We start from the raw sequence: 144,179 nt of genomic DNA on the forward strand, positions 1-144,179 counted from the left end.
ACCTTATTCATTTTTCATTTTTTTGAAGATTTTTACACTTCCATTTTTTCATTTTTCATTTCCATTACTATGCATATCGCTTATTCATTTCAAAGGAAGAAGAGGGATCTTGACTTATTAAGAGTAGAAGAGGTTGTTCCTTCATATAAGTATTTTATATATACCTCTGACATGCTTGTTAAGGTTTCCCTTGTCACCTTACTCTACTTGACTAGCCTAACAAATATTAACCCAAAAACAATTGACTAGAGTAGGTGACACTAGTTAGCACACAAGTGTTGTGTTTTAACTAAGGTTCACTTCAAACAACACATATCCATTGGTGTATCATGGAATGAAGATAACAAGTTCTTCATATAGAGAAGGGAGGACAGATAACCAAGTATTGATAACTGCACAAGTCCTCTTGTACTTTTCTTTTCTTGATTCAGGAATCACACATGGTCCATGTGAAACTAACCTATGAACGCAAATAGGAAAACAAATTAGAAAAAAAAGGAAGAAGCAAAAAGAAGAAGTAAATGCATAGGAAAAGCGAGTAAGCAAACAAGTAGGTAAACAAACAAACATGCAAAGTAAGTAAGAAAACATGCATGCAAGAAAACCAAAAGAAAACACTACTCCTACTCCTAATCTAATGGTGCATGGGCTTGCTCATGTGAAGTGATACTTCCAATGCATCCACCAACACATTGGTCGACCCATGTTGGTGAAGTCATGGTTTGCAAACAAGATAGTTGTGTGGACCAACAAACAAGAAAGATATAATGATGAAGACAAACATGCTCCAAGTTTAAAAGCATCCACAAAACATAAGTGAGTGAAAGTGTATGGTATGTACTCTGTGGACTTGCCATCTTGTTGTGCTATAGTGCATGCAGATGTTAAGGGTATGCATTCTTTTGATTGTTACATGCAAGAAAATGCGAGAAAGGTAGACCACTTACATTGCGCAAGTGTGCTTGTTGTTTAATATTCCTCCAATGCATGAGTGTTGTTATCATGTAGTTCGTGTGGAGGAAGTATAATATGTGTGTCAGATTGATCTTCAGTTCATACAGATGAATGATGAGGAGCCTCAGGTGTTTGAACAATTTCCTAATTGGAAGTGAAACAAACCTCAGGATAGTGAGGACCTGACATAACCATCAGCTCAGGCTGAAGTGCCTCGACGGTATGCAATGTTTCAGCTTCATCAATAGATATGTCATTGTAGACTAGTGCCTTAGACATATTACTAATAGTTGAATCAATATCGTGATCGGATTAAGAAGTAGAGAGATCACAACAATCAAGATCAGAAAATTCAGGATGTTTGTCGACATCCTCATGAATTGATGAATCACACATAGGGGTAGATGAGAAGTAAGCATGTTCACCCTCTGCATTTCCGAAAAACAAATATGAAGAATAAAGTGGATGTTCAATGAATGACTGGTCCTCTCCGTTGTCGAATGATGGGCTGACATATGGTGTGTCCTACAAATGATCAACAATAGGTGCATCCATGGACAAAGATACACATGAAAAATCACGGATGGCAAGATCATCAAGGATGTTAGGAAAAAAACAGAGGAGGTATGGATATACAAGGATTGACCTCTATTGCCGGTGGATGTTCAAGCTCACAGTCATACTCTTCATGAATGACAATGCATGTTGGTTGTGCAACAACAACTTCATTGATGGCTTGATCCTCGTTCAAAACAAGTGTAAAGTCCGGAGTGGAAGAACACAATAAAATGTCATTCAGAGGATCATCTGAGTAAAAACACGGAGGTTGAGATACAAAATCCATGTGATAACCCAATGGATTCACAACCAAGCTTGCACGAAAATAAGAAGGAGCGATGTCGGGAGGATGTGACGGTTGAACAAATGTGGGTGTTGGTGGGCTCCAGTATTGTAGCAATAATGCTACAACTCCTGGAACTTCCTTCTTTAATTTTATCGACCCGGTAGTTCGTATCAAACTTGGAAGCGACGGTGCTGTATGCACAAGTACTAGCTCTTGCCGCAGCTGTCACTTGGTCATCTGGCACAAGTCCACTAGGAGCTTAAGCCAACTTCTATGAGCTCTTAGAAGAAGCTTTTTAATTGATGGATGAAAGCTAACTCGAAGGAAGCTAATCTAATTGCAAAAAGAAATTGAAAGCCAAAAAGAAACGTAAACCCTAGCAAACCCTAATTCTACCAGCTAGTTCTACTGACGCAAAGGAGAGCATGGAAACTACTGAAAGAGATGCCATTACTTCTATGAAGGTAAAATACATGTGTCTAAACTACCTCTATCTGAAGAAAACATCTTTTTGTATTTTTGATTAAGTTGTTGGAATTATCATGCATGTGCTTTTAACTATTTTTGACTGTGCAGAGGTGGATCAAGGAGGAGAAATGCTTGGAAGAGGCCGGGAAGGTTCAGAGAGGGTCTAAGGAGTCCCTAACACCCTTCCAGAGAGTTTCAAAAAGTTTGGCTGCCAAGAAACCGCATTTATGAGCTTCTACAGGAAGTCTGCAGGGGTTCTACAGGATGTTCTAGGATTTCTACAGGATGTTCTGTAATTCTTCTACAGGATGTTTCGAAATGGGATTTTGGAGCATGGATGGAGGGAAAATGATGGAGGAATGAGTATGGAGGTGAAATAGGGGTGTGAAGAGGTCTAGGACTTGGTGGATGAGGCTAAGGAGCGATTGGATTTGTTCAAGGATGGAGGAAGCGATGATGCACAAGAATGTAGGAATTAGGGCAAGGTGGGGAAAGTATGGCAAATGAAGGGTAAAAATCATGGACTAAGGGTTGGAGCAGATTATCTGATGGATTATGGGTAGATAGAGAAGGATAACAAGTGCTCTTCAAGTTATTTTTCGAATTAACAAATGAAGATTTGGAAAATCAAGAACCTAATTACCTTGACCTAATCTGACCTAGATAATAGCAAAAGAGATGGAACAAGTGTTTATTTGCACAAAATCAGATGAAATAACTATGAAGCTAAGCAATCATAACCCTAAGCAAACTGATATCAAGTTTGACAACTAAGAATCCAACACTAATACTTGCATGGTGAAGCAAAACAACGTTTTTGTGGGCAGCAAGGTCACCTTTGTCCCAACTCACGATCCCACTAAGGGAGAGGTAAGATCAGAGGTGCTTGAGCCCCTTTTTCCAAGGATCCTTTATGTTATTAAACTATCCAAATCAATCTGAACATGAAAATCTACTTTAATCATCAAAAGCAACCTAAATAACACAACAAGTTTTAAATCTAAATAGCAGATTTTACTCTAAGAATGCAGCAAAGACACATGAAAGTAAACAAAGAAGGTACTGGGTGTTTGAGATGGGCCCAACCCCAAGAGCTACAGCCTCCTAAGAGAGATTTAGAGCTGGTGCAAAGCTGGATTCATCTTTATTGATCAAGAAATGAAGAGTTACATCAAAACAGTCCACAAGGAGAACTTGAAAATGAGCTGACAGCAAAACTAATCTATTGCCTAAAAATCGAACTACAAAATGACTACAACAAGACTATGAAATGACTAACTACCAGCTACAAATTGACTAACCACTAGCTAACTACTAGCTAACCCCAAAATGAGGCCCTAAGCCTTCTTATTTATACAAATTGAGGACCCCAACAATCCTCCTAAACTTTAGGGACTCAGCTGCCCAAAACTTGTAGTTAACAACAGTCCTACTTGACTTGCTTGGCTGCCCTTGTGCTAATTGATTTGGTGGCCCTTGAACTCCGAGCTGATGGTGGAGAATTCAACGTAAGGGCCCATAAATGAAGGGGACACCTTCCTACAAATCCTCTCCCTTGTTCTTCCACGAATTTGGCTGCCAAGTGCTCATTAAGAACTTCAATTTTGTCTCCAAATTGACCAAAAAGGCTACACAAAGCACCCATTAGACTTGTTGGCATAATGACTAACCCAATTCACTCTATTAGCATAAAATAATCAAAAACATTAAATAAACTAATGAGAATGGTGGATTAAGTCGAATTAGGAGGTTGAATGAGCCCAAATAATTATCCATTTTTGGGGCTCATCATCACCCCCCTACTAAAAGTGTTGCTCATCCTCTGAGCAACCAATCTATCTCCTCATCTTTGATGGCCTTGGTGGCCTCCCTGTCATGCCAAGCTTCTGAAGTGATGTCCTCTTCTCTGTCATGAAACCATGCTTCTTTGTTCTTCCCACTGCCTGTGCTCCTTTTCCTAAAGAAGTTTCAGCTTTGGTATGATTGTGCAAGTATATTCAATCTGATCGTGGCAATGGTGGTGAAAGGAGATGAAACCAGTGGAGGATGGAAGAAAAGAGTGGTTGCATGCCTCCTCAACAGACTTCTAGCTTCAAATCCCTCTCTATAATTGATTCTAGCCTACCCAAAGGCTTCTACAGGATGTTTTTGGTAAAAATACATAACTTCCTGTAGAAAGTCCTATAGCTTCCTGTAGAAGGTTGAACCATGACCAGATTGTGTCCGAACCTTGAAAAAATGAGTGTTCATGGAGGGAGTGGATGTGAGGATGCCTGGTAACTTGGTAGGGACCCTTCTGCTTGTGTTGGGAGGCCCCCTTTCGGCATTGTGTTCCTGCAACATCTTCAGCGTTAACTCCCACAGCAGCACATAGACATTGGTGTCTCCTGTAATGTTACCCAAAAACCTCTAAAACAACATAAAAGGAGCAAGCACCATTCCCCTAAACCAAAATTTAAATGGCCCCTCTGAAAAATGGTAGCTGCATGCAGAGCCTCAGTCAATCTTCACTGATAAGTATATTGTCCGCACAAACCAAAGGCATGCATAGAAACCTATTGTACCGGTCAGAACAAAAAATGAGTATGACATGATGGGCATGTAGCCAAAATATAAAATTCTAGAAGCAAGCTTTGTCATCTCCAGCTTGGTGAAGAAATAGAATGTGGCATAGAGAAACAAGTAAAATGCTGAGGAGCCTGCAGTCAAATAAGATCTCCACCACCAGTTGTAATCTTCACCGCACAATTCAAAGTAGCACAGGACAATGGTGATCTTTGCACATGTAACAATGAGGATCACAAAGAAAATGAACAGGAACCCAAATATACAGTAGAACTGATGCAGCCATATTGAAGTTAATATGAAGAACAGTCCAATGAATACAACTCCAAAAGGCAAAATGCCTCCAATTGGTATTGAGAAAATGGGCTACATATACCAAGCTTGCTCTGGAATTTGCGTGGGGATTTTATTGGTCTTCACTGGATCTTCAATTGTAGGTTTCTTGTAGCTAAAGTAAATGCCTACAAAGACCAATGGTACAGAAATTCCAAACCATAAAAGGATCGAGGCAAACATAGTCCCGAAAGGAACTGCACCAGCTGAAATTTTTTCCCATAGGAGTGCATTGAGAATAAAGAAAATGCAAAAGGCAATGCCTGGAAACAAGAATGTTGGCTTCAGCATGTTCCTCCTTTATTCTATGCCCTTGAACATCTTATATAGATGTGACAATGCATACCCTGCAAACAAACCCATAAACACCCACAATAGCAGCATAGCTGTCATGAAACCTCCACGGTTCGAAGGAGAAAGGAAACCAAGGACGGCAAATATCATTGTCACTAGTGTCATGGCAAAAAACTGAACTCCAGTTCCCACATAGACACAAAGTAAGCTTGCATTGGTTGGAACCCTGGCCACATCTCCATGGACCGACTTCCATCCTGTTTCCTCTTGAGCCTCATCCTGTTTTTTTAATTGGTTGTTTCTTGAGATATCCCGGTACAAATTTTCGCATCATGATCATTGCAACCATTTCGGAGAGAAATAAAACAACCATCAATGAGTTGATGATAGAGAACCAATTAACTGATTGTGCACACTTCAGTTGAGGACGTGGAAAGTGCAGATGAACAACAATTCGTGAGTTTCAACCGAGCCTTCTTTAACTGCTGCGTGATTTGTGGTGAGATGGAAAAAACGTGTGCTGTCTTTATTCGAACTACAGTGATGTCATAAACTGTATGTTCTCCTCTATCTGTTAATTATTTGACGTCCTGTGCACTGGAGTTCAACAGATCTACCACTAACTGTGTTTTTCAACTTCCACGTGAATGACTTACCCATGCATGCTGCGTGATTTTTGCCTGGATGAGTGCAATCGAATATGGCTACCTTCCTGGCTGAATCCCCCCATCTCATTCGTTCATGTAGTGCTTAGATTAGATTCATGCAATAGAGGAACAAGGTTTATTCACGTACCAGAAGTCAGATGGTTGCTGTGAGGTGCTTTTTGCTGCTGCATGCTCATATTCTGCTGCTGCATGCCTGGATCCTTTGGTTGCATGAGGGCTTGGCTGATGATTTTTGGTTTTTTTCCTTGTGCAGGTGTCCTCTGGCCAGATGCATGCTGCAGGAGTTCATTTCCACGTTCAGATCTGCACCTTCAAGCTGCTGCTGTTGAATTTTCACAGGACCAGAACTTGTTTTTGCCATTGCTCCCAAACGGTAAACCGGATCGATCTGAAAATTTTTGATCATGTTCCTATCATCATGATGCACCTCCCATAGCAAAATCGTGATCAATGGATGCACAGATTTCGAGAAAAATGGAAAATGGCTGAAGATTTCAGAGATCAATTTCTCGGAAACCATGCATCGGAATTCGCTGAAACTACTTGGGTAGGTTACTCTCACCCATATGCATCTCCACATGAAACAGGTTTTGAAATGGATGCATGGATATGGAGAAAATGCAAAAATGGCTGATGGTGATGGAGGCTGATTTCTTGGAAACCATGCATCGGAATGGGCTGAAACTGCTTGAGCATGTTGCCATCATCCCTATACAATTCTCTGTAAAACGGTTTTTCAAATGGATGCATGGTTTTCAAGTTATGGCAAAAACAAATTCTGTTCTATGTGTTTTTTCTTCAAGGCATTTTGCAGTTTTGTTGCATGGTAAGAAAACTGAGCTTGGGTTGTGATGCAGGCATGGAGATGATGGAGGAGGAGTTTGAAAAGTGCAGGAGGACTTCTGAACCCTTGAGGAAGCTACCATGTTCGCCAAACCACCTTTTTGAAATCCATTTCTAGCTTCCTACAATTTCTACAGGAACTTCCTGTAGAAGCACAATGAAGAAGCACAATGAGGTGGAAAAGATGATGGAGAAGGGTGAGGAATGGGAACATGGATGCTTGCAGGAATAACCAATGGATTCCAAGCTTTAGATCCCCTTCCAAAATCGAATCTGGCTCACTTGAAGGTTCTATAGGATGTTTCCTGTAGAAATATAGAACTTCCTGTAGAAGGCACAAAAACTCCTTTGTCTTTGTTTTGAGTGATCCTCCTGACCTGCAATGTCATTGCTGCAACATGAAATTATTCAATGGAAATTAGCTATATTTTTCTTTTTCTTTTTCTCTCTTTTTTTTTTGAAAAACATCTAGGGCGCCTCATGGAGGTTTTCACCCTAATTGCCTGCCCTGGGCGCCTCCAAAGGAGGTTTTCACCCAGAGATCTTATTCTCTTTTCTCTTTTTTTTTCCCAACCCATTGACCGCCTCATGGAGGTTTTCAATCAATGAGCCAATCTAAGGCGCCTCGGAGGAGGTTTTCACCTTAGATTTCTATTTTACTCTTTTTTAATTTTTTCTTTTTCTTTTTTCTCTCTTTTTTTTTTCTACCCTACCCTACTTGAAAAACAAAATCGTTCTCAAGTATAAGAATACTTCCAATGGAGCCATGTGCACATCGAGATTAGAGATAAACTGATGTGAAGGCTTGAAATGCATGCTTTGACAACTATCTGGATCTCAGAGACCAAATGATTTTACTTTGAAGGGATCAAACATAGCTGAAGAAGAGAGTACTGCTGCAACTTAGTGACCGTCTGAAACCATGTCTCAATATAGCTTTGATATCCTTGGTCCTTTTGCTGATCTGGATCATGTTTCATGTCACCTTCTAACATGACTTCCTCATCTTCCTCTTTTTGCTGATCTTTCTCTTGAATACATGGAAGATTTGATGGTAACTATGAAGGATCTTTCTTTATCTCTACTTCTAATGTCTTCTCTTCATCAAGCAAAGCCCATGGTTCTTTGATTTCCTCTTCTGAATCTTCTTTTTCCTGATGTGGTCCTTCAATGCTTTCAATATAGTCTCTTTTTTGCAATACTCTTCCTGAGCTATGGTGAAGATCATTGAGCTCAAGAGCAGTTGTTTGGACATGTTGTGCCTCAGCTTTGGAATTGGGTTGAGATGCTCCATGGTATGGTTTTGGAAGTGGTGGTACAGGTAGTTGAGTGGAGGTGTGGATTTGAGATGGATGCGGATGGGGTTGAGGTTGGGTAGGCATTTGGGGTTGCCTTGGTGGAGCAGGAGGCGATGGTTGTGGATGAGCAGGTGTTGGAGGAAAAGAAGCGGGAGGAGTGTTGTATTGGGGCCTCCACCCCTGCTGAGGTGCATTCCACTGAGGCTGTGGCTGAGCATAAGAGTGAAACGAGTGAGCAGCTGGTTGGGCATAATATGGATCTATGAAGGAACAAGGAGGAGGAGTGAACCAGGAAGGATGAGCAGGGGGACCCCAAGAGGGCATGAAAGTGGCTTGATAGGGGTCATAATAGGTCTCGGATGTCCCTTGCAGTTCCTGCTGATAAGATCTAGGTCCATGTGGCCTCCTTTGGTTCATATAACGGAGTGATTCAGTGGCTCCTTTGGTTCTCTGATATGCAGCTTTAATTTCGGGCAAGGAAGGGCACTGATTCGTAGGATGGTATTCTTCACAGATGAAACACACTTCTAGGGAGTGCATTGGACATTCGTTCCTAGGATGCTTTCTAGTGCACCTGGGACAAAAGATGACCAACGCCCTCCTGGCTTCCTCTTGCTTCTTTTGGATCCACAGGGTATCCAATTGCATGGAAAGAAACTACCTCATATCACTCTTGAAATCTTCCATCTGATCTTCAAATTCGTCTTTGGACAAGGGACTGGTCCCAACATTTCTGCTTGTAGCCATTTGCTCGAGAGGAATGGTTTCTTCTTCTTCTTCCCTTGAGGTTCTTCAAATATGTCTTGTTTTCCACCTAAGGGTTCTTTAATCACAGCCATTGAAGAAGAGAGAATGTTGGCTGTGTGAAGCAGTGGGGGTGTTGTGCAATCATTTTTCTAACTTATCTCTACTCCTACAAGGCATGAAATGAAATCTTTTTGGTTGATTTTTGCTTTTTTCTACTTCTACCTGCAAAACTGAAATAGATTGAACTGCAACTAACTATCTTGCTAAAATGAAAATGCGGAATTGAAATGAAAGCAGGAAAGGACTAATCTATTTTGCTCAAATGAAATTACAAAAATGAAATGCTAATCTATGAAAGCGGGAAATGCTAATCTACTTTTGCATAAATGAAATTGCATAATGGAAATGAAATAAACTACTTAGCAGAAGATTGTAGTGGAAAATAGAAGAAAAGCAGCAATCACCAATACTCTGACGCTTCCCCAGCAACGGCGCCAAAAAGATGGTGGGCTCCAGTATTGTAGCAATAATGCTACAACTCCTGGAACTTCCTTCTTTAATTTTATCAACCTGGTAGTTCGTAACAAACTTGGAAGCGCCGGTGCTGTATGCACAAGTACTAGCTCTTGCTGCAGCTGTCACTTGGTCAGCTGGAACAAGTCCACTAGGAGCTTAAGCCAACTTCTATGAGCTCTTAGAAGAAGCTTTTTAATTGATGGATGAAAGCTAACTCAAAGGAAGCTAATCTAATTGCAAAAAGAAATTGAAAGCCAAAAAGAAACGCAAACCCTAGCAAACCCTAATTCTACCAGCTAGTCCTACTGACGCAAAGGAGAGCATGGAAACTACTGAAAGAGATGCCATTACTTCTATGAAGGTAAAATACATGTGTCTAGACTACCTCTATCTGAAGAAAACATCTTTTTGTATTTTTGATTAAGTTGTTGGAATTATCATGCATGTGCTTTTAACTATTTTTGACTGTGCAGAGGTGGATCAAGGAGGAGAAATACTTGGAAGAGGTCGGGAAGGTTCAGAGAGGGTCTAAGGAGTCCCTAACACCCTTCCAAAGAGTTTCACAAAGTTTGGCTGCCAAGAAACCGCGTTTATGAGCTTCTACAGGAAGTCTGCAGGGGTTCTACAGGATGTTCTAGGATTTCTACAGGATGTTCTGTAATTCTTCTACAAGATGTTTCGAAATGGGATTTTGGAACATGGATGGAGGGAAAATGATGGAGGAATGAGAATGGAGGTGAAATAGGGGTGTGAAGAGGTCTAGGACTTGGTGGATGAGGCTAAGGAGCGATTGGATTTGTTCAAGGATGGAGGAAGCGATGATGCACAAGAATGTAGGAATTAGGGCAAGGTGGGGAAAGTATGGCAAATGAAGGGTACGAATCATGGACTAAGGGTTGGAGCAGATTATCTGATGGATTATGGGTAGATAGAGAAGGATAACAGGTGCTCTGCAAGTTATTTTTCGAATTTAACTAATGAAGATTTGGAAAATCAAGAACCTAATTACCTTGACCTAATCTGACCTAGATAATAGCAAAAGAGATGGAACAGGTGTTTATTTGCACAAAATCAGATGAACTAACTATGAAACTAAGAAATCATAACCCTAAGCATGCAGTCAAAACTGCTATCAAGTTTGACAACTAAGAATCCAACACTAATACTTGCATGGTGAAGCAAAACAACGTTTTTGTGGGCAGCAAGGTCACCTTTGTCCCAACTCACGATCCCACTAAGGGAGAGGTAAGATCAGAGGTGCTTGAGCCCCTTTTTCCAAGGATCCTTTATGTTATTAATCTATCCAAATCAATCTGAACATGAAAATCTACTTTAATCATCAAAAGCAACCTAAATAACACAACAAGTTTTAAATCTAAATAGCAGATTTTACTCTAAGAATACAGCAAAGACACATGAAAGTAAACAAAGAAGGTACTGGGCATTTGAGATGGGCCCAACCCCAAGAGCTACAGCCTCCTAAGAGAGATTTAGAGCTGGTGCAAATCTGGATTCATCTTTATTGATCAAGAAATGAAGAGTTACATCAAAATTGTCCACAAGGAGAACTTGAAAATGAGCTGACAACAAAACTAATCTATTGCCTAAAAATTGAACTACAAAATGACTACAACAAGACTATGAAATGACTAACTACCAGCTACAAATTGACTAACCACTAGATAACTACTAGCTAACCCCAAAATGAGGCCCTAAGCCTTCTTATTTATACAAATTGAGGACCCCAACAGTCCTCCTAAACTTTAGGGACTCGGCTGCCCAAAACTTGTAGTTAACAGCAGTCGTACTTGACTTGCTTGGCTGCCCTTGTGCTAATTGATTTGGTGGCCCTTGAACTCCGAGATGATGGTGGAGAATTCGAGGTAAGGGTCCATAAATGAAGGGGACACCTTCCTACAAATCCTCTCCCTTGTTCTTCCACGAATTTGGCTGCCAAGTGCTCATTAAGAACTTCAATTTTGTCTCCAAATTGACCAAAAAGGCTACACAAAGCACCCATTAGACTTGTTGGCATAATGACTAACCCAATTCACTCTATTAGCATAAATATAATCAAAGACATGCAATAAAATAATGAGAATGGTGGATTAAGTCGAATTAGGAGGTTGAATGAGCCCAAATAATTAGCCATTTTTCTGGCTCATCAGGTGTATGCTCTCCTACATCACTCTGCGATGGTGGAGTTATTTGATGAGGGGATGACAAATAGTCACTTGTGATAGTGACCGTGTATATCTGTTATTGTGTAGCTCTATCAGCGAAGTATGCTAAATGGGGCATGATCTTGAAATTCTTCTTAGGATTGACTAATTTGTTAAGACAGTATTTGAATCTATCCTAAAGATATGGAAATTTCATTTGGATTTTCAGAGATTCAAATTGCAAATCATGGAAGAGATACAAAAAATCCATAGGTGATTCATGTGAGGCCTTTTGTTTTTGTAACAATTTTTTTCAAGAGGTTCTAGAGCAAAATGATGGAAAGTAGATTCAATGAGATCACAAAAGTGCTCAAGTGAGTGAACACTGCGAGGAGGCAAACTATAACAGCACTGTTGTGGGGATTCATGAAGTGTATATGATGGAAGCAGGCTGACCTCTTCTACATTATAATTGTCTGCATTATCAAGGAATGCATAGAAGTCTTCTAAGTACTCAAGCCAAGTTACTTTTCCTTCACCATCACACGTAAATTGAGACAAGAGATCAAAAACTTCCTCGTGATCTTGAGATTTTTGGCATGCAAAAGACATTGTGGAGGGATGACTGTAATATAATCCATGATAGATGTGCAAAGGTTCAAAATTGGATGAGAGGACACAACTTTTCATCTGGTCCTCCTTCTAGCACCAAAATGTTCATGGTGCTAGACCCGCCAATATGTCAGGGGATATTCCCTACAATAAGTCCCAACTAGACCTGAAACCATTTGGTGTAGGAGTCCCAGTAGTGGATTGTATGTTGTCCCCTTGACCACGGTTGCATGCAGACGTAAGTAAGATGCCTCTGTTGGTAGCAAGGGTATGACATGTGCAACAAGCCAAGAAAGGTGTATGAATGGTCCTAACACATGGAGGGTGAGGTGAGTGTCCCCGTTGGAAACCTGGGAAAGCACGAAGTTAATAAGGGAACACATGAGAAAAGATGCATCACAAACTGGAAGGCAAATAAGATAACAATCCGAAGTGATGGTTAAACCAATAGAACATTTCAGTAAGATTCATATATACATATACAGAAAGAGTCTATACACACATGTGTAAGAAAAAATGTACATATATAATTTAGAGTAAACAAGATAGTTGAAATACAATATGACATATGCATGAAAGGTGTTGGCTTTGTTATATTAAGAAGTGAAAGTTCTAGTCATACAATACAATTATGACTAACCACTAGTTTCGATAGCAAAACATTACAATCACTGTCACTTGCTCCTCCAAAATGATATACTGGCTCTGCACATTGGAGAAGCCAAGGCTCGCGACAATACTCTCTAAGATTTATCTAAGATACTCCTACTGGAAACTTGGGTGACCAAAAGACTATATAATGAGTTATGAGGTGCTATATATAGCAAAGGGTGGGTGGCCCTTGACATTCTCCTTTGTCACTGTTCATCTACCCTCATGACTCTTCAACTACTCTATGACTATTACATTCATCTATTGACACTTGAACTTCCATTTGACAAGATGTTACATACAATGTGCACATGTACTCATGTGAGACAAAATAGTCTTGAGCTAGCCACACAAGACATCACTAACACTTGGATAGTTGTGGTAAGACCAAATCTTTGACATCCTTGCTATGATTGACAGTGGCGAACTGATACCAAGCTTGGTCATCTGTGATGATGTTTGTGCACTTAATGGTGACATCCCTGTGAAAGCGAACTCTTGCCTCCATTGCATCTGGGTACATTGATATGGCTCCTCTATCCAACTTGTCTGATAACATGTGCATCATTGTCTTGAGTGCAATTGGACTAGAAACATACTGATACATAGTGTCTGTTCTAATCTCCAAGTGTGTGTTGATGACTATGTGCATCAACTTATCGAAATACATGTTTAGCTCCAGTGGGAATTGCTTCTTGTCTTCAGCTCAGTGAGTGTGCCAAATGGGTGGGATCACATGTATACGCATAATGACATCCATGCTCCTGAACACCCTTGCATGTGATCGATAGCATCGTTGAACCTTGTCTAGTCTATGCCAACTGCTGGATGGGTCCATAACATGTATGGGTGAAATTTCTCTAGTTTGTGCATCTTTCGCCTCCTACTATGCCTGTTTCTACTACAACTCCTCCTCTCGTATATGCAGCTCCTGTTCTTCCTTGAGTTGCTGCCTGAACACCTATAAATCCATCTCTGTTTCTCTCTCTACCTTCACGTGATCCTCTTTTCATGCCGTCATCTTATAACCTCAATCATCACAAGTGGATATGCTTGTGCTTGCAACTTTGTTTTGCCTTTGTGCTATCAACAACCCTCCTCTTTCATTTGTCGAATTCAGGTGTGCTACCTTCCACTGATATTGATGGTGCTACTCGTTGTGATGCTACTTCCATTTCTTGATATCCTTGTCCATGAGCAACTTGATGTCTTCATAAATAAGCAAGTTCATAGACACTTGATCGACTACATGCCCAGTTATGCTCTGAATGATTTCTTTGACTCTGCTCTCCTAGAAGCCATTGTACCTGTGTTGTTGAGAGGCAGACGAACACCTGTGATACCTAGAGATGTAGCAACACTCATGACAATAAGTCTATCAGTCGAAAACCAAAACAAACTGAAGGACTGACATGTAACTTACCTTTGTGACTGTCTGTGAAGATTGTGTAATTTTCACTGAGAGGTTGACTTCCAAAACTGCACAAGGCACAGAGAGGATGACTAACTACTGGAACTACCAAATGTATAGTCTAGTTTGGCCTACTAAGGACTAAAACTACGTGATGTGAAATTTGAGTTAGCAGTGACATGAAAACCAGCAAACTGCATTGCGCAGTTTCTGGGGCCAGCAAGGCACTGTCTCCCAGAATTACAAAATGCAATCCTCAAGATCAATGCTCAGCCATAATTACACAATTTCTGGAGGGAAGGCATATCCTTCACTTCCAAAAATGCACAGTGATATCTGGGCAAGGTAAGGTCCGGGATAAGGTAGCCCAAACCCATAGACGGGTGACTGAAAACATGATAAGTATGAATGCATGGTGATATTGAGTGTAAATAAGAGTGGATCATCATGCATGCAAACAAAGAGTACATGATTTAGAAAAGGGGAAAACATGCATGTATGTGAAGAGAGTCGCCAGAATGATGACCATGGGTGCAAAAATAGTTTCATGCATGTGACAGAAATGAGATGAGAATGAAAGCTGAAATGATGCTTCTACAAGCTAACATCAGGGAAAATTTTAAGGATGAAAATTTGTCTTAAAGTTTAGAAACCTTGGTGAATGTTACTAGTCCCAAAATTTCAAATTATAAAATGTTTGTTGATATCTCTGTAAAAACATGCAAATTTATAATATTTTTATCTATACTCTTTATAGAGTTTTGAAATTTTTAAGGTAAAAAAAAATTTATACTATAAAATTTGGGCGAATCATTTTTAGAAAAATATGGAAATTGGTGATTATTTTTTAGAAAAACCATGGAAAATTAGCCCACTTGTGAATATTAGCCCCTAAATTTTCCATGGCTAACATACATCAAAATGACAACAAGCGCTCACTAAAATCAAGAACAAAGCACTCACACAAGATGAAACACATAAAGTGACAGAAACGTAGTGCAAGACATGCAAAGCAGGCTTACCCTGAAACATTTGAGTTGAATGTTCTAACGACTCCTAGACGTGATGTGGGATGTCATAGCTGCAAGATTGATGCGAGGAATTAGCTTTGCAGCATCCGGTTCATAAGTTTTGGTAAAATCATGGTTATGACAAACATGTCACAAATCTAGGAAAAACGACACTTGGTGGGAGGTTTCTGAAATGAGCATTGCATGTGACCTCCAACTTCTAAAAATAGATCCCTAAATATAGGGATGCCTTTGCATGATGCCTTGGGAAAATAGTTCCATGCGTAAAAATCAATTTTTATCGGTCGTGGAGGGAACTGGTCAATCTGAAGGCAAATGCATCGGTTTATGAGTCTAAGATGAAAATTTACACAGTTCTTGGGCTGAGTTGGGTTAGCTTGCCAAGAGGGATTGTGCAATTTCTAGGTTCAGCAAGTGACTGCATCCCAAAATTTTGTAATTTCTATGCCAAGAAGCAGTGTTGGATCATATTGTGTAGTTTTATGGAGGAAGACTACCTAACTTCTCTACACAATTCTAGACCCTAGCAGGATCTAGGCTAATTTCTACGATTTCTAGAGGGAAGGCTGGTTTCCCTCGAGAATTGTGTAATTTTATGAGGGGAGCCTAACAGAATGATTTGCACAATTCTAGGGCTGAGCAGATGTCCTGGGATAAATTGCACAATTTTTTGGGGGAATTTTGATAAGAACCATTGCGCAATTATTGAGTTCAACAGGTTGGCTGGCTGATTTTCGCAATTTCTGCATGGAAGGCTTGTTCCCTTCCAGAATTGCACAATTTTATGGGGGAGATGCTTTTCCAGCACATGGTCTAAGTCTGGATAGACAACATGTGAGGGAGTGAAGAAAACTGACATGCACGGGCTCACAAGACATTGAGAAACAATTGAAGCCTATATGCTTGATGGTGCAAGAGAAACTGCTAATGATGGTTGGAAGGAAGGCTCCAAAACAAAGCTAAGGAAAAATTTTGGAGTGTGTTTGTAGCCACTACAACACTTGTTTAGAATATATTGTATCTCATGAGCACCATTTATGTGGCTTGTAATTTGGTTTTGTGTGAAAAATATACAAACTGTTTTGAGTGAATTTGTGCACCCTGTCTGCCCCTGAAATTTCTTACGTGGTATCAGAGCGTCCTATATGGGCTTGACTCCCTCAAGGGATGACCCAATAAAATGGAAAAGAAACTGAAATTTTATTCACTGTATATATATATATATATATATATATATATATATATATATATATATATATATATATATATATATATATATATATATATATATATATATATATATATATATATATATATATATATTGTAAGCTTGGTAAGACTACATCTTCATCATGTCCAACGGCTCACCCCGATCTGGGGGAATAACACAAGATTTGAGCCCAAGACTTTCAGTTTGGTGAGACTTCATTTCCACGGCCATTTTCAATTGAGATACCCCAAGCTGAAATTATCTATACATATATAGGATAGTTTGTGAGAATGTTTAATGTCTATCTCTGTGTGTCATGTGGTGGATGATTTCTTAGTTTGAATGTGGAAATTATTTGTTGGAAGTTATGCAAGCCCCTGCCCATGGTGCTTTTCTCTGCAACACGACGCATTTCCAAGGCTGCAGATCTCACAAGAAGCGAGAAAAACCATAAGGGGATTATGTTGCAGAGACTTGAATCATCGAGAAGGTACAGTGGAAGCATGGAACCCATGATGCAAATAAGGTTCGAGTATAGGGTTGAAACTTCATTGACTTGCTATTATTGCCGATGGAAATTAAGCTATACAGAGCAATACCTTATAAATTGTAGTTGCGACTATTGTGATGATTTATGGATATGCTGCCAGATATCCGAGATCAATCCTTTTAACAGAAGATATATTTCTTTCTATTGTTATCGTCTATACATTGACTAAGTTGAATTTTCTTTGGAAGAGGTACAATTCCTAGAACCTCTATGACTTATTGCAAGCCATCACCATGTACAAAGGGCTCTAGAATTTGGACTCAAATGAGGTTATATATGGATTTATTGGATAGAGAAACCAGTCACCCACGTGGCCTTGGCTTTGTTACTCCTGCAAATTTGCAATAGATGGAATCATCCATTAGTGAATGTGCAGATGAATATTCGTTAATGAAGAGGCACAATTCATAGGCAGTATCTTGCAACATTTTTGTGTTGATGACAAATATATTTAGTTACTTATTGAGAAGTGTGATATTGATTTAAATAGTGATAAAAGTTGTAAAACCTGTGGAACCAAGTCATTAACAGAAGAATATAATTAAACTAGTGATTCTCAATGTTCTTCAGTGTTGAGAGAACGCATCACTAGAGTCTGAACAGGTTATGTGTTGATGCATCTTGTTATGCTTCAGTCTTTTAGTGAATCAGTTACATATTATGTTATTTGATACTTGTATGTAGAAAGGTCAGTTTCATAATTGACTGTTGAATTTTCCCAGTGATCTGGAAACTCACCTATAGAAATATCAAAACTGTAGTTCGTTGCATTTTGATAGATTGGAGTTTGCTCATATGGTGGTCCACTATCAGGATTTTCCTTCGGAAGATCAAGAAACGTCGATTATACAAAGTTCATCAAAGATGGTGAGAGGCGGTTATGTCTTAAATGAGTTGAATGGTAGGATTCAATATTGTGGTGGTGAAGGGAGTCTTTTCTGGGAGACTCCAGAGTGGGGACATGTCAAGCAAGACTACTAAGACAAATATGACATGTGAATTATAATTTTCATTTTTCTATTAATCTTAGTAATAATGTAATGTAATAATTAAAGAGGGGACTTGGAATAATTCTTACATTAGTATATGGGTAGGATTAGTTTTTTGGTTTTTGAGTTTTGTCGAGAGGTTTTCCCAACAAGTAATTCCTTGTTTGGAATCTATTGGATCTCATGAGCATTATTTATGTGGATTGTATTCTGGTTTTGTGTGAAAAATATATGAATTGTTTTGAGTGAGTCTATGCACCATGTCTTCTCCTCAATTTTCCTACTATTTTTTTACTAATTACAAATTTTAATGTGGCATAATATTCAGCCACTCTCCTTTACATCAATAATAGATGAAATTTTAATGAATAACTTTCTTTCATATTTAAATCCATGTTTAAGCCATGTTTAAACTATAAAATTTAAACAAATATTATCATAAATTTACTGTATCATTGGTTAATTTACGCCTATAAGAATTGACTAGGAATGAAAGTATATAAATAAACATTTGATGTTCTATGAAAAGTAAAAGGGTTTAAATAAACGATTAATTTTCATGGAAAGTAGATCAAACTAAATGAGTGATGGTTTGCTCTAAATTCAAATGATCAGATAATGCATTCTTTCCCCTTCATGGAAGACAAGTAATGTAGTACTTCATTTTTTTTCATTATTCCATTTTCGGCCGATAACTAGTCAGTTGCGATGGTAACATTGAATCTTCTTACTCTTACTGGCAGTTTTATAAGAATATAAAGTTTTAATGTGGCTAACAATGATAGGTTTTACGGGAGGTTTTAAAATATAATTAGGTTTTACCATGACATGAATTCATTAAGTTATTTATAATATAATTTCCATTTTTTAACAAAGTATATTGTCAAACAATGTTTGTGATTGAAGAAAATTGTAAATGTCGTTGGCAAGCAGCGTAGTTTTAATTCTCACCCTTCAAAAGACAAACTAATATTTGCAGAAAATAGCTAAGCCCAATGACTTAGTGACGGACCCACACCCCGAGATACGATATGCTGATGATATGAAGTCTATGTTGTAGGTTCAAGGAGAGGAAATAAATTCTTTTAGATTTACTGTGCTTGCATTTATATGATTATCTACAAACACGACATAGCCTCCTGCGTGTTGTATCTTCACCTAATTCAACTTCTGTGTCTTTGTATGTGCATTTATTTTACCCACCGCTGCTTAAATTTTTGTTAGGAGTTGCAATGTATTATATTATATTTCAGCATAAAGTTTTGTTTAACAAACATTTGTTCTTTAAGTTAGGAAAGCACCATTTGAGACTCCATTCTTTTTTTTTCATCAAGAGAAAAAAATACACTTTCTTTTCATTAATAGAAAAGAGAGTACATTCACTAAGATTTTTTTCTCAAAGTCATTAGTTTTCATGGATTTTTCTATCTGTTCCATTTACTATGTTTCTACTATTCTCTACCTTTCCATGTGAGACAAAAATATATGTGTTATCCTCACCTCCAGTTCTACATTACATAAAAATTCTTCAAAATAAACTAGTGTACATATTCCCTGTGAGGAGTTGATGGATCCAACATTCATAAGTACATAATATACATATGTAGCAAACTAAAACTTACCTGGCTCTGAGTTGATAACCCTCTTTGAAAGAAGCTCTACTACTTGGTTTTGTTCTCTGTAAATTTCCATGAAAGAAATGTTCTAAAACTATTTTCCTGGAATTCTAATACGCCTCATCTAGTTAGATAGTAATGGGGGGCTGAAGAGAGTGTAATAAGTGACCTGGTCTATGATGCTCTTATCATCTTTAGGTACAAATATTTAATCCATACTAATAAGTTTAGAAAATAGGACACCCTAGAGCACTATGATTTCATCTACAATGTTTGTTCCCAATCCTCCCTTCCACCAAAAGTGGTAGTAGTGCCTTGGCTCGAGTATAATGACAACACCGCATACACACCTTCTCTATTGGATTGCCCTATCAAAAAATCCTTTGGGGTATATCCCCTTTATGTCCTTAAATTTGACCTTCCTCTTAATACTCAGAACCTTCTTAGGCCCAATCTCTGCAAAGTATGTAATAGTTTTCAAAACCACCTCCCGAATCACTGGAATTTTTAGGTCAAATAACCACGCATTCCTGCCATGCCAGATAAACTATATGAAATAAATGGGTAATGTGTGATTCTCTTAATTGTTCTTGAACAATTTATTGAAGCATGATGGCAAAGTTAGTTCTGACCCCATATGTTTTGTTTGCAAAAAATCCATTGCCCCTACCCTTACCTCCATAGCAAATTAACAACATAAAAAAAGGTGGTCAATCTCCTCATTTTGATTCCTATACATGGGGGAAATTCCATGGCCTTGTAATCCCCCGCGTTGTATTTTATCCCACGTGAGCACTCTATTGTGAATGGCCAACCATCCAAACAAAATTAGCTTTAGTGGAGTCTCCCACCCCCATGTAACTTGGAGCCATATTTTATAATAAAACTCTATCACGGCCAAAGAGAGGTTGTATTAAATATCATTTACCCTTAGTTATCCTTTCTTTAATGTAACCTCCCACTGCAATCTTTCTTTTCCCTCACCGATGTAAATACACGCATCAAATAGATTTTTAAGATAATATTCCCATTTAATGGCCAAGTTTCCATGGAGTCCAAGGTTAATAGCCTTAAGCCATTGTTTTTGTAAAATTAATTGGTTCTTTCTACAGTTTATTTGTAAAAAATATATAATTCCCTTGTCATGCAGGGTGTTAAGAATATTAACTGATAAATAATGGTTACCATTAAATCTCTTCAGTGCATCCAATCCAACCTTTGCCAATCTACCATCTCCAAGTTCCCATCACAAGGAGCCCATCATCCAATGACAATTTTTTTTCACACCTCTCTAAACATAGGAGGATACTGAGGTCCTCCTTTCCCCCTTCCTAGTCTAGATCGCGAATGACTTTCCATTCATATACTTGTTTGTGATGATGTGTCCCAAAATACCTCTATCTTTTGTAGCCCTCCACATGTTCTTGGTGATCAAGGCCTTGTTAAAAGTGTGCGTGTCCGAGACACCCCACCCCCCACTTCAATCGGCCTTTTTATGGATTTCCATCTTATCAGATGTATATTCCCCTTCATTTCGGTCCCTAACCAATTGAATCTGGCCATAATATCATCTATCTTGTGACATATCTCCATAGGCAACATAAGTAAATTCATACAGAAAAAAAGACATTTTGAAGAATGAATCTAACGAGATTCAATCTTCCACCAATTGGTAACCACCTATGTGGTCACCCATAAAATTTCTTGTTAAATTTGTAGATTAGTCATTCCTAGTCTTTGTTACTATATTTATTGGCCTTAAGACGAAATCCCAAATCTTTGACCTTGTCTTCTAATTTTACCACAGTAACCCCAAATCGATTACATTTCTCCCTACATTGAGGATCCTCTTTATCATCAATGATCAATATTGATTTTGTTTTTCTCATATAGAGACTCGATGCCTCGCTAAAATTCTTGATGATCTGGTGGATTTCCTCCCATTCCCCATGATTGTTTACATCACCAAATAATAGATCGTCTACAAACATTAGATGAGTAATTTTCATATTCCTAGAGACTTTCACACCCTTGATTCTTCCACTATCCCTTTCCACACCAAACTTGTGACTAAGGCAGTCCATGAACAGAAGAAAAAGTAGTGGTGATAAAGCACATCCTTACCAAAGTCCCCTGTAAGCCCTGAATAAACTACCTGGTATTCCATTGATAATTACTGTGAATTTTGTAGACTGTATACAAGCCATAATCCAGCCAATGTTTCTTGGAGAAATTCCCACCTTATATAAAACCAATCTCAAGAACTCCCAATCAATGAAATCATATGCTTTAATCAAGTCCACCTTGAGTAAACTTGCCTTATTTTTCTGAGTCTTCTTGTAATGCAAGCATTCCTGAGTTATGCTTATGGAATCCTATATCTTTATACCATCCAAGAAACGAAATTTTTTACTGAATATGTAGGTGGATAAGGTCTTCTTGATTCTTGTGGCAATCAGCTTGGATATTACTTTGTAAATAGTGTTGCAAAGAGATATGGGCCTATAGTTTGAAAATTTTTTTAGGTGCTTTTTCTTAGAGATTAATGCTATGAAAGTAGTATTTATAGCCCTAGAGATGTGTCAAGTGCCCCATGATTCTTCTGTAACCACTAAAATATCAGGTAACATCAATTCCTAGAAGTGGAGGAAAAGTTATGCTTGCCATCCATTGGGATCGAGGCTTTTCTCTTTTGCACAAGACTTAAGAACTGCAATAATCTCTTCATTCTGAATCGACCTACCCAAGAACTAATTATCCTCATGTTTAAACATCTGAGGCATCTCCTCTATAATCTCTAACTGTCAGCAAAAATATGTTCTTATGCTTCATATTGACTTCTGAAATGGTGAAGAGCTTCCTATTTGATACCCTATTTATCTTATAATTGGTGGCCGTTTGCATCCCTGACACCTCTAATTTAATTTCTCTATTTCTAGTAGTTGGCACATATATGAAAATATTTGGTATTTTATCTTCGAACGTTACCCACAAATCCTGACTCGTCAATCACCATTCAGATTTATGTGCTAGTAGTATCATGTTTTTCTCCCCTTCTAGTTCCATGATTTTCCCCTTATAGTGGCGAGGCAAAAATAATGGGTTCTCATGATTTTTATAGTACCTCAGTGCAATTTCAATATCTGATAGAGAGTTAATTGCTTCTTCTTTTTCCCCATAATCCATATTCTAGCTTCTTTCTCTAGGGTCCGCATTTTCCCACATATAGTCCCCATCTAGTCACATGGGGAAAGAGTGACAGGTCGTCTCCATACATTTTCAACCGTATCAACGAAATCTTCATTAAGGATCCAAGTAGAATTAAATTTAAAAGGGGAATCTATTTTATGCTCCCATCCCTCCCATGATAGAAGAATCAATTGGTGATCTGAGACAAAAGAGGGAATGACCTTAAATGTGACCCTAGTAAAAACCCCAACCAAATAATGGCTAATGATAAAGCAATCCAGTTGCTTCAATACGCCCTCCAATATGGTATGCTTGTTTCCCCATGTTGGGACAATGGTATTTGGAAGAATATCACACAAAGAAAATGAGTCCATCATATCCAAAAAAAACTTGTACAATGGGTCCTCTATGTAATTTGTACCCAAAATTTCATATCTCCCCACTGTCAAGTTGAGATCCCCAGATAGTATAATCAATTTTGATCCCAAAATACATGAATCTCTAATCTTTTCCCAAAAATATCACCTTCTGACATATGGATCATATAAGTTAGTTATATGAAACCTTTTAAGTGGTCCCACTAGATGTCTAGATAGGAGAGTATCTGCATCAATAAAGAAGGATTGTAAAGAAATGTGTTTTGGGTTCCACATCGCTCCTAGATGACCAGAATGACCCATAACATCTAATGCAAAAACAACCAATATGGATAGACATAAAGCAGTACATCATAAGTATTGTCACAAGGGAAAATGATTTCTTGAAGAAAAAAGATAGTAGGAATATGTATCTAGACCAATCCTCTGAAGAGCTTGCATCATTATTTCTAATGTATACACTGGATTTTGGAGATGCCTTAACTTATGATAAATTTTCACAAAACATGTTGTCTTTAATTTTTTTTAAGATTTAAATTCACAAACCCTGCCAGAGAGAAACCTCAACTTAAACATCTGCACACCAAAGGATTTGATGGCCACAATAATAAAGCAGGTATATAACTATCATTGCTTGACTTTTTCTGCTAAAATTTCTCACATCTAAAATTTTCATTAAACATAATTTGAATGCATGAGAACTATCATGATAAATCTTAACCGAACATAAATTCTCTACAAGGAAATCTCATTTATAGAGAAAGGTTACCGATAAGTTTACTTCTTAACTTTATATGGTATCAAATTTTGTTAATGTTAACTTGCATGAACTGTGTGAGAATTAAGCCTTCTCTACATGGTTTTTCATCTTCAACTATATAAGGTTTATTATTCTCTCATAATTTAGGAAAAAGTCTATGTTGATAAATTTAAAATTTTTAGAAGGTACTTTAAAGATTAATATATAAATACAAATAAAAATCTATAGAAGATCTTACATAGGGGTATCAAAGGGAGAGAAGTTAGGTCAGAAATCTGAGAGCTACATTAAAAGTCAAACCAACAAAATAACTATTTGAAAATAATAAATATTAAATGCTAGAAAAATAATTATAAATAAAATAAAAAATTCAAACTAACAAATAATATAAATATGAATAAATATAAGAATAAATAATATAAAATAACTAAAAACACATTATTATAAATAAATTAAATAGATATATATCTATATAAAAATAATATAAATATAATTAAATAATTAAGTTAAATTAAATCTAAAAAAATCAATAAAGATAAACTGATGTAAGTCCAGAACATGACTATGATATATTATGACAAAAAGAGTGGGATCTGATTGGCAGAGAATCCTTTGTTCCACGACAAGTCTAAGTATATTCAAATTAGGGCTCACAACAATGTAGACATGGTGTAGAGAGGTTCAGTAAGACTCCATCATATTTTGACTGAAGATAATAGACATACTCACAAAGCATTTGTTGAAGGGGAAGTTCTTGGTTTTCAAAGAGTAGCTTGAACTGATGGATGTGACCCTTCTGGGTAAGTATCATGGATGATCAAGACCACTAAGCTATGCTCTTCTCCTATTGTCCTAGCTGAAAGGGTGAGCAGTTAAGCCTTTGAGCTCCTGAGGTTCAGTAAACTCTCGACAATGAGATAGTCTATGATCCTTAGCCTCTACGGTAATACATATCATGTCTCTTTTCTAACAATACCATAGTTTGTGATCCTTGCTTTCCATGACAAGTAGTATCCTTCCTATTGTCAACTTTGGATGTGGTAGAGTATAACCCAGTTAGTATCCTACCCACAAGCTAGGATTGTTGGGATTATTCCTCGCCATCTAGCCAATGGGCTAAGGAAAACTGAGATAGTCTATGATCCTCACCACTTTTGGTAAGTGGTATTTTTCTTATGTGATGGGATGCACGTGTTCTACCACTTGTTCCTTGAGGGTCAAGGTAGCAAGATCAACAAACATTGGGGTAAACTGTGACCCTTATCTATCACGGTAAGTAGTATCCTGCCCATTTTCAAACACTGGGATAGTGATCCGAGTTGACTCAACTCTTGGATTTAACCAAGATATTTCTCTTTTGTGGTGTGATTATAATTGCATTTAAAATAGAATAAAGTAACATATATGCACGTTGTAAAGAAGAAGGAACATGACAACAATCAGCAACATAAAACACAATATGTTGATAACAGAGTTCATCCAGGAGGGACTATAATCAGCAACATAAAACACAATATGTTGATAACAGAGTTCGTCCAGGAGGGACTATGTCTTTTGTTTAGAAAAATCTTTGGCGAAATCACATAATTGATCATTTGTCGACGCGTTTCGAACCAACTAGTGTGGTTCATCGTCAGGACAAGTTGAAGATACAGATCCAGTATAGCGAGTTAAATAGTCCAAGCAGAGACTCCAACGGCTAAAAAGACTAACGACTATTTTTCAACTAAAGGACCCAGTCAAACCCCTTTAACTAAATTAATATTAATATTCTTTATAATTATTATTATACTACTAGAGCTAAGTAAACTGGGTAAAAATTAACTAGATCAGAGGTTATTAATCTATTTATATATTTAATATATAATTATATATAATATTTTTTCAATACCTAATATAATACTATATTTAATATTTAGTTTTTAAATTATTAGAAAACTATAATTTTCACTAAAAATTGAATTAGATCAATGGTTAGTTATCAAAACTAAACCATTTATTTATTTAAAATATTATATATATATATATATATATATATATATATATATATATAAGTATATATATATATATATTACCATACCTAACATTCTAATAATACTATATTTAATGTTTAAATATATATATATATATATATATATATATATATATATATATATATATGTTTTTAATTATATATATAAATATATATCAATTTAAAATTCTTTAATAACTAATCATTCTAATAAAATTTTTATTTAAAGTTTAGATATTAAAATATTATATCAATTTCTATCTATATAATTATAAAACTTTTTTAAATTTTTTTATCTTACACTATCTCTTACGGTTAGTTCAATTAATTTAGAACTAACAAAAAATCAAAATTAATCAAATGAATAAATGAAAAGTAATATTGATTAGTTAAGAAAAATGCATATTTTAATTATACATGTATTTATAGCATAAGGATGTTAAAAATATAAGGCTAATAAAAAGTAAATAATTACCTTACAATCTAAGGATAGTTCAATCATATATTATGTTAAATATTCCCAGGTTGCCAAATTTAATAATCATCGAATATAAAGGGAAAAGGAGGGGACTAAATCAAGATCATAAGGGCGATAATTAAAAGGAGAACAAATCAAATCAAGAGAAAAGCAAGCAAATAAACCACAAACACAGAGGAAACAATTCTTAAGGAAAGGAAACAAGAAACACTGAGACCATACCAAGCAAGGAACGCGGAGGCTAGGAAGATAGGGCCGGGACCCAGCAGCTGCTGATCTTCCAGCCATCATCCCTATTAAGATTATTCGGCCTTTTTTCAATTTCCAGGGCCTCCCTAAACTTGCGATGGTGAAACTGAGCAACTCTAGCAATGACTTGAGCCTCTTCGATACATACATGATGCATCGTCTTCTCAGCATGCTCTGCCAAGGCTGAGGATTTGGTCCTACCATGCCTCAGGTCGGCTGAATGCTCGCTAATCCTTTGATTGATAGAGCGTCCTGTCTCACCAATATATGGAATCCCATAAGAACAAGGGATGACATAGACGCCCTTCATGTCTTTAGGGTCAATAGGATCTTTTACAGACCTGAGGGAGCTACGGATAGTATTAAGAGGTCTAAAAGTTGCGGGTACATCAATTTTTTTCAGAATCCTCGCAATCCTATCCGTGGTCCCTTGGATATAAGGAAGGTTAACTCCCATGACACGATCATTAGGATCCCTACGGATTGACGGCTCCTTTTTAGCCTTGAGGAAGGCCTTTTGACCCAGGTGCCTATCATAACCATTTTCCAAAAAGACATCAAGGAGATGAGCCTTCTCCTTTTCCAAGCTCTCTTCATCAGAGATTCTAACAACACGGGTGGCAAGAGTGCTTAGAACACCTAACTTTTGAGCTGGGAAATGATGGGAAGAAGCATGTAAGTATTGCTCCGTATGCGTCTTCTTCCTAAACACTTGATGAGAAAAGGAACCATCCGCTTTCTTAGAGATGAGAACATCCAAGAACGGAAGACAACCATTGTCTTCTTTTTCCATCGTGAATTTTATGGCGGCGGACTGGTTATTAAGATGATTGAAGAAATGATCAAGCTCATCAGGACCATGAGACCAGACAACACCAGTGTCATCAACGAACCTTTTCCAAAGCTTCGGAAGGAGACGAGACGAGGCCAAAGCCTTAGACTCAAAATCCTCCATAAAGAGATTGGCGACTACCGGGGACAAGGGGGAGCCCATGGCAACCCCACAAGTCTGCTCATAGAATTCTCCTTCGAAGCTAAAAAAGGTGGAGGTAAGGCAAAGCTCAACCAATTTCGCCGTATCATGGTCGGTGAGCTTATAAATCACCTTCATGGCCTCATTGATAGGAATACAGGTGTAAAGAGAGACCACGTCGAAACTTACCAGAATGTCCTCGGGCTCAAGCTTAATCCTTTTAAGATCATCAATAAAGGAAGCTGAGTCTTTGACGAAGGACTCAGTCTGACCAACCAAGGGCCTCAATTTAGCGGCAAGGAACTTGGCTAGGAGGTAAGTCGGACCACCTATGGTGTTGAAAATGGGTCTCAAGGGGACCCCCTCCTTATGGACCTTTGGAAGGCCATAAATCCTGGGAGCAATGGGGTTTCCCTCAATAAGCTTCTGGGATAGAGGAATAGTGGAGTTGCACGATTTGATCGCAAGAGCGACTGCTCTGGATACCTTCTTAAGGGGATTCTTCGACAACTTCTTGTAACTTCCACTATTACAAAGATGATCGAGCATCTTATTTCTGTAATCACTTCTATCCATAATGACGGCAGCCCCACCTTTATCAGCTTTCAAGACCACGATTTCACGATTCTTGTTCAAGGCCTTCAAAGCCTCAAACTCAGTCTTGCTGATATTGCTACGGGGAGGCTTAGCTCTCCTTAGGGCCACGGCACAATCCTGCCTGATCGTGTCTTTAATCTTATCCGGAAGGTTCTTAATGCCAAATTCTACATCACAAATGATGTCATCCACCGGGATTTTCCTGGGTGCTAAGGCAAAGTTAAGACCCCTTCCTAAGAGACTAAAGACTGCAGGCGAAAAAGAAAAACTAGACAGATTTAATACCTTATTGCCCTGACTCGAAACACTCTCAGAACTACCCTTGTTTCCAATACTATCAATACGGCTACTATTCCCATTTACAGCTCTATTATTACGACCCTCTTTATTAATCTTAAAATTATTAAATTTACAACTCATGTTATCAGTGACCAAACCATAATCATCTTTATTACCTTTCTCATAATATTTACTAAGGCAATCTTCATTAATATTATTAACAAGCCTATCTCCAATAATATCATCGCCCTTATCTTTACCTTTAGTATTATAACCCTCTTTATTATCACACTCTTTAATAAGGCAATTCTTATTAATATTACTAACACAATTCTTATTAATATTACTAACGCAATTCCTATTAATATTGTTAACGCAATTCTTATTAATATTACTAACACAAATCTTATTAATATTACTAACATAATTCTTATTAATAATAACATAATTCTTATTATTAATACCATTACCTTTAGTATTATAACCCTTTTTATTATTACTATCACAATCGTTAATAAGATAATTCTTATTAATATTACTAACACAATTATTATTCATATTACTAACGCAATTCGCATTCATATTACTAACACACCTATCTACGCTAATAAGGAAATTCCTATTAATATAATTACCATAACAATCTATCATAGAATTTCCGCCCCCACCATTCAAGTTAGAAACATACGCATGACCTGAATTGCAACTTACGGCCTCATCTATTAACTTACCAAAACCGCCACCTACCGCGGTGCTCTCAAGGGATAACCGACCTCCATCCTCCGCAACCTGCTCCTGGGAACCCGCAAACTGAATAGAACGCGCCTGTGGCTCATTGAAACCATCCCAACTGGAGCCTACGGGAGCTGAAATGCCCGGAACCTTCACACCTGCGCATAACTGATCTACCTGTTCTTTCTTTCCGGACGCATCATCAACAACCACTGCGGAAACACTGGCCGGAGAGTTCTGAGACTCGACCAGAGGGAGCTCGACCGAATCTGCAGACCTCTCATCCGATACTACAGCTAAACTTGCCGGATCTTCCTGACCAGCCGCGTTTAGAACTTCGCCGTAATCAGCCACAACCTGCGGAGGCCGCCATCCATTGCTGAATGAGGCAAGAGCAATAGGACCAGCACGCAGACTTTCCACGACATTTTCCACATCAGAATTGCCCTTCAGCCGATCGGAGCCTGAGGTGGGCGGTTCATGACATCCCGCATATGAGCTGTTTAGAACCCAGGACCTCAGAGAGGCGACCTGCTTAACCGAGGGACTATGTCTCTCGGACCGGTTGGAAGATGGTGTAGGTTGCTACATTAAGTGTTGGAAAGAGTGGTGATGTACATGCATGTTTTTTCTCTATCATACAAGGAATATTCCCTTGCGTAGGAGTGTCTCCAAGAGATGTTCTGCTGCAAGAAATCTCATTCAAAAAAGGACTCCTATCAGTATGACATAATCTCACATATGACAATAATGAGCATCCTGCCAATCATGGCATCAAAGTGATCTCAATTCAAACATACAAGACTACAATATGAGTATCTCGTCAACATGACAACAAAGGTATCTCAATAACAACATAACAAGAAGTACATCTCACAGATGATTCCGCGTCACATCAAGTAGGAATCATGAAACATGTAAGAAAACAAGATCCCACATCAAAAATCAAACAGGGATCTGTGTAGCACAATGCATCTCATAGCAAAAGAAGTACATGAACACATTGCATATACCTCACATCCTGGGGCCATCTGAAGAAAAGGACGTCAAACAGTGAAAGCTGGTCATACCATCATTCTCGTGGCATCAGATCTCATGGAAATGACTGCTCGCACAATGAATGCTCACACCTGCACTCCACTTTGATAAGTGGCCAAACAATGAAATGATCAAATGGAAAATTTGAATGCATAATCATATTTGTGGCCTCAAATAGGGTAAAATCGACTATCGAATTTCCGAATTTTGAGAAAGTGAAAATATGGTGCTTAAGGAATCTTTTAGATTCCCCCTAGATTCCTCAAGGATTCCCTCCTCTGATTCATCTGAAGATTTGTCACTCAGATCAAAACTATGACTGTGCCATTAGGTTCGTGTTGGTGAGAGGTGTAGGATCAACATAAAGTTTGTCCAATTTGGACACTGGGAAAATATCGCCCTCTTGAGAATTTGGTTCAATCACAGTTCTGCCTGTGCTTTTCCCATGTTCATGGTTCCACCTATAATAAATTAATTAAAAATGTTGTCTTGGTTTCTGTGTTGTGCCTTGGCTCTGTTCTGCTTTGCATAACGAGGTTCCATTCCTCTGTTTGGCGCTTCCCTTTTTTTGTGCATATGAAAGGTTAGGATATGTAAAGGTTTTGTTGGCGAAGGTATCAATGATTACCCTTGTGGGCTGTTGGTATCGTTGGAGGATGACATTGAGGTGGGTCAGGTTCAAACCCTGCCCACTCCAAAATAGAACACAATATTTATTTTTGGTTAGTTGTTGTAACCCTGTTTGTTTAAATGTGGAGTTTTAATGTTTTGGGGTATATGGTTATGTTGATGTGGGGACCCTTTGAATGGTGAAATCGAATGTGTGGCCGCTACGTGGGTGTGGCTAGTGAAGCTGCCGACTGTGGGTTCAACTCCCACTAGCCCCGTTGTTTTATATAACACATGGGTGGGGAGTGGGCTGGGTCCATCGGATGTGGCCCGCCCACCCAAATATAATATTTGGTTATAATGCGGTATGGGGGTTGGGCCAGCGGGGCTCACGGCCCGTTGGCTTTTGATAATTAAAATTTGTTTTTAATTTATAATGTTTGGTCTGGTGGAGTGTCGGGGATCATGGCCTGCCACCCTTTTTTTAATATTTTTTTTATTTTATAATAACAACCACATTTGTCCAATTTTGTCTACTATAAGGGATATTAGAAAATTTAATGATCCAACAAATTTACACACTTTTGGGACCTAGGTTTCATGCCTCGGGGTTGGTTAAATTGTAGGACACTTAAACCTAGCCCACAACCCAACTTTGACCAAAACTTTGACTAGCTCATTCTCCCTCATATGAGCTCGGATTGATGAACCGTTCACACTGTTGTGATCAAGATGACAAGATCTACGCTCTGGTTCTGGTTAGAAAGCATTCTGATCACTTTGATTTTTGAGGTTCCATAAGCCCTCTTTGTCGTGTGTGTGTCTCTGAAGCCACTTGGATCAATCCTCCATACTGAGGAGCTTTTGGTCTTCCAAAAGCATGAAAAATAATCTGCAATTCTTTGTACCTTGTCTGCATCACAAGCGTCTTGAAAAGGTCTCGCTTCCATCTCCTTCAACTTTTTCTTTCAGAGCCTTAAGTGATGAGCCGACACCTGCAACCTCTGGAAACCTGTAGTACAATTATGAAATTACACGCTTGATTTACATGACCAACTAATGAAACAAGCATCCCTTACCTGCCACGATTTTATAACACATACTAGATGGTCATGTTTACATTGTAATGGGAACAATACCCTAAGTATGAAAACAAGGCCAACATATCATTGTTGCTTCAGCAAGTGATGGAAACATAACATCACTTTCACAGTTTAACATGCAACACAAAATAAGACCAGACATCATCATTGCTTAACAAGTGATGGAAAACACATTATCACCTCTACATCTTAAAATGAAACAAATGATTTACAAAAGCATGAGCATGACAAGCTAACATATCTAGAAACCATTTTTCACTTATCAATGTGAATGGGTCATCTCCCTGTGGTGGTTTTTCTTGTTGAATAACCACTTCACCTGGTTCATGCACCGACAATTTGTCTTTAAGTTGCTTCTCTAGATGGTGCCTCTAACAAGTGGTTCTTTGATGGCCACCTCTGTTGCAATGACTGCAATACATCTTCTTCCACCAGATCTGATTAACATGTTTCTTTACCTGCTGTTGAGAGGGTCTTTCATGCCTCCTCCTTTTGGGTGCTTCTATTCTTTTACAACACTTAGAAAATGTATGGTTATGTAATCCACAAAAGGTACATGTTTTTCAATGCCTTGATTTATTTCCATTATTAACAACATGATTTTAATCGAAATGAAAATTTGCATATTGAGATTTTTTATACATTTCCTTACCATCTCTGGTTTCATTATGATGATGAGAGCTTGCCTCATCTCTTTCCCTGCAATGGGCACTACCACGGGATGATGGTTATGTGTTCCCATCATTCTCTTTCTTTGACGATTTCAACTATGTCTCGGAACTATCTGACACCTTCAAGCATTCTCCTTAGGTGTATCCAAAGCTTGCAAATCGAGGTTTCTGCACAACCTCCAATGGTTGAGTTATTCCTTGGTTATTAAAACCAAGTTCTTCTTCCTCCTCATGCCTCTTCCTGGTAAGGAGCCTCATGTTTGTCCCTATAATTGGGATCTCCAAATCTCCAACAGAAATCATACTATGTGAAGACGAAACTGAAAGGAAATCAACATCTTTTACCTCCACTATCAAGTTGGGAAGAACTGATAAGGGCTTCTCATCATCTGTTGTTGGTGGTTCGCTGTCTGTCTTGGCGGATTCCCTTAATTCTTTCTTAACATACCCAAGTCCTTCCCCACGGGGTAATTCTCCTAATTGAATGGGTTGACAATGCCTTGTCCATTAATGCCCAAGCCTTTTCGTTCATACCCCATTCCATTCAACAGTTTGGAGCCAATTCTTGTGGTATGATTTTCAAAAACAACGAAATCATCATCAGGAAACATACATGAATTTAGATAATTAATTTTTACCTCACATTGGCCACGCTGCATCTTTTCCAAGGCCTCATCCTTAGCTTGCAGCTGTTGTAGCAAACTATATTTTTCCTCTTTCTTTTCATGTATAAGCATCTTCAATTTAGCATTCTTTGTTTGAAGATTCTGGTTGGTGTGCTTTAGTTCTTCCAGAGCCTCTTCTGTGGCTCGCAACTGAAGCTAAACTCGCTCCTTTTCCTCTATCTCCTTTTGTAGAGCTTCATACATTATTTTCACCCTTTGGGAAATTTTGAGCATGGTCTTGTACATCACTTTCTCATCCTTTGTCACTGCACGTTCCATTGTTCATGCTTGCAACTCACATCCATGCAAAAAATGCTCTGATACCAAACTTGATCCGAGTTAACTCAGCTCCTGGATTTAACCAAGATCTTTTGCTTTAAAAAATAATAACAAGTAATAAAACATAAAAAGATCATGACAAAAAAAATCAAATATAAAAAATATATAATAATGACATAATAAAAAACTATAAAACGTAAAAAAAAAATTAACCATACCATGTAAAATTAAAAAAGAAGAAAAATAAAAATAAATAAAAAAAGAGTAAAATAAAATAAAAAACAAATAATAAAATAAGAAATGCAAATTACAAAATTACAAAAAATAAAATAAAAAATTACAAAAATAAAATACAACATTAAAAAAAGTTAAAAACTTATAAAAAATTAAATTCCCCACAACCAAAAACAAAAACAAAAAACAAAAAACAAATAACAAATGTAAAACAAAAAATCAGAATTAACTTGAAAAAATGAAAATTCTTAATAAAAATTAAACAAAAGAAAAAATTAAAATATATATATATATATATATATATATAATTTAAGAAAAAAAAAACCATTTTCTTAAGTTAAGAAAAGAAAGGAAACAAAAAAAATCATCTTTAAAAGAAAGGTTAAATAATTAGCAAAAGATAAAATTAAAAATAAAAATAAAAATAAAAATAATAAAAATTCAAAACAGTTAAAAAAAATTAAAATTAAAATTTAAAAAATTTAAAAATATATTTATTATAAAATTTAAATTTAAATTTAAGATTTAAGATTTAAATAAAAAGTATTTAAATTTAAAAATTTAAACAAAAATTTAATAACAAAATAAAAATAAAAAAACTAAATAAATTCAAAACAATTAAGAAAAAAATTATTTAATAAAATTTAAAGACAAAATTTAACGAAAAAAAATAAAAACATTAACAAAAATTAAAAATTAAAATAAAAAAAAGTTTAAATTTAAACTTATAAATAAAATTATTAAAAAACAACAATTAAAAAAAAATTATTAAAAAAAATTAATTAGAAAACAGAAATTTAAAAAAGACCGCCCTCCCACCTTGCTCGGCCCACCCCAGTCCCGCTCCACTCCACTCAACTCCTCCCCCACCTCGCTCCCCCTTCCCTCCCCCATCCCGCTCCTCCTCCTCTCCAACCCGCTCCCTCTCGCCTCCCCCACCTCGCTCCTCCTCTCGTCCCCCATCCCAGCCCCCCTCCTCCCCTCTCCTCTCACCCTCCTCTCCACCACAACCCACCCGCTCCCTCCCCTCCACTTCCCTCACCACCACCCCCTCCTCTCCTCCCATCCCCCATCCCAGTCCCCCTCCTCCCCTCTCCTCTTGCCCTCCTTCCCTCCCCACCCCAATTGCACCCTCCACCCCTCCTCCCCCACTGCCACCCCCACCCTCCCATTCTACCTCACCCTCACTCCCCCCCTCTCCCTCACCCCTCGGCACTCCTTGCCTACCTTGACCCCCAGCCAACGACAAAGAGGTCATAGGCCGATTTTGGGAATCAACTTGCGACCCCATTGGTGGCTGGTTGGGGGCCCAAGTGGGTGGGGAGGGCCGAGGGGTGGGGAAAGGGGGCGGGGCAAGGGGGGAGAGGGTGCGGGCAGGGGTGGGAGAGGGGTAGGGGAGGGCTGAGGGGAGCGAGCAGGTGGGGTGGGGAGGGGAGGAGGGTGAGAGTAGAAGGGAGGAGGGGCGTTGGCATGGAGGATGGGTGGTTGACGTGGGGGAGGGGAGGGGGAGTGGGGTGGTGGAGGAGTTGGGTGAAAGGGAGGGGGAGTAGGGTGGGCGGAGCGAGGGGTGATGGTTGTTTTTTTTTGTTTTCTATTTTTTTTTTAATTATTATTTTTGAACTCTTTTTTTTTTTTTTTTTTAATTTTTAGTTTTAATTTTTTTTTTATTTCTAAATTTAAATATTTTTTTAATGTTAATTTTAATTTTAATTTTTTTAAGTTTTAAATTTTTTAATTTTTGTTTTGTTTTGTTTTTAATTATTTTGTTTTTAATTGTTTTGATTTTTGATTTTTGATTTTTTTATACTTTTTGTTTTTTTTTTCTTTTAATGTTTGTTTGTTTGTTTTTTTAATTTATTTTTAAATTTTTGTTATTTTCTTTTATGTTATTTCTTAATTTTATTTTTTTTCTAATGTTTTTTAATTTTTTTTAACTTTTTTTATTTAATTTTTTTAGTTTTGTTATTTTTTTTTATTTTTTTTAGTTTTGTTATTTTTAGTTTTGTTATGTTATTTCTTTATTTTTGTAATTTTAATTTCAAAAAATAAATCCTAAAATTTTATTCACTTATTTATACTTTTGCTTATTTAAATTATTTGATTTAAATATTTTTTAAATTTTAATTTAATTTCATTTCATTTTTAAACTTTTGTTATTTTCTTTTATGTTATTTCTTAATTTTGTTTTTTTTGTTTTTTATTTTTTTAATTTATTTTTTTAGTTTGGATATTTTTAAAATTTAGTTTTATGTTATTTCTTTATTCCTATAATTTTAATTTCAAAAAATAAATCTTAAAATTTTATTCACTTATTTATAATTTTTCTTATTTAAATTATTTGATTTAAATATTTTTTTAATTTTTAATTTTAATTGATTTATTTATTTTCTTAATTCTTTTGATTTAATTTTTTTTTGGTAATTATTTTAAGTTTTTTGTTTTTCTAATGATTTTTTTTAAGTTCAATTTGTTTTTCTTTAATTTTTATTTTTATTTTTTTATTTTTCATTTATTTATTTGTTGTTTTCCATTAATTTTTTATTCATTTTTTTCTTCAAGTTAATTTCGGTTTTTTGTTACATTTTTATATGTTCTTTGTTATTTTTTTTCTTTTTTTTATATATTTTTTTGTATTTGATTTTTTTGTCATGCCTTTTTATTTTTATTTTTATGTTTTATTATTAATGTGAAAATCACCATCTTTTAAAAAAAATTATTCACACTTAATTCATTAAAAAATTTAAAGTGTAAAAGCTAAGCCCTCTAAACAAAAAGGGTTGATGCTCATCAACACTTTTCAAAATCAAGATGAAAATCACTAACATTTAAAAAATTGTGTTAATGCTACATTAACACTTTTCAAAATCAGCATGAAAATCACTAACATTTAAAAAAAATGTGTTGATGCTCCATTAACACTTTTCAAAATCAGTATGAAAATCACTAACATCGAAAAAAATGTTAATACTTGATATTTAAGAAAATTTAAAGCGCCAAAAATATGCTAAAAAAAAAAATTGTATTTTCGCATCACCACTTTTCAAAATCGGGTGTTTTTTTGCTACCTCAAAAAAATGGGTACCTTTCTCGTTTGATCAAAAACTATGTTATAAGATCTCATTATTTCATATAAAATAGTAAATGATACAATTCTACACATCAATAGTGACAATGTCTAAATGTTTACAAAGCATTCATATAATTAATGCAACTTATAAGAAATTCCCTATCTATCTCAATGAAACATAATAGTAATATAAAGATCATAATACCTGATACATCAAGACTCTGTTCATGAAAAAGATAGCTTCCAGTTCATCTTCTTCAATTACATAACTTTGGAATAAACAATAGTGGAAGTTCAAAGCTGTTTATCAAAAATTCAGAACCCCTTTCTAAATATATGAGAGGAGTTTAAATAGTTTATTAATATAACAAAAATAGGAAAATAAACATACAAGTCATTAGAAAAGCTCCAACAAGCTAAGGTAAAATAAAGCAAAGATAAAGACAGCATTCAGTTGTAACAATAAATTCATGACTGTGTTGTAGGATGATTCTTCATTCATTCTCTGAGTGCACATATGTCCATCATTGGCTTCTAATTGAATTTGATTGCTTTATCAACATTAGAACTAGAATAAGCTCTTGCAAACTATGAAATTATGTTTAATTTTTCATCAGGGTCCATTTGTGCTCTTTTCCAGACAACTTAAAAAGGAGTCTCATTTGAAACTAATGCCTATGTTTGTTCTAAATTTCTTTTCTTTCTTGACCTACTCATAACTGCTTTGTGTTTTGGACTGTAAACCACATCCAAAGGAGGGATTTCTTCAATTTTTAGAACTATATCTGACCTAGGAAATGTTGGGATAATTTTTGTATCTTCATTAACAATAGCTTTATCAGGAGCCTCAGTAGTGAACAAGGTTGTCCCCTTAGTTTGTGCAATTTGCATTGTTTCTCTATTGACTGCAGTGTTTACATCTTGAGTCTCTTCACTTAATCCAATTAATTTTCTTCTTTAACTTTCTTCATTTGTTCAACAACTACAGTAGCTATCTCGGAGACTTGTGAAATAGTTAGATCCTTTGATGAGGGGACTGGTGTATTTAAAACTTCTAGATTTTGTTAGTCTTAACAAAACTTGTAGAAAATGAGTTAGTCTCCAACTACAATATTGATTTAAATCAATCAATACTTCAAGATTTAGTCGATATGTTGGTAACTTTTCATCCATGGAATTCTCTTGAATCATCTCAAATAAATCATCAAATTTTTTAGGCTCCCTTGGGAATTGTTTGATTCTTGCTCGTGTTGTGACATCTTTTGTGACCCCATTAAGAGTATATTGTTTATTTGGGATCGTTGGAAACCCTAAAGATTTAATTTGGTCAATTTCAACAAAAGCATGTCCAAAATTTTCCAATGCATATATACCACAAGAAATACGAAAAGAAGGCCTAGTAGTTTTCTTGCCATCCTTGAGCACTTTAATCAAACCATTCCCAACTGTTTGGTATGCAATTACTCTTGCCAGGAATTTATCAGGGACAAAAATAGGCAAAAATGAGGATGGGGAAGACTGCCAAAAACTCAAATATAAGTAAATGACTCTTCCTTGAACCACTTTTCTAATGAAATTTAAGTCATTATTAGCTTTTGTAGAGAGTCTAGGCGCTTTGTTGCCAAAAACCTCTTAGTGAATGGGGAGAATAATTTAATGACAAATTTTATGAAAATGAGAATGATACTTGTATGCCCATAAGATATCAAGATAAAAATGGATGGGGGTAGGGTATTGAATTATCCATTTCCATGCTATAGATGGAAAATCATATGAGAAACAAATAATGTCCATGACATAAGCATTCATAGAGAAAGGAGGAGGAGTTCTATCATTAACATTGCGCTTTTTTATGTAACTATGAATTTAAGTACTTAAACTATTAGACGATATTTTCCCAATCCATAATATAACCATTAGAAGTGGATTCTATTAACGATACCCATTTTTCTGAGAACTTACGAGTATTAGGGTAACCGTATAAATGATTCATTATATCAGTGACATGAGACAACGTACCAACAATAGAAGCTAATAAATGCATACCCTTGTCCTCGTGCTTGTTCATGCTCTGGTCCCTTGTCCATTCCTTGATTAGACCCGTTGGGTTGTGATTCTCATGCATCAACTTCTGGACAAATTGAGTATCATACCTTTTTTGTGGTAGTAGTAAATATTACATTTTCCTCAAATCCTTGGTCTTGAATGATCTGATCATTGTCTTTTTTGGAGTTATAAATACTCTGTCCGTAATATCCATATGGTTGATTACCCATCTCACCATATCTGTGTAAGGCAAGATTTTGGGATGAGCAGCAATTATATGCAAAAAAAAATTGGCCACATCATTCCATATAGAGCTATCATTTAGAGCACAAGCATCTGCAATAACACTTTTCTTCTCAGTTCCCTTGGTTTTTCGTCCTCAAACAATTTTTATAGACGATATGTCTCACATGCATGTAGTATCTGTAAATAAAGGTGACTTATCGACAACTTCTTCAAGAGGCGAAACTCTCTATGACTGAATTATAGACTTCTTTTTTTCCTTCATAATCCTTAACATTTCCTTGAACTATTGTTTATCTGAATTTACCTATTAAAAAATAAAAAAGGATAAGCATAAATAAATTATGAAGGAAAATAGTATTTTCAATTAAATGTGAGTTTTAATGAATAAATCCTTCCACATTAAATCAAAATCATGACAAATCATTTAAAACCTCAAAACTATAAATCACACAAGGTGGCCATTTAATTTTCAAACATTTGTTCACATGGCTTTGGCATCTGTCACTGTATTGGAAAATTGCTTTTCAGAAAAAAATTATTGACGTTTCAGTATCGGGTGATATGAATAGAACCTTGTGACATGTGAACTCTGATATCACAAGTCATTTGATTATTCACAAATTTGGATGCGAGATGTATTATATCGGAGTGTCGAGACTCGACGGAATGTGATATCAACAATCAACACTTAAAAAAATGTGATATCGGTTGATTTTCCTTGACATAATGTGATATTGCTATCAAAAAATCGCTTATGGTACTTACTTTGAAAATGTTCATGTCGATAGACCGATTAGCGCTTCACGTGTGGTTTCTTAGTAGGGCCAGTTTTTTATAATATTTTTGTTTGTTTATGTAAAAGGCCTTTTAAAATTTGATAATGATTTTCAAAGGTTTATAATGGAAACATAGCGAATTTAGGGTCGATTGGCAATGTTGCTCCAGCTAGGGTTCCTGCGAAAACTTTGATGCCCTAATCCTCTGTGCACACTGTATCGAAGCTCGGCACCTCAAACTTCTCTGCTGACTCTTTCTCCATGAATCTTCCCTTCAGAAGGGTGGGCATGACCCCCCCTCCCCCCAACAGGTCCTCTTTTGACAACTCTGCAAGCGTAGAGACAAATGCTAGTCCCAGTTCCACCCCACTGGCCGCCCATGTTATTGATCCCACTATCGACAATGCTGGCAACACTGTTGCAGGCTCCATGGCCGCTCAAAACAAAGGCATAGACCAGAATGCCTCGACATCATTTCCAAAGGTGTCCTCTGCTACATCAATCCATAAGACTTCAGAAAGAACCAAAATAGATCTCCCCAGTCACTGAATCAACATCCAAATCCAATATATGAGGGATCATGACCTCATGGGAAAGTTCTTAGGACTCTAGCCTACTGAAAAGGCCTTGCAAGGATGGATCACTTCCAAATGGAAGCCTAAAGGACAAGTTACCCTACAGCTTGGTCCCAAAGGCTTCTCCATTGCTGTTTTCAACTGTCTAGAGGATAGAACTCATATCTTTGAGGGAGGTTCGTACTTCTTCAACTCTGCAGGACATTACCTTCGTGACTGGATAGAGAGATTCAATCCAGACAAAGAAGATTTCAACTGGGCTCTAGTATGGATCCGTATGTACTCTCTTCCCATGGAATACTAGGACGAGGAGACCTTAAAGGACATAGGCAATGGCCTAGGAGTTTTTATCAAAGTCGCTGAGGAAACTAAACACCAAAGGTACACCTCCTATGCCAGGATCTGTGTACACATGCATCTGGCCAAAGCACTCATGGGCTCGGTAAGTCTATTTCATGACGATTTTGAATGGGTTCAAACAATAGACTACGAGCATGTTCCATTTCTTTGCAGGAAATGCCATGGAAATGGCCACCTATGTAGGGATTGCCCACTGAATCTTCAGTCTAAAGCCCCTGTCACTGAGACTAGCAAAGATGTTGAGGGATTCACAAAAGTCACCAGTCAAAGAAAGCATGCCAAGAAATCTCCAGCCACCCCAGATAATCTCAAGAAACCTGAAATACGAAACAACTTCGAAAACATGACCTCTCAAAATAACTTGGAGGATCACCTTTCTATCACTTCTTCTTTAGATCCACTTCTCAATTCTTCCCCCCCTCTTCCAAAATCTTCAGCTCCGCTCTCAGCCTCTGATCTCACCATCATCTCCGCCTCTACCTTCTCTGATAATAAAGATCAAGATACAGCCCTTCAAACATCCAACATGGAGATAGATGCAACTCTAGCTCTCAATATCCATCAAAAGCCAAACAAGGAAGAACAGAACATAACGATACACATGGATGAGGAACCAGAGAGTATAGATGTGGGAGTTCTGGACATTCTCAGCCTGGAAACAGCGTGTCGACAGAAATAATTCAGAGCTATACCCCCTGGCAAATCGAAAGTCTTGAAGTAGTTTTAGCCAGAGCATAACATAACAAATGTCTTGGTATTCAGGCAGGTAGTCCTTGGGATGGAAAAAAATACTGAAAGAATCGAAGAAACGCGGGCATAAAATGGATTCGTAGAGGACCATTATTATTGAAGAAATGCTAGTGGAATCTGGTAGATTCTCCAAGCTGACCAAGTTTTCCAAATCTCTTCCCCACTGTTCCTCATGAAGCTCATATCATGGAATGTGAGAGGACTTAACAACCCTGCAAAACACAAAATGTTAAAAAACATGATCCAGCAAGATAAGCCTTCATTAATTTATCTACAAGAAACAAAATGCAATAGCACTACACTGGAAAAGATCCTGAATAAAGCCTGGTCTGGATGTCGTTCAGTCTCAGTGGATGCTTTAGGGGCTTTAGGAGGGCTAGCAATCATTTGGAACCCTCAAGTTCTCCCCCTTCATGATTTTCATGCCTCACACTACTTTATTCAGACAACTGTCCACCTAATCGGGACCAATATCTATGGTCATCTCTCTAATGTGTATTTCCCACAAGATTTACAAAAGAATTTGGATATGTTGGACACTCTCACAGCTTTCAACTTTGTCAGGAGCTTTCCCCTTTGGATTTGTAGTGGTGACTTTGACATCATCATAGCTTTTGAGGAAAAATTAGGAGGAAGATCGAGGCTGGAAGGAGACAACAATGGCTTCAAAGATTTCATCCACAGAAATCTGCTAATGGACCTACAGACTTCTAATGGTATGTATACATGGACCAATAAAATAAGGGGACCACAACATATAGCCTCCAAGATGGATCGATTCCTTATGTCAGATAATGCCATTCACCTGGGTGGGGACTTTCATGCCTCTATCATGCCTCAAGTGGGCTCTGATCACTGACCCATAATGCTACAGTGGTTACGTCTGGGCTCTAGGTGTAATAGACCTTTTCGCTTCGAATCATTTTGGTTTTCACATCCTAACTTCAAAGAAGTAGTTAACGATTCCTGGAAATCCTTCACTCCCCCTGAAGGAGCCAAGATGTTCCAGTTTCAAAAAAAGTTAAAACACCTCAAACAAGCTCTCAAATCATGGAATCGCACTCAGTTTGGTAACATTTTTTACCATCAGAAAGTGCTGGAGCAGCAAATGAATACATTGCAACAGTGTATTATCTCTGAGGGAAGAATGGAAGACTATGCGCAACAGGAGAAGGCCCTCTTAACCAAGATTGAAGCACGAAGGCAACAAGAAGAGACCCTGTGGCATCAAAAATCCAGGGTAAGATGGCTTAATGATGGGGAGAAAAATACCAAATTTTTTCACAGGTATACTATTCAAAAGAGAATGCACAATAACATCGCCTTCATTAATAATCAACAAGGGGAGCGACTGGAGGTGCATGAAGAAGTGGAACAGGAATTCAAAGAGTATTTTTAGGACATTCTTTGGGAGCCTCCGGGCTGCAAAAATGAGGCCATTCAATCTATTACGCAACATATTCCAAAAATCATTACAATGGACCACAACAATATGCTTCTCTAGCCTATCTCTATGCAAGAAGTGGAGGACGCTATGGCCCAACTTAAGGATGGAAAAGGGTCTGGCCCCAATGGCTTCATAGCTAATTTCTTTCATGCTTTCTGGGAGCATATCAAAGTAGAGGTATGGGAGCTTGTGGAAGAATCGCGATTGATGCATTGGATCCTTCCTTTCCTTAACATGACCTTCATAGTGCTAGTACCTAAAATGGAAGAATCCAATACACCTGATAAATATAGGCCCATCGCACTCTGTAATGTAATCTAAAAAATCATATCTAAAGTCGTTGCAAACAGGCTCAAACCTCTTCTCCCTCTCCTTATTTCGCCAAAGTAGACATGCTATGTAGAAGGGCGCCAGATTTTGGATGGTACCATTCTCTCACATGAAGTGATCTATTCACTCAATATTCTAAAAAAGCCAGGTATGATTCTCAAGTTAGATCTTTCTAAAGCTTTCGATAAACTCAGATGGACCTATATTAATCAAATGTTATTAGCATTTGGCTTCTGTGCTACTTGGACACATTGGCTTATGAATCTTATCTCCTCCCCTTGTTTCTCCATCCTTCTTAATGGTTCTCCTTCCTCGCCCTTTCGTCCCTCCCAGGGTATTCGTCAAGGCGACCCTCTCTCCCCGTTCCTTTTTGTTCTCATGGCTAAAGGCCTTAGTTGCCTTCTTCATTCTGCTATCTCTTCACACTCCTTAAAGGGAATTTCTCTTCATGGTAAACCCCCCATCTCTCACCAATAGCTTGTCGATGACAATATGATTTTCGATCATCCGTTAGTTCAAGAGGCCTCTACCTTCAAGTCCCTGCTCAATTTCTTCTTAGAAGCTTCTCGCACCAACATCAATGCTTCCAAATCCCAGCTCTTCTTCTTCCACACTCCCATTCTCACTCAGAGAAATATAGCCAGGATTTTGGGCTTCTCGATAGCTGTGCTTCCTTCGGACTATCTTGGAGCTCCCCTATTTGACTCAGCCATCAAACATGCTTCCTGGAGATCCCTCCTTGACAATTTAGAAACCAGGCTCTCTTCTTGGACCTACCACTCACTCAATATTACTAACAGGATTATCCTAATCAAATCCATTCTCCAAGCCATGCCTTTATACTTATTTTCTATATTGGCAGCCCCTAAATGGGTTCTTAAAAATATTCACAATCTTCAAAGAAACTTTCTTTGGGGTTCCTTAGGCCTCAACAGAAAATGGGCTCTTTTCAAATGGACTGAGGTTTGTCTTCTGAAGTCAGCTGGTGGGCTTGGTCTAAGGGATACCCTCCATAGCAATAACACCGTGGGCACCCACATTTGGTGCAACTGGATCTCCAAACCGCACACTCCTTGGGCACGTCTCTGGTAGGCCAAATATGCTCCAGGTAGTCCACTGGAGGATCTCATCTGCATCAGCATGACCACCCCTGGCTCATTGATTTGGAATGTGGCCAAGCAACATAGTGCCTTTATTCAAGCGCACAGCTTCTTGGAAATCCATTCGGGTACCACAACAAGATTTTGGGAGGACTCTTGGCAAAAACTTCCCAAACTCGCCTCTCTCTTCCACAAACCCAAGTGGCAAGATACTATGCAACACAATGATCAAATCCATGTCCATCAGTTTTGGCAGCAGCAATCCCCTCAAGGTTTTCAACTTTGGAGATTAGCTGGCACCTGGTAGGAGGAAACTTATGAAGAGATCGATCAAGAGCTCAAACTCGAGAAAATTAAACTCTCTGATTAGAAGGACAAAGTGCAATGGGGATATACACCCAAAGGTATGTTCACTACCAAGGAAGCATACCAACTTCTCTATCAACCCACGCAGATAATAAAGGATTAATTATGGGATCAGGTTTGGGAACCAAGCATCTGGCCTAAGGTCTCTACTTTCCTTTGGCTACTAAGGAAACAATGGATCCTCCCTTGGGACAATCTACAAAAGCGATGATTTACTGGGCCTTCCAGATGTCCCAATTGCAATCTTCACACAGAGTCCATCTTGCATCTCTTGGACACCTGCCCATTAGCAGCACAACTTTGGGAGAGAACTGCACAGTGCAACAGAAGAATGGGTAGACGCATGGGAGATATTTTAAACACCATCAGGAACTGGCCTCGACATCCTTTCCAAAGTCTACTACTCAATTCCCTCTGGAACCTCTTACCGGGCTTTGTCTATTGGATCATCTGGAAGGAGAGAAATAACAAGATCTTTAAAAATCACAGTACGCCCCTTGACACCCTGTGGCTACTTCTCAAACAAAACCTTCAAGAAACTCTAGCTCTAGGACACTGGAAAGACTCGGATTTGCCAGCTTCACCCCAGGAATGCCTCACTCTAAAAATTTGGAACTTGGACCTCACATTTTTAGCTCAAGTCAAGCCCAGCTCCTCCATCCATACTGATTCTCCCCAATTCTGGTCTCCTCCTTCCACCCACTCGTACAAACTGAACTTTGACGGAGCTGGTAAGGGTAATCCTGGGCTGGCTAGTTATGGTGGTATTTTCAAAGATGTTGTAGGCTCTGCTCTACACATATATCATGGTTCGCTTAGAAGAGACACCAACAATGCTGTCGAACTTGAAGGCTTATGGAAGGGAATTTGTATAGCAGAAATATAAAAAAAAATTCCCTCTAGAGGTAGAAGGGGATTCTCAAATCTTAATAAAGGTAGCTATTCGGATTCACTTAGGCACCTCAGCAGCAAAGATCGCTCCGAGCTGGCAGCTTCTAAGCAGATTGGAACAAATTGAAGAATGGCTTAGGGAATCCTCTAGAATTACCTTCAAGTACATTCGGTGCAAAACTAATAAGGTAGCAAATAGATTGGCTAATCAAGGCATCAATCAGCAACTCCGATTCTTCTCTGGTCCACTGAGCAGTTCTAATGATGCACAACTCAAACAAGACTACACTCTTCTGGTGCAACAAGATCTATCTCTACCAGATGTGGGTGTGTAACATTGCATTCTGTACATGGGTGGCTTGGTGGGTTGGTGCATGGTTGATTACCACTACCATCCGACTTCACGTGATGTCAGTCTTTAAGTCTTCTGCTAACATCTTCAATGCTGCATTAATGCAGCTCGTCCCTCCACACCAGCCTACAAGTTCATCTGTCATGGCGCCCCTCCAAGAATTCATTCATGCTCCTCCCCTATGCTCATGTTGTTCCCTTGCTCCCGCAAAGCCTCGCTCTTGGACCAGCACAAGGAAACGTTGTGCTTTGGAATGCTGTGTTGATTTATCGCTGGGATTTCATGTTTCAAAAAGCCTATTCTACAAATTCAATTGTCGCTCGTCCTCAGTCTTTCCCAATGCTCCTCTATGAGCTGAAGCTAGGCCCCTTTTAGTCATCCTCGGCCTTCATAGTACTGCTACCTATTCAGCGCCTCCTGCTCTTTTCATTATGCCTAGATTGCGCCAGAGAATGCACTGCAGGAGGGGAAGTTCCCGTGGGCGAGTTATCCGCCAGCCCTCCTCCTTTACTTCAGACTCCTCGTCTTATTCCTCGGACTTCTACTCTAACCGCTATCCTGTTACCATGAGTGGTCATGGATGGGGTCGAGGGCAGCATAATTCAGCAGCGCACTCTCATAATTCTCAATCTAACATCGCTCGTTTTCATTTCTCCTTTATACTCAGTAATTTCTCCTTCATAGCTTTAATCACCATTGAGTTTCGAGAGGATACTTCTGGTCTGGTTGCTGTGACACCAGAGGTGACTCTGGGGATGAGGGCAAAAGATAAGCATGGAATTTCTCAGATTGACAACAAGCAGAGTAAGGATCCTGGTGGCACTGAAACCTAGAACATGAACATTCAAGCTGGTCCCAGCGTCCCTACTGGTGGCGGTTCTTCAGGCAAGGAGGACCATCCCTCTGAGTGTGAAGATCCCTACAAATATGGGTGTCACATCGTTGAAGAGTTTCCTTCCACCTCTCATGAATCTTAATCAAGTCTGCGTTCAATGGTTTTTGCTTCTTTGTTGCTCGAAGGTGCTCAATTACCTCCTGTTTTATAGTCATTATATGCTCTACAGTTCTCATGCTTAGACCTTTTTTATAAAGTTAAATTTTCGGTTTCCCCTGTGTGGGTGGCATTCTTCTGACTGTGTCTTTCGGTCTCCATTACAGTTACAGTTGTTTAATGGGTCAGATCTCAGTTTTGAATTGGGCAGTGCTTCCCTGTTTATTTGTATGGGCCCAATCAACCTATTTTGGTCTTTGAATTACCTCTGGTCAGTCTTCAATTTCGATATTGGCATATTCTATTTCTATGAACTAATCATGGTCATGGTCCTAGAAGCTCTTCTGGTCAGTCTACAACAAGTCTTTTTGGTCAATGTTTAGCTATGTAATGTGAGCATGCCGCATCTTTGGGCTAGACTTCTCGAGGCCACTACCTCTTTGTAAAAATATTTTTATATCAATATAGGAGTAGACAAATTCAGAAAAAAATGGAAACATAGTTATCGGGGGTTTTTAGACTTGCATATTATTTCCTAATAAACTATGGAAAGGCTCTTAAGCCTAAATTAAAATTACATTTCACTATATATTCTTTTGAAAGAATTTTTTTTGGTTTATTTATTGAAAAGGTAAAAATATGAAACTTGTCCTATTTTATTAAAACAAGAAAGGATTATTTCCTAAATATTTAAAGGGTCCCCATTATTTATTCTTCTAAGTCTAAGGATAATGGGGGTTTTTGAGTACTACAACAATTCACAACACACTCGATGAAATAGTTAATCTCTATAATAATAAATAAGATCTTGATCTTATCAAGAAATCTTAGAAAGTTTAAAAATAATTGAAATTTATATCGATAAATATAACTTTCAACTGAAACAAATTATTTTATTGTAAAGATTCTCAGAGCTTGTTATAGATGAAAATATTGATTGTGTAAATTAGTCACTAATAGGTTGAAAAAGTAAAGTAAAAAGTATTTGAAGCTTAGCGTATAGAATAAACTTATTTGTCACTGGTAGAGCCACTGCTACTAGTAGGCGTCCATAACATCGACACGGTTACCATTTAACCAAAATGAGCTAGTATCCCATCCACTTTATAATAGAATTCTTAGAGGCAATGAATTTTTTCTTTTTGAAACTATATATATATATAGTTTTATTCAAAATCCATTATCCTGGTTTGGTGGCTAGATGATGATAATGTCATTCACAAGTTGTAATAAAATTGAACAAGCCAACTCACAATGAGACCTCTTGTCTTATAGTCTTGTAACTATAAGCCATCATCTTGGTTTGGTTTCCAATAGTGATAATGTCAATGTTATTAGTTTCCTATGATCATGGTAAGTAGCCTTGTGATGAGACCTCTTATCTTTTAAGCTTTTTATATTTTTGAATTACACTCTAAAATTTTTAAAATTAAAGAATGGGAAGGTTCCATTTACTCAAGCGTTTTGGATGACCATTTAAGTAAAAGATGCTAAAGCTTCATAATTTTTTTTACTTTGTAAGATAATTTTTCAGAACCGATTTACAAACAAATATATTTTTTTATATTTCCAAGACAAAATATTTTAGAATTACATGGTTATCACATTTCAAAGTTTTTAAATAGATACAATACTAGATTTCAATTTATAATTTCTCTTTCTGAATTCATTCTTGAGTAAGTAAACACCTTAATAATGAAGAGAAACTTCGAATGTAGACTTCAAAAATGTACTACTTAACATTATTTAAAACTAAAAATGTTATTTTTCCTATAAGATTATTTACATATTTTACAAGAGAACATTTGTTCTTTTTAAGAAAAATATTTTTTGAGAATAAGTTGATTAACGGGAAAAATATTATTTGTCCCTTATAAATCTTGCAAGATAAAAGTTGATGGACCTACCTTCTCAAAAATCTAAAAGGGACCAAGCTAGTGTTTTTGAAATTTAGTATGTTTTCCTTTATCCTCATGAACTTTATCCCATTTCAAAACCAAGTCTCCAATTTCCAAATTTTTATCTTTGACTGAATTTATATCAAATGAAGGTTTGACCAACTATTGATGGTGGGCATGGACCTATTTTTCTTTATTTCTTTCTTCTTCCATTTTAAGGATTTGAGACATTCACAATTGTAGAGTGGAAGAAGGATTTTCTTCAATAAATTGTACTAGGCTGATGAGGGGAGCATTAAATTAGGAGGCACGATAGCTTATTTCCCATATACCAGATGAAAATGAGAAGTACCAACTGAGGTTTTCTCAGTTATTCTATCAACCCATAAAAAAAACATTAAAGCCTTGTACCAATTGTTTTGATTTTGTTAAATGGTTTGTTTAATAATTCTGATAAGGCTATTCTTAGTAGATTCTACTAAACCATTCCCTTGAGGGTATTAATTTTCATAATACTTAAGTTTAAATCCTCTTTTTCTATGAAATTTAGTCTTGCATTTCTAGAAAAATAAGAAACATTGTCACAATAAGAGCATAAGAGACACCAAACGTGGTATTGATAAATTGACCAATGAATTCAGTAATGCTCGTAGAATTGGCTAGCTTTAGAGGTATTCCCACTACCCTTTATAAAGTAATCTATTGCAGTCAAACCACTCCGTCATTCCAACTGAGATTGTAAGCTATTAAACCTCTAGACACTCCCATTATATATGCATGCCAGCATCCAAAGAGCTATTGATGCTCCCACAAGCATGCATGATAGCATCTAGGGACTATTTCCAACAAACCTATACCAAAGTTTGGGGAATTTAGGCAACTTTTCAACCCTAGAATTATGACCACTACCTGGAACTTGTTGTGACTTTTGGAATCCATTAAACAGATGATGACAATAATAATAATTTAAAAACTAACTCTAGGACTAGGCCTAACCATCCCCAATCAGGACTAACATTCTTTCAAACACTTGGCATAAATGCAATTTACAGCTGTAAATGACATATCTAAGCATACAGGTCTCGTACTTATCTGAGATTCTCTATGAGGCATTGTTCCTTATCAATTTAGATTTAGTTTCATCCATTAGACCATAGATACATTTTTCATTCATGTATAAGTAAAAACATGATGGGAACCATACATAGCCACTGTCACAAATTCATAACCAAAATAATAACAACAAAAATGCCAAGGATACAATAGCCATAAAATTGACGTATAAACCAGTCTAAATTTCATGAAATAACAAGGAGAAATAACCTCATATTAATCCAACCTACTATGCGACTACCACGTTCCACCCAATCATAGAATGTTTAACCCAATACTCTCTTCAACCATTCACCCTCATTCCATATTCCAAACATGAATGTGCGATCTCATAAAACACATCAATCCAAAAACATCTAGGACTTCCAGAGGGTAACCACCTGAACCCGTCAAACAATGATTCCACTTCACGACTAGACCTCACAAAACCATCATCATATTGGTCTCTATCCAAGCCTTTCTGGGCTCTAGAGCATTTGTTCCAACCTTGCTTCTAAGACTAGTAACTCAACCCATAGTTTTCATTGGGCTTCTAGAGAGTTTGTCCAACCAAGGCTTCCAAGACTATTAACTCAACCCACATCTTTTGTTGGGCTTCCAGAGAATTTGTTGAGCTAAGGCTTCCAAGACTAGTAATTCAACCCACTAAGGGCTTCTAGATCGTTTGTCCAACCAAGGCTTCGAGTACTAGTTACTCGACCCAAGTTGTTACAGGGCTTCGATAGTGTCTATCAAACCAAGGATTCCAAGATTGGTAACTAAACCCAAGTTGTTACAGGGCTCCCATAGGGTTTTCCAAATCAAGGCTCCATGAACTAACAACTCAATCCAAGCTAAAGGAAACATGACAACCAACAAGAACCAAAAAAAAAAATTAAAAATTAAAAGAAAAAACCCACAACACTATGGCTATCAGAAAAAAAAAATGAACCCACAACACTATGACTATCGAGGAAATGGAAAGGCTAGGAAACATCACTATCAATCCAGGCAATCTTCCATCCCAATGACAACTCATAACCAAGGAACGACATGCATGTGCCATGCATGCCAAAACTAGTGAGGAAAACATACATGCAACTCGATACTTGGAAGGAAAACCCATTGTAGTTGATGACCTTGATGTCCTCTTGTGCTTTCCTTATCTTCATTTTCCTTCTTGCTCCAAAAATCCAAGTATGCCACACTGTCCAAGAATTCTCCAAGAAAAAACTAAGTATCCAGGAGTATGAGAGAGAGAGGGAATAGAAAAGAGCTCCACCAAAGCTTTTCAAAAGCTTACACACTGATCCTCAGAAGCATTTTTATTAATGAGCCCTCTATTTTCTACAATTTCCATGATTTTTGTTCATTTTCTTCCTCACATGCAACCTATGACCGTTCACCTTCCTTTTCTCCTAATTTCCTTTATTTTCATAAATAAAATGCTAATTAATACCTCATGCCTTTCCAAAGCCTTTGTCATTGCCTTTGCCATAATAAACCATATGAACACCCACTAGGATGCTTTTCCCACCATTCATCTTGGAATATGTGTCCCATGACCATGGTCTTATATATTTTTACATGGATTTTTAACCATTGTTGTTACAAAAAACATTAAAGAAAATATGGAAGCGATGTAGCAAAGGGTTTGTTACCATCACCAACAAATTTCTATGCATCCATATGAAAGGTATAATCTCAAAGTTTGGCATCACTACATTCCAGAAGGAGAAGCATCGCTAGGCTATACACCTCAAGATGAAGTACCAACAATTGTGACCTCATCTATCAAGGGAAGGAAGGAAGAAACATCTAGATGAGCAGATGGACAAGATGATAAAGTAATCTATTTAGTATCAACTCCCCATAGACTATTCAATAACTACAAAGAATGAACTTGGAAGGTTTTGTATAGGTGGACCAACACAAGCTGGAGATGTGGAAAGGTTCACTACAACCAGCTTGGAGTCATCAATAATAAACCCAACAAGAGAAGAAGATGCATGTTCCATGGATACATGTTGAGAGTCATCACAAGAAATGAGCTATAGAAGAGATCTTAGTAGTCATCATGAAAATGCTCATCAAATATAACATCATGATGCTTAGTCACTTGGTGAGAGTTAGGGTCATAGAGATGATACCCCTAAAAATGCTCATAGTAGCCAACCAAAGTCCTATGAGGATTCTAATGGAAAAAATAGATGTCATGTCTTTCATGATACAAGTGGGTCCATGCACATGACCCAAAGAACCTAAAATGTGAGATAAAGGACTTCAAACCATGCAACCAATAAGTTTATAATCTTGCATCAAGGAAAAATTTGGGAAGGTCATGGAGACAGTGGTATCTACAAAATATTTAATGTTTGTAGATAGTCACACCATTTTAATTACGATCGGGAGAAAACTTTATTTCCAGTTGTAATGAGCCTTGAATGTAGTGACCTAAGAATTTACCATTTACAGACTTGATGTCTCAAATGATTATAGGAACTAGTGATTTTACCTTTTGGTTTAATATGGCTATTGGTAATCCATTTAAAGTAATGATATGTTGAAATTAGGTGTTAAAGTTCAAATGAATGCATAGTGCATACCTACTAGGATCCTGTGAGAAAAATCAGTGAAGTAACTTGAATGGGTTCCATTACGAACTTCAGAATGCCCAAGGCTAAGTGTAATCGTCACCAAAAGCATGCAATGCATAGAAATCACAAGATATTTCTCCACAGTCCCACCAATATCATGGCTCCTAGGGGCAAGTAACCATCATTCATCAAAGCAACATGTATAATCATGAGTGAGTAGAAAATGTGCATTGAACGTTAGACCATAAAAATCCATGGAATAGCATGTATGCACAATCATAATGCGACATGTAGCTAAAACCGGGGAACCTCACTCATCGAGATAATGGAGAAAATATGGTGATTAATTGGAACAAAATGAACAACCAAAAGGAAATCAAACATATGAAACCAGTAATTCAAATGCTACCCTATCATAAGAAATTTCATTATTAACTGACATTCAAACAAGTCCAAAATGTAGACATGATATTTAATACTCATAGTAATGGTGTTAGATACTTATCTCAATATGAACTAGGCAACTAGGCTAGAGACTACAACTCTTCACCCAACCTTATATTCGGTTGCATGGTGGTCTTTCCTACATCCCAATCATCCCCAATCCATATTGAAAAACATGACAGAGGGATCTGCTTATGGCTTTCTTGGTTTCCCAACAACATGCAATAACACTTGCTTATACTGGAAATTCATCGAGGTGGAGGAAGTGACAACATCTAGATCAATACTCTTCTCCAGTATATCCTCCAGCAAAATGTTGATGGTTTTATAAGTTTATACCCTTTTCCATTTTACAAAATATATTGATGAGCATGTTGAAGGTGACAACCTTACATTACAACTAGGTTCTTTTGTCTAGCCTCTTGACAAAATACCAATACACCTTGCTTTGTTTTAGTGCTCCTAAAATTTGTAAAGAGGTTTTCTTTCTTCTTTTTAGTCAATTTTTTCTACATAGTCTTTAATAGAATGCAGACGACATCCCCTAGATACTGGAGTCTAAGGAATTCCCTAGATATCACTAATGCATGGAAGGTTCTTAGGAAACATGAGGAGTTCCTTTATCGTGATCAAACTTAAGCTTTGTAACAGACATCTCCTTCATAGATTACTCTTGTTTGCTCATAGTTCTTGTTGGGTTGTGTTATATTATTTCCACATAGTTAACAAGGGGTTTGAGGGGTACACGTAACCCCACATTATGGGGTCCGGGGCAATGCCCCTGAAAAATTTGGTTTTGGACCCACCTATGGTTTTGTGCATGATTTTCGCACATGTTTTTGGACATGATGGTTTTCGGTCTATGGTTTTGGATGCGATGGTTTTCAGTCCATGGTATTGGATGCTTTGGCATGTATAAATATGTATTGTAACATTGAAAGGAACATAATGAAAATCAAGCTGGTAGTCCCGGTTTTGGGATCCAGGGGAAAATCTTTGTGTATATGTGTTTTATGTGTTATGCTCTTGCATTGTTTATTTTCTATGTTTTAGAATTCGTATGCAGGTAATTTCTGTACGGGGTTAAAACCTACATTTGGTATCAGATCTAATTTGGCTTCAAGGGGATGCGTTTGTTGCTGAGGGGTTTCACTCAAGCCTGCGATAGACCTTGTTCAGTGGGAGATCTGTGAGATCGATTCTGGTGGTGAAAGAAGATGGCGAGTAGTGGAAAGATAGAGATCGAGAAATTTAATGGTCAGAGTTTTGAGTTGTGGAAACTCAAGATGGAGGATCTGTTGGTGGATAAAGATCAGTGGATTGCGGTAGATCTGGGTACTAAACCAATGGGAGTGTCTGATGAAGAATGGAAGAAGTTGGATCAGAAGGAAAAGAGCACAATACGATTGTGTGTCTCAGATTCAGTATTGTTGAATGTATCAGGGGAAGCTACGGTGAAGGATTTGTGGGAAAAGTTAGGGACTTTGTACCAATCTAAGTCTCTGGTGAATAAACTGTTCCTGTGGAAAAAGCTATATAACCTGAGGATGGAAGATGGAGACTTGGTGACAGAGCATCTAAATGCATTTAATACTATGGTAAGTCAGTGAGAATTTGTTGACATTAAAATTTCAAATGAAGATAAGTGCATCAGTTTGTTGTGTTCTCTACCAGATTCGTGGGATAGCCTGGTTATTGCAATAGGTAGCAATGCAACTGCCTTGCAGTTTGATGAAATAGTCTTAGCCTTGCTGACGGAGGAGATGAGATAGAAAAATATGGAGAGCCAGAATGGTGATGCCTTGTCTGTACAAGGACAGTCCCATAATAGAAACAAAAATAAGTCATCGAGTGGGAGATCTAAATCTAGAGGGAGATCTAATTCTCCAGGGAAAACTGTAAAGGTGGTGTGCTAGAAATGTAGAAAGAAAGGCCACTTTAAAAGGGACTATAAATTTAAAGCTCCTGACAAAGGAAAGGAATCTGATGAGGATCCTTCTACATAGGCGAAATCCACCTCAGATAAAGGTGGGGATGTGTACTTGGCTTCTTCAAGTACACATGTAGATCATGAGGCATGGTTGATTAACTCAGATGCATCGTTTCACTTCACTCCCCATAGAGAGTGGTTATGCAAGTATGAGAAATATGATGGTGGTGATGTCATCTTGGGGGATGATAGGAAGGCTAGAATCATTGGTTGTGGAAAAGTAAAGTTGAAGTTGCAAGGTGGAAGGGTTAGAACACTTCCAGGTGTTCTACATATTCCTGCATTAGCTAGAAATCTGATTTTTGTAAGCAAGCTGGATGATGCAAGTGTAAAAACAGTGTTCAAGAAGGATACCTGCAAAATGGTTCGAGGAGCATTGGTATTGATGCGGGGAGTTCAGATTGGAACTCTATACAAGCTACAAGGTAGCACTGTTATTGATGGTTTCAATAGTTCTATGGTTCTTGAAAGCCGACCAGAAAATATAGTGGTCTCTGGAGAGAAGACCATGTTGTGGCATCAAAGGCTTGGACATGTTGGAGAGAAGGGCCTTTGAATACTTCATGGTAAAGGTATGGTAGAAGGTATGATTAATAGCTCTCTGGATTTTGATTTCTGTGAAAATTGTGTATATGGAAAGTAGAATCGGGTGAGTTTCCCCTCCGGTGGTAAGAGAGTGAAACAGATATTAGAGCTTGTGCATAGTGATGTGTTTGGACCTGTGAAGGTTCCATCACTGGGTAAGTTTGTGTACTATATATCATTTATAGATGACTTCTCTAGGAATACATGGATATATTTCCTTAAGAAGAAATCTGAAGTCTTTGATAGGTTTAAAGAATTTAAGGCTCTCATGGAAAACTAGACAGAGAAGAAGATAAAGGTGTTGAGCACAGATAATGGTGGAGAGTTTTGTAGCAAGGAATTTGAAGAATTCTGTAAAAGCTGTGGTATATCATGATAGAGGACTGCTCCATATAGACCTCAGCAAAATGGAGTTGCAGAAAGAATGAACAAGACATTGATGGAAAGGGCAAGAATCATGCTCAGTGGTGCTGGGTTAGGACAGGAATTCTAGGCAGAGGCAGTGGATACTGCATGTTGGGTCCCTATAATACTAGTGAATACCCCATTACTATTGTGCCCCTATTACCCCCATGTTGTTATTTCTATGCCCCATAGAATCCCTCTATTGTTATTTTTGTGGCTTTATATTATTATTGTTAGGTCGGCTCGATTATATTGTGACTCCTTAGACTCCTATATATAGAAAGGAGGTTTTGTCATTTGTATCATCAAAGAATTGTTCATTTATGTAATGTAAAGGAGTTTGCCCCCTCGAAGAGGTTGAATTCTAAGGCGTTGATCTATCTTTTCTATCTTTTCTTGAGCTGGTTTCATAACATTTGGTATCACAGCTTTGGATTCTAGGGTTTCGCTGCTCCAAACAGGTCATCGTGGAATTTTCTTATAGATTTTTTCTGTGATGTTTCAGAAGTTGCAAAAAAAACCCATTTGAGAGGAAATCACGCTGAACCTTGGGTCTAAATTTTAGAGCTTTTCGCGCGATATTTGCGGAGATATGATCTGAGGAAGCTGGTCTTTTTGCAGACTCCTGAATTACATTCAAAACAGGTGACCTGAGGAAATTCGTCATAACTTTCTCTTTGGGGATCATATTGAAATTTCGTAAGGAGGTATAGAAAGAGGACAGATTGTAGTTTCTTGTATGTGTGTTTCAGATTCAAAGGTTGAAACAGTGACTTGTGGCACGTCATACAAGTTCGCTCTACTGAACTAGTCTAAAAGCAAGTCACTGTGGGAGATTTCACATAACTCTTCCTTGGAGAATCCAATTTGGGTCAGACTTGTGGCATTGGAAAGAGACGCAGAAGGCTACTACAAGTCACAATTTAAGAACTGGATGATCCAAAATTACAGAGATACATCAGATTCAATATTAGGCTTCTATAAAGTGAAAAAAGGTGTGTAGTTTTTTTCTAAATTTTTGTGTAAGCTTGGTTTAACGAAATTCAAAGGGCATAGTAAAGCATTATTATCAGTAACTGATGCCCCGAGGAAAGAAAATGCAAACACCTAGTAAGGAACCTGAAAGCTCTAGCATGACTCATGAAGAAGAGGAAGAAATGCTACATGATATATCAAAATTACAAGAACAAGTGCAACAAATGTCACGCTCACAAAAGCTAACAGATGCTAAGATAAGTGGCGTGGAATCTAATTTAAATGGCATGGAATCTAAGATAAATGGCATGGAATCTAAGTTAAAGGGCATGGAAGCTAAGATGGATGATTTGAAGACAGATTTGAAGACAGACATGGCAGATTTGAAGACAGATTTGACAAATTTTCTACAAGAAATACTTACTAATGGTGAAAAGGTTGTAAAAGAAACTCATGATGTGAACAAAAGTAATGCTAATCATGATTCCATAGATGTTAATGTTGGATCGAAGACCCACCATATTCCGAAAATCGATATGAGGAAATTTGATGGCAAGGATCCCGCCACATGGATATTACAGATGGAGCAGTTCTTCGATCTCAATAATGTGCAAAACACACAAAAGGTACGTATGGCAACTGTATATTTGGAACCAAATCAGTTTGTATGGTATCAATGGCTTTGATCTTGTAAAAAAGTTATCACTTGGGCAATTTTTATGGAAGAATTGATAGCACATTATGAAGATACAAAAAGCAACACTTTTTTTAGCCAATTGATAAGTCTCAAACAAAAGGGTTCAGTAATGGAGCACATTGAGGAGTTCCAAAAATTGAACATAAGGGTAAAAGATATTCCAGAGGAGCATAGGATTGATGTGTTCATAGGGTCTTTAAAGGATAATATCCAACATGATGTTCGCCTTTGGGAACCTGATTCATTAGAGAAGGCATTCAGGTTAGCAAGAAAAATGGAAAGAAAATTTATGGCAACCAGGAAGCATACCACTCACAACTATAAAGACAGAAGTGTTGTTGCTCCTAGTCTTCCACAACTTATAAGGTTGACACCACAACAATTGGAATAAAAAAGAGCAAAAGGTCTTTGTTACAGTTGTTATAGCAAATACACTAAAGGTCACAAGTGTGCTGAGAAGAAATTATTCTACATAGATTGTAAAGAGGAAGAAGAAAAGGAGCAAGAAAGGTCAAAAGAAGAAGATATACTCCAAGAACAAAGCCTAGATGAAGAACAAATAAATCCGACCATATCTTGTAATGCATTGGCGGGAATTACCACTCCTCAAACCATCAAGATAGAAGGACAAATCAAGAAGAAAAAGGTAATAGTGTTGATTGATTCAGGAAGCACCCACAATTTTATTCATTGTAGGGTAGCAAAATAATTGAATTGCTTCCTATATCCAGCACCAGAGTGTCAAGTGATGATTGCAAATGGAGGAACAATAAATTGCTCTGGAAGGTGCCATAATATCAAGCTATCCATGGGAGAATATGTATTGAGTAGCCCAATGCTTTCCATTCCAATGGGAGGTGCTGATGTTGTACTAGGAGTCCAATGGCTACAATCCTTGGGTACAATAGCTTTTAATTTTCAAGAACTTTTCATCAAATTTTCTACGGAAGGAAAGGAAGTTGAATTAAGGGGTATTGTAGGGAAACCAGGAAAGATAATCAGCTCTAATGGTATGACAAAGCTTCTAAAAAAAGAGCAAAGAGGTGTAATTACACAATTATATTCGCTAGATGTTTCCACATCAGAATCATCTATTTCTCTAGATCTCCAAAAAGTCCTAGACAATCATTTCAAGGTATTTGAGACTCCCAAAGGTCTACCATCTATGCGTGATCATGATCATGTTGTTCATCTGATTCCAGGAAATGTTCCTCCAAACATCAGGCCGTACAGATATCCCTATGTCCAAAAAAGTGAAATTGAACGTATGGTTGCAGAAATGCTAGAGGCTAGTATAATTCAACCAAGTCAAAGTTCTTTCTCTGCTCCAGTAGTATTGGTGCACAAGAAGGATGGATCATGGCACATGTGTCCGGATTATAGGGAGCTCAACAAGCTCACTATTAAAGATAAGTTCCCCATTCCTGTCATTGATGAATTACTGCATGAATTGCATGGATCAATTTACTTCACCAAGTTGGATCTTCGTTCGGGATATCATCAAATCAGATTGAAGATTGAAGACATTCTAAAAACGGCATTTAGAACTCATGAGAGTCATTATGAATTTTTGGTCATGCCTTTTGGCCTTACTAATGCACCTTCAACATTTCAAGGTTTGATGAATTCAATTTTCAAACCATTCCTTAGAAAAATTGTGTTAGTATTTTTTGATGATATACTAATCTACAACAAGACTTGGAAGGATCATGTTGAACATGTTGACAGGGTGCTACAACTATTGGAGGAGAAAAAATTATATGCAAAAAGATCCAAATGTTTCTTTGGAGTCCAAGAGGTGGAATATTTGGGTCATATTGTATCTCATGAAGGAGTTAAGGTAGACCCTAGCAAAATTAAAGCCATTAAGGAATGGAAAATCCCCACATCCATAAAGCATCTATGAGGATTTCTTAGGTTGACAGGGTATTATCGCAAGTTTGTTAAGAATTATGGGAGAATAGCAGCACCTCTAACAACATTATTGAAGAAACATGCATTTTCATGGACTCCGGAAGCAACAAAGGCCTTTGAACATGTTAAAGAGGCAATGTGCCAAGCACCGGTCTTAGCTACACCGGACTTCACAAAAACCTTTATTGTGGAATGTGATGCTTCAGGAAATGGAATTGGTGTTGTTCTAATGCAATATGAAAGACCCATTGCTTTTGAAAGTCGTCCAATCAAGGGAAAGTTTTTAAGCAAAGCTATTTATGAGAAGGAAATGTTGGCAATACTCCATGCACTTAAGAAATGGTGACCCTACCTAATGGGAAGACACTTCAAGGTAAAAACGGATCATGATAGCCTTAAATACTTTTTAGAACAAAGATTATCCTCTGAAGAGCAACAAAAGTGGGTCACAAAGATGTTGGGTTATGACTTTGAAATCATCTACAAAAAAGGGAAGCAAAATGTGGTGGCAGATGCACTCTCAAGAAAGGATGAGGATGTGGAAGCATTGTTGTGCACCATTTCTATTATCCAACCAGATTGGATAAACGAAGCAAGGGAGGAATAGAAGAATGATGAAGAAGTGTGGGCACTTATTCGAAAGCTACAACAAGATTCCAGTACGTCTGATACATTTAGCTAGCAAAATGATTCATTATGGTACAAAGATCGCTTATACCTCTGTAAGAATTTCCAGCTAAAACAAAAGATTCTTATGGAATTGCACACTTCTCCCTTGGGAGGGCACTCGGGATTTTTAAAAACTTACCACTGGGTTAAGAAGGAATTTTTTTGGGATGGCCTTAAATCAGATATTCAAAAGTTTGTGGCAGAATGTTTGGTTTGCCAACAAAATAAAGTTGAAACAATTAAGACACCGGGTCTATTACAACCTTTATCCATTCCAAGCCAACGCTGGGAGGAGGTTTCAATGGATTTTATCACAGGTTTACCCAAGTTTGAGGGAAAGAGTGTCATCATGGTGGTAGTTGACAGACTTACCAAGTATGCACATTTTTGTGCATTATCACATCCATTTAAAGCCAGTACAGTTTCTACTGCATTTATGGAAACAATTCAGAAGCTACATGGAAACCCAAAGACTATTGTAAGTGACAGAGATCCCATTTTCACTGGAAGTTTTTGGACATAATTATTTTCTTGTCTTGGTACTCAGTTAGCTCATAGCTCATCTTATCATCCTCAATCTGATGGGAAAACTGAGATAGTAAACAAATGTTTGGAAGGATATCTTCGTTGCTTTGTATCTGATAAACAGACACAATGGGTCAAATGGTTGCCTCTGGCTGAATGGTGGTATAACACTTCCTTCCATACAAGAAAAAAAATGACCCCATTTATGGCACTTTATGGGTATCAACCACCATCCATCACATCATATTTAAGAGAAAATTCTAAGGTTCAGGCAGTGGAACATCACATTGAACATCAACAACAAGTCCTCCAACTCTTAAAGGATAACCTCGTGTTGGCACAAAATAGAATGAAACAACAGGCATATCAACATTGTAGTGAAAGAAGTTTTGATGTAGGTGATTGGGTATTCCTACGGCTACAACCATATAAGAAAATGTCCCTAAAGCAAGCTAAGAAGGATAATAAATTATCACCAAAGTATTATAGTCCGTACAAGGTGTTGCAAAAGATTGGTAATATGGCATACAAATTGGAGCTTCCTGCAGCTTCTCGATTGCACCCAGTTTTCCATGTTTCATGCTTAAAGAAGGTTATAGGCGACAAGCTCCCAGTGCAAACAATATTGCCAAAACTTGATGAGGAAGGAAAAATTATATTGGAACCGGAAGTAGTCACAGAAACAAGAACTCGACAGCTACGAAATTGGTCAATTTCAGAGTATCTTATCAGGTGGAAGAAATTATCCGCTGAAGATTCCACATGGGAGGATGAGAATTTTATGCAGAAGTATCCAGAACTACTCAAGCATTGAGGACAACACTTTTTTGAAGGAGAGGGGCATGTTGGGTCCCTATAATACTAGTGAATACCCCATTACTATTGTAGTTATACCCCTTATTTATATTGTTGTGCCCCTATTACCCCCATGTTGTTATTTTTGTGCCCCATAGAATCCCTCTATTGTTATTTTTGTGACTTTATATTATTATTGTTAGGTCGGCTAGATTATATTGTGACTCCATAGACTCCTATATATAGAAAGGAGGTTTTGTCATTTGTATCATCAAAGAATTGTTCATTTATGTAATGTAAAGGAGGTTGCCCCCTCGAAGAGGCTGAATTCTAAGGCATTGATCTATCTTTTCTATATTTTCTTGAGCTGGTTTCATAACACTGCATGTTACCTGGTCAACAGGTCACCTTCATCAGCATTGGAGGATAAGACTCCATAAGAGGTATGGACTGGTAAGAAACCCTCTCTTTCACATGTAAGGGTATTTGGATGTGATGCACATGTACATGTTCCAAAGGAGAAAAGAACCAAGTTGGATAGTAAATCTGAAAGGTGCATATTTATTGGGTATAAGGATGGTTTAAAGGGTTATAAGCTTTGGAACCCAGTAACAAGGAAGGTTGTGTACAGCTGACATGTGGTGTTTAGAGAGGTGAAATATGTTATTAAAAATGAAGTCCAACCAAAGGAACCTGAGAAGATAGAATTTGAGCTAAAGGAGGAAGAATCAGACTCTACAGCAGGGGAGGAATTAGAAGATGAAGAGCCACAAACTTCGGCTGTGAGAAGATTAGTTTGAGAAAGAAGGCAACCATAAAAGTATAGTCCATCTGCTTTCTGTTCAAATTTTGCTTTGTCTATTACTGATGATGATCCCAGAACTGTGAAGGAAGCAGTGGATTCAAAGGATGGGAAACTCTGGAAACAGGCCATGGTTGATGAAATGGCATCTTTGCACAAAAATGAGGCTTGGGATCTGGTGGAGTTGCCCACTAGAAGGAAACCCATTGGCAGCAAATGGGTGTTCAAGAAGAAGACAAATGCAGAAGGAAAGGTGGAGAAATACAAAGCTCGGTAGGTAGCAACAGGTTATTCCCAGGTGCCAGGAATTGATTTTGGTAATATTTTTTTCTCCTGTTGCCAAGGTAACTTCTATTAGATTACTTTTATCTATTGCTACTGCTTTTGATTTTGCGGTAGAACAGATGGATCTGAAGACATCATTTCTTCATGGGGATCTAGAAGAGGAAATATACATGAAGCAACCTGAAGGCTTTGTCATGAAGGGTAAGAAAGAACTAGTATGCAAGTGAAAGAAGTCTTTGTATGGGTTAAAATAGTCACCAAGGATGTGGTATCAAAAATTTGATACATTTATACGGGGACTTGGCTTCACCAGAAGCAAAGCAGATCACTGTGTGTATTTTAAATTAATTGGTGATCATGTTATTTATCTGGTCTCGTATGTGCATGATATGTTGCTGGTTGGAAATGACAAAGAAACTATCTAGGATTTGAAGACCCAATTGTCCTCCAAATTCGACATGAAAGATCTTGGTGGTGCAAACTATATTTTGGGCATGGAAATTAAAAGAGATCGGGTAAAGAGGAAGCTCTGGTTAAACCAGAGGAAGTATGTCGAGACAATATTGCAGAGGTTTAATATGCAGGATAGTAAACCGGTGAAGGTTCCTATTTCTATACGTGTGAGGTTATCTGCTGAACTGTGTCCCAAGACACAAGAAGAGGAAGAGGACATGTCTTGTGTTCCATATGCAAGTGCAGTCGGTAGCCTGATGTATGCAATGGTCTATACTAGACCAAACATTGCACATGCAGTGGGAGTATTGAGTAGGTTTATGTCAAAACTAGGAAAGGAGCATTGGACAACAACAAAGCAAGTTTTCAGGTATTTGCGTGGCACTATTGATTATGGTTTGTGCTACCAAGGAAGACCAGGATTGGACAAAGTGTTGGATATTCATGGCTTTGTTGATGCAGACTGGGCTAGAGATCTGGATCAGAGAAGATCTACAAGTGGGTATGTGTTTAAGCTATTTGGAGGTGCAATCAGTTGGATGAGTAAGAAACAATCTCTAGTGGCACTATCAACTATAGAGGGAGAATAAATGGCAGCCACTCATGCAAGCAAGGAAGCAGTTTGGTTGCAGAAATTGTGTTCAAGTATTGGGTTAGTACGGGAAGCTATAAGGATAGACTATGACAGCCAAAGTGTAATTTTCTTGGCAAAGAACCCTGCATATCATTCAAAGACAAAGCACATCGATATCCAGTATCACTTTGTGAGGGATATGATAGAAGAAAAAAAGGTGTTGCTGGTAAAGGTGGACACTTTGAAGAATACTGCAGATGCATTGACAAAATCTGTGAGCTCTGAGAAGTTCTCTTGGTGTAGAGAGACAATGGGCATTTCAGGGCTAGAAAAATGACTAAGCTCTCTTGTGGCCCCCTGTGGGAAGAAAACAACAAGTGGGAGAATGTTGGGTTGTGTTATATTCTTTCCACGTAGTTAACAGGGGGTTTGAGGGGTACCTGTAACCTCACTTTATGGTGTTTGGAGCAGCGCCCCGGAAAATTTTGGTTTTGGACCCACCTTTGGTTTTGTGTATGATTTTCGCACATGTTTTTAGCCATGATGGTTTTCGGTCCATGGTTTTGAACACGATGGTTTTCAGTCCATGGTATTGGATGTTTTGGCATGTATAAATATGTATTGTAACATTGAAAGGAACATAATGAAAAATCATGCTGGTAGTCCCGATTTTGGGATCCAGGGGAAAATCTCTATGTATATGTGTTTTATGTGTTATGCTCTTTCATTGTTTATTTTCTGTGTTTTAGAATTCGTATGTAAGTAATTTCTGTATGGGGTTAAAACCTACAGTTCTCATCCACAACAATATCTATATCCTATCCCTTTTCCTGGTTTCCTTGATCTTGTTGATATTCCAAACCACATTCCAGATGAATATCATAGTCACATTTTTTCTTAAAATAATAGGACCACACACTATTGTATTTGTTGCATCCATCAGATACGAACATAGGCCTTTGTGTCAGTAAAAGTTGGTGTTCATGTTGGTTGTACTTTATTTCCTTAGGATATTTCTCTTTCTACAAACTTTGAAAATGTGCATCAGTGAATGAATAAGCCCTAGATCCATGAGTGGACACTACACTTTTGGCATTATTTGTTAAAGGTTTCCCATTTAGAACGACCATGATCAAAGATGGGATGCCTCTAACATGGAAATACTAGTAGGTATCCTTAGATTTATCTTCATTGGAAGAGCCAACCATGGCACGCCCTTGTAGTAGCTTTTAAAAGCATGTGGATCTTGATCCATAAAAATGAAAATAGTCTCAACATTCTTTATTTGAGTTCATTGTAAACCTTTATAAGCTCTAGAGTGAAACTTCAAAAAGGAGGACATATATGGGTAGATAAATAAAGACCAAATGTGTTTCCCACAAGCTCAGATACTAGGACCTAGGCACCACCATGCTTGATAACAAAGTTGTGTGCATTAGAAACCAAGAGTGACTCTAGAGTTCATGCTTGTAATTTCACATTTTCTTCAGCTTCAATCTCATCGAATCAATATTTTTTAAATGGGAAGCTCAAATCCCATATTCACGTATATGGACGACTACATTATTTTGTATTATGTTCCAGTCTGAACCTAAAATGATCAATGCTGGGATACTAGAAACTTTGAAGTAGTAAGACAATTTCTTCCTAGTGTTGTCTGCAAATGGAAAAGCTAGCCATGGCATGCTTGTGTAATAATATTCAAATAATTTCTCTTCTTTTCCATGCAAGATAAATGAAAAATATAACACCTCCTCTCTTTTCGAAAGGTCATTGTAAATATCCACAAGCTGTTAAGTGAAATTTCTACAGAAACCACACCAATGGCTAAGAAATATAGACCCTTATTTTTCCTTCTAAACTCAAAAACGTTTACTAAAAAGTCCTAGGGATTTTGAAAAGTTTCTCAATATTAAATATGGATATTCTTCTTCTCTATTATCAATCACCTAAGGGATTTCTGGAAAGGGGTCAAGTTACTAGTTATGATAAATTGTTATTAGTGAGTAGTGGTACGAAGTTTTAAACATTTTATGCCATTGTTTAGAATGGACCATGAGGATAGTTTGAGATGCCCATTATATAAGACCAATAATATTGAAAAATATATGAGGATGCAAGGAGATTTCTTCACTAATAATAAAAAATCAATTTTCTCTAATATTGATAGGATGCATTCCTAAGAAGAAGCTAGAAACACATAACATGCCTTCATTTGGAAAACTTACACAATCAAAAGAGGAAAATTGAAAATCTTCAAATTGGGTGTGTTTCTTTTCAACAAATGGTTGAGCCTAGTCAAAAATATTATTTCATTGATCTCAAATACTAGGCTATCAATTGGGTCTATTGTGTAGGAGGTCAAGGAAGATGACATTATTTAGCAACAACAACAACATGTGTAAATGTTGGTTGAACATTAAATGCATAAGGGAATTTATGATAGGGTTTAGGTTAGTGGTTATGATATATTGTTATCATTGTGCATTCAGAAGGGGTTTTATAGTTGTTATCTAGTGCCTTTATAATGCACCATGATCATGCTAGGAAATGCCCATTTTGTGACACTACTAATATTCGCAGAGCTCTAAGAAGGAAAGAAAATTTCATATCTAATAATAGGAATTAAATTTTGTCTAATACTGATAGGATGCATTCCCAGGAATTATCATTTTTATAAGAAGCTACAAACACTGATTATGCCTTCATTTTGAAAACCTTACACACAATCAAAACAAAAAAATTGAGTGTATTTCTCTCCAACAAATGGTGGAGAGTTTGGTCAAAAATCCTACTTACAACCACCATACCTTTGAATTTATAACTTTATACAAGTAGTAGCTATCCAAAATCCTTTGCAAAGGATTGTTTTGTTTCTTTAACCAGTAAACTCTAAATTTGGACAATTTTCAGGATGTCTTTTTTGATAGTTACTTTATTTTAGTATTATTATGCTTACCACTGCAAGTGCAATAACATTCTAATAAAAATGTGGTTGTTGTTATTAGAACGGAAAACACAACACCCTGAATAGGAGAATATTCAAACAAAAAATAAATGTGTAAAAGAACTGGACTTTGTAGTCGGCTTTCCCTTCTCTGAGATCCAACAATCTGGTACCTAAATCAAATGGTGGATTTTTTTTACTTAGGTTTTCTTAGAGCTAATGTACAAGTGTAGCACCAAGTTTCTATTTAAACATAATAATAGTAGATCATAGAAAACTCACCATGTACTTTAGAAAGCATTGAGTAAAAGCTTCTTATGAATCTCTTGTGCATGGTGAACTTCCCGAAGAGATATAGCATGCTCCTTAACCCCATGAATTCCAAAAGTTAGTGCATAAACCCCCAATTCAATGAAAAGTTTGCCATATGCAAACTTAAAAATCTAATTCTACTGAGAGCTTGATACATTGTTATCCCTCACAGCCTCACAATAAACCTAAATCCAAAACAAAATTTTATTAAGAAATAACTATTATTTTACTTATTTTAGCAATTCAAGCTATATTCGAGTCCTACAAAGTAAATTATTTGATGATTTATTCTCTAAAAACCACAAGCAATAAGCCAAGGAAGCAAAAACATTCATATTTTCACATATCAGGTCTACAAGTAAAAGTGAAAAGGAGAAAATATAGCCTCAAAAAGAGCTATTTGGTGCCTTGCGCTCCAACACCATGCTTACATTTTGGAATATCCCTTTTGAAGACTATACAAAATTATCATCGTTAAGATTTAATCTTTTACTTTCATTTCATATCCTTTAATGTGGGTGGGTCAAAGCATACATTACATTGGAAGTCCAATAAGACTTGATGCAAATGAAGCTTAAGTGGAAACACTTTATGTAATTGTCTAGATTTTGGTTCATATTCGCTTGTATATGGGCAAAGTATAGAATGAAAATAAGATAGAAGTAAAAAAATTGGAGAAGACTTGTATGTATGATAGGAATGTCCTTTTTTAATCCCCATATTTACAATTTAAATAATATTTTTTTGTAGCTTAACAATGCAAATGTCGTATTTGTGTTGTTTCTTTTAAAGTACTTTGGCTTTCTTGGATTTTCCCTTTTTGTTGCCAAAATGGTACTGTTGTTACTACACATTTATCAACCTCAAATGTTGGTGCACTAATGGTTAGTATGCACATCCTTTAAATATTTCTTTCTCCAATTTTTATGCATACAAGTACACCTACATGAGGTTGTTGGCAAACCATCTTGCTTGGGTTGCAATGAAATATAATCTCATACCTACAATAGGGATCACAATTTTTCATGCCTAATTTGGTACAACAATAATAGAGTCTCAACATGACAATGATAGAAATAGTTGAGGTTCATCAATAAAAGTGTGCTAGTGACAATTTGTAGAATTTGCACATATAGAATTGACCTAACTACGTTGAGAATTGACCTAACCATGTTGAGATGTCATACAGTCCAAAACTGAAGCAATCAATGTATTTCGAACATGAGCCACATTTGAGGCGTACAAAGGAAGGAAATAATTCTCGGACATGTTTGCATATTCAATATATTTCATTAGAGACGAGTGACTTCAAAAGGCTTGGGGATTGATTAACAGAGTGATAATGTGTTTCAGATACTCCATAAACTAGGGAACTTGATCAAGGTCACTAAGTTCACCTTCTTTAAAACAAGAGTGCATAAAATAATTTCGGTTAAAAACGCTAGTGGACTTTGAACCCCAAGTGACCCTAAAGCTCTAGCCTAAGAAAACTAAGGAGCTATATTAAGGTTAATGAAAGTAAAATGTTGGTAAAATAAATGCATTTTGGAGTTCTGGGATTTTGTAACTACTACTTCACTTTAGTATTGTAACAAGTCACATAATCATGTTGTGGACTTTTCTGTCAAATGTAGATGGTGTAGAATCCCAATATGCATGTCTGTAAAGGCTCATAATACTTGGTTTCCATTCTTAAAATATATTTGTTCATTGTTTTTGGATATCGCCCTCATGATGTTTGAAAACATTACATCACCATTGTTGATTCTTGTCTATTTCCTGTGTCTTAAATAGAATCTAGTAGAAAGAGGTGATTTATTCCATTACCATGGTAACCACTAAAAGTTCATAGTTTTAAGGTATCTTGTGCTACATTCCCAGTTTTGATCACTGCATAAAAATTTTGGAAGACTTTTGATTTTCTAAGCTGATGTATTGTCAAAAACTTTTTTGAAACTTAAATTATTGTTTCCAAAATAGCCACAACAGCTAAAGTCATACAAAGTAATCAACTCCTAGCACAATTTGGGAATGTTCATTATATTGCAATTAATAATAATACCTTCTAAAGGATTTGTAGAAATGATTGGAAAATGAACACACCTATTTAGATAATAGATCGGATGATCAGGCTCAATAATTCAATGGTTTGTAGAAACAATGCATGTAGATATGAAAATGAATTATTAAAAACTAGGGATTGTGGGCCTGAAGTAAGCATTAGTTGTAGTATCTTCTGCAAGGAACTAAAAATCTAGCCAAATGAGACCACTATTCAAGACAATGACAAAAAAATGTGATACCATTAATTAATTTTGCTAAATCACCAAAATTTTGGAAATAAATAATTGCAATTTTGGAGTTCTAGGATTCTGCAATATATGGTTACTACAACCTCTTGGTTACTATGGTAGATGGAAAAGAAACCAAGTGTACTTGTGTTCATAAAGACTCATATGAATTGGTAAGTCGACCATTTTTTACGTGCATTCAAGTATCATTATTGTGTAGGCCTCTGCAAATTTGCCAAAAAATTGAACAACTGGTGCTACTTATTGCCAGTTTCCAGTGCAACCTATATAGAAATCTGATGTTAAGTAGTGGTTCACTCCATTAGTATGTTGACAAATATTTGGAAGTTTTAAATACTATAGAAGCTTTCGGAAAATATATGATCTGCTAAATTAATATGCTTGTTTCAAATGTTTATTAATCATAAATTGTTGTATATCCAAGATAGTTGTCACCTGGCTAGGATGACTAAGACCACTATGCTTCTTACTCACTGAGCTAGCATTTCTAACTTACTCACAACTAGTCTCCTTACCTCAGTAGAGCTATGAAGATTGGTGTTTTACTTTAGTTACGCGGCTGAATACAAGACTATGCACATGAGTCTTAATTGATTCTTGGCATCAAGATGATTGAAATCATGTTCTATTAATCTATCCACACATACTGATTAGTTTATTTGAGACATACTAATAAGTTTCTTTGAGTTATGATGTGGGTTTTTTCTATTCATTTTAATTGATTCCAGGATCTCATATGTTATACATACCCCTTATGGGTTAGAATTGTAATGATCTCTAGATAACTCCAGGCCATGATCAAGTATCTCACACACTATCATATTAACAAAGGACTCCTCACTGGTTTCTATTTATGGAAACTAGACAATTTGACATAACCTTTTAAAGGAATTGTTTCCTATTTGATTTCACATTAAAATTTCACTTTTACACTACTGACAAACCAAGTTTGGGACATAGATTTAGAATATTAAATCTTTATACCTCAATTTAAATGAAATAAGAACATATGGTGTGTGTGCTACTTTTTACCTATTTCCACTGCACCCTAGATAGAAATCTGATGTTAAGAAGTGGTTCACTTCATTAGTATGTTGACAAATAGTTGGCAGTTTTAAATACTATAGAAGATTTTGGAAAATATATGATCTACTAAATTACTATGTTTGTTGCAATTTTTTCTTAATCACAAATTGTTGTACATCTAAGATAGTTGTCACCTGGCTAGGATGACTAAGACCATTGTTCTTCTTACTCATCGAGCTATCATTTCCAACTCAGTCACAACTCGTCTCCTTACCTCAGTAGATCTATGAAGATTGGTGGTTTACTTCAGTTACTAGGGTTACTGTAAGACTATGCACCTGAGTCTTAACTGATTGTTGGCATCAATATGATTGAGATCATGTTCTCTTAATCCATCCACACATACTGATTAATTTATTTGAGACGTACTAATAAGCTTCTTTGAGCCATGATGTGGGTTTTGTTCCACAAATAATAATTGACTCCGGGATCTCATATGTTATACATACCCTTTGTGGGTTTGAATTGTATCTATGTATTTGTTCCCTTAAATATTAATTGACTCCGGGATCTCATATGTTATACATACCCTTTGTGGGTTTGAATTGTAATGATATATGGATAACTCCAGGACATGATCAAGTATGTTACCCACTATGATATTAACAACGGACTCCTCCTTGGTTTCTATTTATGGAAAATAGACAATTTGACATAACCTTTTAAAGAAATTATTTCTTATTTGTTTTCACATTAAAAATTCACTTTTACACTACTAACAATCCAATTTTCAGACATATATTTAGAAGATTAAAACTTGATACCTCAATTTAAAGGAAATCAGAATGTATGGTGTGTGTTCTCTGGTGCATAGTTCTATAGAAGCAATCATCTAGGAATTTTAGTATTCAGAATATAAGTTAAATTCCCAACATAGCTTTATAATCAACCATAGCCCTTTGAAAACATCCTAAAGACTAAAGGTTGATAATGTAATCCTTGATAAATTTAGGTTCTTTGAGAAATTGAGAAGCCAAAATATTGAAAGGTTCTTCATAGTTGCATCAATTTATAATGGCTCTTCAAAGTGGGTTGTATAATAATATTTATGTGTATGCCAATGCACAAGAAAGGGAAAATCTCTCTTATACATGAGGTTAATAGAAAAATAACATGTGAGAATTCATCTATGAAATTGGTGTTCCTGTATAGAAAATTTTTAAATTTATGGGTGTTGTAAGCAAGAATAAATGTGGGTTTTCATCCCCATCAACACACAACATAAATCACTTGGTGGGAGCTTGGGTATATAACATAAATGTTTGAAGAAATTTAGATTCATGCTTTTCTGACCTTGAAAACTATTGTTACATGTTGTGTACTTAATGGTGATGGTGAAGTAGTTTTCAAACTCTTTTGCTAAGGACAATCTCCAGGAGGAAGAGCAATCACAATTCCAATATAGTGAAATAGAGATCAAATACATTTATGGCATATAGGGAACTTGTGTGTTTGAACTTTGAGACATAATATGAATACCAATGAGAGAGTTTCTAGCAACAATGCTATGCGATGGTGACTTGTGGATGTTGTGGGACACTAAAGACTCTAGCATGCTTGACACATATATGACATAGGGAAAAAAAATCTGCAATTATTTCTTTAACTCTCTTCTAAAACCCTGAATCTTGGTAATGGTTTAATATCATCAATGTTTTTTTTTCATATAGCTATGCCATCATTTCCTTTTGCACAAACAATTGTATGGCTAGAATGATGGCTTGCATTGTACATTATTTTAGATGAAAAAGTGGTACTTCTTATTAATTATTGGGAAAGCCTATCTCCATGGTGTGATCCATTAGCTAATGTTTCCAATGACAACATTCATTATAAGAAATTTCATCCTAAAAGTGGTTACTCCTATGGAAAAATAATAAAATAATAGTTAAAATAATAAAATAAGAGTTATGAATTTTGGAGGGAAAAGAAGAAAACTACTTTTTAAATTGTATTTTTTTTATTATCTCATTATATGGTTACTCAAATTTAAAGTGTATACACTCATTGGATGCAGAATTAAATTCTGCATCCAACGAGTTCCCATTATGCATACTTTTGAGAAGATTTACATTGACAAAAATTGCAGATATATTAAAAAATCTTGTTGAACACACTTCTTCATGTATCTATAAATTTTATCATTGTGGGTCTTCTCAAAAGTATGCATAATGGGTATTCATTGGATGTCGAATTTAATTCTACATTCAACGAGTATCTATATTCGAAATTTGAGTAAACCAATAAGGAGATAAGCCAAAATTACAATTAATTTTTTTTTTTTTCATTTCCCTCCAAAATATTTCATGGGCACTTTTAGGTTGAAATTTCCTCTAATGTCTTATTCAAACATAACTAGTGAACTAAATCCACTAATAAAAGCAGACAACATTTTGCACATGGACTATTCATTTTTCTCTTCTTCCATTCAAACAGATACAATTTGGTATTTATTGTTAGAGATTGATCTAGATGCTTTTTTGGTCCATATCATATTTATATGGGAACAAATATATTGTTGTATCTCTCTAAAATTCTATTAGGAACTACCCATAAGGCCAAATTTGGTAACAATCGATTGAGTCTGAGTCAATTCCAAGAGATGAGAATCACCCCTGAAAGGATTCATGTACAAGGAGCATTTTTGTAACATTAACTGAGAAATGGTGTAAACTTAATATAAATATCATTTCACTTCAAAGCAATGATGTAAATTTTGGTCAAGGGCTTTATGGAGGGTGAATGTTTCTTATTGTTCTCACTTTATGAAGCTCAAATGTACTACAATTAATGATATTAATACAAGTTAATTGTTTCAAACTAATTGATTGTGAGGATAGGTTGTATTTTATTGAATGGATTGGTTGTATTGGCTACATTTTTTGTAGAGAAAGGTGGTGCATATAAAGCATGGTTAAATATAACAGAACCTCAAAGTGTTGGAAACATGTTCAATGGACTAGTAATTAGACGTTGGGGGCTGCTTAATGTTAAAAAGGAGTTGTTCACTAAAGCTTGCTTCATGTGGTTGAGCCCTGCATCTGGAGTTTGATGTTGGTTATCAAAAATTTACTAGTGTGATTAGACGACTTCATTTTCCTTGGCATATGTTTGGGAAAGTAGAATATAGGATTGTAAAGTGCTAGAGCTTGGGGTGTTGTTTGAATAATTTTTGCAATTTGATTAGTGAGTTGCAATAACTAATCCCCTCATTAATTATAACTTGGTGTATTGGACCAAAAAAACATCAGAAGGAATATACTGGAAAACTAATGGAGCCAAGATGTTGTTAAAAGCATCTTGATCTATAAGTGTTCCCTCAGGGAAGACATCATCATAATATTCTCCAATATTAAGAAAGATGCAAATTTTTGTTTATAAAGGTATGCCGCCTGAAGAATGAAAACACCTAGTGGGTGTAGTTGAAATAGGCTTACCTCAAGGTTGCACAACAATGCTAGAAATTGAAGAGTTCATCTCAGACACTATTTTTGCTAGCTTCTAAAGAATATAATCCCTAGTATAAAGAGAAATTTTAGGCATTTCCAAACCACTATATAGTATCGACAAGAGAAATCCCATTTTAAGTACAATTACACCAAAGAAATCATTGCCAAGAAAATATGTCAATGACTTCTCTTCACAACTAAAGGACACTTTGTATTGAAGTCATTCATTTACTTTTATTTTTTGATGTATTTTTGTTGTTTCACATTAATCAAATTCATATACCATATTATTTGTGCATTATGGTACCCATTTTCAATGATTATGCAACCACAAAAATTGGAGTTCAAATTCTCAATAAAATTTTATTAATAAAGGAAAAACAAATGTAAACAATAATAACTAGCCTCGATAGTTAAATAAATAAAATTTTATGATATTCAACATAGTAGAGAAAGGTATAATAATATAACAAACTTTTAGAATGATATATATACATCCTTTAAGATATACTCTATCCATATTACTCTTGGCCTCTAGGAAGCAATATAGGGTTCATTCCAAGCTTGTAACTAATGCATTCTAGTTCACCTCCTTTTGCAAGCAATGTGACTTCCACATATGCATAGGATACCTTTACTAATTGGATCTAACAATCTATTTGAGGCATGAAAACCTTTGAATAAATCATTGAAATCATTGTTTGTCTCTACATCTATAAAGGATAAAAATGGTGACACTATAAACCTAGAGGTTGGGTTTAATATAAAACCAGTACAAGGGATACTAGCATTTGTTTCTGAGCATTCCCTTGAATATGTGGGATAAAAATTTGGAAGGCATTAATAATTAAAAATTTTCTCAGCCTTAATCCTAAGAATTCGTGCATGGAAAAGATCATAAGATTTGATTCCATGTTGAATTTCTGTCTTGATGGTTGCAAGAGGCAGGCACTACCAATTTTGTTGCATTCAAGGAATTTTATTTTCGTACAATCTAAAAAAATGTTAGTGTCTTAGTGAAATGATAGTTTGGAAGTTTCAAATATCCACTATTGACATATTGGATACCCTTTTCATGATCTTGGCTAATGAAATATGTGTGCCTATAATAGTCTTGGATTGGAGTAATGTCTTCAACGTGAAGGAAATTGGTTCTAAATTCTTGAAGAAAAGGACATAAGTTAGAACTATCTACCATAACCAATAGCCTTGGTATGCATGTATTACTTGGGAAATATGTTATTTGTGACAAATTATTTCAAGAAGCTTCTAGCTCTATAAAAACAGTGAATACACAGTCTCGACAACAATTAGATTCGCAATTTTCCAATATATGTTGTATATTTAATGAAATATTTAATGATAGAACATGGATTGATGAGGTGTGGATGAAAATTTTAAAAATAAATTATGTTGCCAAGATAGCAAGATCTAATACCCCATTGGTTGATACGTGCCTGTCGCTCACATTCCCTAAAACAAACATACCAAAATAAAATGTAGTTACATACCAATTGACTAGGGTTAATAACCTATGGAAGCTTCTCCTCTACCATAGAACCTTAATCCTATTTTTTTGAGTCCACATCCATTTCCTCAAGAGCCCATTTCTTTTATTTGAGACTCGTGGGAGCATGGGGTCTAGGAAAATTTGATTCCCTTTTCGGTATGTCATCATCTTCATCTTCCTCCATAGAATCCTAAACATATAGCCTATTGATCACCTCATTGTGCTTGTCTATAATTATTTTTAAGTTGTAAAGAGAGATGGAGGGCTTGGCGATGGGTCACCACCCAGGAGTCTAGGAAACATTGTGCAAATCCTCTTTGCAAAAGGGAATCACCACGATTGGAAGAACCGAGAATCCAATATCTTGAATTAATTCAAAATATCTGTGATCTCATGGTTGCGCCCACCCTTGTCCTCCTTACCTCAATAAACCTTGAAACATGAGGGAAAAAACAATTTTTATATTTGAAAGACAGAAATCCCATGAAACCTTAAATGAAATGCATATGTGTTTTTCAAGTTGAATTAAATTTAAATGAAATGTGTACATCTTTTATTTTGGTTAATAATATTTTACTAATCATATAAAAATTGTTGGGTATTTATGTCACTAAACAATATTTGAGGGGATTTTGATGAATTGATATAAAAAATGTGAATTATGGTGAAATCAAAATAAGTTTTGTGTAGTTAAAAAGTGTAGCAAAGTAGTAATGTCATGGTAATGATCAATTTCAATGAAATGTTTGGTTTAGTAAGGATAAATAATCTTCAGAGATTTTCAATAATGTAGGGAGTCAACTTGGGAAAGGTGATAGTTTAGATTCCACATTCTTTAGAATATTGACATCCCTTTGTCAATAAACATTGGATGTTGAAAAATAACATAGGCTGTAGAGATGAATTTGTTCCAACTTAGTTATATTTTGAACCAAAATTTTTTGTTGACCTCATGGATGTGATAGAAATTTGGTGGCTTGTAGGGTAGCCTTATCATGAAATAAATGGAGTTACTAGGTAGGTAGGAGGAATCATGTTGGTGGAACTTGCTCATAAAAGGGACATCTATCTTTGAATAGTTTTTAAGAGAAAATACATCTAATGGATTACTGATGTATGGACATCACTTTATCATCTAGGCTAGTGTGTACACACTAACCAAAGGGTGATTAGTTAAACCCACAAAAGTACTATAGGTGTCTCTAGAGAAGTAAGTGTTCGTGTGCTCTCATTAGCTAAGTATGGGCAATGAAGATAGAGAAAGATAATGATTTAGCCACTAGTATTTCCTATAATTTTGGTATCCTTTTGTAGCATCACCCTTCTTAAGGTAGTTTTAAATTTAGATTAATTCATAACAAAAATGTGAAATTAAGGTATCATTCGATTGGTCCTTTTAGGTAAGAAATATTATTGGAAGGAGATATCAAACATATTTTTGTTAGAAAATTATATATTACAAAGTAATGGAACACATAAAATATTGAAAAAAGATAAAAACAAAAACACATAAAACAAGAGAGACATAGATATACGTGGTTCACCCAATTTGGGCTACGTCCACAGAGAAATAGCTAGTCCTTCCTTTTATATTACCCAGAAAAATGAAGAGATACAACCTACAGAAGATCTGTTGTAATTCCCTCTTCACTCTCAATCTTCTCTCTCTTTCTCGCTCACAATAGAGATCTACATAAACGCAATACAATTCCCTCATATATATAGCAAGGGGTTGCCTTCTAGGAAAAAAAAACCTAAATTAAACATAACTTCTATAGTTAGATTTCTACCTAATGAACGGCCCAAATAATCACTGCTGCCCCCCCTGAACCCCTCTGGCAGTTCACATTTATGGGTGGTGTTGCCATCACATTACTAACTGGGGTCCAATGTGGTAATACCTCTAAATAAAGAAGATAATCATGCTCCACACCCAACAATTTTTTGAATAGAATCTAGTACTGTGGCCAATATGAGAGTTATGAGCTCCTTAAATTTGTATACTACTCCTCATGTATAGTATTTCTTCATGGTTATTCTAGTTATCATTATTTTCAATTGCAATACAAAACCAAGGGAATATTAGAGGTATACCTAGGTATGCTAGTCTTACCATAATAAAGTTACATATCTAAAGTCTACATAAAGAAAGTTAACTACTTGGAATCATCATAATCCAATATCTATACAAGGGGAGCTATCATAGATAACAATCCATAAATGATATGTTCAAGTTTGATATGTGCCACCTATAATTGAGTTAATGTGGAAATCCTTAAAAATGGGAATATAATTTATTAATTGTATTTTAATGAGAAAACGTTCATTGAGATTTGTTAAGATATTCCGACACATAGGAAATAGTTAAGTATAAATTGTTCTAGTATATAGTTAGGTAAAGTGTGTTTCTTTACTATGTACTTTTGTAACTTATAATTCGACGGTCATGATATGTTCTAGACATGAAGTGATCCGACGGTTCATTCTCTCCTTGGTATTACCAACACTTGATTTGTGGCTTAAAACCCAATTGGTCCATGATCTCTATTTAAAGAGCATGGAGGGTCATTTGTAAGGTGACCGTTCATGAGATAAGATTATGTAAATTTTCTTTCTTTTATTAATAAACTGTCTGAAGTGGCTGCATTGGCTTAGGCCATGGACTGTTTCCCTCTTTGAGGGTTTTAACCATGTCAAGAATACTGGTGTATTGATCTGTGATGTGTTTTTGAGAGGTGTTCTCTAGTGTTCTATCTGAGGAAGTTACCCTGTAAATTCCTACATGGTATCAGAGCTATTTAAGGGCTACATCCATTGGTGATCCAAATCTGAAGCGAGTACAACTGCATCCGACTATCGTTTCCTAGATCTATTGTTTCTGATCACTTTCGGGCCAATAGGACTACTCTATTGTGTTACGAGCATATGTTCCAGTGAGGAATCAATTTCGTTTCATGAGAAAAGGTTTTCAGTAGCCCTAGCTACGTCATTTTTAAGATATGGATGTATACAGTCTTTATTTGTAGTTTTAGTTATTGATGTCCCTATTTATTTTGGTTTATTTAGCTCTCTTCTTTTTATTACCAGATCTATACATTTCATTTCTACGTATGCTCTTTTCCTCGCAACTCCGTGCAGTCTGGCAAAATCAGAAACAAAAAGGAAGGAATTTTCTCATGTGTATTTTCTTTTCTGTCGTGCCTCAGTGTGATCTCGGAAGATCAGAAATATTCAGGGAAATATTTAGTTTCCGGCGAAAGCTAACTTCAAGCCATAAGGTATGGTTTTTTTTTCATGTCTGTGTTGGGTTGTGTGGTTTTTTATTTTGTAGGAAGAAAGAGCTTTTCCAAGTAAGAAAACACCCCAAAGCTTCAGTGACTAAAAAAAAACCCCTTCCTCTTTTCCAAAAATTACTAACCTTTTGAACTAGCTCACTTAGTCCAAAGTTACTTTATGAGAATAGAGGTCTTGGGTTCCAATCTTCCTTTTTGTTGAGAAAATTTTTCAAAAAGCACATGTAACATATGTTTTAAAGTCACTTTATGTCAAATTTTTCTCACCCATTATAAGAAAAAGTGAGTCACTTATAATTCTAAAGTCTATTTATCTTTTATTTAAGTTACAATTTAGTGTGTAGTTCATAAAGTACCATGGTGGTCGTACATTGTGGACTTACTTATAAGTAAAGGTCTTTACAAAATAGCCTCACACTAAGAAACTAAACGTAAAGATGAAGATAAGGCAACCAAATGGGAAAATATGCAAGATCAAGCACATGGGTTGATATGGATGTTTATTTCTCTAGAGCTTAGATTCCATATCACAGAACATGATACCCCTAATGAAGCAATGGAACAACTCACTAATGTTTTTGGAATTAAATATGAAATTAGATCCCATCAACTTGAAAATGAGTTGCTTACGTTAGACCCCAACAATTTTTCTTCCACTAAAGATTTTTTGTCCAAGTTCAAGACCCTTAGACTTCTCTTGGATGGTGTTAAGGTTAAGAAAGAAGATGGTAGCCTTATCTATTCCATTTTTACTAAGTTGGGACCGGGCTACTCTATGCATGTTTCCACCTTCCATTTTACCAGAGTGTTATGAAGAAATTGGTATCTACGGATAAATACTCATTCCCTAGATAAGTAGACATATCTAGAACAACAGTTTAAAGCACTTTAACCTTTTTATATAAACAATAGATAAGACAAAGAGAATGAGAGGACCTACTTGTACTTTCTCTTTCCTCTTGTCTCCTTTGTATTGGGCATGTCGCTCCTTCCTGTACTTAGCACGCTTGCGAAGTACCTGTAAACATCAACAGAAGACAAAGAACCAATCAAAGAAAAAGATATATTGATTACAAGTAAATGAAATCAGATAAATTCACACATATAAGCATCATATATCAAGATAAGCATATGGAAAAAGGCATAAATACTTTACTAAATAAAAGGAAGAATTATAACCGTGAAGCCTGATTCGAAGTCAGTCCTCCAACTTTGGTTCCATCCACATCACATCATAAGCATGACATTCCCACAACATAATGACACTTAAAATAATATCAATACTCAAACTAACATTATCTCCTTACAATTCATCAAATTCCAGCCCTGATTAATTAGATGAGTGCTCAATTTAAAGGAAGATGGAGGAGGTTTTTTCATCAATGAGGGTATTGAATGGCCTTCCATACATGGAATTAGTTCCATGGAGGAAGGGATGAGAGGATAAGAGGTATCTTAACTCATTCCTCATTCATTTTCGAGCTCATAGGACATGATAAGTGTGGGAATCTTCTAGAAGGCTCCAAAAGATAAGAATATTCCCCAAACCCTATGTGAATTTTGCTCAAACTCACCCAATGCAGGTCAAAGATGGCCTAAGTGCTTTGTAGAGTAGCATGACATGGAATTAACTACTCTACAATGCACCCTTGCATGGGCCTACCTACGCTGGTCCCTTTAGAGGTCATTTCAGGATGTATTCAGGCCATGAAAGTGTTTGGGAAGGAGGAATTTAAAAGGTTGACTTGTTTAGAGCATGTAGCAACTCAAATTACGGTTTAATGAACCCTAAAACACTAATCTAGATGATGGGAGGGATGTACCCAAATGGATTTGAAACATAGAGAAGCCTTTATTTCTTAAGGACAATAATACAATTCCCCCTCTTTTGATTCCTTTTGCAATTCTTTAATAAGAGAACAAGAAAAACTCTTACATCTTGGTCTTCTTAATCTTGGAAACTCTTCTAACAAAGCCTTAGCCACCTAGCAACAACCAAATTCAAAGAATCCTAAGAAGCAGTATCCTAAAAGGAATGGTCCTAAATCAAACAAGGGTCTTAAGCAATTTCAGTCTCAAAATGAAAAATCAAATGATAAGGAAAATAAAAACAAAGGTTAGAAGATCGATAGAAATTGCAACTTTTGTAATCAAGATGGCCACTTAGAATCCAAATTCTTTAAGAAGATGGAAGCCTTGGAAGCAGCAATGAAGAAGCATAACATCCATTTGGAGCATTCTTCAAGTTCAACATCATCTTCAGGAATAACACTTTCTACATGTGGTTGTCAATTAGTCTAGTTATGCACTAAATGTATCTTCTTCTTCTCATTCTCATGAGTGGCTCATTGATTCCGGAGCTTCTTATCACATGTGTTGGGTACCAAAATCGGGCCATCTTTCTGTCCATTTCTATTATCCTTTTTTACTATTTTCTACTCATTTACCTATGTGGTTATGCTAAACCTACAAGGTAAATACCCGTGACTTGTCCAAATGGAATATTTTAATTAATGAAGTAATTTCACAGAGTCTTATCTATTCATGGTACTAAAACATATGTTTGACCAAAGGTTGAAGAATAGGAACCCTCATTTCAACACCTCACAACAAATCTGGTAACGACCAACCATTAGGAGGCCACGCAGCTGATGTCATGATTCCCCTGGAACTATTCTTGGACCTCTTTTCTATCTCAGACATCTGGTGATGGTGCCGTTCCAACTAATGTACATTCTTAAGATGTGGTTACCATGTTTCAGGGAGATCTATTAATCTTCCTCGCTGTGTATAAAATGAAGATTGTTCTTGTGAATGGGGGTTCTCCTGTCGCTATTGTCAACATTTGTTACAAATTAATAAAATACCATCTATTTTGCTGCTCCAATCTTCTTCATGACTAACGTAGCCCTGATCAGAGAGCTCGGCCCACTCTTCTGATCAGGGGCTGTGTCTTTGTGTGTATGTGTCATTTATTAGTTTATGCTTGTTGTTACAGTTCTTTCCTATTTATGATTATTTCTGAAGTTTTGTAGTTAGTTTAATCTTACAACCATGTTTTGAATCTTAAACAGTGAAACGTTGGTAAGAACGGATTATGATTTTGCCCCTGCATATACCTTGCGCATTGCCTTGAAAGGATACGCACCTAGATTGATAAATTGATGTCATAATAGGGTGAATAAATCATTCATACCCGGATACCAACATTTTGGCACCATTGTTAGGGAGGCTAACAAGGTGCACACAACGATCCAGAGGGTAAATCTCTGGTCCTAGGGAGAGAATGAGTTTTCTCACTCTGCTTGAGGACATGAGCATAGGTATTATTTCTACTTATTTATTTTTTCTTTTTTGTTTGATTTTGGGCCATTCTCTTGTCCTGGGGAGGGAGGATTCTTTTAACGCCCTACTCTAGGCCCTGAGTAAGATTTGTTTCTTTTTAACACTTGTGTGTTTCCTTTTTGGGGAAAACCCTAGCTTTTACCATGGGGAGGGAGGAGTCTTTTGATGCCCTACTTCAGATATGGCAGTATCAGGGCTCCTGTAGTGTGTGTCTATTTTTGGTTCTTGTTCCGAGGATGGGGGAGTCCTCTTACGCCCTGCTCTAGGCCTGAAACCCTAGATTTTTATTTCTGCCTTTCTTTTTGTGAGTTATTTCATCTTGGGAAAGAAATGCTCCTTTGACACCTTACTCCAAGATTGAAGCATTATAGGTTCATACCAATATCCTCCATCATATCAACTTTTGTATGAATAAAGAATCAAATAAGAGGGGCAGAGGGAGAGCCCCAAAGAGGGGAGGACTAGATCTAGGAAGTAAAACCTATATCCAACAGATCATAGCAAAGGCTGAATCAGAAGCATACTCTCATGTAGCTACGAGACCAAGGGCAAGGAGAGTGAAGTCTAATGGATAGTCGGTAGAGCAACCAATGATGACTACAGCATTATCTGGTGATTCGACACAACAGGTTCCTCTAGTAGTGGAAGAAATATCTAGTAGTAGACCTGATCTGGAGAATCTTTCACTGGTGATAGCAGAGGAAGAAATTGCAAGTAGGACATCGACAGGGTCAGACTACTCTAGTAAGGGAAAGGAAGTTGTAGCCGAGGGGTCAAGCCATCAGGCCTCAGGAGAAGGAAACGAGGAAAAACTTGCATCACCAAGAGACCGGGGAAGTGATACTAAAGAAACTTGAGTTCCAGTAGTAAAGAATCCTCAGCCACCCTCCACAGAGCCTGTTGAAATCCCCAGCGAGTATTGGAAGATATTTATGGCTCCCACAACCTCCACCATCGATTTTTTGATTGAGGATCTGGGAGCTGGCGTGCCTACAAAGCCTATTCCATTGGCAGCCTTACCAAACTTTCATGGGCTCGTTTCAGAAGACCCCAACACATTTCTATTTGAGTTTGACATAGTGTGTCAGGGGTATGACTACACAACAGATGCCCAGAAGTTAAATATTTTCCCATCTACACTAAAAGGAACAGCTCTGCGATGGTTCATGGGCCTTGGAGGAAAATCCATTTCCACATGGGATGATATGCAAACAACTTTTCTAGAGAAATACCAGGATTACTATAAATCCCAAAACATCAAGGAGGAACTCTTCAAGTTCACATAGAAAGAGGATGAAAGCTTGGAAGATTGTGTGGAAAGGTTCAAGTACACCTTACAGAGGTTAGGCCATTCTACCCTGGATAAGGAAATTTTAAAGATTATCCTCCTTCGATCCTTTCAAGAGGACTCGATAGAACTATTGAACATTGTGGGAAAGGGAGACATCTCCAAGGAGACATTCGAAGATATTTTCAATTTATGTATTCAGTGCTCGAGGGGGCTTGCAAGGAATAAGCTTGGGATCCGATCAGCAAAGGGATCTGGCGGGGGTGTTACAAAAGCAGAAATCAGAAACCTGCTAGACAATTTGAGAACAGATATCCTTAACACCCTATCAACACAAATGGACACTCTGCAAGTAAAATAGAAGCAGCTGGAACTAGACAGGACCATGGCAATATTTTGTCTGAAGTGCAGGAAGAAGCACCCAGAAATGTAATGTCCACTAAATTCCATAGAGGAATTTGTGATCTATGAGCTCAATCATGCTACAAGCTCATGCCCCTCCTTTCCATGCCTGAATGTAGTATTTCAAGGAACAGGGGAGGACATAGAGAAATTGTACCTCATGGGATCTAGGAAGCCATGGCAGCCTTGACCACCGATGGGAAATCAAGGTATGTACCCAGATCCATCTCAGTATTTCAATAATTACAATATGAATCCTCAAACCATGCCTTACCCCCCCATGTGGCCACAATACCAGTATCCACCTTGGCAGCAGTGGAACCCTCAAGCTAGTACGAGCTCTGCATGGGCTCCAACTTGGCGAGGATCCCCTCCTGGTCAATTTCCTCAGTAGATACCACAAAAGAAGCTCTAATTAACCTCCAATGTGCCTCATGGTAATCAGCATGCCCATCCTCAGCTTCCAATGAAACCTAACCCTAATCCTAACAATAAGGGAACTCATCAAGCTAATGTTCTTAACCTACCTTCATATAGTATCTCCACTGTAGAGTTGTATGAAATGAATCTGTGATTAGGTCGGATAGTTAATGTCCAACCTCCTCCAGTTATCATTGAACAACTTGATAGTGAAGGCAAGGAGGCAGAACTGATTAGTAAAGAGACAAAACAAACTGATAGAAACTAGGCACCTTCTGTTAAAGAACATCAATCTAAACCACCTTACTCAAAGAGACTAATTATGAGTAAACCAAGCCCTCAAGTTGAATTTGATTTATTATGAGAATTGCAAAACTTATTTGCTAAAATTCCCTTGTTACAAGCTATGAAGGATGTGCCAATCTATGCAAAGACTCTTAGGGAATATTGTTCAAAGAAACCTGCCAAGAAAACTAAAGATCCCCTCACTATGGGAAAATTATCGGACTTTATGATGGGAAAATCAATGATGGTGAGATATCGAGATTTGGGGAACCTGATTTTGACAGTACAGATTAATGGGGTAGAGATTCCAAATGTTCTAGTAGACTTGGGTGCTGCCATCAATGCCATCACCACTGAAAACATGCATGCGTTAGGTCTTCACAATTTGAAGCATACACCTACAATATTGGAACTAGCATATCGATCTACAGTCAAACCTATAGGGAAGTTGGAAGATGCGACAATTTTAGTGGATTCATGGCATTACCCCATAGATTTCCTGGTATTACATACACAATCTTCAGTGGGCAGTCATCCCTTGATTTTGGGTAGACCATAGCTAGCCACTACAGATGCTTACATTGGGTGTCGCTTAGTGCTATATCCACGACAAAACCAAATCCACCCATAAAACTAGTAGGCGGCAAGAAAGCTATATCTGTGGTAGAGGCTGAAACAGAAGATGAAGAAGTGAGACCAGTCCTCACTATTGGATAGGCCCTTTAGTTGAAAATGGAATCGAAAGATGATGTAATCACTTCCTTCATGGATGTTCCTTGTTCCGTTTCGAAACCAAACTAGCAGATCCTAGAATCTATCCTAAGTTGTGAGACTCAGGAAACTATGGAAACAACAGAAGGATTAGAGGAGCCACTTGCTGATACACCCCATGAAAGTGTTCAAGTGGAATTGGAACCCAGGAAGACTTTGAATATTAATCCAAACCTATCAAAATCCCAGAAGAAGCAACTTGTAGATGTTTTGCGAAAACATAAGGAGGCCTTCACCTAGGTCTATGCAAATATGAAGGGGATCCCTACCAACTTATGCACCCATCACATATATATTAAGGAAGATTGTCGTCCTATAAGACAGCCTCAAAGGAGAATGAACCCTGCACTGAAAAATGTTGTGAAGAAGAGCTTTAGAAATTACTCGATGTAGGTTTTATCTATCCTATCTCAGATAGCCAATGGGCCTCACCATTAGTAATGGTCCCTAAGAAGAATGGAAAATGGTGGATCTGCGTATATTATCAAGAGTTAAATAAGGCGACACAAAAAGACCATTTTCCCTTGCCATTTATTGATCAAGTTTTAGACACATTGGTTGGCAAGAAATTTTTCTATTTTTTGTAGGGTTTAGTGTATATAACCAAATCCAGATTGCTCCTAAGGACTAGGACAAGACCACTTTCACATGCCCTTGGGGAACATTTGCATATTGGGTCCTTCCTTTTGGCCTGTGTAATGCTCCTGCAACATTCCGGAGGGCAATTCTAGGAATCTTCTCTGACTTGATAGATGATAGTGTTGAGATGTATATGGATGAATTTACTCCATATGAGGACTCGTTTTTGGAGGGGTTGAAAATTTTGGAAAAATTTCTCGCAAGGTGTATACAAGCGCGTGTCTCTCTGAGTATAGTAAAATGCCAGATGATGATGGAAGAGGGAGTCATTTTGGGGCATTTGCTCTCAGCTAAAGGGATTAGGATGGACCCAACAAAGATAAAGGTAATTCTTCACTTCCCAACACCTAAGACGCCAACACAGGTACATAGTTTCATTGGTTGTGCTAGTTATTATAGATGTTTCATAGAAAATTTTGCAAAAGTAGCACACCCATTGTTTCAATTACTAACAAAAGATTCAGAATTTGTGTGGTTAGATGACTGTGATGTAGCCTTTACAAAAATTAAAGAATTAGTTTGCAGTGCTCCGATCCTTAGAGGACCAGAATGGGCATTACTTTCCACATTCATACTTATGCCTCTCAAACAAAAATTGGTGTAGTTTTGGGATAGTAAGAGGGTAAGGTACCTTACGTTGTCTACTATGTTAGTAAAAATTTGGCCCCCACTGAATTAAACTACATGGTGTTTGAGAAAGAATTCCTTGTTGTCGTTTATGCCATCAATAAGTTTTGACACTACATTGCTGGGTATCCTACTTTTGTGCACACTGATCATGTAGCCATCAGGTATTTAATGAATAAACCTATTACCCCTAGTCGTATTACGAGATGGTTTTTGCTACTAAAGGAATTTGATATTACCATAGTAGATAAACTAGGGAAGGACAATGTGGTTGTAGATTTCTTATCTAGGATAGAACATGATGGTAAGGATACACCAGTTGAAGATAACTTTCCATATGAGCATCTTTTTACAGTTTTTTCTAACACTCCATGGTATGCAGATATTGCTAATTATCTTGCTACAGGTAAAGTGCCTCATCGTCTATGCTATAAGAAGCAAAGGAAGATCATTCACCAGAGTACCTAATATTCATGGATGGCAGGATATCTCTTCCATACAGGGGTTGACCAGCAGATTCGGCGTTGTGTGGTAGGAGATGATATTTTTGAGATATTAAAAGTTGCACACGATGGACCCTGTGGAGGAAATTTTGTAGATAAAAGAACAGGTCATAAGGTGCTGCAAATGGGATATTACTGGCCCTCCATCTTTCGTGACGCTTGGGATTATGTTCGAAGGTGTGATAGTTGTCAATGGATGGGACAACCTAGGAAAGTAGATGAAATACCTCTTCAGCCCCATATAGTCCTTGAACCATTTGAGAAATGGGCCATCAATTTTGTTGGGACCTTTAACCCACCTTCTCCTCAGAAAGCTTACATACTAGTTTGTATTGACTATGTAACTAAATGGGTGGAAGCTAGAGCAGTCATGAGAGCAACAAAGCAGGTAGTGGCAGACTTCCTTTTTGAAGAAATATTTGCCCGGTACAAGACTCCAAGGGAAATTGTATCAAACGATGGATCACAGTTCACATCGCATATGATAGAAAAGTTGATGCAGAAATATGGGGTCAAACATAGAGTGACAACCACCTATCATCCCCAGGCGAATGGACAAGTAAAAAGCACAAACAAGGTATTGGAAAATATCTTGACAAAGACAGTAGCAAGCCATCACTATGTTTGGGCATAGAAACTTCCAGAAGCTTCATGGGCATACAGGACAACATGGTGAAATACAATAGGGTTTTCTCCATTTGAATTAGTCTATGGGAAATCCCCCTTGTTTCTTGTGGAATTTGAGATTAGTACACTTAGAACAGCTCTGAAAGTAGGCTTAGATCTATCAGAAGCACAAAAACACCAATTGGAATAGTTGAATGAGTTGGATGAGATTCGAGTAGTGGTTGTTTAGAGAACTACTATTGTTCAATAGCAGATAATGAAATGGCATGATAAGTTTATCAAAACTAAGGTGTTTCATGTGGGGGACTGGGCGTCACTGTATGACTCCCAATTTAAAGATTTCAAAGGGAAGCTCTGCACTCGGTGGATGGGTCCATATTAAGTGGATGCAGTGTTCGACAATGGAACAGTTAGACTAAGTACAATAGATGAGAACCATACCACGTTCTTAGTAAATGGACACTGTCTAAAACTATACCACCATCCAGCCTCTAAAGATGCCTTTGTTAAGAATCTTTCTACTTTATCTGATTTAATGGTCATTGGGAAAGAGGATACTCTCACTTTTTCCTATATATATATATATATATATAATATTGTTTCTATTTACTTTTTTGTCTTCTGCAAGAATAACAAAGAAATATGGCAAGGAGAAATGTAACAATCGATTGTTGTTACTCCTATAGTGTTGTCATGAACATATTGCTATATTCCACTGGCGAGAGGCACTAAGTGTTGTTACTCCGTAATTGTCATTACTCCATAATTGTTGTTACTCTGTAGTTGTCATTACTCCACTAAGTGTTGTTACTCCACTAAGTGTCGTTACTCAATAATTTTTGTTACTCTATACCTTTCGTTACTCCGCAACTACTGTTACTCCGCCAGTGCCATTACTTCGCAATTTTCATTACTCCGCCAGTGCCATTATAGCACAACTGTCGTTACTCCGCAACTAATGTTACTCCACAACTGTTGTTACTCCGCAACTGTCGTTACTCCTCCAATTTTGTTACTCTGTAACTACCATTACTCACTGTTGCCGTTACTCTCGGTGCTATTACTCATTGTTGCTGCTATTCATAGTTGATGTTACTCGCTATGTTATTACTCACTATTGCTGTTATTCACTGTTGTTGTTACTCCCTGTACTGTTACTATATGTTGCTGCTACTTTGTCAGACATGTTGCTGCTACTCCACCAAAGGTAGGTCCGTAGGTACATCTCCGTCGATTTTATGGATTTAATTAAATATTCCAAAAAGGATATTAAAATGTGCTATGGATAGCCATCATTAAGTTGGGGGGGAATCGTCATAATGAATGACGACGTACCTAGAAAAAGAATTTATGACATATGATCCTTACCTAACCGAATCTATGATTTCGGTACTCCGTAATCATACTTTTGATGTGTTGAGATGTGTATTTGTACACGTTGAATCGTATCAGTCACCCTCCCAACACGTTGCATTAAATTTCAGAAACATCCCACAGTACCACCTTAACTTGTCATCATTCCCAAACATACCAGTACTATTCATTTGTTGTTCCCAAATCGACCATGACATTATTTCAGTTTCCAATGATTTGGAGACCTGTCACTCTCCCTTGCCAGCCAACTACAGTTGTCGCGCTGATTTTGCCTCTGCAACAATGGGTGGCCGATCTATTCACCATGAACCTGAGAATACAGGGGGAATTCAGAACAATTAGGAGGTGTGGTAGGTTTTCGAGAACGTAGGCTAGGATGTTTATTTCGACAGGTTGAGGGGGTCGAATGAAGAAATGATGGTAGAATTTGCATTGAACTTGGGAGAAGGAGGCTCTCGGGTCTGTGGAATTGAGATCCCTGTAACAGAGGAAATCATCGTGGAAGTCAGTGGGCTTCCTCAAGTTGGGCAGTGATGGTTTTCGAGAAGGACCGCCCTCCCAGAATTCCCCGAGGCCTTTCTACAAGCGGGCGAGAGTATTGCACAAAAGGGTCGGGGGTATGACAGAAACTCGCTACCACATCCATGGGGAGGAGTAGTAGAGTTCGTCATAAAATATATGACATGCGAAGGAAGATACTCCACCATCTTCAAATACCATCTCTGCATACTAGCTCAACTGTGATTTCCACAAGCAGAAGCTTTTTCGATGAATGTGCCCTATTTTCTACTAAGGAGCCTTCACTTAATGGCACATTTGGCTCAGGGGTCGCAGCAGGTATTAGCGGTCATCACTCACCATGGATTGGTTCAGCGGTTGATAATGAATGCTACTGGACAAATCCCAACTCCATGGGAGTTGTTTCGGGATTCCACAGAGGAACAAATAGTAGCTATTGTGGCCGCCAGGGAAGAAGTACCCGAAGTTATGGAGGAGGATGTGGAAGATGATGATTATATTGACCAGGAGGAGTCAGAAGAAATGGAGATGGAAATAGAAGAACTTGGAGATGAGGCAGGTCCTTAAGAGCAAGCCAGAACTATGGAGTCAATGGTAGATGTGGGGATTGATATAGAAAGGCCCACTAGTACCATGATTGAGGCTGTCACACAAGAACTAATCTCGCCCATGGAACTAGCAGAGCAAGTTGATAACATGGCAACCATGGAAGCAGAACCACAACAGGCCAGCGTGGATGAAGTAGTCGATATGGTGACCAAGGGTACTCCATAAGGATCTCCTGCCACCATGGAGCTGATGGAGGAGGAGAATACGATCGAAGAGGAGGTCGTGAACACTCCGACCATAGAACCCATGGAAGAGAGAGAACAGAGACAAGAAGGGCCCAAAGCTGAGGAAACTAGGGGACCCATGGAGGAAGTAGCGGGAGAATTAGGGTGTGAGGTTGACGCTGACCCACAAGAACCAACATCAAATTTGGGGCCAAATGTTGAGGATTCATTCCAATTTTCCTTCTTTATCCCAAGAGGAGTGAGGGTAACTCGTTCCCCACGTCAAAAAGAAGAAGAAGAGTTTGTTGTTCTTGTGGCTCTGAATCTGTCACAAAGGCCACAACCATATGGGGTGAATGCTACATAGGTTGCAGGCACCTTGGAGTCAGAAACGAGAGAAGAGACAAAGATTCCCGAGGCTGAAGAACCGAAAGGGATCCTAACAAGAATAGTAGCAAGAGAGCATCTCGCTAGGGCATCACCAGTCGCGGTGAGTGTGCACGAAGAAGAAATTGCCATTGGAAAAGAGGATGGACCAAGCGAAGCGGTCCCAACAAATGAGCCAATGACACAACATGGTGAGAAGGTCGTGAAGCACAAAATAATTGAAGAAAGGCAGATAGTGGAGGAAGACCCGACAGTGGGCATAACAGAAGAGGTTTTGCGGGATTTACCTCCAGCTGCCGAAACAGAGGAAGTACTAATTAAGCAGGAATGGATAGAGATGTGTGAACAACAAAGACTTCCAATTAAGAAAAAGTATCAGCTACAGTTTAGGGAGACAATGCAGCTCAAAATGGAGGTAAGGAAACTAAGAAAGAAGGTGCACAGAATGTAGAAATAGATAAAGAAGTACAAGCAGGAATCCAAAAAGTCCAAGACCATCAGGGTTGAATTAGAAACTAAAGTGGACCTGATAGCCACAACCTCTGCTGCCACTCAAACAAACCCGGTTGAACGACTGTTCAAAGACCGAGAATATGCCTTAATAGCCAAAATACAGTCTTGGAAATCTAATGTAGCTTAATACAAAAATGAGATCAGAAGGATCAAGGAAACAACCTCCACAACCATCTTTGGATATGTGGAGTGCAGAGATGTTATGATATTAAGGCATGTGAAGCAGCAACTCAAGATGGAGTAGCTAGAAAAGCAAGTGGTAGAACTGAAGGCCGATAAGGAACAGATGTTCAGTCTGGTGCAAGAGGTTATGACATGTCTTCCCCCTGCTTGTTTTTATTCTTTATTTTTGCATGAACCTTTCCTTTTATTTTGCATGGAAAGCATCAGAAACGAGATCAGCTATGAGATAGAAGATGGTGTACAATTCCTCCAAATTTTAGGGAGTCACGACGTGCCAAATCAACATCTGATGTTCTGATCAGGTGTTGCATCTTTTTTTGTGTGTCATTTACTAGTTTATACTTGTTGTTACAATTATTTACTGTTTATGATTATTTCTAAAGTTCTGTAGTTTGTTTAATCTTACAGCCATGTTTTGAATCTTAAACCATGAACCCTTGGTCGGAACAGATTACGCATTTGCCCTTGCATATACCTTGCACGTTGCCTTGAAAGGATATGCACCCAGATTGATAAATTAATGTCAGAATAGGGTGAATAAATCGTTCATACCTGGACACCAACAACATGGCCAAAAACAAGGCCATGTTTTATTCTTTAAATGATTGTAACCCCAAGAATATATCTATATCTATATGTATATATATATATATATATATATATATAATATATATATATATATATATATAGGTGATGATAGATCTTTTAGTGTTGTAGGGACTGAAACTATTCATCTAAACAATGGCCAATTTAATGATGTATTATGTTTTCCAACGTTATCATGCAACCTTCTATATGTATATCAGATAACTCATTTAGGTGAAGGTAAAATCATTGAATTTTCACCTCATTATGTTGTAATTAAGGACCTGAGAGATCGTAAACATATTTTAGCTACTAGAATTGTTGATGATTCTACAAGGTTGTATATGTTTAATAAATTTCGGTCATCAGATCTTCCCTCGGTATTTGCTGCTCATAATGATGAAGTGAGCAAACTTTGGCATGAGCGATATGGTCACTTAAACTATCGCTCCCTTCAAAATCTATGTAAAGAAAATATGGTGACAGGTCTTCCTATGGTATCTTGCAGAGATGGTGTTTGTTTCAAATGTGTGCTCGAAAAACATCATCGTTATAGTTTTGAAAAACATGCCTCTTGGCATGCCTCAGCCCCTTTAAACCTTGTGCATAGTGGTTTATGTGGTCCACTTCTAGTTGTTTCATTCTCTGGCTACCAATATTTCTTAAATTTCATTGATGATTTATCTAGACGCACTTCAGTATACTTCTTAAGACTCAAGAGTGAAGTATTTAACATGTTTTAGGCCTTTAAGGCCTTTATTGAGAAACAATCTGAACATCAAATTCTTAAGCTAAGATTTGATAATGGCGGAGAATATGTTAACAACAAATTCATCAATTTTTTCACTGAGCAAGGAATTCAAATTCAACATATTGTTCCATATACTCCACAACAAAATGGTGTAGCTGAAAGGAAGAACCACACCTTAAAGGAAATGGCTAATTGTATGCTTCAATCTAAAGGACATGGTCTTAATTTTTTAGCAGAAGCAAATAACTGTGCAAATTACATAGTAAATCGCAATCCTAATAATTTTTTAAAGAATATCACTCCAGAAGAAGCATGGAGCTCAATTAAACTATATGTAAGTCACTTTCATGTTTTTGGAAGTGAAGAATGGGTGCATATTCTAGATGAGAAACATAAATCTTTAGAACCTAAGAGTGAAAAATGTATTTTTGCTGGATATTCTAAAGATGTCAAAGGATATTGACTTATTCCACTTAAGTCCAAAAATGTTATCATTAGAAGAGATGCAAAGTTTGCTGAAAATATATCAGCCTACGAGCCTAGTTTGGCGGATGTGCCACCTCTCTCTATCCCTTCTACTTCTGAAAACATTTATTCTTCAGATGATGACAATGAGGATGACAATCCCCCCCACCTTCTCAAGATCCTCCTTCAGCTCCTCATCTTTCAGAAGGGGTGTGTGTTACTCGGGATGCAGCAGGTGCTCTTATAGGTGATCCTCTAGATCATTGATGTACACGTTCTCATTTTGATAGAGCCTCTTCTTTACTGGCTCAAGCTTCAGTGAACTATGATCTTGACACCTTTGCAGAACCTTCGGGCCATCCAGACTGGGATTTAGCTATGAATGAAGAATATCATTCATTATTGGAAAATGATACATGGGATCTTGTTTCTCTTCCAAAGGGATGAAAACTTGTTAGATGAAAATGGGTTTACATAACCAAGTTTGGACCAGATGGAAAAGTTGATAAACATAAAGCCCGTCTTGTTACTAATGGTTTTTCGCAGGTTAAAGGCATTGACTATACTAAAACCTTCTCCCCTGTTGCCAAAATGAATTCTATCTACCTTGTTCTTTCCCTTGCTACCTCTTTCAAATGGGAAGTCCATCAGATGGATGTTAAATCTACCTTTCTGCATGAGGACTTGCATGAAGAAATCTTTATGGAACAACCTCCTGGCTTTATATAAACAAAATCCAACCTTGTATGTTAGCGTAAGAAATCCATTTATGGTCTCAATCAAGCCCCTAGGGCTTGGTATGTGAAAATGGATAGTTGTCTTTTAGATACTGGCTTTTCTAGGTATCATTCTGATAATACTGTCTTCACCAAGAAAGTGGGTAAGTAATCTATCATCCTTGTTCTTTATGTTGATGATTATCCTTACTATTAGTCATCCGAAACTTATAATCCATGTGAAGTATAGCCTTAAAAAGAAGTTTGAAATGACAGACTTAGATCACTTGCATTATTTTCTTGGTATTTAGTCTTGCAAACCAAGGAAGGTATTTCCCTTCCCCCGTCCAAGTATGGCTGTGATATTCTACACCATTTTCACATGGAAGACTATAAGCCAGCACCTTCTACCTTTCAGTCTAGAGCCAAATTTTTAGTCACTTGTACTTCCCCTAATGTTGATGCTACCTTATACCATCAGCTTGTAGGAAAACTTTTGTATCTAACCCATTCTCGTCCTGACTTTTGCTTTATTGTTGGCCTTATTGCTAGGTTTCTGCAAAACCCACACGCAAGTCATTTGAAAGAAGCTAAAAGAATACTTCATTATGTTCGAGGTACAGTTCAGTTTGGGATTCATTATAGTGCAGAAGCATCTCCTCTATTGGTTGGTTTCATTGATTCTGATTGAGCTGGTGACCCTCATGATTAGAAGTCTACTACAGGTTATGTCTTCACTCTTGGTTCTGGACCTATTACATGGGCTTGAAAGGAACAAGGTGCCATTTCTCTTTCTTCAGCAAAAGTATAGTATCGTGGCATCGTAGAAGCTAGTAGCAAATCCTTGTGGCTTCGTCAGATCCTATCAGAGTTTGATTTTTAGCAACAACATCTGACTACACTTTGGTGTGATAATCAAAGTGCCATTCATGTATGCAAAGATCCAGTCCAACATCGATGCAAAAAACACATTGAAATACACATGCACTTCATCAGAAATCTCATTTCTGACCATTTTCTTGAAATGAAATATTGTTCAGCCGATGATCAAGTTGCAGACATCTTTACAAAGGCTCTCATAGAGGCGAAGTTTACTAAACTTCGATTTATGGTTGTAGTTCAGGAAGTTGTCACTAAGGGAGGATAGGCTCTAATGCCTCCTTCCTTCTCCTATTGTATCATATTTTTACATCCTTCAATCCTATCCCAAGTTTTTCTTAAGGGGGGATGTTACGATATTCCGACACATACAAAATAGTTAAGTATAACTTGGTATAGTATAGAGTTAGGTAAAGTGTGTTTCTTTACTATGTACTTTTGTAACTTACAATCTGACGGTCACGATATGTTCTAGACATGAAGTGATTAGACAATTCATTCTCTCCTTGGTATTATCGACACTTGATCTGTGGCTTGACACCCGATTGGTCCATGATATCTATTTAAAGAGCATGGAGGGTCATTTGTAAGGTGATCATATATGCGAGAAGCTCATGTAAATTTTCTTTATTTTATTAATAAATTCCCTGAAGTCGCCGCGTTGGCTCAGGCCATGGAATGTTTCCCTCTTTGAGGGTTTTAACCACGTCAAGAATACTAGTGTATTGATCTGTGATTTGTTTGTGGGTGATGTCCTTTGGTGTTCTATCTGAGGAACTTACCCTGTAAATTCCTACAAGATTCGACAAGTTCTAATTTCAAAGTAAAATGGCATCAATGGAAGTAAACCTGAAAGGATATCTTGGTTTATAATCTAATATATTTTTTAGTTTCTTAAATTTGAATACTTGTAGAAATCTTGAGTTCAACATAAAAATTCCTCATCATTGATAAGTGATTCATCTCCTGAAGGCATAACTCCCTTCCACTTCATCATTTAAGGAAAAATCTAAAAGGAAGTATATACACTAACATACACATTACCAATGACATGGAAAATATCTAGGAGGATAATTTTTTTATTAGGATGTCTCATATTACTTATGATTAATCTTAAATGGATGTAAATCTTAAGTGAATCCTAGCAGTGGATATAATTCAATAAAACTATTCTTTCAAATGGAAAATCCATACAATGGTAGTATGCTTGAAAGATTATATATTTCCATGATATGGTTTCATCATCTTAAGAAGCCTCTAAATCCCTTAGGCCCTAAACCCCTAAAAATAACTTTAACCCTAACCTATTAACCCCTAACAAATTAACCATTGAGTCTTCGTCTAGTCTTATTAACCCTTCATCCACTAAAATTTGAACAGCTAACCCCTTACACCCTATACCACTAAAAATTAAACCCCTTAGCCCCTAAAACCTAATTAAAATATACATTGTATGTCTACTTATTCTCTTCTTAACTTTCTCTCAATTTTGTGTGTACATAAAATACATCTATAACGAAGATAATAATATGTTATTTTATTAAAGTTTTGAAGTTGAGTTGTTAAATTTATATATACTTAATATTTTGATCTTTTTTAAGTTTTGAATCTATTTATATATATCTAATAACATAAAAACTTAAAATAGATAACTTTAATCATAATTATTAATGAATTGCTAAAAACAAATTGTATATGTAGTTAATACTCAATAAATATTGTTTAATGATTATAAATAATAATATTTCTAAAGCAAATTAACGGAATTGTTTGATTTTTTATTATCAATATTGTTGGCTATTTGGTTAATTATCTTTTAATAAGTATATAATTATGACCCTTGAGGTGTAGACTAGTTGGTTTACATCAAGTTCAGTCCCACTAGGTCATAGATTCAAACCTCATGGGGAGGGGTTGAGGATGGAAGCCACTTTGGGCGAATTAAATATCCCAAGGGGCATCCAAGCTCGACTAAGCCTCACACAATCATGTTGAATAACATCCTATTGTGGACATATCAGCCTACTTCTATCCAATAAAAGGGCTAGCCCTGGCTTAGGCTCAACCTAGTCAAAACAAAAAAAGTATATCATTATGATCCCCTTGAATTAAGGATGGTACTATGTTATGTCATTAATGAAGAGTCAGTATAAAGTAACAACATGGAACAACTAAAATTAAAACATATAGCCAAACCATCAAAAGTTATACTATAATGCTTAAGTTATCACAGTAAAAATAATACACATTGGAGATATCATATACACATGGATCATACATATGAACGTAAATGTGTTAACTAAAGCAATCTCTTCCTACACCTAGTGTCCTAGATAGACAAGGAAAGTTCTAATCAAACAAATGATACATCCAATTACATATAGATCCATATATCTCAATTGGAAAATGATCGAGGTGACAAGAATCACAAGGGTTGAGATGATAATCAAATTTTAAAAATATCCTCCAAAAGCTCATACAGATAGTGAGGTATCATGTCCTATGACATATAATTTGAATCTATGATGGGAAATCCTAAAAATTCAAGGATAATGATGATAAATATCATCATATGATGATGACTTGGATGACGATGCTAAACATAATGAATATGATTATGACAATGATGACATTTAAAAATTGGGAAGATTAGCCAAGTTCATTAGCATCTTCATCATCATCATAATCATAATCATTGTTATCATCATCATCATTGTCATTGTAACTACCATCATATTTATAATCATTATCATCTTATCCTTGGAATTTAGGATTGATGCCTTATGGTTTTCTTAAGAATTAGACCAAACTAATTTCAAGGGCTCTAATCTAGGTTTTAATGGTTTATTGTGATGGTAATCACAATTGTCGTTAGACCAAAATCTGTAGGTTTTACTTAGTGATCGCATCGCCGAAGATAAGGATCCACAAGAGGCTATTAGCCCATGTCACAAAACACATAGGGAGAATTGGTTTATCTAGTGTCCAAAAATATCCCCCCCCCAACATGAGATGGGTGTTTATCAAACTCGTAAGATGACTTTGATACCACTTGTTGGGAATCATGATTGCCATTAGACCAAAGCCTACAGGTTTAGTCAACGATCGCATCACCAGAGATAAGGATCCACAAGAGGTGGTTAGTCCATGTCACCAAACACATGCAAAGCATTAGTTTATCCAATTTCCAACATATTTGCAGTCATATGTACTCCATTAGGATGTGTATATGCATTATAAGGGTGGTGCAAGTTAGTGATAAAGGAAGGTTGTTTCACTAATGTGGACAACCACCTATAGGGTTTTTACCAAGTTTCTTAATTATATAAAACCTTAACCCCAAAAAACATTATTTTTAATCACATACTGACCTTAGCTTTTGTGTATCGGTAAACTATAAGATGTCAGGGTATGTTATACACCATAACAAGCATGACTAAATGTGAATGTCTTGAACCTAATCATTGATAGTTTCATGAATCATGAGAAAATTACTAGCCCTATTTTCTTTATGCACTACATATATGACATACCCTAATGTTGTAGGTACACAAATGGATGAATGTCAATAGAATGTTAAGGATAATGCTATTGCATGCCTCAAAGTGCCATGCATTCATATGAATACTCTTATTTTATTTCTTGATTACGTCTATGCCCAATGAATTTCTGAGTGAAACTCCTTCACTTTCTATTCTTTAGCTAGCATGTGAGGATGTTTTGTTTGTTAACTACGAATCCGAAGACAAATGTCAGTAGTGGGAAAAATCTAATTTTTGTTCTGTCATTGCCAAATTGAGATGAAAATTGTTGTGTTATATGTTGGTCCAACCAAGCCTTAGTACATAGGTTTCCTTTATGTTTGTCAAGGTGTTCATACCTAGGTCCCATCCCATAGGAAGCATGATGGGTGCACTCAATAATTCATGATGTTCAATTGTAAAAAAAGGGTTGGAAACAAATCAATTTTTGGCATGTTCAAACTTTAGAGATTGAAATTCTCTTTGGAGTAATTATGAATTTTGTGAGGGCTTAAGGATGATAAACATGGATGAAACAAGGGAAGGAAATCACCCAAATCCTCCAATGTAGATCTCACATCTCCTTGTCCTCTTGGAGGAATGTTATGTGACATTTTCCTTACAAAAATTTCTATGGTGATTATATTAAAAAATAAACCTCAGTAGTGTTTAAATATTTGCAATGTAATTAGAAAAATAAAATATTTTGGTATCATGACAAAATATAGCCATTCAGTTGAACCTTTGATGGATGTTGACCAAAGATATGTTTCATAGCTAGAAAAAAATTGACTTTGTCAATCATCAGTATTCCAATAGATAGATAATTGACCTAGTCAAACATCAAATATCTGACAAACATTCAATTGTCATCACATATCTAACCAAAAAAAAAATCATAAAGTATCTGACTAACATATCATTGGATATTTGAAGATAATTTTGTTTGTCAGATATCTGATAAATGTCAGATTTTTGTTTAAATACAAAAATATTTAAGAGTAAAATTCAATACTATGACCGACCTATCAGAGTACGACATTGGATTTTCAACCCATATGCACTAGTGGGGGTTAGGGGTTAAGGATAAAAAGTTAAGAGGATAAGGGCTTAAGGCTTATGGGGTTCATGGATTTTATGTCAGGTGTTAGGACTGAGGGGGGTTCATATATTTTATCTGAGGGGCTAGTGGCTTAAAGTTTAATGGGTTATGAGGTATGAGTGTGTGGGTTAAGGGAATATGGCTTGGAAGTTAAGAAGATAGAGAATTTAGTGGCTATGGGTTAAGGGCATATAGGTTGTGATAATGGGGATCCTAATCCCCTCATCACAACTATTGGGGGCTCCCCTCTCAATTCCTCTAGTTGCCTTCCCTCTAGGCCCTTAGCCCATATGACATTAGGTCTTAAGTCTCATTCTCATTCTCTAATGATAGGATTATAAATATTACTGGACCATTCTTGGACTTCCACTTACTGCATTCAATACTCAATAAGATACCTGTTCGACCTTTTTGGTGACAACATTCAACTTCTCCTAATGTTATGAACCCTAATCTAGTCCCAATTCCCCTACAACTACACCCTTAGGGCCCCTTGACTAAGGGCTTAAATGCATTATAGCTTATGGATTGTGATAAGGAAGCCCCTAATCCCCCTATCACAAATATTGGGGGTTCACCCGCTACAAGAAAAAGGGTCATTGGTGAGGGTCATGCCTGAGCTCCCTAATCCTGTTAGCAAAAATATTGGGGGTTCACCCATTACAAGAAAAAGGGTCATTGGTGAGGGTCATGCCTGTGACGGACCTTTAAGGTCCGTCACCAATGTGACATATGGTGAAGATCTTTAAAAAAGCATTATTGTAAGTGTATATAGTGATGGTCCTTTAAGGTTTGTCACCAAATCCATTTTCAATGACACTTTTGGTGAGGGTCGTTAAAGGCATGTCACTAATTCTCTCTTTGGTGACACTTTTGGTGAGGGTCGTTAAATTCCCATCAATAATTCTCTCTTTGGTGACACTTTTAGTGACGATATTTTATTGACCGTCACCAATGATATTTTTGGTTACTTTTGGTGACGGTCAATAAATTTTCATCATCATTGATCATTCCAATGAGTTTTTTATGACGCTTCATGCCTGTGACAGACCTTTAAGGTCTATCACCAATGTCGCATATGGTGACGGTCTTTAAAAAATCATTGTTGTAAGTGTATATAGTGATGGTCCTTTAAGGTTTGTCACCAAATCCATTTTCAATGACACTTTTGGTGAGGGTGGTTAAAGGCCCGTCACTAATTTTCTCTTTCGTGACACTTTTGGTGAGGTTCATTAAAGGCCCATCACTATTTCTCTTTTTTGTGACACTTCTAGTGACGATATTTTATTGACCCTCACCAATGCCCCTTTTGGTTACTTTTGGTGACGGTCAAAAAATGTTCGTCATCATTCATCATTCCAATGAGTTTTTATTGAAGCTATGTACTTGTTACTATATTTCCTATCAAAAGATAACGATTTAAGACCATTGTTGTGGAGTATTTTTTATTATATGTCCAAGGTCATAGTGGTTATAATAGTTAGTCAATTTTTTAAGAATTAATTAGTGTGTATCATTTCCCTCAAGTCATAAGAATATAGTTTTCCTATGAGTCAACACATGATTCATCTCTATTAAGTTTATTATCTAGAAAATTTCCTTTAAATGAAGTTCCACTAGTGTGTGTAGAAACTATATTATTTAATACATAATCAAGCTCTATCAATTCTATTAATGAGAGATACCTAGCACTCCTCAACACTCACGGCACACCTTAACATGCTTTGGAACAGTATACTAACATTCATTGACACCTCACATGTCTTGAAACATCTTTGTACCTAGAACATCTTGCCATGAGTAGGATGTCCAAGCACATGTTGGCATGCCCTAGAATAGCATAACACTCCCCTATCATGTGTTGGCATGCCCTAGAACACCTTGGAAAAATATTGCATTGGAAAACATTAGAACTTTGCACACATTGGCACTTGGCATATATTGGAAAATATTATAAGTGTACCTAGCATGCCCCTTTTGAAAAAGATAAAGTCTCGACTTATTAACCCTCTTATGTGTTCATTTCCTTGCATTTTAGCTTGTTTATTCCTTTTATTGCCTTCAAACTCCTTGACACATATTGGCATACTATGGAACCATGCACATCCTAGCATGTCTTAGCACCTGGAATGCCTTGGCACTATTTGGCACATGCTACCATCCACCAAAAATACCTATCACACTCTAGCACTTCTTGACATTCCCTGATATTACCTGGCGTGCCTTACCTGTGCTTAGCATACCTTGTCACTCCCTCCTTGGCATGACAGCTAGCACTCATTAACACTCCCCAATGCACCCTTATATTCATTCACTTCCATGCATTTTGACCTAGTGCTCCCTTGTGTTGTGCTTGTACACTCTAACACTCCTCAGCATGCATTGGCACTCTCTAGCACACCTTAACACTCTTTGATATGCTCTTCCACTTCATAGCATGCATCACACTCCATGACGCACATTGGCACTTGGCACATGTTGGCAGTTGGAAAGTATTACAATGTTTGGCATGCGTCAAGATGGCTTGGTATGATTTTGCATGGTTTAATATTAAAGTTATTTGAGATCAATTATTTGAAACTAAATGAGTAGAAACGGAGGAATATTTGGCACTTAGAATTCATTGACACTCGGCACTTGTCACCTAGTGTTGGTTTTCCTAGTATGACCCTCATGGAAAAGGTAAATTAATGACTTATTAACACTACTATGTGCTCATTTACTTGTAGTTTAACTTGTTCCTCCCTTTGGTTCCCTTGAAAATCCATAACATGCATTGTCACACCCTTATACATCTTGGCATGCATTCGCACTTGGCATGTCTTATCTTGTTTGACATGTCTTCATACCGTCTGACACATGTTTGCATGCCCTACCATTCCCTAACACACCTTTGCAGTCATGAACTTACAACTAGCATTACATTTTTCCATGACTTGGGAACATTACATTCACTAGAACACATTGGCACTCCCTAGTTTTCATGCCCTATGCTATCCTCCACAATGTCCCAGGTTGATAAGGAGATTGATGGAGGTAATCACAGACCAAGCTTTTAGTTTGGTAGCTAGACCTACCAAAATAGAGAGGGCTCTCTCTATGAAATCACAACAAAGAGATGACTGGAATGTAAAGGATTTTAGGCTAGATAGCTAGCTTCAAGTGGGTTTTGGAAAATTTAGGGTTTTGTTGCTAGATAAGGGAGAAAAACCAGGTGGCTAGGTCAGAGGATCAAAGGGTTACAAAAAAAATACAAAAAGGAGAAAGGTAGCATTACTTATGTTATGGATCTTAGGGTTTTTTGGTGTAGTGTAGTGTTTAGAAGAAGCAAAAGGTATTAATGAGCATGAAACATGAATTCATTAAGCAAGAAATAAAGTAACACAATGATTTTTCCACCAAAGAGAGCTTTATGCAAAGAATTTTGTTTATAAAATGTAAGGAAAACCATTTAATAATTGATGAATGGAAAGAGAAGATTAATATCTTTCATTTAAAGCTATAACAGAGAAAAAATAACATCAGAAACTTACTGCGCATGAATTCCGAGATAATAGTTACAAATTGTGTCCTTTGATTTCCAAAAAATGTCCAAGTACAAGATACAATAGTTCTCTCCTTTGAAATCCAACCCGTTCTATCACTGAGAAAATGATACATAAATACCAAATGTAGGAATATACAGGGTAAGTTCCTCAAACAGAACACGAAAGGGCACCTCTCACAAACAGATCACAGATCAATACACCAATACTTTTGACGTGGTTAAAACCCTCAAAGAGGGAAACAGTCCATGGCCTGAGCCAACGCGGCCACTTCAGGCAATTTATTAATAAAATAATGAAAATTTACATAAGCTTCTCTCATGGATGGTTAACCTACAAATGACCCTCCATGCTCTTTAAATAGAGATCATGGACAAATCGGGTGTTAAGCCATGGACCAAGTGTCGATAATACCGAGGAGAGAATGAACCGTCGGATCACAACATATCGTGACCGTCGGATTGTAAGTTACAAAATGTTCATAGTAAAGAAACACACTTTACCTAACTCTATACTAGACCAAGTTATACTTAACTATTTCCTATGTGTCGAAATATCCTAACATCCCCCCTTAAGAACAACTTGGGATAGGATTGAAGGATTTACAAATATGACACAATAGGAGAAGGAAGGAGGCACTAGAGCCTATCCCCCCTTAGTGACAACTTCCAGAACTCCAACCATAAATCGAAGTTTAGTGAACTTCGCCTCTGTGAGAGCCTTTGTAAAGATGTCTGCAACTTGATCATCTGTTGAACAATATTGCACTTCAATAACATGGTCGTGAATGAGCTTTCTGATGAAGTGCATGTGCAGTTAAATGTGTTTGCTGCGCTGATGTTGGACTGGATCTTTGCATAGTTGAATGGCACTTTGATTATCACACCAAAGTGTAGTCAGATGTTGCTACTGAAAGCCAAACTCTGACAGGATCTGACAAAGCCACAAGGCTTCCTTACTAGCTTATATGGCACCACGATACTCTGGTTCTACTAAAGAAAGAGAAATGGCACCTTGTTTCTTGCAAGCCCATGTAATAGGTCCTGAACCAAGAGTGAACACATAACTTGCAGTAGACTTCCGATCATCAGGGTCACCAGCCTAATTGGAATTAGTGAAACCAACCAATAGAGGAGATGCTTCGGCACTGTAATGAATCCCAAACTGAACTGTACCTCCAACATAACAAAGTATTCTTTTAGCTGCTTTCCAATGACTTTCACGTGGGTTTTGCATAAACTGAGCAACAAGGCCAACAGTAAAGGAAACGTCAGGACGAGTATGGGTTAGATACAATAGTTTTCCTACAAGTTGACGGTATAAGGTAGCATCAACTTTAGGAGAAGTAAAAGTGACTGAAAGTTTGACTCCAGACTGAAAGGGAGAAGGGACTGGCTTACAGTCTTCCATGTGAAAATGGCATAGAATATCATAGGCATACTTGGCTTGGGAAAGGGAAATACCTTCCTTGGATTGCAAGACTTGAAGACCAAGAAAATAATGTAAGTGTCCTAAGTCTGTCATTTCAAACTTCCTTAAGGCTAGTCTTCACATGGTTTATAAGGTTGGGATCACTACCAGTCAGGATAAGATCATCAACATAAAGAACAAGAATGGGAGACTTGCCCACTTTCTTGGTGTAGACAGTATTGTCTGAATGACACCTAGAAAAGCCATTTTCTAAAAGAAATTTATCCATTTTGGCATACCAAGCTCGAGGAGCTTGCTTGAGACCATAAAGGGATTTCTTAAGCCAACATACAAGGCTAGAGTCTATTTGCATAAAGCCAATAGGTTGTTCCATATAGATTTCTTCATGCAAGTCCTCATGCAAGAAGGTGGATTTAACATCCATCTGATGGACTTCCCATTTGAAAGAGGCAGCAAGGGAAAGAACAAGGCGGATAGAGTTCATTTTGGCAACAGGGGAGAAGGTTTTAGTATAGTCAATGCCTTCAACTTGTGAAAAACCCTTAGCAACAAGACGAGCTTTATGTTTATCAACTTTCCCATCTGGTCCATACTTGGTTTTGTAAACCCATTTGCATCTAACAAGTTTTCGTCCCTTTGGTAGAGGAACAAGATCCCATGTATCATTCGCCAATAATGAATGATATTCTTCATTCATAGCTACTTCCCAATCTAGATGGCCTCAAGCTTCTGCAAAGGTGTCAATATCATAATTCACTAAATCTTGAGCCAGTAAAGAAGAGGCTCTATCAAATTGAGAACGTGTACGTCGCTAATCTGTAGGATCACCGGCAAGATCACCTGTTGCATCCCGAGTAGCACAGACCCATTTTAGAAGCTGAGGAGCTGAAGGAGGATCCTAAGAAGGTGGGGGAGGATTTTCATCCTCGCTTTCATCATCTGAAGAAGAAATATTTTCAAAAGTAGAAGAGATAGGGAGAGGTGGCACATCCGCCGAACTAGGCTTGTAGGCCGATATGTTTTCAACAAACTTTACATCTCTTCTAATCATAACATTTTTGGACTTAAGTGGAATAAGTCTATATCCTTTGACATCTTTAGAATATCCAACGAAAATACATTTTTCACTCTTAGGTTCTAAAGCTTTATGTTTCTCATCTGGAATATGGGCCCATGCTTCACTTCCAAAAACACGAAAGTGACTTACATCTGGTTTAATTGAGCTCCATGCTTCTTCTGGAGTGATATTCTTTAAAACCTTAGTAGGAGTGTGATTTATTATGTAATTTGCACAGTTGATTGCTTCTGCCCAATAATTAGGACTAAGTCCTTTAGATTGAAGCATACAATTAGCCATTTCCTTTAAGGTGCGATTCTTCCTTTCAGCTACACCATTTTGTTGTGGAGTATATGGAACAGTATGTTGCATTTGAATTCCATTCTCAATGCAAAAGTTGATGAATTTGTTGTTAGCATATTCTCCGCCATTATCAGATCTTAGCTTAAGAATTTGATGTCCAGATTGTTTTTCAACAAAGGCCTTAAGGGCCAAGAACATGTTAAATACTTCACTCTTGAGTTTTAAGAAGGGTACCCAAGTGCATCTGGAGAAATCATCAATGAAAGTTAAGAAATATTGGTAGTCAGAGAATGAAACAACTGGAAGTGGACCACATAAATCACTATGCACGAGCTATAAAGGGGCTGACGCGTGCCAAGAGGCACGTTTTTCAAAACTGTCCCGATGATGTTTTCCGAGTACACATCCGAAACAAACACCATCTCTGCAAGATACCATCGAAAGACCTGTCACCATATTTTCTTTACATAGATTCTGAAGAGAGCGATAGTTTAAGTGACCAAATCGCTCATGCCAAAGTTTGCTCACTTCATCATTATGAGCAACAAATACCGAGGGAAGATTTGATGACCCAAAGTTGTGAAACTTATACAACCTTGTAGAATCATCAGCAATGCCAGTAGCTAAAATCTATCTAGGATCTCTTAGGTCCTTAATTACAACATCGTGAGGTGAAAATTCAACAATTTTACCTTCACCTGAATGAGTTATCTGATATACAAATAGAAGGTTGCAGGATAAGGTTGGAACACATAATACATCATTAAATTGACCATTGTCTATATGAACAGTTCCAGTCCCTACAACACTAAGAGATCTATCATCACCAACATATATATTTTTGGTGTTACAATCATTTAAAGAAGAAAACATGGCTTTGTTTTTGGCTATGTGATAAGAAGCTCCAGAATAAATGAGCCACTCATGAGAATGAGAAGAAGAAGATACATTTAGTGCATAGCCAGACCGAGATGCTTGACAACCACATGCAGAAAGTGCCATTCCTAAAGATGAAGTTGAAGTTGAAGAGTGCTCCAAATGGATATTATGCTTCTTCATGCTGCTTCCAAGGCTTCCATCTTCTTACAGCATTTGGATTCTAAGTGGCCATCTCGATTACAAAAGTTGCAATGTCTATCAATATTCTTCCCTTTGTTTTTATTTGTCTTATCATTTTGTTGAAATGATTTTTCATTTTGAGGCTGAAATTGCTTAGGTCCCTTGTCTGGTTTAGGACCATTCCTTTTAGGATACAACTTCTTAGGATTCTTTGAATTTGGTTGCTGCTGGGCGGCTAACGATTTCTTAGAAGAGTTTCCAAGATTAAGAAGACCAAGGTGTAAGAGTTTTTCTTGTTCTCTTATTAAAGAATCACAAAAAGAATCAAAGGAAGGGGACTTGTAGTCTTTTCCTTGAGAAATGAAGGCTTCTCTTGTAGAATGGAAGGTGGAAACAAACACAGAGTAGGCTGGTCCCGAATTAGTAAGAATGGAATAGATAAGGTTACTATCTTCTTTCTTAACCTTAACACCTTCCAAGAGAAGTCTAAGGGTCTTGAACTTGGACAAAAAATCTTCAATGCAAGAAAAATTATTGGGGTCCAATGTAAGCAACTCATTTTCAAGTTGATGGGCTCTACGTTCATTTTTTATTCCAAAAACTTTAGTGATCTGATTCAATGCTTCATTAGGAGTATCAAGTTCTGCAATATGGAATCTAAGATCTGGAGAAATAGACATCCCTATCAACCCATGTGCTTGATCTTGCCTATTTTCCCATTTAGCTGCCTCATCTTCATCTTTCGGTTTGGTTTCTTGGCCTGAGGCTATTCTGTAGAGACCTTTAGAGAGGGGGGGGGGGGGGGGGTTGAAGCTTTGGGTTGCGTGCTTGCTTTGAGAGACTCTTTTTCCCTACAAAAAAAAAACACAAAACCCAACACGGACATACAAAAAAACGGACCTTGCAGCTCGAAGTTAGCTTTAGCTGGAAACTAAATATTTTCCTCAATGTTTCTGATTTTCCAAGATCACACTAAGGCACAGCGGAAAAGAGCATACGCATGAGAAAAATCCTTCCTTTCTGTTTCTGATTTGCCTGGATCACACAAAGTCGCGAGGTAAAGAGCATACGTAGAAATGAAAGGTATAGATCTGGTAATAAAAAAGGCTAAATAAACCGAAACTGAAATAAACAGAGAGAAAATAACTGTAAACTGCAAATAAACATTGTATACCTCCAGATCTTAAAAATGACGCAGCTAGGGCTACTGGAAACCTTTTCGCGTGAAACGAAAGGGGTTCCTCACTGGAACAGATGCTCCCAACACAACAGAGTAGTCCTTTCGGCCCGAAAGTAGTAAGAAATAATAGATCTAGGAAACGGTAGTCGGATGCAGTTCTACCGACTTCAGATTTGGATCACCAACGGACACGACCCTCAAATAGCTCTGATACCATGTAGGAATATACAGGGTAAGTTCCTAAGACAGAACACCAAAGGACACCACTCACAAACAGATCACAGATCAATACACCAGTACTTTTGACGTGGTTAAAACCCTCAAAGAGGGAAACAGTCCACGTCCTGAGCCAACACGGCCACTTCAGGCAATTTATTAATAAAAGAATGAAAATTTACATAAGCTTCTCTCATGGACGGTTAACCTACAAATGACCCTCCATGCTCTTTAAATAGAGATCATGGACCAATCGGGTGCTAAGCCATGGATCAAGTGTCAGTAATACCGAGGAGAGAATGAACCGTCGGATCACAACATATCGTGACCATCGGATTTTAAGTTACAAAATTTACATAGTAAAGAAACACACTTTACCTAACTCTATACTAGACCAAGTTATACTTAACTATTTCCTATGTGTCAGAATATCCTAACACCAAAAAAACATCTCTCAACCCTTAGGGGTTGAATTAACGACTCTAGGAATTGTTCCATGAGATGTTCTAACCAAACTCTAATGTATAGGGACGTTAAAAACGACTTCTACAATTAACTTTGACTCCAACCTCTCTCATAAATGAGGTCAAATTTACATCAAAAAAAAAATTAAATACTAGCTACACATTATTTACATTTACTTTTACCCCTCACATTCATCTACTTCACCCTTTCGACTTTTACCAGAGTCAAACTAGGAATTACAATAAATTACACAGTGAAAATTTTACAAAAATCTCAGAAATTTCCAAGTGTACAGTGAGTTGTTGGAGGCCATTTTTGAGTGCCTTTCTGAAGTCAAAATCTAGATTGGAAGCCTTTTCTGGAAATCTTGGAGAATGTAGATGTATTTAGAGTATTGTTTCACTCAAAATGACCAATTTTTGGTTGAGATATGGCCACTCTCCTAAGGTGTCTCCAAGTACGCAATGAAATGGGAAGAGAGGAGCAGAAACATGATTTTTGGCCTATTTTTTGCAAATTTCTCAAAACCTGAGCCCAAGACCAGGAAAGTGGAAAAATCAGGTTTGAGATGGTGTCATAAGCTTTCCAAAAATGTTGATTTTACATCATTTGGAGCCCTGAGGAAGAAGCAAATTGTGAGCTCGCCGTGCTACTAGACAAAAAATTGCCAAAAAATTTCAAGTCTGTACCAAAACATAAAATTTTCTCAAAACCCTCCCAAGATTTGTCCAGAGATGCCTCCTTAGCACACCCAAAACTTGCTAACACTCCCTATCATACACTATTATTCATTCATTTCCACGCAATTGAAACTAGTCCTTCCTTGTGTTTCCTTTACACTACCTAACATACCTTATCAATGCATCCTTCACACACCCAAAACTTGCTAACACTCCCTATCACACACTCTTATTCATTCATTTACATGCAATTAAAACTAGTCCTCCCTTTTATTTCCCTGGCACTCCCTAGCATGTGTTGGCGCCACACCCTAGCGTCTGACACCTCTTGGCATGTCTTAGCACTTGGCATGTTTTGGAATGACTAATATGCCTTGGATATTTCTAGCATGTGTTATCACTTCCTGGCATTCCTTGCACACCTTGTCACTCCCTAGTTGCCATGCCCTCATAGATAGCCTTATGTTTTTTATGACTTTGCAACCTAACCAAGTCATTGAAAAAATAGTGTTGTCCCTAGACAAAAGATTCCCATTTGTCTAAAATTTCTTTTTCCATCCCCTTATCATAATCGTAGGCTCAAAAATTGCAAGTCTTATTATCAAATTATCCTAATACACTTTGTCCTTGGGGCACCTAGAAGACACTCTTATTCATTTGTTTTCATGCACTTTGACCTAGTTCTCACTTGTGATTCCCTCACACTCCCGAACACTCCTCAACATGCATTGACATTATCTGGAATGTGTTATCACATATTTTCATTCCTTGGCATGCCTTGGCACCCCTTAGCTATCATGCCCTCATAACTACCCTTATTGGTTTTAAGACTTGGGAACCAACCAATTCGTACCTCGACTAGAAAATCTTGACCATGTTATAGTTGCTACAACTATACTATCCCTTGTTCACCTAAGAATGGCCTATAACTCATCTTAGGCTACTCATGCCCAATATTAGCTCGTATCACTTAGGAATTTACCAAGTCAATGCTCACCTTTAACCATAGCCATAAAACAACTAAGCAACATAGTTTACATCGTGACATGTTATAGCACTTGGCATGTTTGTGGAACATGTTGGCATTCCCTATATGCCATGGCATGCTTTAGCACTCCCTATCATACCGTACCACTCCTTGACATGTCATGGCACTCTTGCATGTCTTTGAACTACCTAGCATATAACTTTGTCCTTCCCTCCTAAGCACACTTGGAATTCACTGACACTCCCTATCGTACACTCTTATTCATCCATTTCCATGCATTGTGAACTAGTTTTCCTTGGTGTTTATGTCGCACTCCTTAACACTCCCCGACATGCATTGGCACACCCTGACATGCATTGGAATATCCTAGAATGTCAGCCTAGCACTCTAGAATTTCTTGGCATCACCTAACATACCTTTTCATCCCCTCCTTGGCACACCTAGAACTCACTGACACTCCTTGTCACACACTCTTAGTCATTCATTTCCATGCATTAGAAACTAGTGCTCCCTTATGTCTCCCTGGCACTCCATAAGACTCTATGGCATGCATTGGCACACCCTAGCACCTGACACATCTTGGCATCATTCCCTAGCTTCTAATATGCCTTAACACTCCCTAGTGTACCCTATCACTCACTCCTTAGCACACCTAGAACTCACTAACACTTCCTGTCACAAAATTTTAATCATTCATTTCCATGCATTATTTTCACCTATTGCTGCCTTGTGTTCCCCTAACACTCCTTAACAGTTCCTACCACGTGTTTTAGATGGAGAAAACAATATAAATAGGGCAGCTCATCCTCCATGGACAAGCAAATTTGGTTAAGTTTGTAATAAGAAGTGCGAAGATAACCAAGCAAGAGAAGGAAACAAAGAGAGAAGATTTTGGTGTTGTTTATGGCTCTGTTTTAGGGCTAATAGATCCACATGTGTGAAGGAAGGAAGAACTATCTACTATAGAAAAGGTTGAATATCTTGTTCTTGTCCAAGAAGTCGAATCAAGGAAGAAGATAAGCAAGCTTACATGTCGAATTATAATAATAGTTCATACCATCTAAGCAAAGAAGATCATGGTTCAAAAGGTTGGTCAACCACATGTTCTAGGGTTTATGAAAGAGGGCCAAGAACTAAAAATCTGATCCATGGGACTGGAATTTGAAGGATAGTCGAGTTATTGAAGGAAGAATCCTGATCATCGTTGACTCAAGGAAAAATAAGGAAATTGAATCAAGGAGGCTTGTGACTTGGTCTTGGACAGGTCATTGAGTCAAGGGTCTAGACCACGGTCTTGGTATTCGTTAATTGAAGTCTATATAAGAAGAAGATCTCGTTTGGGTTTTCCTCTCATGTTCGAGAGGTTTGGCCCTGGTTGATCACATATTCTATGTGTCTCTTGTCTCCTAATTGTTTATACATTGGTAGATGTTTGATGAAGAATATTGTTTTGAGAATTGCTTGTTATTGTGGATTAGTATTGAATGTGTTTGTGTATGAAAAATTGGTTGGCTTTGTAAACTATGAGTAGAGAAGTGTTTGATTGATGCATGCTTCCTACAATAAAATGTGTCTCTTACTTAAACAATTAATTTAGTGGAAACATGGGTATTTGGACAATTATTTTGGAATTTATGCACCTTACAAGTACATCAACTCATATAATGCATAAATATAATGGAAAGTTGTAACACGTTGCATCATAGAAAGGATGTTGATAAAATACGATAGCTTAAATGTACATGATAGTTTGGAAAGGTGGGGAATAATTCTTATTTAGTCATAGGTATCCTAATCAATTCCTTTTTTAATATTTTAATGTCCATGATGATTTTGAAAGTAGGTAGGTAGCAATTCTTACTCATGTCATAGATAGCGTAACAAGTACTTTTCTCTACCTAGAATGATACTAGATACAAAACTTTTTTGTATTGTGTGCTTCTTCAAATTGTTTTATAATATATCATGTTATAAAAACATTAAAATAAGCTTCTCACTTTGGTTCTTGCATTTGTGGTAATTTCTGAACCCAACTTTTGAAAGTAGTGTTATTATGGAGGATACCAACAATATTTTTCACTCCATAAAGGTTTAACCCTATCTTTAGTCTTTGATGAGTTTTTTTGGATGATTGTACTTTAAAAATAAAGATGCATCTGCAGTTTTCTCACTTGCTAATTTAGAATCAATGAAAAAAATCAAAATAATTACTTACATTTATTTGTAGAGATTACATGAAATTGATGGAACATGGTGATTACATCAAATGAGTGTGGAATTGAATTTTAAAATTTTATTAATGTCCTCAATGCTTGGAAAATGTAATGGGATCAGATGATAAGTTAACATGTAAGGTATTTAGTGAGACATTGCTTCTCTTCTAAAAAAAGTATATATAAACCAAGTGCAATACTAGGGAGAGAGGATTTTGTAGTGTGCAAAGCTTAGATTTTTGGGTTTGGGGTTAAGGAATAGTTGCTCCATTTAGCTGAAGTAAAATGAGTGGAAATGAGGGAATGCATACTTTGTAAATCTTAGCCATGGGGATTTGGGGTTCAAGGCTTAGTCACTTCACAATTGAAATAAAATGAGATAAAATGAGACGAGGACTTTGAAATTATTACTTATATGTAATGACATTAAAGTTAGTAAACACAAAGTATCAAAATTTGAAGTAGAATCAACCCTTGTGTATGAAAATTTAGTCAAGCATTTTTTTATGGTTGAATTCCCCCTCAAATATATATTTGATTAATGCAAAAGCTTAGAAAACCACATCTATGTAATCAAGGTATCCCTCTTAGATGCACAAATGTTTCCCCTTGGTGTCTCATTGACTTTGAGGTTGTGTTACCCTACACTCCTATATTCTTACTAGGGATACTACACTCCAACATGACAGATTCTAAGATATATTATGATAGGCGGGATGAGGGTTTCGGAAATTCTTGTTGCCACAGGAAAGTCTTGCCATGTTTAGTTCAATACTACAAAAGAAAAATGCTCATGTAGAAGGATTTATGGTGCTTTTTCAATTGTGGGAAATAGAAATGACATACATTATGGTGCTTCTGGGTACAATATTACCGATTCATGGAGAAAGATCAATGGTTCCTTGGGTGGAACTATACCAATTTTTGCTTGGGACTAGGCTCATGAGATTCATTTTTTACTACCATCACAATGAACTACAACCAAATTGACTCATGAGATTCATTTTTTACTGCCATAACAATGAACTACATCCAATTTGGTTATAAAAGATTGCATTGTTAAAAGTTAATTTTTAGCTTTAAAGTTTGACATAATAATTATAAAACCAAATCTCATTTATTTAAATAACATGGAAAACCATAATATCAGTATTAGATAATTAAAAATTAATAAAAAATATTTATAGTTTTTTTTTAATTATATAAAATTGAAATCTGAATTTGTTTAAAATTACAACTTACAACATGGTTAACTATTTTGTAATTTTGAAAAAAAAAAATTGAAATGAGTATACAATAAGATAATAAAATAGACATTCCATACATTTTGATATATTCATAAAATATAATGTTTTTGAAATTTATAAAAAAATAAATAATTATAATTAAAAACTTTAATGGTCATCCAAATTAAAAATTTAATTTGTACCGTGTTTTCTTTCCCACCTTAGTGTATTTGAATGAATGTTGAGTAGTTGGAAAAAAAAAGGAAAGACCATTACATTTTCTTCCCCACCTTAGTGTATTCGAATGAATGTTGAGTTGTTGAGAAAAAAAAGAAAGACCATGGGCACAATACAATATGATCTGTGGCTGTATCGAAACAGGTACAGGTCGATGGATCAATCTTTAGGGTTTCTACATCGATGGACATTATTACAATTGATTTTAAAATTCCTTTTATATTTTCGCATGAAATGTATGTTGAGTAGTTGAAAAAAAAAACCGTGGGCACAGTACAATCTGATCTATGGCTATATGGAAATAGGTACAGGTCATTGGAACAATTTTTAGGGTTTCTAGATCTATGGCCATTCTTAGAATTGATTTGCAAATTTGTTTTATATTTTCACATGAAATGTTGGATGATAGTTATTGTTTCATGGTTGAATTTGGATGCTTGGAGAAATAAGTTTGAGGACGATATCTTCAATGGCTTGCTCACAAAACATGGATCTATTTTCGTTGTGCAAATTTGGACCACGATGGAAGGATCAGAAGCCTTGGTCTTCTTTCAAGAGCCCAAGAACATACTTCCATAGGTACCCTTTCTCTCCTTTAATTCCTTCCTCAATTTCAATTTCTTCAAACAATCTACCAGCGTTTTCACTTGAAATTAGGTTTTTTGGGTTTTGTTTTTTAAGAATTTAGCTTCAAATGAACTAACCCCACAATTCCTCGGATGTGGGTGCTTATACTGCTGGTTAATGTGATGGGACAAGGGTGCAGCAAGGTTGAACAAAACCTGCCTGCCCTGTACCACTTGGTTCATCGCCAAACAAAGTTTAAACAAAGGCATCGGATTTCATTTGGTTTCACATCATGTGGCTCTGATATGCACAGCCTGTACACCAATTTGTCCATCACTTCCACATGCTCTGACCTGAGCTGGGCCTCGGCTCTCTTCAATGCTGGAGTTATGGTGGGTACAATCCGAGGAAGGTGTGGAGTACTAAAAAGGTATGTTTTTTATGATCATTTCAATGGCTTTTCAGTGGAACTTGTGAACCTTTTTGCATCATGAACGTGGAAAAAAATAAAGAATTATAACAAAACATGTGGGATTAGTATGCAAGACTTAACCGCTGATAGTTGTCATTCTCCTGTGCAGGAAGGGGTAAAAATGAGGAGCTAGTGTTCCAAAGAAAAAGACAAGAACAGGGTAATTGTTGTCCCTTTGACGAAGGACTGAGTGCAAACGAGGATAAGCAGGTTGAAGCAAACCAGTCCGGAAAAGGAGGAGAAGACACCAGCTCGGCGGAGGAGAAAAGAAGTGATTAAGGATTAACAGTTTGGCGAATCCCTCAGGATCTTTGATCCTGAGGGATCGCTTCTTTATTTATCTTATTGCTTAGACATCTCCGCTGTCACCCTTATATAAAGGGACAACACTGTTAGCTTTGGAGGACTATGCTTTTATGCAACTTTCTGTTAAAGATCAAACTTTGATCATCGAGTCTCGTTGAACTTAGCTCATTGTACTTTTTGTTTTATGCATTAATATAAACTTGGTGATTATCTTATCTCTGTGTTTGGATTAACTTAAAGCGGTGTACCCTTGAGGCTAAGGGCTCGGCCCCGGAGGACACTTGCTTCTGTATCACTATGATTTGATTTCTGCGTGGTTTGCTTATCGTCATTACTTGGTAATCTGATATGCTTTATAAATTACATCATATGCTATGTTAAGATTCGTTCATTAAGGTTTTTACAGACAATAACTATTGTATTGACTCTGCATTATATCACTAACCCTTTCAGAGTTGATTGAATATTATTAGACTTAACTGAACATTGTTACCATTTTGTTACAGAGCTCTTATGCTGTATATTCATGTTGTGGAATTTATTTGAAAGTCGTGTTCTTTACGATTCAGGAGTAATGCTATTCCATTTTGAAACGCAGTTGTATTCCTGTTGATGATGATTGGTGCTAAATCAGATTACTCTTCAAGTGTGTTGTGTCTGTGTATGATTTCCAAACGCTGTTCCATAACTTATTAGTAATTAATGTTGTTCCATTAGTGCATGCTGCTTGATTTTCTTGGAGAATGAAAGATTGATGTTTGATTACAATGAGTGCATTTGGGTTGGTAGGATAAAGCTTGATTATTGCTCACGAGATTTAGTTGTTCGATTGCTATTCCATTTCAGAATTTCTGTTCCATTTTAGCATTGCTGTTCCATTCCAGATTTGCTGTTCGATTTCTTATTTGTTGTTCCATTTTTCTACCTGTCGTTTCATTTACTCGCATTTGTTATTTTGGTGTGAGAGACGATCTATGGTTGTAGTGAGCCTCGACATTTACTGCCTATCTCCCAGACCCGTGGTCCATGCTCTAATTTCCTTTCCATCAGTTTCCAAAGGGATGGGTTATTGCTGTCGAACCCTTGACTGATAAAGTTGCCTAGTTTTAGAGTGTGTCATTTATTCATTTGAAGTAACTTAGTTATAGACAAGCATCCATTTACTCTTGTATTTTTGTTAAATGCTGTAGTACTAGCATTACTCTGACAAGTGATAGCCTCAGACTGAGTCACTCTTTGAAATAATGAAACGCTCTCGGATTGACATATTAATGTGAGATAATTAGAGGTGAAAGAGACCCTTTTTATAGCTCTACATTTTGGCGTCGTTGCCGGGGAAAGAGTGTAGCCATTTGTCTTTTTTAGAGTAGTGTACGAACCTGCTAGGGAAAAGTTGGATCTTAAAAACGGAAGGTAAGAACCTGCGTGCGGAGCATGTAAAAGCCCTGCTCCACTGTCCGCTTTCCTAACAGATTTGTTGTTGCTTTGTTTAAATAGAATTTAGTAGTTCATTTGAGTGCATGACTAAGCAGTAAAAACCAGAAAAGAATATTAAGCTTCCATCCAAACCCAAAAAATCTAAGGGGCCGGTGACCCTTGGCCGAACAACCTTCATAGACGAAATCTATAAGAAAACAGAATCTCAGCCATCAATAGGCCCCAGGAAAATCATTTCTAAACAACCTACTAGTTCCCTTCAGGCCAGAAGATCACCATCTGTAGCCTTTGCTGAGGTGCATAGTCAAAATAAAGAGTAGGACTTTCAAGAAATTGAAAATTCTACTCCAGAACTATTGCAGGAAGGGAATTTCAGCAACTTTTGTGAAGGAGAAGGAGAAACAGGGGAAACCGAGGAACCAAAATCTCCCATTAGAACAGATCAGCCATTAAACAACCCAGATAAGGGGAGCGCTACGAAAATCATTGTTGAAGGAGTCCAATCTCATCAGACATCAGGTATTCCTCTTATCCCAGATAAAGGAAGTGCCATTAAAACTATCCCTGCCAAAACTGTTCCCTCTCAACCTAGGAATACCCTCCTAGATATCCCAGAAGGTTATTGGCATATATTCGATCCTATGGCTCAGAACCAGCCAAATACTCAAACCTCTACATTACAATATCCTATAGTGGATTCTGCAGCAAATGCGTCCATGAAAGCTATCCCTCTTCAACATATCCCTACATTTCATGGTCTCACATCAAAAGATCCGGATGCATTTTTATTCAAATTCGATGTGTTGTGCAGGGAATATGATTACACCACGGATCCCCAGAAATTGAAATTATTCCCCTCTACATTAAAGGGGGTTGCTTTAAGATGGTTTACGGGACTAGGTGGTGGGGTCATCAACAATTGGGATCAAATGAAAGAATCCTTCTTAAAAAAATATCGGGATTATTGTAGGTCTAGAGAATTGAAAGACGAAATATTCCAAATGACAGCCAAACAGAATGAAACATTAGAAGAATATGTGGAACGTTTTCAGTACAATTTACAAAGGTCTCCTTATGCATCACTACCTTTACCTGATAATGTGTTAAAAACTGCATTAATAAGGGGCATGAAGGAACAGTGGATTGAAACATTATACATCATGGGAAAAGGGGATATTTATCAAGAGAATTTTGTTGACATCATTGATTTATGTATCAGGAGTTCGAGAGGCAGCACAAGAGTAAAACCGACAGAATATGATCAGTTTGCAAGAGATAACAAAATATCAACAGAAGGAGTAACACGTGTGGAGATTGGAAATTTATTAGAAAATTTTAAAAATGATCTTCTAGGGACACTAACTACACAACTTGATATTATGTAGGCCAAACAGAAGCAGATGGAGGCAGAACAGAATTTGGCAATCTTCTGCCCCCGATGCAGGAAAAATCATAGTCACAAGGAGTGTCCACTAGATACAGTCCAAACATGTGCCATCTGTACAAAATATCATCTTATGGAAAGTTGCCCCTCACTTCCTGGATTAAAAGCAGCATATAAGGAAGCAGAGGAAGAACCAGAATTGGTGTACTTGATCAACCAGCGCCGCCAGTGGCAGCCGAGACAATTTGGTATGTTTCTAGACCCAACTTCTTCTCTTCAGCCTCCACAATATAATGCTCAACAATATAGTATGTGGCAAAGTCAGTCCCAACCCCCATTTTCAAACTGGTCACCACCGTCGTTTCCTTCTTCAAACCCGTGGCTGAATTAGGCAAGCCAATCTGGTTGGCCGAATTTCCCTTACACTCCACCATATTGGCAAAATAGCCCATATCCTCCACAATGGACTCCCCCTACTTCACAGAGTTCACCTTGGCAGACAAACTAGCAAAGACCGATGCACTAGCCAGTAGGAACTATTCCGCTCCCTCAACCTACTCTACCAGCTTTACAACAAAATCCCCAGTCTAATCTGAGACCGCAACTCCCAGCCCAACCCAACCCCAATCCAAATAACAAACCGGTCCAATCTCTTCAAATCATAGAATCACCAGAAATAGGACCCGACCTGCGGGAGTGTAATGATCTTCAGTTACGATCTGGACGTATCATTGAAACTAAGGGAGATAAAACAGTTCATATTGAAGATCAGTTATCAAGAGAACATCAGTTGCAACAAGAGGATGAAAATAAGCAACAGACTCATAATCAAGCAACCACATCCTCTCCTCCGTTCCCAAAACGATTAGTCATACCTCGACCTTTACAGTATCCTGACTTTGACATTCTGGGAGAATTACAAAATTTGTACATAAAAATCCCATTCCTCCAAGCCATTCAAGACATTCCTATATACGCAAAAACTATCAAAGAATTGTGCATAAAGAAACCAAGGAGGAATATAACAACTAATCCAAGAGTCCAAGTAGTCGATACTTTATCTGATTTATTATCTGGGAAAGAAACACCCATTAAATATGAAGACCCAAGAAATCCAATTGTAACTGTTTAAATTTATGGTCAGACCTCGTCTAATGCCTTAGTTGATCTAGGAGCTACAATCAATATTTTAACAACCACTACCTGTCAAAAGGTCGGCATTACATCTGTAGAACCCACCTCTACTTTGTTATAATTGGCTAACCGATCTGTGGTTAGACTAGAGGGTACTCTACATGATGTCATGGTCTCTGTAGATTCCTAGGAATATCCAACCGATTTCCTGATAATTAATCCAAAAACCCGACTTGATGGACACCCGCTAATCCTAGGTAGACCTTGGCTTGCCACTGCCGATGCTTACATTGGTTTCTGGCAAGGAAATATGACGATAACCAAAGGACCTGATACCAATAATTTAGTTCTATGCCCTCCAGTGTAGCCAAGTGTCACAATAATTAAAACTAACAAGTATCCTGTATCATACCTTACTGATAACATTAGATCTCCATTGACTATACAAGAGGCACTTGATTTTAAAGATCAAACAGAAGATGATGCCATTAACAACTTCATTAGTCAAACTGAATCCGGATCCTGCACACAATGTCACATGATAGAAGCAGCATTTGATAATGAATTAGAAGAAGATCCTATGAAAGATACACATGATCAAATAATACCTCTTACTTCTGTCGCAAATAGTAAAATTGTGGAAATTGAACCGGGAAAAACTTTAAATATCAATGCCAACCTCACACCTGAACAAGAAACGAAGCTCATCCATCTGTTAAGAAAATATCAAGAAGCATTTGCATGGGATTACCCTGATATGAAAGGAATCGATCCACAATTGTGTACATACCACATTTATATAGAAAAATAAGCTAGACCTCTCCATCAACTGCAAAGAAGACTTAATCCTCATCTAAAGGATGTGGTAAAAGCTGAACTTCAGAAACTTTTAGATGTCAATTTTATTTATCCTATTTCTGACAGTAAATGGGTCTCTCCGCTTGTGGTGGTACCAAAAAAGAATGGCAAATGGAGAATTTGTGTGGATTACAGGGAACTCAATAAAGCAACAGAAAAAGACCACTTTCCTCTCCCGTTCATAGACCAAGTGCTAGATACTTTGGCAGGAAAGAAATTCTTTTCTTTCTTGGATGGCTTCAGTGGATACAATCAGATTCAGATTGCCCCTAAAGACCAGGACAAAACTACTTTCACGTGTCCTTGGGGAACATTTTCCTACCGAGTTCTACCTTTTGGCCTATGTAATGCTCCTGCCACATTCCAAAGGGCTATCCTTAGCATTTTTGCAGATTTAATAAATGATGGGCTTGAAGTATATATGGATGACTTTACACCATATGGAGATAATTTTGGTCCAGCACTAAACACCCTAGAAAAAGTCCTACAATGCTGCATAGATACCAAGCTTTACTTAAGCCACAAAAAATGTTACATGATGATGACTGAAGGACTTATTCTAGGACACTATGTTTTAGCAGCCGGCATTCAGGTAGACCCGGCCAAAATCCAAATACTTTTGCTGATTCCCACTCCTACTACTAAAACAGAAGTACACATCTTTCTTGGATTTTCTGGTTATTATAGATGATTTATAGAACATTATTCACACATTGTTGCACCTTTATATGCACTAACTGGTAACGTTGATTTTCTTTGGACAGAAAAATGTGAACGTGCTTTCAAGGATTTAAAGAAGCTCGTATCCATAGCCCCAGTCCTTCGAGGACCAAACTATGATTTGCCATTTCAAATATCATCTGATGCCTAAGATACAACCATTGGCGCAGTCCTCGGGCAGGAAGAGGATAAAAAACCATACGCTATCTATTACATCAGCAAAAATTTATCCCCTGCTGAATTAAATTACACTGTTACTGAAAAAGAATTCCTAGCTGTAATACATGCTGTCAATAAGTTTAGACATTATATTACAGGCTATCCTGTTATCTTTTATACGAATCATTCCGCCATAAAACATTTAGCAAATAAGCCTGTCACAAATGCTAGAATAACTAGATGGTTGATCTTATTGCAGGAATTCGATATCACAATCAAGGATTGGCCTGGCAAAGAAAACCCTGTAGCTGATTTTCTCTCAAGAATGCCAAAGCCAATTGATGCAGCAACAGTTGAAGATCAATTTCCAGACGAACATCTATTTGTTGTTGCCGTTCAAACACCCTGGTATGCTGATGTTTCCAATTACCTTGCAGTAGGTAAACTACCAAAACACCTAACCCCTAATGAACGAAAACAGATTGTTCAGAAGAGTACTCAATTCTCTTGGATCGGGGGCTATTTGTTTCACACAGGGGCAGACATGCATATCAGGATATGTGTTCGAGAAGATGAAATCTTTGACATCCTAAAATCCTGTCATGATGGACCATGTGGGGGACACTTCGCTAAGCGTAGAACTGGACATAAAGTATTATAGACAGGATATTATTGGTCCACGATTTTTAGAGATGCAAAGAAATTTGTCCAATACTGTGACAGCTGCCAGCGAGCAGGATGTCCTGGTCAAGCTGACGATATGCCTCCGAAACCACAGTTAGTCATTGAACCATTTGAGCGATGGGCTCTTGATTTCGTTGGACCCATCAAACCCTCATAAAATTAGAAAACATATATCTTGGTGGCAACAGAATATGTCACCAAATGGGTTGAAGCAGAAGCATTGCCAAGAGCCACAGAGGACTCTGTCATATAGTTCCTCTTCCATCTATTTGTACGTTATGGCCTTCCAAGGGAAATAATTACAGACGGAGGACCACAATTTTCTGGCAATAGATTAGCTGCAACACTTAATAATTATCATGTCCAGCATAAAATCACTACTCCATATCACCCACAGGTGAATGGACAAGTAGAAAGCAGCAATAAGGTAATAGAAAGCAGCAATAAGGTAATAGAAAGCAGCAATAAGGTAGTAGAAAGCAGCCATTGCATCACATAGGCGTGATTGGGCTACCCGACCACCTGAAGCACTCTGGGCCTATAGAAAAACATGGAGAAGCACCACTAGTTACTCACCTTATCAATTAGTGTTTGGAAAACAACCCATTTTTCCTATAGAATTTGAAATCCTAACATTACGAACAACACAGGAAGTTGGCTTAGATCTAACCGAGGCACAGATTAATCGACTACATCAGATCAATGAATTTGACGAAATTAGGCTCTCTGCACTACAAAATACAGCACTGATTCAACAGCAGCGAGCTAAATGGCATGACACACTCATCAAAAACAAAGTCTTCCACGAGGGAGACTGGGCTCTGTTATATGACTCTCGGTTTCAGGACTTCCCTGGGAAACTCCACACTCATTGGTTGGGACCATACGAAATCCAGAAGGTACATGACAATGGTACCATCACTTTAATCACCATTGACGGTTCTGGATATGCCTTCAAAGAAAATGGCCACCGAGTTCGTCTCTAGCGTAAACCACTCACTCGGGAATCCTTCTGCCAGTAGGTACGCAGAGACACTGATATGGAGATTTTAGGAGAGGAAGAGAAGTCTTCCTCACCTGTAATTCATTAAGGAATTCATTTCTTTTTACAATTTGTACATAAGTTCTTTTCTTCAAGTCGTTCGTGTACATATGCTTGAACTAAATGTGTTCTTGTCATTTTTTGCTCAAAGATTTCGATTTTTGCCGTTCTGTTTCTAAACAAATGGAATTTGTGTGTTTCTGTTGTTCCTTTTCAAAAGGAACAACATTCTTGATTTTTCTGTTGTTCCTTTTGAAAAGGAACAACATTCTCGATTTTTCTGTTGTTCCTTTTCAAAAGGAACAACATTCTTGATTTTTCTGTTGTTCCTTTTCAAAAGGAACAACATTCTTGATTTTTCTGCTGTTCCTTTTCAAAAGGAACATCATTCTTGATTTTTCTGTTGTTCCTTTTCAAAAGGAACAACACTCTTGATTTTTTACTGTTCCTTTTTCAAAGGAACGACATTTGGTTGTTTTGTTGTTCCTTTTCTAAAAGAAACAACATTTTGATTTTTGTTGTTCCTTTTTAAAAAAGGAACGGCACTGTGGTGTGTTTGCTGTCCCTCTTCCAAAGGCGCAACATATTTTTTATTTTTGCTATTCATTTTTCAAAGGAACAGCACTTTTGCATCTTTTGCTGTTCCTTTTTCAAAGGAACAACATTTTTCATGGTTTCTATTCCTTTTTCAAAAGGAACGTCATTTTGAGTGTTTTGCTGTCCTTTTTTTTTCAAGAAAGATAGAATTTTTTTTATCTTTTGTTGTTCCTTTTTCAAAAGGAACGGCATTGGTGTGTTCTGTTGTCCCTTTTTCAAAAGGAATAGCATTGGCACTTTTTGAGACCTATGCTCCTCTGTTGTTCCTCTTCCCAAAAGGAACACTTCTAGCATACTTTTTCTCTCCTTGTGAAACAACTTATCCCTTTTGCTGATCTAAATTGAGGATGCTTCTTGCTCCTGTTCTTTCAAAGTATTTTATAGACAGCTATGCACTTATGCAATGAACACAAAATCACAACATAATGAAATCAGAAAATTATAAATCGCTATCTTTATAAGGCTCTGTATCGGTAAGAGAACAGAAGAAAGGACATACTTATTCATCATCTTTTGTTGTCATTATCTTACTAATTTTGCCTTGATTGGTTATCTTTATCATGACATTCTCTTTAATCCTCTTTGATTATTGTTTAGGAATAAGAACAAAGGGTTTATATCTTCCTATTGAGATGATAATACTTCTTCCACCATTCCTACTCTTAAGGAGTGTTGAACCACCCTTTGTGTATAAATAAGGAAAAGTGCTTTATGAAAAAAAGAAAGTAAAAAAATGAATTATAAGTTGTCAAATGCAGGATAGGGGGTCTCATCAAGAGCCAGCCTACCATGATCATGAGGATGGAAGTGAAGTGGAATTCCCACTATGGCCACCACACCAGGGATATGGTCCAAAAGGTATATCAAATAAACAAACCGTGGAACAGGGGGTCTCATCACGAGTCGGCCTGCCCACTCTTCACTCCCTCCTCGTGAATGGCATTATGGCTAACTGGTTACCAAGCCAGCATAATGGCCTATACTTTGACATTACATTCATTAATATGGACATAAAGGATCATGGTTCCAGGGGTGAAATAAACAACTCTGCCAAGGTTATGGACACCTGTCGGCAGCAGATCACTGTTAATGGTATTGAAGTGATTACACCAATAGGTAGGATACTAATACTCTTTTGTTTCTTAAATCCTAGGCACTAATCATACATTATTTCTCGACTTATATATCACATGAATATTTATTACCACCAATCATGGCAAAGGAGCTGACAATGACCACTTGAGATTTGGCAAGTACGACAGACATCCTATCCCCCAGCCTCGCATCATATCACAGCAGCCTCTTACGTAATACGCGATCCAACTTTATGCCTCGATTTTGGTAATTCGTTGTTTTTCTAAACATGGCATATTTTCATACGCTATTCCTTTATGACTTGGTTGCAGATCGGGTGCTGCTCCTTTCTTTGACGGTTGGGACAACCTATCACACTGTGGGGGGGGAGGTTAACCTCATTATTCTCCGAGTTATGTGTCAGGTCACTATTCGGGAAAGATAGTGTACTAGGGAATGGCACGGCTTAACGACATGATATTTCTATTTTTTACACAAGTTGTTGTTCATAAGCCATTTCTGTTGCATACTCTGTGTTTTTTTCAAAATCTTGCGATTATTACCCCCTCTGTGTTTCAAACAGCACAAGCAGTTGCTGTTCCATTGAGAATCCACAGTGAAACCATGGGAGGCAGGGCAATTCGAAGGGAACCTCAGGAGTTGACAGTCTCCGCTGCTGCCCGGGAGATCCTGGAAAGAGTAGGGTGGCTGACTTATCTCAGTCGCTTGCAGGAATCTAATGAAACAGTGGCGATTGAATTCCTGCAGAACCTGCAGGAGGATCACTCCACAGTAAGGGGGAAGCAGATAGCGGTCACTGACGATATAATCGTAGAAGTCTCGGGACTACCAGCCACCGGACATGTATGGACACTAAAGAAGGAAAGATTACAAAAGATCATGGAAATTTTTCAGGACGAAGGCCAGAGCTTGACGATTAAGGGGAAGGGAGTTCTACCAGCAACGCTAGGAGAACCCTGGGCAGAATTAACAAGAACAGTGCAAAGCTACATCACCTGTGAGGGGAGAAAAGATGTGGTAAGACCATGACATCTTAAACTCTTAGCTGTTCTAAAGCAGAAATGCTCTGTAAATTTTCCTGCACTTTTTAATTCATTACTTCATGACGTTGCACGAAGCCTAAAAAAGGCACATCATGCAGAGTCAGTTGTCAGCCACCATGGGTTAATTCGATTAATAGTTAGTCATAGCCTCACCTAGCAGCAAAGTAGCTGGGAAGAGCTAATTGCAATAAATGAGGGGAGGGCGACAACACCATCCCAAAAACGTAAACATACTACAAGCACACCAGAACGTCCGGAAAACGCAGAGAATTAGTAAAACAAAAACATGTTGCGAGCACATCTGAACGACCAGAAACACGCCAGGAATCAGCAAAGCGTAAGCATGACACCGGTACACCTGAACAACCAGAGAAACACAGAAAATCAGTCTGGTTAGCCCGGATAAGAGGAAGGCTGGAAAAGCTCCAGGAAAGCACCAGCCAGCCAGTGGTAATTGAGGACGAGCAATCCTCATGGCCAGAAGTAGAAGAAGAACAAGCTGAAGGAGAAAAGAAAGGAGAGGCCGAGGAGGCCGAGCAATTCAAAGAGGAAAATGAGGAAGAAGCTGGACAATCCAAGCAGGAGGAGGAAATGGGACAGCAAGTAGGTATCCCACGACAGGACCCAGTGGGAGAAGATGAATTGGCCGTAGTCTTTGCCAATATGGGTGAGTATGGCCAACCTTCCAATCCATCAGACCTCCACGGCAAACCCCAGGAGGAAGATGCATCTGAAAAACCACATGCAGAAGAGGCAGAAGAAGAAAATCTGCCTGTTCATGATGAAGAGGAGATAAGAGACAGTAAACGGGAACAATCTGTTCCCAAGGCACTAGAGGAAATTCCGGAGGAAGTAGAAATAGAAAAAGAAGTTGCACAAGAAGTGACGGAACCAGTTAGGGTTCCTACCCTAGAATAGCCAGCACAAAACAACGAAGAACCCCAGGAGAAAGATCCAGGGACTAGTCACGCCCCAAAACGCAGCAGAGAGCGTGTTGTTCCTTCTAACAAAATGGTGGAAATTAGGGAATTAAGAAAGGAACAGCGAAGATTATTGAGCATAATAGCCCAGCTCCACCAGCAGATCAGGATCCTGAAAGTGAGGTAGAGGGTAAGGAAGACCACAGGGAAGAAAAATATGACCACTGCAGTAAAAATCCGCAAGATAAAAAGGCGGAGAACCAAAAATCGCCCTACTGTTCAAAACCTTGCTGAAAATCCAGCTGCTATTCCAAATGATGCTGAGGAACAAACTGCTGTTCCATTTGAAAAGGAACAGCAGCAAGCTGATATTCGTGCTAAGAAAGAAATGAACAACAAGAAAATTCAGACAGAGGCACCACCCTCAGGGGTGATAAGGGTTCTGAACTCGAAACAACACAATAAGAAAGTTCAGGTAAAACTCCCGGCCTCCACAGCTGCATGGAGAAGAGATCCAAAGACGGTGACCTTGCGCAAGGGATTGAAACAGGCTCAGCAAGAAGCAGAAAGTCTTAGAGAGCAAACGGTCCCTCACGAGAAGTATGAAGAACTACAACAGCAACTAAGGAACGTCAATCAATCTGAAAGCCAGGCCTTTGAAGGGTGGCGAAAGGAATAAGAGAAAGTTGCAAAGGTAACTCGTAGGCTGGATACTGTTATCAAGCAGATGGATACCATGTGTTCTTTATACAATGACGTTTTAGAATGTAGGGCCCCTGCCAGAAACTATGCTCTGTTTTTATTGGAACAGTACTTACAATTAAAAATAAAATTTGTTAAAGCAGGTGCCCCGATACAAATTAACACTGTCAATGACTTTATAGACTATTGTAAACATTATGGGGTGAAGGTCCAGAGATTGCTGTGTGAATTCTATTTGCATAACCTCGTGCTAGATCAGGAGACTGAACTGAACCCTGGCCCTTTTGTTGGAGACATCCAATTGCAAGCATTCATCTCATTCGGGGTTAATCAGATTAAATGGCTCAAAGCCTATAATACTTTCCAGAGGCAGGAAAATGGCCTAGACTTGTGGGTAAGGGCTGAGCCTAGGGACCCAGTACAGTTGTGGAAAGCACATAGAAACCTCATGAGAACTCCGGGTGTCATCGAAACGTTAGGACCCATGCACGAGGCACTCATTCGACAAAGTTTAGAATATTTTCTTTCTATCAAAGACCTCGCCATTGATGCAGCCAAATTTCGGTACCGAATCTCTAATCCAAACATCCAACTCAGGGAGCCATTTAAGTATGAGAATTTTCAATTAGCTGCCAACCGTTTGAACCTCTATGGCGAAAGAATTTTGAGGGCAGGGCCATCCTGGTTAGGATATAGATTCCACAGTCCAATTATCTGGCACCCTGCACCCGGATATCAAGCCCTATATGAGATGCCTGATGGTCAAACATGCCCGTTCTTTGACTACCTAGTCACTCACCATGGTTGTAGACCTCCGAATGAGATTCCTTCTCCAGCCTATTCTCTCATTGCTTTGCATGTCAACTACAATGTTTTCACGAGGGCATGAAACAGGGTAAGCAGGGGGGTGTGCGGAGTACTAAAAAGGTATGTTTTTTATGATCATTTCAATGGCTTTTCAGTGGAACTTGTGAACCTTTTTGCATCATGAACGTGGAAAACAATAAAGAATTATAACAAAACATGTGGGATTAATATGCAAGACTTAACCACTGATAGTTGTCATTCTCTTGTGCAGGAAGGGGTAAAAATGAGGAGCTGACGTTCCAAAGAAAAAGACAATAACAGGGTAACTGTTGTCCCTTTGATGAAGGACTGAGTGCAAACGAGGCTAAGCAAGTTGAAGCAAACCGGTCCGGAAAAGTAGGAGAAGGCACCAGCTCAGCGGAGGAGAAAATAAGTGATTAAGGATTAACAGTTTGGCGAATCCCTCAGGATCTTTGATTCTGAGGGATTGCTGCTTTATTTATCTTATTGCTTAGACATCTCCACCATCACCCTTATATAAAGGGACGACATTGTTAGCTTTGGAGGATTATGCTTTTATGTAACTTTCTGTTAAAGATCGAACTTTGATCATCGAGTCTCGTTGAACTTGGCTCATTGTACTTTTTGTTTTGTGCATTAATATAAACTTGGTGATTATCTTATCCCTACGTCTGGATTAACTTAAAGCGGTGTACCCTTGAGGCTAAGGGCCCGGCCTCGGAGGACACTTGCTTCTGTATCACTACGATTTGATTTCTGTGTGGTTTGCTTATCGTCATTATTTGGTAATCCGATATGCTTTATAAGTTACATCATATGCTCTGTTAAGATTCGTTCATTAAGGTTTTTACAGACAATAACTGTTGTATTGACTCTGCATTATATCACTAACCCTTTCAGAGTTGATTGAATATTATTAGACTTAACTGAACATTGTTACCATTTTGTTACAGAGCTCTTATGCTATATATTCGTGTTGTGGAATTTATCTAAAAGTTGTGTTCTTTATGATTCAGGAGTAATGTTGTTCCATTTTGAAACACAGTTGTATTCTTGTTGATGACGATTGGTGCTAAATAAGATTACTCTTCAAGTGTGTTGTGTGTGTGTATGATTTCCAAACATTGTTCCATAACTTATTAGTAATTAATGTTGTTCCATTAGTGCGTGCTGCTTGATTTTCTTGGAGAATGAAAGATTGATGTTTGATTACAACGAGTGCATTTGAGTTGGTAGGATAAAGCTTGATTACTGCTCGCAATATTTAGTTTTTCTATTGATGTTCCATTTCAGAATTGCTGTTCCATTTTAGCATTGTTGTTCCATTCCAGATTTGCTGTTCGATTTCTTATTTGTTGTTATATTTTTCTACCTGTCGTTTCATTTACTCGCATTTGTTATTTTGGTGTGAGAGACGATCTGTGGCTGTAGTGAGCCTCGACATTTACTGCCTAGCTCCCAGACCCATGTTCCATGCTCTAATTTCCTTTCCATCAGTTTCCAAAGGGATGGGCTATTGCTGTCGAACCCTTGACTGATAAAGTTTCCTAGTTTTAGAGTGTGTGATTTATTCATTTGAAGTAACTTAGTTATAGACAAGCATCCGTTTACTCTTGTATTTTTGTTAAATGTTGTACTACTAGCATTACTCTGACAAGTGATAGCCTCAGACTGAGTCACTCTTTGAAATAACAAAATGCTCCCGGATTGACATATTAATGTGAGATAATTAGAGGTGAAAGAAACCCTTTTATAGCTCTAAAGAAGGGAGGATGACGCTAAATACAGGCTCAGCTCTGCAATCGTTTGGAATCCTCTGGTGCTTTGCTAGTCTAGTAAAGTTGTGTTTTGGTATGCTACTTGGTTATGCTTGGCCAACTCTATGACGCTTCCTCTGTCTTCTCCCAATTTCCCTATCAATCCCCCCTCCGCTTACCCTAGCGCTCTCCCTGCTCTTCATTCCACCATGGTTCGCCAACGTATGCTCAGCAGATGGGGTCGCTCGTGGGGTGGTAGCTCTCGGCCTCAGGCCAGGCGGCATAGTACCTCAGACTCTCCATCTTCTTCAGCGGAAAATCCCCACTATCCTAACACAAGAAGTGGCTGTGGTAGAGCAGGCCTTCGCTCTGCTCCCTTCCCTTTGCCCTCGCATCACACCACCCATACCATGCAATTCCTGTTCAGAAGCTCCCTCAATAAACCAATCATCTCCTTTTCTAAGGAAGTAGAGCAGAGTATCCCAATGACCTTCTCCATAGACGAGATGCGCAAGGTTGGACCGAGTCAAAACAGAGACAAGGAAGAAGCGCATGGAAGTCATGGTGGCCAGACCAAGCGGAATGGGAAGGCCGTCATTGGAAACCTGCATGAGGAATTGGAACCACAGAATGACAAACAAGTTACAGAAGGGCACATGATGGACATGTCAGACCTGCAGCTAGACATGTTGGACCCACAGCTGGACGCAAGCAGTAGAGAAGGTGAGCAGCAGGCCGTGGGCCAAACTGAGCCAGACAACCCAGATGACTGGGGTTGCCCGATAGTGGAGGAACCTGCCACGGAGGATTTCATTAATCGCATCACGAATGCCAGGTGGCACTTCATTTAACTCCTGGTTTTTTCTTCCTCTTTTTGTCCACGTAGGTGATCCAATGAAGATGTACTGCTGGTTTTATGGGTGGTCGGCTGTTCTAGGGTAGATTAGCTGGGGTTACAATGCGGGTTTACTGGCTCTCTTCAGAAAACTGTGGTTAATTTCCAGTGTTGTCTTCTTTTTTGCATCTCCTTCTCTATCAGACTGGTTTCCCCTCTGTTGGGGCAGTCTCAGATCTAGTTAAATGGCAGCAAGCTGAGATAGGCTGTGTTCCTTCAGGGCTAGAACACCTCTGTAAATACCGTTTTATTTTCTTTTAATAGATTAGTCTTACTTAGAAAAAAGAAACTAATCCCACAATTACTATATTGGAAATGAAATTTATATTAAATATATACTCAACCCTTATAGTAGTTTGGTAGTATACCACACCAGGAAAACAATGGAAAAAACAACGTAGACTTCTCAGGGTAACACCTTGCCCTCCCTCATTTCAATGCAACACGAAAAGGTTTTCTTTCTCTCTTTCCATTTCACGACAGTTATTAATCAAATATCTCAATTTCAAGCTCTGTTACAAGACATGGAACGAAAGTCTCCGTTTCTGGAAAAATTGTATAAAAAATGGAACGATACAGAAAACAGTGTTTTATACGGTAGTTTTCATTTTTTAATGCAAGAAACTGGGTTTTCCAAAAATGGTTCGTTTTTTGAAACTGTTTTATGGAAAAAGTTAATCTGGTTTATTTGTAATATGGATCTCTTCTCGACATGAACCATAAAAAGCATTGGTTTTTTGGATAGTTTTTGAAGGAATTTTCGTCGTCTATGGTTGGAAGTCAACCATATATAGCTTAGGTGCTAACTGAACAGGTTTGTTGCAAATATGTTGGGTGTTCTCCCTAGAGACAACACCTTGCAATATTGCTTAATATATCTTTAACAATGTTCACTATTGTTGCTTTTCTTCAAAAGCGGATTTAGTGATTGTATCTAATATTTAAAATGTGTATTTTTATATAAAATTATAAATTTAAATGTATAAGCTTTTTTATATGTATTTTTATAAATTACTAATGTATATAGATATTTTATATATATTTTTATAAATTAGTAGTTAAATAATTTAGTTATTTTTTCTTGTTAATTAATTATTTTATATAAACATTGGAACACAATATCTTTTTTTGCCTTTGGTCTAGTTGATAACCTCCCAAATGATTGGAAAAGGATTTTGATAAAACCATCCTATAGAAACTTTTATCAACTATTAGACTAGCTATAATATTAAATATCATCGACCAAAGACATTAATGTAATATATAAAAAATAATAATTATCTATTATCCATCCCATTAATAGTTTTATCTCATAAATACTTTTTTCATGGGTGATAAGAGAGATTATGTTAGATAATTTGCAATAATAAAGTTTAATAAAAACAAGCTATTGATTAATATGTTTATAATACAAACATAAGATCAACTATGATAAATATGGAAAATTTCATAATTATATAAAAATAGTAATAGAAATAATTGTAACTTTATAAAAATAAACAAGTCTAAAAATTCAAAATACAAATAGAAATCCAACATTTAATAAGTTTTAAATACAAAACAAATAGGAGTACTACTACAAGAAAATATTCCTCTTCATTTATAAATAACCAGCATAGATCTATCTCTCTCGAGCTACAAACCTCTTTAAGTGAAGAGATTTCATTCTCTCAACGCTTGATCCACAGTTAAAATGGATCAAGGTTGGTTGGATCTAGGCTACATTGCAGAAAAATACCATGGAAAAAAACCGTAGGTTAGGAGTAGCATGGGAAAAAATCATGGGCAAGAAAAAACTATGCACTGGAGAATTTTATGTTTTCAACAGTTATTTTAACATAAACAAATCTAGGAACTAAAAAAGAATGGTTTGGTAAGTTCTGACCATGGGTGATAACATTTTTTTTAAGTTATTTTAACATAATCATATTTAACAACTAAAAATGAATGGTTTGGTATGTTATAACCACAAGTGATATTTATATATAATATTTAACTAAGTAGAAATTTAAAAAAATCACAATTTAATAATTTATTTCACTTATTTATATTGATCAACCACACTTGTTAATTGGAAACATTGACTCACATAACAAATTTTAATGGATCCAATAGAATAAAATGAAAATTAATAAAAAATAACTAATATCAAGAAAGAATATCTAAATTTAACTATTAAAATTTAACATAAAAATAAATTTACTATACAAAACCATATATATGATGCATTAAAATAATTAATATAAAACATGACTACATATAATAATCATTTAATCAATGCAAATACAAATATGAGATAGTCATTATACACTTTAACAATAATTATGGTAAATAATATATACTAGCCTAGATCCATCTTAATTTCAGATATACCAACACCCTAAAGGGATCAAATCTCTTTTATAAATTAGTAATGTGTATAGATATTTTATATATATTTTTATAAATTAGTAGTTAAATAATTTAGTTAATTTTTTTTCTCACAAACTAGCAATTTAATATCTAGTTCAACTATACTTTTAAAATATATTATTTTTATTATTATAAAGATTAGTTTTCTATTATAATGGATTAAAGATAAATTTTTGAAAGTTTTCTCTTTAGATTTTCTCTTCAAACACATGTTGTAGTATTTATGGTTCTGCAAGTGCCAATAGTTCAAGACAACACTCTATTTTTGGCTCTATAGCCAATGGAGATCAACTCAATCTCCACCACCTTGTTACCCAACCATGAAAACAATAACCCAATAACTCTGTGGAAAATGATACAATAGATCCCAAATTTGAGGTCAACTCATGTCACATCCAAGAATATATACAATGTATGTGGGATTATGTACTCATCTGGAAAATGCAAAGGCTAAATCAAACTTGAATTTGGTGCCAAGTGTTTCTTCACTATTGTATTTGCTAGCTTAGAGGATCAAACAAGGGTATTCAAGAATGGCTTATGTGAGAAATGAAAGCTTTCTTGATCACTATAAGTATTAAGGATTGACCAATGTGAGCAGCTAAAGCCTATGAGCAACTACGTATGAACCATAGTATTCAAGAATGTTAATGATGAATGCTGGGTTTTATTTTTCACATTTTTCTTGTTTTTTCTCTCTCCTTGTTTCTTGAATGTTAAACAAATGCTTGGTTGTATGTTTCATATTTGTCTTTTTTTTCTCTCTCCTCGTTTCTTGAATGTGAAATATCCAAACTCCATTTCTCATCTCATTGTTGTTTCTCGTTTAGCTTCCCCTTTCTGGTTTCTAGTATCATAGACTTCAAGCCCTTACTTCTAGCTTTGGTTGAATTTATGCATTGCTCTCAACTCCAAAAATAGTTGATAGAAGGGATGGGTAGAAATCTTGGTACCTGAGATAGAGTTAAAGAGGAAGAAACATTGAGTCAGACACTGCAAGATTCCTCTTGTGGGGTAAAAGGATCACAACAAGGCCACAATAAGCCCCGAAGAGAGAACGAAGATGCTACCACATGCAGTGGTAACAATTAGAGTATGGTGCAATGTCATATATTAAGGTCCACTAATGACATCATATTATCAAAAATCTAAGCATGAAAATATATTGAAACAAAAACAAAAGGGAAACCCTCACTAACTAATCAAGCCCTTGCTCAATAATTGGGCAACATTTGGGTATGAAAAATCAGGGATCCCTTCTTCAAAGTCCCTATTTGCTTTCGTAGATCTCTTCATATTGATGGATGGATTCGACCCTCCTCAAATTTCCATTGGATGAGTGCTGGGAAGTTGCGTTCGTTAAACTTCCTGGAAGCTATTTGAATTTTTTTTAATTTAAAACTTTTATGCAGAACTTTGACTCTTGCATTTTGTAATTTAGTGCATATGTTCTCTGCTCATGCCGCATTTGTTTAAATAAAAAACATATTTATTTTATTTTGATTACGTTTCTCAACTACGGCTATGTATTTATCCTAGACAAGTAATGAAAATAATATATGTTCTAGGGAATTGAACATATGTTTTTTCATCACTTGTATGGATATACTTTGATAGCACAGGAACGGAAACCCAAACCCATCGCTTCATCACACTACGACTGATAGAGACTTTCCTAGTTGTTGAGCACAACACATAGCCCATATCATTCGAAGGTATACTGGTGTTATTCTTTCACCTTGAGATGGATATATATTTGTTTTATTGCAGTAGGGAAACAACTACTACATTATGATACATCAACTATACTCAAAGGAAAAAACTAGTTTTCCTGTACAACCACGTTGAGAGTAATAAGTATCTTCCCATGTGTCATCATAACAACAGATTCCATTTTTCTAATTCATTGTGTTTCTCATTCTAGTGACTTCCATTATTGTGCAAGTTTCTCCTATCACTTTTCGCCTCCATTAAATTTGATAAGAAAATGTTAAGATAATGCTAAATGTTAGATTTTAGCAGACATTCTGAAAACCTTTTTGATCCATTTTCTAACATGGTCCACAATCTTCTTTGATAGTACTACATTGTATCTCTTCCAAAACTTGATTGTCTTTCATAACTGGACAACTAATTTGATAAATGATCTCTTTAAATCTACCTTGGACTCGAATGTTATTGGATGTTCTTGAAGATGGGCCAAGTGTTCACCCAAAACGTCCAAACATATCAATAAAAACACATAGTGTAATAGAAATATTCATCCTCATCCAATTATTAAATGCGGAAATATTCCTCTAAAAGCCTTGATTTCCCATACATTGAGGCTATTACTCATATAATCCCTATTTTTAGTTTCTCTTGCATGTTTGGTGATTCAACTGGAATATGACAAAATATAGAGTTCCTTGTTGTCTTCACTCCAACTTCTTGGATGTCATCTCAAAGAAAGGCTCAAAGGATATTCCAAATATTATCTTTAGAGGTGGCCATTTCAACCTGAAAGGTCGAGAATCCATGCCATCAGTCACACTCTTATATGCATGTGTACATTACCAAGAAATTTATCACCAATAAACATTTTTGCAAGGCAAGAATTGTTCAAATAAATTTCTGAGGCGTTCTGGATATTTAAAGAGATTTCCTTATAAAGCTCAAGTTCAGCAAAACATCCAACATATGGATCATGAAACAGTGGATCCTCATAGTAATGTATTCATCATGCGACTGAGATAAATATATACAACTTGTAAAACCCGCATGTATATGAGAAAGTGGTGTTGGAAACTCTCCACATTACAATTGACATTCTTACCATATTCAAATGGTGTCCTTCCTCATTGGAAACAGTTCTTCAATAGTATGGCCACTCTCCCACTTGTGTCACTTCTCCCAATCCTCATGCTTATTTGGAACACTACACCTACCCATTTCATTCGACAATGCATATGTCTTGGGACTTTATATCCACTATAGTGGGCCTTCATCCCTCTTCTATTACAAAGAAAACTTCTCAGGGTAGGGGAAATCACAACTCCCTGCCCTCCCTAATTTCAATGCAACACACAAATATTTCCTTCCTCTCCTTCCATTTCACAGTAGTTCTTCACTCAAAAATCTCAATTTCAAGCCCTTCCTTCCATCTTTGGTTGAATATTTTCATTTCTATCAACTCAAAAATTAGGTGATAGAAAGGATGGGTAGAAGGCTTGGTATGCAAGCTAGAGTTAAAGAGGAAGAAACATTGAGTCAGACAATGGAAGATTCCTCTCGTGGGGTTAAAGGATCACAACAAGGCCACAGTAAGCCCTTGAGAGAGAAAGAAGATGCTACTGCATGTAGTGGTAATAATACGATTATGGTGCAACATTGTATATTAAGGTACCATTATCATCCCCTCAAGACTTCGATTGCTGAGGAGAGAGAAAATATTTTAAAAGTACAGTCTCACAAATTTGAGGCTATGATTAGCAAAGTGGAAAGCTTGCACAATTTTTTTTAGAGACCTCATGATAAGGTTACAAATGTTGATACACTCTTTGATCTTACATCCACACTCCTCACTACTGTTCACAAATCACAAAACACTGATGGTGATACTCCAATTGATTTTATTAGTAGTGATATTCTAAGAAACTATAGTGACCAGGCATATGAAAGCAAGTATTTGGAGGGAAATGATGATCAAACCCAAATATCATGAAGAAATATTAGACTTTTAGCTGCTTCTATTTTCCAGCATGTGGCAGGAATTTGCACTATGCTTGGGCCAATGGATAATGAACCCAAGCAAAGGAAAGATATAGTACAAAGAAAATAGACTAAGCCGATAGAAAGCAATCTACCTGAAGTAATGAAAGAGTCCTCGAAAGATGAAAAATCAGAAACAGACAAGAATATGGCAAACATATTTAACATTTTGTGAAAACAGAAGCAATCTAGATTAGAGAATTTGGTTCTAAATCGAATATAATTTTCCCAGACAATAGAAAACATCTTTGCATTATCAATTCTAGTAAAGGATGGTATAGTTTAAATAAACGTCGATGAAAATTGAAAACATTTTGTTTTCCCCAAAAATGCTCCCAAAGCTACAGAAATGGCATCTAGAGAAGCTTCTTACAACCAATTTGTTTTTCAGTTTGATTTTAAAGACTAGAAGTTGATGATGGAAGTTGTTGAAAGTGGTGTTGAGTTGATGCCTCACAAAACCAATCCACTTATGATTCCTTGTTCTGAGAAGGTTGCAAAGACTCCTACCAGAGAGATTTCAAGAAATAGGGGCAGAGTGGTACCTCAAACTCTTGAGGTGCAGGAGGATGAATGTGGAAGTGATGATGGTGGTGAAGGTCTTCAAAGACCAGCACCAAAGAAGTGAAATAGGTGTCTCCTATGATTTTGATGCTATTTTGGGTGCTTTTTGTTGGAAACTATCTTTGTTTCTATCAGTGCACTATAACTCATACGAGAAGTTAATCTTTAATTTAAGCAATCTGGTATATAAACAATGCTATCTTGTTCTCATAATTAGTTATAATTAAGTTTACTGGGAGTGCAAACCCCCAGTCATGTAGTACACCGTGTTAGGCATGGTTCAAAGGCTTGGGAAGAAGACTAACGTCATGTAAAAGGAAATTGTTAATGTAAGATGTAAAGTTTGATCTGTTAAACCATGATTAGTCTCCTTGTGGCAGTGTGTTGTAATTTTATGTTGAAAAGTATTTTGAGATACCACACAAGAACAAAGTTTTTGATTGAGTAGTTAGTTTAATTTGAGAATACATAGAGATGAAAGTAGGGTAAGGCTAGGTGAAAATAGATGTAAATACAAAGGTTGAAAAAACTAGCTAGTAGCCCTTACCATACCCAAACCCTTTTACTGACACTACAGGTATAGAGAGATCCACCCAGCGGCATGTGGAGAATAAGTAGGGATATGCATCGTCTGGATTGACCAATTGCTAGAGCCTAGCTCAAGCAGGCGCAACTAGTAGATGCAAGAGATTGGGAATATATATCTATTAAGTATGTGTATATGAAATTCATTATGTCCCCTTTTGATTTTCAAGGTGGAAGGAATGCAATGGAGAAAGGGAGATCATATTTGTCCTCTATATCCCACCTATTTGGACACTAGGATAAGTACCAATAATAAGAGTTTGGTTTTCTCATAAGTATATGATTGTAAAAGGCTATCATGAACTTTATTAAGCTAAGTCATCCTTTAGTTGAAGCTTCAAGCAAGATATTCAACCTCTTTTCAACCCTTCAGTCTTCCTGGAATAGCTACAGAACAGCCCTATTTAACCCACATTGAATACCTCTTCTTGTTGTGATCATAAACTTCAAACTTTGGCCCTTATCCCTACAAGAGCACCCAAGAACAACACTCAAAACAACCTCTCTTTCACACGTTGTACCTACAACAAAACATAAGACTTCCATGTTGCTTATAATGCTTCTTCCTTGCTGTGTTATGGATCCTTCTTGCAGTGGCTAGGGCCTTCCTTTGACTACGTCTAGTGCCTCTCTAAGTGTTGCTTTAGACCTTCGTTGACTGTAGCTATATGCTTCTTCTTGATGGTTGATAAGGGCCTCCCTCTTGCTATGAATTAAGGCCTCCTTTGTTGTGGATAAGGGCCTTCCTTTTGCTGTGTATCTGGCCTCTCTTGACTGTGTCTTTATGCCTCTCTTGACTGCATCTTAGGCCTCTCTCTAGAGTGCATCTTAGGCCTCTCTCCTGTTGTGGCTAAACCTCCTTTTGAATGTAGTTAGGACTACCTTTTACTACAGCTAGGGCTTCCCTTTTGACTGTTGATAGAGCTCCTTCAAGACTGTGTCTAGGTCTCCCTTCATGACTACAACTAGGGCTCCTTTGTGACCGCAACCAGGAATCGCACTATTGAAGCCTACTAGCCTCGCACTGCCTGGGGACTCCTGCACTGTAGCACTCTCTACTACTTCATCTACACCCATCTCTACCCACATCCGCCAGTCCTGCTACCCTCTCTTCGGGGCTCCCGTAGCAAGGTATAATCTAAGAGGTTGGGTACCTGAAGTATTTTCCCCTCATTGCTTGTAGTCCTCCTAACTATAGCTTGATGTCTCCCCACCTCTTCTCTAGATGTACATGAGTGCTCCCTGTAGTCCCTAGCATGTGCTGGGACACTACAACATGAGAACTAGTGCATTAACTATGCTAAAAGGTCACTTTCTTATTAATTTGACCGTGAATATCTTTTCTACAAAGCATTATTTCTTAGTTTTGTTTACATTAGTGGTTTGGTAAGAAAATTTCTATAGTCTCTTCACTGAATTTCTTGAAGTTTTTACATTTATGCTTTTTGACAAAAAAGGGCTAACATTTTACCCTAGCTAAGTAAGGATTCTTTAAATAACCTTCTAGCTTGATTCCTTTTTGTTCCATCTAAGCTTGGAAAAGTGTCTTGAATCTACATTGAACAATGTAAGAATCTAGTCTTCTCTAGAAATAGTCAAGCCAACTCTTTCATTTTGCAAATTACCTACCAGTTCTGGACATATTCTTTGAAATTTTTATGCTGAAGGTGTTGGATTTAGGTAAGTGATACAGAATGTACACCTAGAGTTCTATTGTTCACCTATTAGACCAGTGAAAATTATAGGCAAAATTGGAAGGGTTGGACATGAATGTTCCAACCATACTCTTATTGGCCTACAATACATATATTTATAACACATACCTACCATACTATTGTTCAACTATTCTGCTAGTGTATATTATAGGCAAATTGTTAATGTTGGACTTCATTGCATCAAGTTCACACACCAGCACTAAAGATGCAACATGTTATGTGCATCCTTAGATATGTTTAACATTGCAAGCTAACTGTTTAAATAAATGCATGTATGAAACTTCTATATTAGCAAAATAACCATCAATATCTTTTTCTATAATTTTGGGTTGAATTCACAATAGTATGCTAAAAAGCATCATTTCAATGTTTGGAAATTAGGATATATAAATGTGAGATATATACTCTAAATCTTTGGGTTATCTCCTTTTCAAATCTGAGTTTTTTTAGGCTACATGTTAATTGTTTGAACTTTGAGCTTTGAATAAATTCCTGAATGGACTCCGTAAATAGTCAAATGAATGGACTTCAGAAGACAGTGGTACCATAAATTGTGTTATTTCAAATATTTGACTTCCATATTTTCACAAAATACAATGTCCTCAATAAATACTTATATGTATAGATACTTATGTTTAGGATTATATATGTGTTGGAGCAGTTCCTTTATGTTTTACTATAATCTTGATGCTGACAAGCTTTAGCTGACTTTTTTCATCAATTGTTCATAGAATATGCAAAAGATTTCATTGTCAAAATGTGGCAAAAATTACATTTCTCATGAATTTTTTTTTTTTTGTTCATGACAAGATAATCATGTTGCACGATTGAGGTATCCTACAATCTATTTCAATTTGTGGATATTTTTTTTTACTCCCATTTTTTTACAAGGACGTAGATTTGATTTTCAGTTTCATGGTTTTTGCATGTATGTTATCTAGCCCCAAATGCTGGTAATGGAGAGGATCTTGAGAAGTAGTCATGGAAATAGACTATTAGAGGTTAATGTTACAATACCACTTCCACTTGGTATCAATTTTCTTTTTAATGGTAAGTGACATAAGGAAGAGTTATTTAATGACAGGGTTGAAAGGGCAACCTCATGTCTTAGTTCTAAGTCATTTATTTGCATTTCATAGCTCTAAGTCATCTGTTTTTTAGCTTTACCAGATCAATTATTTCACTTATCCAATATGAATGGATTTTGTTTCTCACCTGATGTTAGTTACTTAACATGGTTGATATAACATTCAATTCTAGGCCACTTTTATTTTAAGTCAGAGATTTTATTGATTAAAAGGATGTTCATATTTTGATTGGTTTACGTGGAGCTTGATTTAATTTTTTTTATAAATTCCACATGGATGTTATTTTTTTAGGGTGAGCTCTTTGCACTAGTAAGGTTAGATGAGTCCTAGAACATAGGTATACAACAAGAACATCTTTGGCCTTTGTTGTGTATCTATTATTCTTTATATCATTGATGGATGGTTATTGATTATGTAAAATGGAGGATGGGAAGGTCCTGCAAATTATCTTGACAAAAAAAATAAAATGGAGTGTTAGAATTGTGTTTTAAAGGGTGAGCTAGAAATTAGTACTTGAAAGGTAGAACTCGAGAATGAAAAGCTATTGGATCTAGATCTAGAGACACAATATACCATGGAAAAAAGATAATGGTATTGACGAGTCTTCCCAGAAAATAAGCTCTAAAAATTTGACCACTGCCCAAATTTTAGTTATCTGCAATGGAAATAGTGACTCTAGCTTTATTTGTATGAATAATGACTTTTGCCATTGTCCTATTGATTTCCTATGAATGATTTTCATTTTCAAACTCCAACTAGTTTGTTGTTAAACTAAGTAAAGATTTGATGACAAACTTATAGTTTTCAAATCCCTTTTGTAAATCTATTTTCTTGAGAAAATTTATCTTTTTACTTTAGGTACTGTAGATTGCTACTGTGTGACATATGCTATGATATAATTGCCTTGATAAATAGACAAAAGTGTTGTACAACATAGTCTTTTTTAAATCTAAAGAAACAATATTTCCAAATACAAATTTTATTAATTAAGAACATCTTTTAGATTTCTTTGCTAAGTTATGATTATATTTCGGTAGGCGATTTTGTCTACGTTGATATTGTGTTGTCTCTTTGGTTTTTGTCAGGTAAAAATGGTTAATAAGGAATGTGTTCTTGAGCAGTAGGAACACATATTATTCTACTATCAACAGGAAACTCCATGGTTTTTAGGTATGGTAACAAAAACAAAGATGTTAGTGGGATATCCAAAGTCTGTGTTGGATGAATTTAATACTAGTGATGATTTTGATTCCTTGTCAGATAAATAATGTCATGAGTCAAATTCAAATAAACAAAAGCAGCTCAAGAATGAAGGTGAAGCTATTTCTTTCTGTCCAAGTCAAATTCTTTTATTTGTTGGTTGTTGTCATGTTTTGAGTGTGGACTTGTGAAATTCCAAATTGCATGTTGGTTTATGTAAAGGGGATATATATATATATATATATATATATATATAGATATATATCATTCATGGTTTCCAGAGATCCATGTTACATTTGCACAGAAGTTTAGATATCATTCAGATATCTAAACACCAAACAACAACAACAATGAGATTTTTCATTCACTCAACCTATAGCATATTGCATCTATCTTCATCAATGTTATTCTTCCATATGTTATCAACTTATGACATTTCCTTTGCAATATTTGGTGCATTTTCTAGTCATAGGTCATTTATAGATTATAAATGTCTTCATATTTTCACTTCTAATTGAGAATTCAAATGAACATATTGATTCTCTTATACACAATTCTTTTCCCTCCACCCACTTTTCATAACTTCCATAACCATTAGGTAGGGACCTGCAACTTCTATGTTGCTTTGTGTGTTTAGAAAAATGTTGTCGAGACTTTAATTTATTGAAAGCTGTAGAATTTACAATTTATGAAGTTTCAAGGTCTAATTTTAAAAGTCTAATTCTTTAAAGGGTGCTAGCGTAATAGAAGAGCACTTGCTTTACAAGCAGGAGGTTGGTGGTTCCATTCCATTGTGCCCTAACATGATCCATATGGAATGAAATTTTGACCATCACCAATGAGCTTTGGTGACATTTTTCAACCGTCACCAAAATATGAAATGGTGATAGTCAATGAACATCAGCATATATATGCTTCAATAGTGACGAACCTCAAAGGTCTGTAGCCATAAATCGTTGTTGTTGATATGAAATGGTGACGATCAATGTCTATCGTTGTAGTCATTATTCGTGAGGAACCTTGAATGTCACCACAACACATATACTTATGGAAATGTGTCTTTTGGTCAGGGTCAACAAATGTCACCATATATATGCACCAATAGTGATGGCCATGAAAGATCCATCACAATAAATCATTGTTGTTCATATGAAATGGTGACAGTCACTATCCGTCATTATAATCAATATTCGTGATGGACCTTTAATGTCACCATAACACCTATACTTTTGGTGATGCCACCTTTGGTGACGTTCAGTTTTTTGTAATGAAAGCTATGGTATGTCACCATTACTAATATGAAATGGTGACGGTCACTATCTGTCATTATAAATCATTATTGGTGACGGACTTTGAATGTCACTACAACACCTATACTTTTGGCTATGCCACCTTTGGTGACATTTAGTTTTTGGTGATGGAGGCTATGGTTCATCGCCATTGCTCATATGAAATGGTGATGGTCACTATCTGTTATTATAAATCATTATTGGTGACAGAATTTGAAAGTCACTACAATACCTATAATTTTGGTGATGCCACTTTTGGTGATGTTTAGTTTTTGGTGATGAAGGCTCGTTTGACCGTCACCAATGAGATTATGGTGAGATTTTTTGCCCCTCACCAATGTCCTTTTTTCTTGTAGTAGCCAATCAACTTCAACTGCATGATACAAAAGAGAAATTGAGAGTAAAAGACAAGGAACTTGGAAAATTGAAAGTAGTTGTTGAAGAATTAATGGAATGAAAATTTAGCATGGAGGTGGGGAAATAAAATGGTGGAGTTAATCCAAAACCATCCAACAATGTAAGAATTACATGTGCAGATTAATTTAAAAAACTTACATGTTCGACCTATGTTTGACAATAAGGTTGAGTTTTCCCTATGTTTTCTCCTCTTAATGTATCTTCTAGCCCCACATATGTTAAGAGTATTAGAGTAATTTTTTTTAGAAGCAAGCCATTCTTAAAGAACCCAATGACATTCTCACTAGATGAAAAAGGGAGATCCAATTAGAAAATCACCTTGGTCGGATTTGTATTGAAGGCACCAAAAAGGGGGTCAAAGTGGGATGAACC

This window comes from Pinus tabuliformis, chromosome 6 (genome assembly GCF_031772625.1).
Source record: "Pinus tabuliformis cultivar Carrire ecotype Pingquan chromosome 6, CPIR1, whole genome shotgun sequence".
NCBI lineage: Eukaryota > Viridiplantae > Streptophyta > Pinopsida > Pinales > Pinaceae > Pinus > Pinus tabuliformis.